The sequence below is a fragment of the Prunus avium genome, chromosome 2, assembly GCF_965620075.1.
Source record: "Prunus avium chromosome 2, drPruAviu1.hap1.1, whole genome shotgun sequence".
NCBI classification, from domain to species: Eukaryota; Viridiplantae; Streptophyta; class Magnoliopsida; order Rosales; family Rosaceae; genus Prunus; species Prunus avium.
In genome coordinates, this window is record NC_142285.1 from 35,127,877 (window position 1) to 35,240,154 (window position 112,278).

The following is a 112,278-nucleotide window of genomic DNA, read 5'->3' on the forward strand; positions in this document are numbered from 1 at the left end:
ATACCCTAATGAAAATCTTTTTAAGACTCGCCCTGTGGCCATGAACATCGTCCTCTACACCTTGCTTGCTTATAGCTTGGCCTTTGGGGTTAGGCACCGATTTCTTAACCCGGATAGTCCTTATCCCTGGTTTCACATGGCCATGCTCCTGTTTGGCTTCGCCTCGCTCGCCTCAATCCTCTCACTTGTGTTTCCAAACTACTATTCTAGCTGGCCCTTTATGCTGTGGGTTTTGAGCATCTTGCTGTTATTTGGTTGGCTGCTGCTGGGCTTGGCTCGCAGGCTGTGGAGACAGATCCAAGCCCAAATTGAACATAGAATATTCCCTCGCCCCATACGTGCAATACGACGTCGTGTGAGGAGGCCACGTCCACTTTTGCCGCTGACGCTGCCTGATCAACAAGTGGGACCCATTGCTGCCGTCACTCCATGCACAATGATAGCTTATCAGATGCCACCTTCGTTTTGATAACATATCAGCTATTGTTTTTATTTGGTCGGCAGTTTTATTTATTTATTTATTTATTTTTAAGGAAAGTTGATAGATGTTCAAAAATCCAACCAATAGTTGGGTCTAATCCTCGAATTATTGTTTGTTGATAAGTCATTTGACTAGTTTGCCATGTAGATTACGTTCTATTTTTTATATGTTGATTCAAGCTTTTATATTTAACTTTTTTGTATTTAAATTTTTTGTTCCTATCTATTGTTTAAAATGAGTAAGATCAGAATTTAAATGTCATTAATGCACATACTATTTAAAGTGGATTTTATTATTGCACATACTTTTGAAATAGAATATCAATCAATTACACAACACAAAAAACAAACAAACAAACAAACAAAAAGAAGTCGAAGGCCTGTGCCACGTGGATGGCAGAGATTGGAGATGGGATGATGATTTAATCATGCAGTCAAACAATGATCAATCAAATATCGTTTCGTTTCCCAAAAAAAAAAACAAACAAACAATGATCAATGAATGGAACTTCTAGATGTACGAAGACAGTGTGAAATGAAATAAGACCCGTAAGTTTCTGTGCAATCGATATTTTATTATGAGGAAGGAACACAAACTTTTGGCGCCGTGCCTGGATTATGAGGTAAATATCTTCTTTTTTTTTTGGGAAAATGCTAAAGGCATCAATTTTGGGCATTACTTTGAGCACCAACTCTCTAATAGAGCATGGGACCCGTTGTATCGAAAGGCTCCACCTATATTAGAGAGTTGGTGCCTCTAGCACCACCCCTTTTCTTTTATTCCCTGGGCTGAGCCCAACTAGGCATGGTCATGGAGGAGGCTTGGTTTGGAGCCGTACCTAAGCTATGGAGCCACACCTGTGGCCTATAAAAATGAGAAGCCCCTTGCTCTCTCTCCAAGCTCCTCTCCCAGCCCTCAAAACACCCACTTCACCATCTTAACCTTTGCTCTTCACTTTCAACTGTCTCTCTCTGCAAACTCACAGATCTACTAGATACGGCGGGTATGGCGTATTTTCTGAAAAAACCCATCAAAATCCATCTACCCATAGAGGAGGCTTAGAAGCTAAGCAACACAACCCACCACCAGTTGCCTATAAAAAAGACCTCCTCTCCCAGCCCTCAACAAACACACTTCACCATCTTAACCTTTACTCTTCACTTTCAACTCTCTCTCTCTCCCTCTCTGCAAACTCACAGATCTACTAGATACGGCGGGTATGGCGTCGTCTTCTCCAATTGCTCCCTTGATTTGCCACAACTTGGCCGAAATGCTACTCAAACAACTCCGATCTCATCCGCTTGCCCTCTACCCCAAAATGAACCATGACCTCGTAGCGGGTAACCCGGTTGCCCGTGCACCCGAACCTTTGGCCGCAGCCTTCGGACCCAAGTCAAAAACCGGTGACCCGGTTGACCGTAGTGCCAAAACAACCCGATACTACATGGTCCTCCAGACCGCCGGAGACAAGGCTCTTAGCCCAGAAAGCATCCGAGTGATGGACGTCACCGACCCGATTCCGAAGGGCTGTATGGTCAAAGCTCGCGCCTTTTGCTCCGGTGTTGCCTTCAACTTCAATTTCTCGGCGGCGGACAAGTTCGACTTCATGAAGCTTTGCGTGATATCGAGTGATGATGGAGACCGCACGATGATTGATCTGGATCGGGTCAGTAACTCCGAAATACCCGACCCGAACATCATACACAGCCTGGCGAGTTCGGCGGCGATGAAGGCACTGGTGTCGTCCGCGAAGAAGATCAACCTCGCTGAATTTGTGGGTCGTGTGGGTGACTACGTCGCCACCAAATTCGGCGAGGAGAAGAAAACCGAGTACCTGAAGATGTTGACTTCTAGTGGACTCGGAAGTTTGGACTCGGTGGAGATATGGCACATGTTGACTCTGCAAGACCGAGTTATGGAGGCAGTGATGGAAAGCGTCCGAGTGGGGCTGTTTATGAAAATGCCCATAACCATTGACATGCCAATGCCATCCACCGCCTCCATGACCCACCCAACTCCCCTGGCATTGGGGTGGAAGGTGGGTTGCTCTTCAGCTAAAGGGTTGAAGCACAGGCCTTGCATTCCAGACCTCAACCAAGTTGCAGTGGACCTACTGGTATATATATATTCTCTGTTTTTTTTGTGTAAACATATATACATTTTTGCATATGAATCCTTATGACATGATAATTTCAGCAGGAGGAGGAGGAGGAGGAGGAGGAGACTGATAGAAGTAGTGTTGTTGGTGAGGTGGAGGGAAGCAATGCCAAGAAAAGGAAGGTGGAGGAGGCTGCTGGAGAAGAAGCACAGGCTGAGGTGCCCAAAACAGCTGACTGAGTATGATGGTTTAATTTTGCACTTGCTCAGTTGAGTAATTTTTGTACGGTGGTGTGCTTGAAGCAGGGGACTCTGACTCTTCAGACTGATGACCAATTCCAATACGCCCTTTTGTACTTTTAGCTTTTTAAGTTTTTTTTTTGGGTCAAATAGCTTTTTAATTTTTATGTGTGAATAACTTGCTCTGTTTTGTGCAAGTTTGGAAATTTCCGGTGGAATTTGTGTATTTACTATCTTAGGAATTTCACAAATTTGCTGCTGGCCTAGGTCAATGCCGGAGAAAAGCTTAGATGAGATGTATTGATTACGTATACAACCGGAGATAGGGAAGTTTTTCTCCTGACAAACGTCCAGGCCATAAGTTTTTGCGTACAGCTTTGTTTGGTTGTGTTGTTATTATTAGAGTTGCTTCTGTTTGGTTGGGATAAAGTTGAACCAAATCCTTGGTTCTGTTTTGTTGGTAGTAAAAACTACAAAGAGTGAGAAACGGTTGCGTTGCGTCCACTATGAATGGAAAATTTTCATATATTATTATTTATGCAAATTACCTTGTTATAATATAAAAGTAAAACACATGTCCAAGTAAAACGGTTGCGTTGCGAACCATACAAATTGCTAACCCTAAATAGTGTGAATGTGCAAATAAAAAACACAAAGATAATACCTTCTGTTTTAATCTATTTATTTATTTATTATCAAAACATCATAAGAGCAGCTAAAAATATACGATTAAATAGAAAATATAAGAGCATCACTTGATTTATTATAGTAATAAGGGGCCAACTTGGACATTTGGAGCTTCTGTTTTAATCAATCACCATGCATTCTGGTTGGTATCTGTTGATAACTAATTAGCATTATCTTACTTATTATAAATAAATAAATAAATGAAATGAAGCTTTAATTAAATACCATGCTTCTCTTTATGCATAATCATTCTTTATACATATACTGAAATGGCGTTGAACGCGTAATAGACACACATTTGCAATCAGCTTGTCCTCATATATGAAAACGATCCTTTCTCGTCGGTTTGTGTCAAATTTCTTTGATTCGTCTTGCTTGAATTTGTATTGATGGAAAATCTAACACCATACATGTCAAATTTCTTTGATTTGTCTTGCTTAAACATAATTCTATTTTACGGTGAATACTAAGGTTTTAGGCCGTTAGATGAGTGGAATTTTCTAGATTTGTGTAGCAAGTAAATTGAATTACACTCATTCAACGACAATTACAGTGGTAATAATGCTCACCAAGGTATAATCAAATTAAGTTTTGCCATCCATTGAGGGACACCTTTTAGGATTCCCTATAAATTTTGTTTTAAATATTCAAACTGTCTATTTTTCAAATTTACATTAATAGATTATCCTTATAAAAAATCATGCAAATTGAAATTCATTAAGGCATCTAATTGGGATCGACAAAATATACAAACGTAGTGCTTTAAGAAAAGACTATAATAACAAAAATCTAATTGAGCAGTCAAATGATTTCAAATTCAAGTTATTTTTTGGAGAGATGATCTTTGAGGGAAGCATGCATTAAGATTATAATGTATTGAGGATACCATATAATTAATGAGTCCCAATATGCATTAAGATCTCAATCGTTCCTTGCAGCGCTAAATCACTGTCTGACGGTCTTGATCTGCCCATTCCAACACATAATATATGTGGCTACTACTCACACAACTCAACTCAAGCACCGACCGACCTCTTTACTCTCTCTATATATGTCTGCGCAATATTTTAATACAAGCTTGTACGGATATTTATTTATGTTGCTTGGGCTACCAATTGTTCTAGATGATTGTTCCGGCTCGACAATTCAACTCACTCTATAAATAGCTGTCTCATTTCTCAAACTAGAACAACAAAAACAACAAACCATGGAAATCAATCGTTTTTCTCTCAGAAGCCACGTCCACTTTTGCCGCTGACGCTGCCTGATCAACAAGTGGGACCCATTGCTGCCGTCACTCCCACGGATGCACAATGATAGCTCAAAGTTGGACCAACTTGGTTCAACACTCTAGCTCAAAAAATGTAAACCTCTTTATTCCACTTTAATAAAACTTCTATATTCTAGCAAATATGTTTGGAATTAAGTGAGATATTTATTCTTTTAATTTAAGTTATAATACATACTTTGAAATTAAAATCTCATAACTAAGTATCATATGACGGCTAAGTTAGACTAAATCAGTATATCACATGACCAACACTTTATTTTAAAACTGAAAACTGAAAATAAAAGTGAAAATAAAAGTGAAAGAGGATGATGAGAGGAATGAGTAATAAAAGTGAAAATAAAAACTAAAAACTGAAATATATTTGAAATTAAATTCACTTTCAAGTTTTTGTTTTCACTTTTATTACTCCTCCCTCCCACCCTCCCCTCTCATCCTCTATCTCAATCTCATTCCCACTTCCATTCATTCTCATTTTCCTCTATACTCTAACACTAAAAAAAAAAATTGATTATCAAAAGGACAATTAATATAATGCTAATATTAAGTGCCCGTTTGGTATTGCTTATTTGGGATAATAAGTGATTTTTTAAAAATTTTGGGAAGCACAACCCGTTTGGTAAACTATTAGAAAATCACTTATTGTTAAAAATTGCTGTGAGAGAAAGCTATTTGGGAAAGCAGCTAATAAGGTGCTTTCATTTTCTGATTATACATGAATCAGTTTCAAAGAGGCGCTGGATTTAATGATTATGCAGCAATTATTTTTTGATTATATGAGAATTCATACCAACAACACTTCTAACAAAAAGTTTACCAAACGCCAAACTGTGTTCTCTCACAGCTGATTTCTCTCACAACAAATCTGACAGCGATTATTTTCACAGCACAGCAATGCCAAACTGGCCCTAAGTCACTGTCTCACTCGAAGCTAAGTCGGCTCAGCTGGGTCTACCACCACCCTCCATGCCACAAGCATATTATTTTACCTTAATTAACTATAATTAGCTTCCCTCTTTTTATTCATTTGGTTGTTTGACCCTTCGCAGCTAGTTGTGTAAGGTTTGGTGGATAAAGCGGATAGAAAGATGATGTGTCCTTGTGGTGGTGGTGGTCCCAATCGGGTCTTTGCAAATTTTCTTCGCAGCTAGCTGTATTTACTTTTTTTTTCATAATCTTCTGTCAAATTATTTCTGACCCAGTTTTAAAAATGAGATTAAGTATTTATAATCCAATATTTTATGTTTTTTCAATATATGATTTAGAGTTGGGGCTACCGAACACTACATTCCAAGACCCAACGTGATGATCTCTCTCTCTCTCTCTCATGACTAGGTAAATCCCAAATCAATTTAGAATTTATAGCTAATAGATTTTGTATGTCATATCTTTGTTTGAAAGTTAATTAAAATGTCGTTGAACATGAATATTATTATACTGCCAAAAATTAATTAATTCCTCATGCGTGAGATAATTATAAATTAAGCACAAAGACCATCAGTCACAAGGACAAATACAAATGTCCACAAAAAAACAATACAAATATAACAGCATAGTAACCATATAAGGTTACTCTATATATATATAGAGAGATCAACCACAAAATAGAAAATAGAAGAGCATCACTTTTTTTCTTTTAAAGCAATAGTAATAATCAGCTGAAGCTTCATAAAATGAAACCCTACCCTTGGGTGAGATTGAAGATACCATGGAAAAGTTGAAATTGCGTATGTGGCTTGAATATTGGTCATGGAGTCAATAACTCGCAAACATAAATTTAGGAACATAAACAGCTGTATAATTGCGAGGTTAGATTGTGAGGATGCACATATATATATATATATATATATATATATACTTTTGTCTTTGTCCCATGCTCCGAAAATCTTAGGCCAGCCTTGCCTTTAACAATGGACTCTTCTTACTTGAGTTTGAAGAAATTATCCATGGATTCCCGATGAAAACATGTAGGGGCTGAGAGGTTCCAAAGAATTAGGCATACTCAGTCAGCCCAGTTGGTGCATCGATGTAAGTCATGGAAGCAACGGGAAGGCCAAGAATTCGACATAGTCAGTGACCAAAGTTTGTCTTTGCAATGTATAAATGACTAATTTTTCCATGAATCTTCTTTTGTCACATCACAACAACCTAATTATATAAGATTGACTGAAAAATGTGAGTTTGGGAGAGGTAAGCTTAAAGCCCTTTGTCCCTGGAAGGAGTCTCCCATCCCAACCTCGTTTGTTATTTGTTCAATTAAAGCAGCGGATGAATTATATTCAACGTTTAAGAGAAGCACATCTGAATTAAAAGCGACCTTCTCCTTAATCACTACTCTGTAAACATTGGCCAATTAAAAAGAATATTATTTTACCCTAATTATCTAATTTCTCCAGCCTTCCATGTTTTAATCTATTTAGCTCATCCCATTACGTAACTGAGGAATAATATAAAAAACGTGATGATGTGTCTCTGGAAACATGGAAGTCAGAAAAATAGGATAAATAGATTAATGACTTGAAAGTAGTTGAGTAAACAAAGTCAAAAATGCAATGCTACAACTGTACAAGAGAGTAGCCGTCAAATTCTGTGTATCAAAAGTGACATTTTCAAGCTTCCATATGCTTTTCTCTTACCATATTTTCTTTGTTTTTCATTTATTCTTTAAAAAATTTATAATTTTATTTAACAATTAGGGTGGAATAAGAAGTTGTCAATAATGTTAAATTACCACATAGCCGTCAAATTCAAATTTGATGTTTTTTATTTGATATTTCCAAAAGAAGCCCCTTTAGAATAGAATATTAATTAAATACACAAAAACAAAAAAACAAACAAAAAGAAATCGAAGGCCTGTGCCACGTGGATGGCAGAGATTGGAGATGGGATGTTGATTTAATCATGCAGTCAAACAGTGATCAATCAATGGAACTTCTACATGTGGTCCGAAGGCAGTGTGAAATGAAAAATGAGACACGGAAGTTTCTGTGAGAGTGGAGCAAGGAACACAAACTTTTGGCGCCGTGCCTGGATTATGAGGTAAATAATAATATCTTCATTTTTCTTCTACTCCCTGAGCTGAGCCCAGCTAGGCATGGTCATGGAGGAGGCTTCGTTTTTTTTTTTTTTTCTGGTCTGAAGGAGGCTTGGTTTGGAGCCGTACCTAAGCTATGGAGCCAAACCTGTGGCCTATAAAAATAAAGAGCCCCTCGCTCTCTCTCCAAGCTCCTCTCCCAGCCCTCAAAATACCCACTTCACCATCTTAACCTTTACTCTTCACTTTCAATTCTCTCTCTCTGCAAACTCACAGATCTACTAGATACGGCGGGTATGGCGTATTTTCTGAAAAAACCCATCAAAATCCATCTACCCATGGAGGAGGCTTAGAAGCTAAGCAACACAACCCACCACCAGTTGCCTATAAAAAATACCTCCTCTCCCAGCCCTCAAAAAATACACTTCACCATCTTAACCTTTACTCTTCACTTTCAACTCTCTCTCTCTCTCTCTCTCTCTCTGCAAACTCACAGATCTACTAGATACGGCGGGTATGGCGTATTTTCTGAAAAAACCCTTCAAAATGAGCCCCAACTCTCGTGTCAATTTAGTCTACTTCCACCTAGAAGAAGTCCGTGTGCTGCTCCCCGACCACCCATTCAATCGAGCACCAAATGGCGGTTTCAGGCCACCCAGACTCTACTCGGCAGCTGTCGACGTCACCGGGAGTACTAGTTTGTGCCCAGAAAAGGTCTTCGTCACTCGCATCCCTCTTCTGACTGGGCCCACTCCAGAAGACGCAGCCGCTGCAGTCATCCAATTCCGATTGAATTTGGCCCTAAACAGTAGCAGTAGCCACCACCAGTTCTGTTTCATCAGAAACAGGCACGCTGCCGACGACGGTGGCCAGAATTACGTGGATCCCGCACCAAACAGAGGATCCAATTACATCCCGGATCTCAACGTATCGCCGCCGAATGAGACGGCGCCGACGACGGATTTCGTCGGAGAAATCAAGAGCCAGAACATCTCCCGGTTCACTGATCACGTGGTGTGTTGCCTGGGCTGGAGTGATGAGGAGGTGGTGGAGTACAAGAAGATTCTGAGCAGCATAAGTGAAGCCGAAATCGAAAACCTGGATTCGATTCGGATCTGGAATAGTCTCACCCTGGGAGCCAAAATTCAGGAGACGCTCGTAAAGAAAGGTCTCCTCGAGGCTCCAATGAGCTTCGATGATCTTCAGTTCCCGCCGCCGGAGGAGCTGCTTCCAATACCGGAAAAAGGCAGGAAGGCCGCCAAGAAGGCCCGGTACTGTGGAGTCGTTGGTATCGATGAGCCCAAGTCACCAATTCCTGAAGCAGGGGACTCTGACTCTTCAGACTGATGACAGTGCCGCCCTGAGGGTGGGCAAAATATGGACCAAGTTGAAGAATATGATTTTAGAGGAGAATCATTTCAATAGTTTGGCATTTGGAGGCTCCAAATCTGATTACAAGCGTTTCTTAAGAGTCCAAATGAAAATTATGTAATATATGTACATTAATTGTATGTATTCAAGTATTTAATTGCCAAAAAGTATTTAATTGTTAAAAATAGCAATCAATGAAAGAAAGCCTAGGGACTAGAAACTCTTTTATTTAACCAAAAATTCTTGTTAATAGATTATTTAGTGAGGAAATATGAAAGAATGCAAATTATTTGTATCCTCATTCTTTTTTATTTTCAGATTGGAGCAGCGATTATATGGCCAATACTGGAATCGTGTTTATTTATCCAAATTGCATTTAATTGCATAATTCTTTTTTCATATCAATTTATTATATTCAGGATGATGAAAGAGAAATAGGCCTAATTTTCATTTCTAGCCTAGGCCACCCAAAAGTCAGGGCCGGCCCTGACTGATGACCAATTCCAATATGCCCTTTTGTACTTTTAGGGCTCGTTTGGTACACAGGATTGGCTTGGACTGGCTTGGACTAAATTTAGTACCATGTTTGTTTTATCTAATCCTAGTCCTAGATGGGATTGCTAATACCGGGCCCACCAAAAACACCTCCTTAGGAGGGGACTACTAATCCCATGTGGAAGGGGAGGATTAGCTAGTCCCAATTCTCACAAATGTATAAAATGCATATATTATATTGTAAAATTAATAACATATATTATTATTATTAAACGTACTTACACATATACTATAATGTATATATATATACATGTATATACACATAAATATATCATATATGTATATATATACATACACATATATACATATATAATATATATAATATACATATACATATATACATGTATATTATTATTATAATATACACATATACATATTAATATTATAATAATAGCATACGTGTATATATGTATATGTATATTATATATATTATATATATTATATATTATAATACATATATATATATACACACGTATATATACATATATGTGTATATATATTATACCCATGTGTGTATTATAGTATACATATACACACATATATACACATATACATTATATATGTATTATATATATATATTGTAATACACATATATACATGTATATACATGTATATATATATATATTATAAAATACATATATATATGTATGTATTATACCCATGTATATATTATAATATACATATATACACCTATATACACATATATTATATATGTATATTGTATATATATATATATATATATATATATATATATATATATATATATATATATATACACATATGTTTATATTATTTATAATATACATATATACATGTATATACACATACATGTCACATATATTATAAAATACATATGTACACATACATAATACATGTATTTATACATATATACATATATATAGATAGTTTTGAAAAAAAAAAAAAAAATCTAGTCCTAGTCCAAGCATACACCAAATGCAGGATAAGTGTTATCCAACTTAGACCAAGCCAAGCCAAGCCAAGCCAGTCCCTAAGCATAGTCCATGCCAAGACAGTCCTGTGTACTAAACGAGCCCTTAGCTTCTGTAAGTACAAAAGCCAAATAAACTTGTTAGAATAGCTTGGTTATAATAGCTTTGTACCTTTGTTATAATATAAAAGTAAAACACATGTCCAAGTAAAACGGTTGCGTTGCGAACTATACAAATTGCTAACCCTAAATAGTGTGAATGTGCAAATAAAAAACAGAAAAACAGACCTTCTGTTTTAATCTATTTATTTATTTATTATCAAAACATCATAGAGCATCACTTGATTTATTATAGTAATAAGGGGCCAACTTGTTCATAAAATGAAACACTACCTACTGGAAAAGCTAAGGCATACGGTTTGATTGGTCAATTGTAGTAGGCAAATATTTAATTCTGGCATATGCCAACTTGTTTAGACATGATTGAGAGCCAAGTACAGGAAAATAGTAATAAGGGACCAAATCTTCTAAACAAGACGATGACAACACAAGTAGTAGAGATTGCATATGGTTAGATGGAGGACACGCAGGGCCACATATGTGCAAATTGGTGAAGACAACAATGGCGGTTTGATAACTAGAAAAATAATGTTTGCCTTATCTTATCAATCACCATGCATTCTGGTTGGTATCTGTTTTCGGCCCTCAATCATGTCTTAGTCATCCTTTTTTCCTGTACTTGGCTCTCAATCATGTCTAAACCAAGTTGTGATTTTTTTTTTCTTTTTTTCTTTTTGTTTTTGTGGTTTCTATTTCATTAAATAATTTTATAAAGAGACCACGTCGAATGTCCTGATGTATCAAGAGCCGAGCATTGTCCATATATTAATGAGCCCGCTATCCTTGACTTTCCCTCGTAGCTAATGGGAGCAATATACGTAATAATACTATTCAATTACTACTAAGTGGACGGCATAGATAGGATAGGATAGAGACACAATTGAATAGATAGCGAGCTCATTAGCTAAGTAAGGAAAGATGTTGTCACTACTCACTATCGTTTGACTTTCCCTCTTCGCAATATAAGTAATAATACTTAGCTAATGGGACGCTTCCTTGACTTTCCCACACTTCTCTTCTCTTCCTATTCACATAATTGAAAGATGTTGTCATAGGTTTTATTTTAAGGATTTTAACATACGCAACATAATTTCGACTTTGTATGTATTCATTGAAGATTATCTTTGCCTTACCAATCAATCACCTGTCCCATCATACCGTACGCATTCTCGTTGGTATCTATTAACAACTAATTAGCATTATCTTAGATCCGGTTTGATAATGATTTAAATTTTAGTTTTTAGTTTTTATTCTTTCGATTTTTGTGCTAGAATACATATGAAAAGAAAGGAGAATGGAAGTGAGAATGAGATTAAGAGAGAGATATTGACTTTCATCGTCCTAATTTGATGAAGTGTGAGTCATATATGAATAAGTATAATGAAATTATTTAAGAAGATCAGGTTTATACTCTTATGGATGAATTAGATAATCGACTTATGCGTATGTTCGCAGGGAGGATATCCTGCACTTTCCATATGTATTGTAATGTGTAATTGGGCTTGGATATTGTGGCCACTTTATTGAATCTAACTTTAATACAAATGTATAATTATAAGTTTATAACATAATTGTGCAAAACATCATCCATCTATGCTCTTGGTGATAGACAAATTAATGAAGAATCATGTGTCATAGTAATGTCCTTGGCTTGGTTGCTACTTAGAGCCGTTGTTTGTTAGCAAGAATAAGACGGTTGAATGGGAAAATCTGATATTATAATTGGTGGCCTTCCGCACTTTATTGAATCAAGTTTAATCAATTAATTTAATATAATACAACATATTTGTACCCAATGCATGTCATGTTTATTTTATATATTAATTCATCTTTTATATATACACAACACAAATGAAACACTCATTTTTTTCGTTATCGAAAATAATAGTGGTTTTTTTAGCAGATCGTCAATAAAAGTTAATCAGATCATCTATGATCATTTTTATATTGTTTGTGCCTGATAAATCACGGCCATGAGCTGGCCAAAGGAGCCCTTTCTCTCGGCCCTGGTACTTGTTCGCAGAGGCTGAAACGCAGCGTTTCGCCAGGGCATTTCGCCTTCCTTAAAGAATAAAAGAAGAAATGCTAAGACATGATCATCTCGGCCTCAAACGTAGGCCGAGGCCGAGGCCGAACAAAATTGCGGCCAATGCATTAAAGGCAAATCATCACGTGACAACAGGGTCCCAGGCTTCATTTAATGAAGTAGTGCATGTTTAATGCAGCGAACTCATTGGCCACAAAGTAGCATTTAATGCATGAGGAAAGGTGGGAAGTGACTGAAGTCAAGATTTGGTGATGAAGATCATAGTGATTAGACGTGGACATTCTCACAAGGATTCTGACAGCTTGAGATGTTGGTTCACCAGCTATCCAGGCAATAAATGCGTCTCCACGGCCAGAGGTTCAGAACCCACGATCGAGAGCGGCGGCCGAGATTCACCGGGATTTCTGGAGTCTCACCACCATACTTCACGATCCCAAATGTCGATTGGACTGCCCACTTGCGCTAATCAGACTCCACTATGCGTAAATTCAGCCTCGATTACTCATCGAGGGACTCTTCCTATAAATACAAGACTCGAGCTACATTCAAAGGGTTCAACACCAAAACAAGCCTCCCACGGAGCAACTTATTTTTTCCTGTAATGCACTTTCAATATCTTTACTTGCTTTCCTAGGAGTAGTGTTAGATTATAAGCAGAATCCATTCATCATTATATCATACGACCCTTGATTTTCAAGGCGCCGGAGCACCATCCTTGTTGTTCGTTCACTCACCCCATATATCACACGACCGTCGCTCCCTGAGCAGCGCGCCGGAGCACGGCCCAAAATCCACCACCAACACCATCACTCGACGGCCTTGTAGTTCAGGCCGTGAACCTAACAGCCGAGACCAGTTCCTCTCTCGGCTACAATCGTTTGACTAGGAAGACAGATCAAACAGGCGCACCATTCATCCATCCAACACTCATCGAAACATCAACGCACGGTGAACCGTGCTGGCACGCCCGCGCACAACCGCACCGCACCCAAAAGCAGGAAATCCCGTGTTAACGCATATCCCCTCGGCCCGAAACTCCAGACCGTGAGATTTGCACGGCAGACATATATTTGTGTTGGTATCTATATATAAATATATTATCAAATGCCAAAATCATTCTAAATAAATAAATAATAATAATTCAAAACAATAAAGTTGTTTATTTGATTCGACGAGAGGGAGGAGGGAGAGAGCTGTGGTAGGCCCACAACTGTTTCTTTCTTTTCTCTTTGATGAGGACACGTGGATCATCGTCTTAATTTTTTCCCAAAAATTATAATACAAAAGCCTCAGCGGGTGCCTTCAAAAGTTGACAACCGTACACCATAGCCTTTCTTCTCCAAAAACCCAAGAATTTAACAGTGATGTCGACCCCTCTCAATCCAGACGCCTCTGTTCTTGCAAGCCTAATGGAATCTCACGTCAAGGAACTCGATCTGATCCCAGAACAGTTTCTCCAGAAGAAAGAAGAAATGGTTCCCATACTAGAAAACTGCTTGTCACACTCTTGCCTTGAAGAGGGTCTTGCAGATCAAATTGCTCCCGGTCCGGTCGACTCTGCTTTCATCAAGGACTGCGTGGCGCAGGTTCTGGTGGCCAGCAACAAACGCTTCATCAAAATTGTGCATTGCTACCTGCTTGAAGCTGGCAAGGAGAAACAAGCTGAAGAGTACCTGCAAAAGGTGAGCCCTGCATCTCGGGTAGAACACTTGGAGTCCATCAAGATGTGGAATTACCTTACTCTGCCATTCCAGGTGTTCAAGGTAATGGAAGATATGGGATTAGGCATAAATCCTTCGAGTTTCTTCATGCCTCCAGCACCACCTGAGGTTTTTCCCACTCCGGCACCGGGCTGGAGGCCCGGCCAGGCTATGGCCGACGGTATTTAGAGGCCTAATTGACTGCTTGGTAAATAAATTTGGAGTAATGATAAGAATGTTGATTTGGGTAAATAAATTTTTCTGTAAGAAATTTGTTGATTTGGGTTTACTTGGGTAATGATAAGAATGTTGTATGCGTACATATAATTACGTTTATGTATATGTTTTAGCATCGAGTAATAGAGCATGACAGAGATATAAGAGAGCATTGAGTAAACCGTGGCCAAAAGCATGATTTCTATCTTTGGAGTACTAGTTGGTGTCCAGTACTCGGTCTTTGTAATTCTCTATGTATAGTAAAGAGACTAAACGTAGTTAAGATTAATTGTATGAAATTCTTATGTTGTGATCTGATCTATTTTATTGTTGAAAGATGAATACCTATGTTTCAATCTTGTTTCAGGATGAGGCTGGCATCACCCAGTTATCCTGTTTTCTTTCTTTTTACTTTGAAGAGTACAATCGTCCTTGCGGCATTAGAATGATTCGATATATACTTGCAGTACGTATTAGGAGCTTGGTTATGAGCCATGACTTCACGCAATCCTTTTGCATATGTACTTGCTGCACGGGATATGCATCCTTGTTTATGTTTGGACATCTTTTTCACATTGGTTGATGATCCTCTTATGAATGGTGCTTTGATATAAACTGACGACCCGCCACTTGCACAATTGCACTCTGTTTGGTACCTGAGAATGCATTATAAATTTCAGAAAACCAAGATTCACTATAAATTCTAGGAAGCATGATAAGTCCAAACTACAGCATGTACCTTATATCTAGTCATCGGTTGTTTTCTGTTGATGCATGAAGTCCTTGGTTGTATAATTCACACATCTGTATTATAATGATAACATGATACATGTTTAGTTCTGTTTTCTCAGCATGATAATCAATCCTCTCTCTCTCTCTCTCTCTCTCTATATATATATATATATATATATATTGCCCTGTAAGATTGTTTCCATTATCTCCTGAAATTGTCCTTACAAACTGGTTCTAAGCACAAATGTTACCGTCACGTGTTACTATGACATTACATCCAATTCTTTAGGAATCTAGTGCTGATAATCTTTCCATGCTATAGTTGCTTGTCTTTATGGCATGATGTATATGCAAATCACTAATATGTATCTATTTGTGAAAACAGATTAACAATTTCCCCTGCTCGTTTGTAAAACCCAAAAAACCCCCTTCCTATAGCATATTGACTCTATTTCAGAGAAGGGATGCCATGATATTTGACTGCCCATGTCTCAAAAATGCCATGGTATTGGTTTATCTGGTATAAAACCAGATTAAAGATACTGATTGGTATGAATCTTGCAGCTTAATCTGTACATACTAAATACAAAAAATGTTCTATCATTTTCCTTGTTACTTTTGGAAAGTAGAATATCTACCACTCCAAAAGACAAATGCATGCCCCACCCACACCCAAATCCTCCTTAGTGTAGTTTAGTACAGACACTTGTGTTTACGTCTCAAACCCAAACACCCACGAACACAAGTACTTGCTTGTGGCCCCATATTTTATTACCCAAAAAAGATAGAAAAGCTCTCAAGACAATTTGGGAAAACCCTTTTCCTGTCAGCTCACAAGGCAGTGACAGAAGCCAATGTTAGCAAATACTAAGGTATATATAGCCTATTTCGAAAGGGGGACAAAGCACATATTCTGTAATGAAAAAAAAAGGTTCTTTGCGTCTCTGATATCATATAGCTTTTCATTGAATAAAGCAAAATTCATGCCCAAAAATAAGAAATCCAGACCCTACATCCATAATCTCATTGCGTACTATATTCATAAATGTAAGAATATCCATCATAATATTAATCTTTTGAAAATAATACAACTTTTTCCATCTAAATTGAGTGATTGCAGAACTTACACATTAATTGAATCTGCATTACTGTGAACAGTTTATGAAGAACCCATGAGCCTCTCAGAAGATATCTGCAAACCCAAAAGGTTCAAGCTACACACAGAAGCAAGAGGGTTACAGCAAGTAAAATTCAACAGAATTGTCAGATTCAAAACTCATCAATTCCATGTCAAAAGTTTCACCTCATTGTCATCAGCCATAGGAGCACTAAGATCTTGCTTTGGGCTGGCTGTCTACAACTCCCAGAACGTGAAGCTGGTGTCGAAAACCAACAGCAAGCCAACCACATCCATAATTCCATATGGAGCAACATTTGTGGACGGTGCGGCGTTTGAATGATTTTTAAGATTTCTTACGGATTATATATGAAGGGGCATTTCCGTGATTTTTCCAAAGTACAATGGCCAAATTTGAAATTTTAGAATCTTCACTAAACCGAAATCAGCTTCCCGTTAAGCTGAGCTCCAGTTTCGACGTTTTTCAAAAAGTCGTTAACTTTTGAGTTTAACTTTTTCGGGCAAAATACCAGCTGATCTAGTACTAACGCTAATAGCAGCTGATGAACTAGTTTGTTGGCGTGACTTATAGACCATTGACTTTAGTTTGTCCAATGAGATTGAACCTAGCGCCGCTTCTCTCTCAAATATAAAGAACAACTTAGTTTGTCAAACATAACTGAGTACCCATCTCTTAAAAGCATAGAGATGGAGATTAAGTTCTTAATACAAGCCGAAAAATAAAGACAATCTTTTAATTCCAAAACCTCTCCTAATGGTAGTTTGAGAAGGTAGGTGCCAATAGCTTTAGCAAATATTCTTGTGCCGTTTCCAATACGTAGCACCATTTCTCTCTTCTTCAATTTTCTACTTCCCAGTAGCCCCTGCAAGGAATTGCAAACATGTTGGCTAGCGCCTGAATCAAATATCCAAGTAGAAGAACTAACTGTTAGAACTGATTCAAGAACAAGAATAGTACCTCATGAAGGTTTGTTGTTCAGGCTTGCAAGATATTTCTTGCAGTTCCTCTTCCAGTGCCCATTTTCATTGTAGTAAAAGCATATTCCTTTGGGCTCCTTTGCCTTCTTTTTGGTGATTTTACCCTTGGGCTTGACTACAGTAGTCTTCTTCTCCTTTCCCTTGCCCTTGCCTTTGGTTTTAGGCTTAGGTTTAGTAGAGGAAGAAGAGCCTTTCTCGAAGGCAGCCACAATCCCACTCCCACTTTTCTTTTTGAAAGTCTTTTCAGCTGTGACCAGCATGTGCAGCAACCCAGAAAGAGTTTGGTCCATTTTTCCCATGTTGTAGTTCATAACAAACTGGGAGAACTGGTCTAAGAGGGATGCAAGGATAAAGTCTTGGGCCAATTCCCCATCCAGTGGAGTTCCTAAGTTCTCCAACTGCTCGATGAGTCCAATCATCTTTAATACATGCTGATGGACCGGTGCTCCCTTGACCATCTTGGTCTTCACAAGCTCACAGACAGCACTAAATAGTCTGTTACGTGTACCCTCACCATACAGCTCTTGTATGTTAGCGATCATATCAATTGCACAATCCATGTGCTCATGTTGCTTCTGAAGCTCAGAGTTCATGGAAGCAAGGATGTAACATTTAGCTTGTGTGTCGTCTTGTATGTGCTTAACATATTGAGCACGTTCCTCCTCAGTGACATTATCACTAGGAGGTTGACGAGGAAACGGCTTATCAAGCACGTATGCAATTTTCTCACTGATCAAAACGATCTTGAGATTTCAGAACCATTCCGGGAAATTGTGCCCCTCAAGGCAATGTTTGTCAAGAATTTTGGCGAGCGCGGTTCTAGACATATCTACATAACATACAGAAATTTAAATTAGATTGTTTTTAGAAAGCCAATTATTCGGGTCTTTTAAATCAAATGGCACCTCCCACTATTTTTGGCAAATTCCATATCCCTCAAATGGAATCCGAGAGTTTAGTTTCAACTCTTAGTGGGGATGGGAGGCTCACCACCATCAAGCTTGCCAAATCATAATAGAATATTGGTTTGCTTGAATGGTGAAGAGAGAGTACTCTTACCCATTCACATCATGATGTGATTGTACCATTGTACTACACTCACCGTGCCCCGAATGTTATCGTGAGGTACCATTGTACTAGTTAAGTCATGCCCACCATTCCTGTGAGTGTAGGGGTTCAAGCAACACCTCATCATAATAGAATATTGGCATTACTCGTTGCCTACATTCACAACATCAAATGTTTTGAAATGAGCCCTTTCAAAATAAACACATACTTTGTGTTCCCCATATTAGGGTGAAGCACAGTGTATTGGTTATAATTGATGAGGGTCCACAATGGTGGAAGGCCACAAAAAGATATTCAAAATACCTCTCCGTTTATCAACTTAATATTATTATTGGTTGATGAAGTTTTAGGTCTCATCATACAACATCCATTTCAATCTCATTAAAATAAAATTTGGTCCTATCATAACTATTGGTCCAATTTGTTAGTAGCATATGGTACTCCCACTATTTGTTTTAGAAATCAAGGAGTATCTATCACTACTAATGAAAATTTTGCATTCTTGAATTTTGGACATATAGTTATCTTAGGCCCTTAGGATGATTATGGACTTTTAATATTTGATCCAACATGAGCCAAATGTTGGATCTTGGTCTAGGAAGGGTGATTCATTTTAGTTATGTGTTTAACTAATTAAATATGCAATCCTAATCGAGCTTGAGGGCCATCTAACTTGAGCCTTGGACTTCATCTCCTTCTTTCTTCTTCTCCTTTAGCTTACATCATATGAAAAGCAAAGGCATGCAAGCCTTTTAACAATTACATAAGAAAAGAAGAAATGAGAGACATGCAAGCCTCTTTAACAATTACATAAGAAAAGAAAAAGGAGAGACATGCAAGCCTCTTTAACAAAAGAATTAAACCTTATTAATTACAAGCCCAATGAACTAATAAATCACATCTCAAGGTTCAACCCAATTGATAGTTGGCCAATCACATAATTCGATTGCAATTTGGGCCTTAGTCCATAATCATCCTTTCAACTACTTTAATAAAATTAAAATAATTGAACTTTAGAATGCAACTTAAACATTTTTGGGTTTTTAGTATATGGGCCTAGTTCAAAACGTGGGGTTAAGTATGCAATTAATTAAAGACTCAAGGACCAAACCTCAAAGTAAAGTAATTGCATAGAAGTCCAAAACAAATAATATAATTGCATGAGGAATCCAAGAGGATTCCAAGGTGGGGCCGGCCATGTGAAGTGTGTGTGTATATGCGACATGCATGAGAGTGTTGGTTTGTCCCATAAAATGATCAAACAAGCCTTATCAAGTTCCAAGGAAACATTTATAAGACCAAGAGTGTGGTCTCCCATGCAAACAAGTTCCTAGGAAAGGAAGAGGGGATAAGGGAATGTTCTTTCAACCAAGGAAACAATCCCAAAGACCAATGGCACACTAGGCATGCCTATGTCTTGAAGTTCTAATTTTCTAAAAACTAGAGGAGCATGCTTTGACTAGGGGGGCAAGTGGACATGGAATCTTGGATAACCAAGGTCAATGTCTTCATTCAAATCAAGACCAACACAATTTCGAAATTGAATCCCACCAAAATGGATCAAAAACTAGAACACATGCATTCATCCTATGAACTCACAAGAACATTCATATGAACTCAAGAACACACATAACACAAAAATCATATTTTTAAGTGTCAAATTTCGTGGAGATGAAAGTGGCTATCAACATAGAAATTTTACAATGCTCAAGCTAGCATTGAAACATCACAAAAACCCCCAAAATCCAATATGGCCGAAACCCTCTTTTAACCATGTGTTCAAAGTTTAATGCCTTCTCTTAAAACATCTATAACACTTAAAGATGCAAGACTTTTCAAAAAAGAAACAATCAAGGCTTCACAACACCTAACATTTATGCCACAAAGAAATTTTGCCCATATTCATAAACAAAAACCCAAAATGGTACAACTTATCACTTGACCTTGGCTCTAATACCACTTGAAGGAAACCTTTAGAAAATCATGAGTTTCATTTGAACATCAACATAGATAATAAAATCATGGCAACAGAAGCTTAAGCATGCATCTATGAGTTCAAAAACAAAAACTTTTCCTATGAATCTTTTAAGCCAAGTGATAGTTGTACTACTTTCCTAGAACATACTTCTAGTAAGATTGGAAGGAGGAGTTACCCTTGGTGCGTGCTTTCAACCCTATGATCGAATTCCACCAAAGGTGTTGAAGCTTGAATGGCTCCTTCAAAATCTCCACCTTGTTGTTGAAGCTTGAATGACTCCTTCAAAACTTCAACTTAGGAGGTTCTCCAAAAGTCACCAAAATAGGTAACCTCTAAGTCTCTTCACCAACTAGAGCTTGAGAAGAAGATGATGAGCTTAGTGAGAGAATGATGCTAGTGATCCCTCACTAAGATGGTATGAAAGTGTAGAGAGAGTTTTTGGAAGACTAGAGCTTTCTTTCTCTCTCTTCATTTTCACTAATGACCCCCTTAGGCTTCAAAAAGATGATAGTCATCTTTTACTTGAGTCAACAAGTTGACTCTAGCAACCAAAAGCCCATATGAACGTCAATCCCTTCAAATTGGGCCTCTTGGGCTCAATTTCATTTAAGTTGTCATACAACCCAATCTCCGTGTCCAAAAGGATAAAGCCCAATGAGCCGGGAATTCAAAATTTCCGTTTAAAGCCTATTCCGACATCACGTGTCGTTTAAATTAATTCCATAATTAATTTTGCCTTAACCAATTAACAAAGCTTAATTGATCTCTTCAATTCATCATCTCCATAATGGTTTCTCAAATAACTCAAGTTTAACGGTGTGCGATCCATTAGTTTCTAATTAGCAAGGTCGTGGGCAATTTGAACTCTTCGTAATTGATTGTGAATTAAAACCCCTTTTTAATTCTTCATATTAGTTATGATTATTAGTCCTTAGGGCTTCCGCCATCCATGAGTGACACCTAGCAGTATGTCATGGATATCCAAGCTAAGTAGAATAAGCAGAGAACCTATTCAGTTGGAATTACAATGCAATACGGTCCTTCCCTATTACAATGCTTTTAATCTCATTAATAGGGCATGGTGCATGTCAAACCCCTAATGAGATTGTCACGTCTTATATGATTTGTATTAGTATGACAAAAACATCCTTCTAGGTCATACCGAATACTCTGATAAGAGATTTGCTTAATCATATCTTCCGAGCATTCTCCTTCTTTACTGAAGGATAGAGATTCCATGTAGTACACTCACATGTCTCCATGAGTCAATCGTGAACCCCAACAATGCTTGTACCACATCCGTGATTAGGACATGTCTTTATAGCATCATCAAAGATCCACAACCTTCCCACAAGATAACCACGGTGCCTCAGGTCCAATGACTAATTTGCATTATTGCAACTTGGAGTTTCTTGTTTGACATATAAGTAAAATTTCCATACAAGAAACTTTCGTTTGATCGCGTTCAGTGAACTCATTCTCTATTGAGCACCTACATACTTGTCTTAGTGTCTCCACACGAATGACTTGAGACCAGTCATCCTCCCAATTAAGAAGACATAGCATGTACCGGTCTTTCCGGATTGTCAGTGCCCATTTGACAATCCTATGACTAGGAACATTTAGGGCATGAAGATAATAGAGGAAAGGTCTCCTGAATCTAACTTCCTTATATTACTTTCTCTCTATCTCACATCCCTTTGACTTATTGTTTAAGCATGTGTAACTGATAATGAGACATTTCCTAATAAACAATAAACTTTCCCTTTAAGAGGATTAAACATAAGTCTAATATATGAAATATCCTTAAAAGATTACATCATATGATTGGCTTTTAGGGCATATTTCCAACAATCTCCCACTTGCACTCTAAAGCCAATCAGCCATGTATCTGATACCCATCTTCTCGAGATGTCGATCCAATTGTAGCTGAGTCATAGGCTTAGTTAGTGGATTTGCTATGTTATCTGCCGAAGCTACCTTGAGGATGCTGACTTCTCCGAGAGATATATATTCTCGAATTTTATGAAAGCGCCTCTCAATGTGTTTGGAATTCTGATGAGACCTTGGTTCCTTAGCTTGAGTTATTGCCCCATTGTTGTCGCAATACAAGGCTACTGGTAATGCTATGGTTGGAACCACTCCGAGATCGGTATACTGGTAAAGCTATGTTTGCATCTCCTTGCGCCTTAATAGGTCCCCCTCTGAAAGCAATGCGTGTATAATTTGATCATCAACAAAACAAAATATTTCATTTTCTAAAGGATCGCCCTCTCCTCCACCAAAGTGAAGGACCACGACAAAATAATTAGCCAATTTAACACCAATTTGTAGCAAAATATCTGAATAAAATAAATATGTGAGGATGGTTGCTGGAAGAGTTTCTTTAGATGTATCTGATGATTGGGATTGCACTTTTTATTGTTAATTTTTAATTTTTATGAGCCGCTATCCTTGACCTTCCCTCGTAGCTACCTACCTCAACCCTCATTCTCTCCCCCCATCTCAACTTGATGCCAGGATGGACCTACATCCATGCTAACATGGGCTATAACCCGAGCGACTTGATAATTTATGTGTAAAAAATCATTTCATATTCAATCTATATATTTGCAAAATCTGCAAAAACGCCATGCTTTTACTCTGGTATTGGTTTATCTGGTATAAAACCAGATTAAAAATACTGATTGGTAAATAATAAAAAAATGCTAAAATCATTATTTTCTTGTAGAGCTGTTTGAGGTAAGGTAAGTGTCTATATTTTAATAAAAGAATTTAAAGCAACAAAAGTCTTAGATGAGTCTTCTTCCTCTCTTTTTACTTGTAAGGACAGCTCCAATTGCTACCTAGAATAATTGGATTGCGGGTGGTCTTCAGGTTTCGACTTTGGGTTGAGCATGTTATGAAAACTTTAGACCCAATTGCTACCTAGCTAGAATAATTCTTTAGACCAAATAGCTGACGAGGTTCTAGTCAAATTAAGTTTGGTCAGCCATAGGTCAGCCGACATATATTATTATTATTTTTATGATTTAATTTCTTGTTTGAATGTGTGTAACTTAATATTAAAATCCAAAGGTGAAATGTAGAGAATGGGTAATAATGGAAAGTGGGTTCTTCCCACACTAGAAAAACAAAAACAAAGGGCATGTGCGGTGTATACACGTGGACGGTGTCTGCCGCACAAATCTCACGCCCTGGAGTTCCGGGCCGAGGGGATATGCGTTGACACGCGGTTTCCTGCTTTTGGGTGCGGTGCGGTTGTGCGCGGGCGTGCCAGCACGGTCTACCGTGCGTCGAGATGTTGATGAGTGTAGGATGGATAAGTGGTGCGCCTGTTTGAACTCGTATTCTAATCAAACGATTGTAACCGAGAGAGGAACTAGTCTCGGCTGTTAGGTTCACCGCCTGAACTACAAGGCCGTTGAGTGATGGTGTTGGTGGTTGGTTTTGGGCGGTGCTCCGGCGCATCGCTTAGGGAGTGACGGTCGTATGATATATGGGGTGAGGGAACGAACAACAAAGATGGTGCTCCGGCGCCTTGAAAATCAAGGGTCGTATGATATATTGATGAATGAATTTTCCTTACAGTCTAACACTACTCCTAGGAAAGCAAGTAAAGATATTGAAAGTGCATTACAGGAAAAAATAAGTTGCTCCGTGGGAGGCTTTGGTTTGGTGTTTGAACCCTTTGAATGTAGCTTGAGCCTTGTATTTATAGGAAGAGTTCCTGAAGGAGTAATCGAGGCTGAAAATCTGCATGGTGGAGCCTGATTAGAGCAAGTGGGTAGTCCAATCGACATTTGGGATCGTGAAGTATGGTGGTGTGACCCCATAAATCCCGGTGAATCTCGGCCGCCGCTCTTGATCGTGGGTTCTGAGCTTCTGGCCGTGGAGACGCATTTATTGCTCTGATAGTTGGTGACCTTTTCTCTTAAGCTGCAAGGATTCTTGTGAGAATTTCTACGTCTAATCACTCTGTCTTCTGTCGCCAAAACCTGACTTCAGTCACTTCCCACATTCCCTCGTGCATTAACTCAAATGTACAAGATAGAATTATTTTTATTACTCAACAAACACAATACAATTCAATATCTTACTAATACTGACTAACCTCCTAAGTCCTAAGGTTGGCTAGAGACAAAAAGACTAAGACACCCTTGGGATCCTATCAAACAAATGTCCAAAAATATCTATCAATGTCGTCTTATACGCAATCTGCATTGAGTTATGCTTAGTCTCTCTCCTCATCTCAATGTCTCCTAAATTAACCAACCATGGTGCTTAATTCTTTAAGATTCAAGCCCCAACAAATTAATTTCTTATGCAGAGAATTTTAGGTATATATTCGGTACAAGGTAATAAGACTCAAAAAAATCACAGCTAAAATTGGGTCACGTTATAATTGTTCAAATTGAATATATGTAGTAATAAGATCAGACAAGTCCTATTTAGTTTTTCCAGTTGTCGAAGACTTTTTCAAGAAAAAAAGTTTGTTTAATATTTTCTTAGTTTTTCAGTAGCTTTTTCGTCCTTTTCTTTTGAAAAGGGGTTTTGAGCCAAAAATAAGCGGCCAGTCCAATTAGGAGTGTGACAGATCCATGTGAGAGGCACTTAGCATAGCAAGTTGTAAAAAAACATTTGGACTTTATAGCAGAGTTGTACTCTCTCTTATTTGTCAAATCAACCATGGTGCTGAATTTTCTTTTAAATAATAAGTGACAAATAAAGAAAGAAGAAGAATACTAATCATTCAGCAGTATATTACTTACTATTATATATAAATGAAATGGAAACAAAGCTTAAGCTCCAATTTGTTCCTTTGTATGGTAGAGAAAGGAAGCATGAATATAATAATGTGCCAACTTGGAAAACGGTGAGATTGAAGATACCATGGACCAAAGCTCAAAGAAGACGACAACATTTGTAGAGAATCTAGAGATTGCATATGGTGGTTGGTAGTACGCTTGCTTTCATGAATTCATTAACTTTTTCCTAGTTCGTTGGTTTCAACTTCGTTTTCGTTCGGCTCTCGCTCATCTCATTGGTTCAGGTACGGATTTCATACAGATCCATCCATGGCCTTATGCTGAACCAAATCAACAGCCAACCCGCGACATGGCACTCTTAGGTTAGGATCGTTGGTTCGCTGACAGCTATCCGTCCATGAAGCAAAAGAGTTGCCTTAGTTTGGTCCATCTCATCCGAGAAGGCCTTTCCAATTGACAATCAGGTATGGAATTGTTATTTATTTTACATCATCTAATTGCTGATGATTAGAGGGTTCCAAAACCAATTTCTCCAATCCTCACGTGGTTACTTCTCAGGCGGTCATTTCTTAGTAACTTATCTTTTCAGGGATTGTAAAAGATGTTTTACTAGAAATATTTTTGTTATTGCTTCGACTCGTAATTCCGGCAGTCATCCCTCGGTCTATTAGTGAACTATCTTCCTAAGAATTATGAAAGATATTCCACCAGAAATATTCTTGTGATTGTGTCGACTCATATTCTTGTCATCCCTAGGTCTATTAGTGAACTATGCTAACCAAATCAAATGGCGTCGGCTGGGTTGTTTGGATTGCCGAGGCTAAAACCCTGGCTCGGGACAAGGCGCCTATTGAGGAAGCAGAGGAGGAGGGCGTGTGCCCTGATTCTGACTTTGTAATTGCGCTTGGATATTGTATTATTGTGTGTGGCCACTTTATTGAATCAAGTAATTTAATACAAATGTATAATTATTATGTTATTGTTTCATTTGTATATCTAAAATATAATATAGTTATAGAGATTCATCCTATATTTCATCTTTAAGCAATGCATGTTGATCATTAACGTCTCATTCGAAGAGATTTAAAATAATAATAAAAAGTTAGTAAATGTATTAAAATAAGCTACACTGTTTGCCTGAACAGCTCATAATTTTGTTTGGGGGCAGTTTCTGACCATTCAAATTGTAGAATTTTTGATCCAATGCCCAACATCTCTGTCTCTGTGTGTTGATTGAGTAAACTGTGGCCAAAAGCATGATTTCTATCTTTGGAGCGTTATGATGTGGAGTGCCCGCTCTTTGTAATTCTCTATATATAGGAAAGAGACTGTTTATTTTGTAAAATAGAGGTAGATTAATTGTGCTGAATGAAATTCTTACGTTTGTGGTCTATTTTGTTGTTGGAAATGTTGACGTGAGTCTCCTAATTAATCAAGGAGATTTATTTCCTTGATTAATTAAGGGATTTACTTTCCTATTTTATATAATTGATAAATCTTTGTATAATTAGGAGATACTTTCCTAATTCTTTCCTATATCTAATTCCTTGTATAGCTCTCTTGTAAACTCTTATATATACCTCCTTATGGAGAAGAATAAATCATCTGAACATATTGAAAACCCGTATTCATATTTTAGCATGGTATCAGAGCAATCGATCCTAGGTTGTCTCTAAATCCTCGTATCGAATTTCTCGAAACCCGAATCCCTCGTATCGAATTCCTTGAAACACGAACCCGTATCCTCATATCCTGAATCCCGAAACCCTGAATCCTGAAACTCTGAATCCTGAATCCTGAATCCCGAAACCCTAAACACAACCCCGAAGCCCTAAACACAAACCCGCAACCCTAAATATTTTTCCTCGTATTCTTCAATCATTCCGCTGCAATGAATATCGTCTCTTCCTCCGCAATTGCCACCACTGGTTCCCCACGTTATGTTTTGCATAGTTCTTCAAAGAAACACACATGGGTCATTGACACCGGAGCCACTGATCACATGACCTTTGATCCTGGACAAATTTACTCTCATACACCGTCTTCTCAATCGGTGGTGTCTAATGCCAATGGTACCCCCTGGGGAGGGTTCCCTCTCTCTCTCTGACTCCCTCACTTTGGATTCTGTGTTGATTGTTCCATCCTTACATCATAATCTCTTGTCTGTTGCCCAAATTACTACGGCTTTGAATTGTACTGTAACTTTTTGGCCTACTCATTGTGCTTTTCAGGACATTCTCAGCAGCAAGACGATTGGTTGTGGTACTAGGAGGGGCAAACTCTACTATCTGGACTTGGCTTCTGACAGTGAAGCCAGCCTTAGTCAAGCTTACAAAATTGGGGGTGCGAGTGTTGAGAGGCACACTTCCAAAGTATGGTTATGGCATCGCCGTCTTGGACATGCTTCGTTTGGATACTTACAGAAGCTATTTCCTTCCTTATTTTCAAAGTTAGATATTTCCAGTTTTCAGTGTGACATCTGTGAACTGGCCAAGAGCCATCGTGTTCCTTTTCCCTTACGCTTAGCTAAAAGTCTAGTTCCTTTTTCTCTTGTTCATTCTGATGTTTGGGGCCCGGCTAGAATTCCTACTCCAGGGGGCACTCGATGGTTTGTCACATTTATCGATGATTGCACACGTATGACCTGGGTTTCTCTTCTCCAAACCAAAGGGGAAGTCAGTTCCAAATTTCAACAGTTCTATCACATGGTAGAGACTCAATTTCATACTCGAATTCAGATTCTTCGTTCCGATAATGGCGGAGAATTTCTCAACCATGATCTGAATCAGTTCTTTCAAGATCATGGCTTCATACATCAACGCTCATGTCCTTACACTCCTCAACAGAATGGTGTGGCAGAACGAAAGAATAGACACTTATTGGAAGTAGTTCGTGCCTCACTCTTTGGTGCAAATATGCCTCGGTCCTTTTGGGGAGAGGCCGTCCTCTCTGCAGCATACCTTATAAATCGGATTCCCTCTAGTATCCTCCAGTTCAAAACCCCCCTTCAAACACTCCACCACCATACCCAAATACCTCAAACCCAAAACCTGGAACCCTGCATTTTTGGTTGTGTGGTGTTTGTCCACTTACATGATCACCAACGCAGCAAATTGGATCCCCGCGCCGACATGTGTGTTTTCATTGGTTATGCACCTCATCAGAAAGGTTACAGGTGTTATCATCCTCCTAGTCAGAAGGTTTATACTTCGATGGATGTTATGTTCCGGGAACACGAGATCTATTTTTCAGATGCACAGGAAGACACTTCTCCTATTTCAGAATTTTTCCCTTCAGCCGTTTTTCCAGATTCATTCCAGACTCAGAACGACCGGTCGCAGACCTCTAGCGACCGGTCGCCACGCACGTCGCAACGTACCGAGACTCTGCCTGAATGCGACCGGTCGCCACGAACGTCGCAACGCACGACTTTGCATGAAAGCGACCGGTCGCCTAACCCTCACGACCGGTCGCTCCCCCCAGTTTTTTCTGAAATTGTTCCGCTTCAGTCCGATCCCAGCCATCACACTTAGGAGGAGAGAATTGAAGAGTTTGTGCCTGCTCCGGAGAATTCTTCAGCTCTAGTACCACACCAATCATCTGCTGAGGACGTCATTCAGGTAACTTCTCTACCTGAAACTGATAACATTAATGAAATAACTGATTGCATTTCAGAAGGCGCAGAGCCTACATATCAAATTCCAAAAAGGAAGAACCGTGGTAAACCCCCAGTTCACTATGAAGCAGATCTTCATGCAAAGGAAAAATATCCCATCAACAATTATGTATCCCTCACCAAATTATCTGAGTCACGGGTACACTTTATGAAGCAGTTAGCCGACATACCTGTTCCCAACAGTGTAATTGAAGCACTAGAAGACCAAAAATGGAAAGAAGCCATGAATGAAGAAATGCGAGCTCTCCAGAAGAATGGCACATGGGAACTCGTGCCATTACCACATGGAAAGAAGACAGTGGGATGCAGGTGGATCTATACTGTGAAACTCAAGGCAGACGGATCTATTGAAAGATATAAAGCTAGATTGGTGGCAAAAGGGTACACACAGAGATATGGGATAGACTACCAAGAAACCTTTGCCCCAGTAGCCAAGATCAAAACTATCAGAGTCCTCCTGTCTCTAGCAGCAAATCTCGATTGGCCATTACATCAGTTTGATGTAAAGAATGCATTCTTACATGGAGACTTGGAAGAAGAAGTATATATGGATTTACCACCAGGATGTAACTTCACTCGTGACAAGGAGAATCAAGTTTGCAAGCTCAAAAAATCATTGTATGGATTAAAGCAGTCTCCCAGAGCATGGTTTGGCAGATTCACTAAATCCATGAAGAATTTTGGATATATACAGAGTAATGCATATCATACCTTATTCTTGAAGTGTGATGGAAGAAATCTTACTGCATTAATTGTGTATGTGGATGATATAGTCGTAACTGGAAACGACACAGGAGAGCAAATAAAACTACAGAAGTATTTGTCTCAGGAATTTGAGATGAAGGATTTAGGTGATCTGAAGTATTTTCTAGGAATTGAAGTAGCCAGATCCACAACTGGTATATGTCTGTCTCAAAGGAAGTATGTATTAGATCTACTCACTGAAACAGGAATGCTTGGATGCAAACCTGCTGATACACCCATCGAGATGAATCACAAGTTATGTGAAGACATGGATCAAAAACCAACCAATAAGGAACAGTACCAACGCCTTGTTGGAAGGTTGATATATTTAGCCCACACAAGACCAGATATTGCATATGCTGTGAGTGTGGTTAGTCAGTTTATACATTCACCCAGTGTGTCACATAGGAATGCAGTTGATCGGATCTTAAGATACTTAAAGTCAGCACCTGGGAAAGGATTAATGTTCTCAAAAAATAGAGATCTCGAAGTTGTGGGATATACAGATGCTGATTGGGCTGGCTCTATTACTGATAGACGCTCTACTTCAGGTTATTTCACGTTTGTGGGAGGTAACCTAGTCACTTGGCGGAGTAAGAAACAAAATGTGGTTTCTCGGTCTAGTGCTGAAGCAGAGTATCGAGGAATGGCTCACGGAGTTTGTGAATTACTATGGATCAGAAGATTGTTGACAGAATTGGGTTTCAAGCCAGAAAAACCAATGGAGTTACATTGTGATAACAAGTCAGCCATCGATATTGCCCATAATCCAGTTCAACATGATCGGACTAAACATGTTGAGGTGGATAGACATTTTATCAAGGAAAAAATTGAGAAGAAGATCATTCGCCTACCATTCGTAAAATCAGAAGATCAATTGGCAGATATCTTAACCAAAGCTGTTTGTGGAAGAGTATTTCATGACTCACTTACCAAGTTGGGCATTGGTGACGTATATGCACCAACTTGAGGAGGAGTGTTGACGTGAGTCTCCTAATTAATCAAGGAGATTTATTTCCTTGATTAATTAAGGGATTTACTTTCCTATTTTATATAATTGATAAATCTTTGTATAATTAGGAGATACTTTCCTAATTCTTTCCTATATCTAATTCCTTGTATAGCTCTCTTGTAAACTCTTATATATACCTCCTTATGGAGAAGAATAAATCATCTGAACATATTGAAAACCCGTATTCATATTTTAGCAGGAAAATGAATACCTATGTTTCAATCTGGCTTTAGGATGAGGCTGGCATTGTTCCTATTGGACTAGTCCTTCACGTTGGTGAGGTTACGGACCGGTCTATTATAGATACTGCAGCTGAAGACATTAAGAACAGACTAAGCATCACCCAGTTATCCTGTTTTCTTTCTTTTTACTTTGAAGACTACAATCATCCTGGTTTTGCTCTTGCAGTATTAGAATGATTCGATATATACTTGCAGTATGTATTAGGAGCTTGGTTATGAGCCATGACTTTGTGCAATCCTTTTGCATATGTACTTGTTGCACGGGATATGCATCCTTGTTTATGTTTGGACATCTTTTTCACATTGGTTGATCCTCTTATGAATGCTGATAATCTAGTGCTGATAATCTTTCCATGCTATAGTTGCTTGTCTGTATGGCATGATGTATATGCAAATCACTAATATGTATCTATTTGTGAAAACAGATTAAGCTACAAGGTAACAATTTCCTTCCCCGATGGAATTTCTTACAACACCAAGCATATTTCCTAGGTTAGAAAGGTAGCAACCAGATTCAAGAATATCATTGGAAATAGTGTGTGGATTGTTTGCACGAGAATCCTCTTAACTCAAATAGCATGAGGTGAATTAGACATCCTAGATTCTAATTTCCTTGTGCATCATAATCTCTTTTACTTTGTAGGGTTAATGACCGAAATGATCCCCCAATTATTGCACCAGTATCATTTTGGTCCACTAACTAAAATTTTCATTTGAACCATCCTTAAACTCTTTATTTTGTATCAAATTGGTCCTACCGTCAAAGTCTGTCAATTTTGCCGTTAAATTGAAGGGTAAAACTGTCCATATGAATTAAAATATTAATAAATAATTAAAAATTAAAGGAAACTATTATAAAACTTAGAAAATAAAAAAAAAATAAAAAATTTGAATCTCACCAGCCACCTACTATAGTCCACTCACCAGCCATAGCCCCCACCCCATAACAAGTTACATCATCTGATACCAGATCCAAACCCATATGGCCAAACTACCCACACCTTTGAATCAACACACATCTCCCAAATATCCAATCCACATACCGATCAGTCTCTCTGTCTCTCTATTTGAGATTTGGGTTTGTTTTTCAATTTTTTGATTGATTTTGATTAGTTATCACAGTGGGGGTTTGGATGGGGAGATTAATCTTGGGTGGATTTGGGGTGATGGAGGTGGCTTCGATGGTGGTTGGAAGGATGTTGCGATTGAACTAGGGGTGGGGGCTGTGGTGAAACTGATGTTGGGTGTGTAGAGGAAGTTGGGTGGCTGAAGAATGGTTGGGAATGATTTGGTTTGGTGGTGGGTTGGTTTTTGATGTGATTCTTTTGATTGATTACTTGGTTCGGTTTTCTGATTTTATTTCTTAGATGTTGATTTTCTTAGTTTGATTTGATCTGTTGGGCGAAGAACCAGAAGAAGGCGGGGAGTTGGGTGGTTTTGGGGTGATGAGGTGAGGGATTATATGGACAATTTTACCCCTCAATTTAACAACAAATTGACAGACTTTGACGATAGAACCAATTTGATACAAAATAAAGAGTTTAAGGATGGTTCAAATGAAAATTTTAGTTGGTGGACCAAAATGATACTGGAGCAATAATTGGGGGACCATTTCGGTCATTAACCCTTACTTTGTATAAGAGTATTTTTCTAGATGCAAGAATATCATTATTTTTCTTTTTAAAGAGCGATAATATATTATTCGAGAGGAATTGAATTATTAGAGAAATACGATAACTTCCTTAGCCTCTTACATAAACAAGTCTGTTAAAATATTAGGCCTTTATACCTTTATAATCCTAAGAGTTAATTACTCAAATGGTCCCCAAACTTGTACACGATTTACATTTTGGGGCCTGAATTAAATTTTTCGTTCGAATGGTCCATCAACTCTATATTAATTACTCAAATGGTCCCACCGTTACATTCTGTCAATATTTCCGTTAAATATGAGGGCAAATTGGTCATTATTTACCCTAAAATTTGGTTAAATCTAACAGAAAATTAGACGGTGGGACCATTTGAGTAATTAATATAGAGTTGATGAACCATTTGAACGAAAAATTTAATTCAGGCCCCAAAATGTAAATCGCGTACAAGTTTGGGGACCATTTGAGTAATTTACCCTAATCCTTTTGTAATCTTCTTCCACACACACACACAGGATACTACAGAAAAGTGAGTTTTGAGCTTTGCTTCTTATTCTTTTTTTAAGGAGCTGATTTTCCTACTTCATCTTTCTCCACTTACACTCCTTTTTGTTTTTTTAATATCATTTAATCAATTTTGTTCTTCTTTGTTCTTTCTCTTTCCTATTCAACCATTACCCTACATTAATTTATTTTTACTTCACTTTTATATAATTTCTTTTTCTTTTTACTTTATTTTCACTTACCCTCATTTTTCAATATTTTTTTGGCTTATTTTTTGATATACCCCCTGGAAGTATATTTGAGTCTCACTTTGGCCCCTGAAACTCATTTTGTTTGACTTTACTCCATTTTTCACACATATATGTCTCACTTTGTCTGGATTCCGGCGAGGCCCTAGTCAACACCATCCCAACTCCCTGCCTTATTCTGGTTCTTCGCCCAACAGATCAAATCAAACTAAGAAAATCAACTTCCAAAAAATAAAATCATAAAACCAAACCAAGTAATCAAAAGAATCATATCAAAAACCAACCCACCAAACCAAATCATACCCAACCATTCTTCAGCCACCCAACTTCCTCTACACACCCAACATCAGTTTCACCGCAACCTCTACCCCCAGTTCAACCACAACATCCTTCCAACCACCATCAAAGCCACCCCCATCCAATCCCAAACCCCATCACCCCAAACCCACCCAAGATTAATCTTCCCATCCAAACCCCCACAGTGGTAACTAATAAAAATCAATTAAAAAAAATTGAAAAACAAACCCAAATCTCAAAGAGAGAGACGGAGAGATTGGTGGGTATGGAAAAAGAAAGAAAGATAAATGGAGGAAGAGAGGAGGTGGTGGCTGGGGATGGTGGCGAGGGAGGGCACAGGTTGGGTACAACAAAGGAGGGGCTGGGTTTTTTATATATATTTTTTGTTTTCTCTTTTTTATTTTGATTTTGAAAATTGAAGGGAAAAAAAAGATGAAATAATATAAAAGTGAAGTAAAAAGAAAAGGCTTTTTATCACAAAACGTTTCTGAGGTTTGCGAAACTATCAAATTGCGTCTTTTTTTTTTTTTGTGGGTCATTTGTGGTTCTTGTTGACACTAAAACTGACTAGATAGAGATGAGTGCAACTTACAAGAGATGTGGACGATCAAGTAGATCGATTGAGTGATGGATGGAGATTCTTCATGTCCTCGGATGCTGATCCTGAATAGAAGATAAGCGAAACTCATGAGGTCTATGGAACCGGTCTGGAACCAGCCTAAGACCCTCCGATGCTTGAGTAAGTTGATTTATAAGAGCTCTTGCTGTTGACCATACAAAAGTATAAAAGTCAAGCTAAAAAGTCCCACCTTTGTATTGTGGTGAAGGGGCCTCTTTATAGAGGACATTTTGTATGCTCTTAGTACTTAATTTCGATGTGAGACTCGTGGGAGGGCCCTATGAGTTTGACACGAGTCCTTAGATATTTTCGGGCGGGTGCTTCGAGGTTGATTCTGCATAATCGGTAGGGGATACCAATTGTAGACGAGGCTGGGCCTGTAGCGGCTGTTTGCGGCTTTGAGACAATGCCATCGGTAGCCTATGCCGATTGTTCGAGGCCTTGGGTACTTGGGTGAGATTCTAAGATCCACGTGTCGTTGTATGAGCGGAGGGTCAGATATGGTACAAACAGTTCTTAAGGTTAACATACGTGCTCTCAAGTAGTCCTTACCGTTAGGTTCCATCCAAAAATTTGTTAGATTGATGATGTGGCACACATGTTGACCTGACATATCCAATAATATGATGCCACATGGATTAATTAAAAAATGCATTTTAAAAAATATATTAAAAATCAGAAAATATTTATAAAAAAAACTAATTTAAACAAAAAATAAAAAAACTGCAACTCTCTCATCTCTCCTCTCCCCTTCCCCCCCGACCCACCCCACCTCTCAGCCTGTGATGATTTGGGGTCTGCAAAATTGGGTCTTTGTTCATTTTGGGTGTATAGCCTGCATCTTGAAAGATTTATGTATAAAAAGGTGTAGGCATTTTGGGTTTCTTCTTCAATCAAGTACCTATATCTTATAATGATGAACAATGGTTCTGAATTAAAGATGGATTTGCTGGGCTTTGAGGAACCATGAGGATCAATCGTTCTGGGAAGGAGGTTTTGAAGCGATGTGCTACTGTTCTTGGTCCTCTGTGCTCTGAAATCCAGTCATCGATATGTTGCTGTTTTTGTTTGGATTTACTGAGATGGAATGGGGTCAGATTTGGGGCTTTGCAAGTGAGGTATGAGGATTGGATGAGACAGATGGGGTTGGGGTTTGTGGCGGCAAAGAGGCTAGCCACCATGGAAGTACTTGGATCAGGTTGAGACGAGAGAGAAAGAGAGAGAGAGAGAGCGAGAGAGAGTTGTGATGGTGGGGGTGGGCCGGAGAGTGGAGGCTGAGAGGTGGGGGTGGGTCCGGATGGAGAAATTTTTATATGTTCTGGGTACACCACGTGGCTGATGTACCATCCAATAAACATAGGACATGTGGAATTATTGTCCAACTTACTGCATTTCTTTTTATGACATGTGGCGGGCTGCATTGAAAATATTTCATATGTCTTCTGTCTATTGGATGGTACACCAGCCACGTGGTGTACCCGGAACACCCAAAAATTACTCGTTGGGATGGGGAGAGGAGAGGAGAGATGAGAGATGAGAGAAGTTGCAGTTTTTATTATTATACAGTTTTTAATTTTTTAAAATTTATTTTTTATTTAAAAATTTATTTTTTATTTTAAAATTTATTTTTCTTAGAGTATTTATAGGGGGATTTCTCAACAACCAAACAAATTTATATTATTATCACTGCTTGTAAGTTGTATATTTTCCATGAGCTTTCAAATGTGGCCATGGAATATGGGCATTAATTATCGCTGGTCCCCAATAATTTTGTGACTTTTGTCGACATGTAACAAAATGTCCAAATACAAGTCGCTCTCTAAATAAAATGGACCCAATACAAGAAGACTACTTTTCAATTACGTGACAAGACAAGCAGGCCCTCCTCTAACTTTTATCAAAGAAAAATAAAATATCCCAAAAACTCCTTTTATATTTGAGTGGCCAATAGCAATAAGATCTGAGCTGTACCAAGTTTCGCGGCACAATCTCAGCCGTCAATTTGCCATCAATGACGTGTTCGGTGGGTAGCTAGTTGAAGAAAACGATGGGTTAGAGATTGACAAGGACAGCAAGCATTAGATCCACCGCCACTCCATTGTCTCCTTCACAAAGCGAATCGGTCTAGGTTGGCTGCCGAATCTGTGGAAATCGCATCCAGACTCAGCGGAAACTTCTGTGTAAGTCATGCTTCCCAAACGGTTGGCTCAATTTTCGTATATTTATTTATAGTAGATTTGGATTTTCAAGTACATCAGTTGAGGGTTTTCTCTGAATTGTCCTGAAATTTCTAGCATGCCAAGCTCTTTTAAATCCCAAGTGATACTATCGATTGGCAATCAACATGACCAACCTCATCATTTCAGGAAGGATCGCTGCATGGATGATGCTAATGGTTCATGCAAAGGGAAGAATTTAGAATTTGTATCAGGTTGTAGTGAAAGGAATTTGAGGGGGAAATTGGATGATGAGGATGATGGGATCACTTGTTCACAAGAGGCTTGTTATGCAGGTTACTAATTATTCAATTTGTCAATTTGATGTCTATGTCTGTGTTTCATGGTATATGGTATGGTATGGTATGGTATGGTGAGTTTTCATTTTGGGAGCTGAAATATATTTGACATAGGTCTCCTTTATAGGTAGCCAAAGTAAGGCACAAATTACAACCAGCAAGTGTGTGGAAGTTGAGGTTTCAACAGGCTCAAGTTCAAGTTCAAGTTTAGTAGATATTGCAAATGAATCTTCCAACCATATTTCTTTAGGTGCTCATGAGGATGCCCCTCTATCTACCCAAGGAAGACTAGAGAGCAGAGATGATCTTCATGATGTTGAGAATATAAGTACTATCACAGGTATCTCAAGCTTTGCGCTACAATATATAAATGTGTTCAGCCCGTCCACGCATTGTCAATTGGTTTTGGGTTGGATCGTGTTGGCTAGTATAGAATTCCACATCGGCAAAATAAGGCCTACCATAGTGAGATATAAGAGCACTTCCACCCATTTGCCATGACAAAGAGCAAGGGCAACGCAAGGGCTGTTACTATTCACATGAATAGTGGCAGCCATTGCAAAAGGTTGTGGTGTTTCCACCTCTTGCCATGGCAATCACTATTCACATGAGATATGAGGAGAGGAATTTGTATAGAGTTTTGGTGTGGGAAGTGAAGAATATGACTAAGTATTTATTATAAAAAAATTCTGAAATTTTTAGTATTTTTTGGTTGCTGATGTCAGCAAACCCAGGCTGCGGGCTGGCCCTGTCTCATGGGGACCACGGCTTGCCCAGGCAAGCTTGGCCCGCTGGAAGCTGTTGCCTAGGCTCGGGCCCTGTCCTGCCAGGGCTGGGGGCTATGGCTGGACTTGCTCTAAGTTCTTAAGCCTCTCCACTTATTGTCATGTGATTTTGGGTCGGATTCTCTAATTTTAACATGGTATCATATAGTGCAATCTACATGTAATACCGTATGCCCGCATCGGCTTCACGTCAATCAATAAAATTGACGACGTGTTCGCCTCAATCCCACCGTGTGTGAGGGTCGTGTTTTTGAATATAGAATTTCACGTCATGAATTCTAAAAATTACATAACAATACTTAAAATGTTAAGCCTCTATGGTATTAGTGGGGGCTATCCAGAAGTAAGGTCATATGGCCACATATGCTTCCCGTCAGTTATTGTAATTGATGACGTGGTTACCTTAGTACCGACTCATGTTGGGGCGTGCTTGTGAGTGTAAAATTCCACATTGGGAATTTAAGACATATTTTGCCATATATTGCACATCTTCACTCATTGCCATTTGGTTTTGGGTTGTATGCCATAACTTCTATGTATGAGATCCATTCTCTCTTCTATCCTAGAAAATTAACGCGTGCCTTTTGTGTTGAAATCCTCTTCTCATAATTTATTTGTTGAAATGCATAATTCTTAGCGAGGACTATTGCAATTTAGAGAACAAGTGGTGAATTTCTTATTTCTCTTTTCAGGGAGTAATGTCAGGGAAGGTGGCTGTATAGAGAGAGTAAGCAACAGCCTATCATCAGATAGGACAAATAAGGTATGTTCTTGTGTTTATAGTCAATCTTCGAAACAATCCACTTCAATTTAATTCAGTATTTTGGTCTTCTTCATATAACTAATTTTTCTGCTTGCTTCCTTTGGAATCTCTCCCTAGGGAAGTTACACGAGTACAAAACTAACACAAGCATCTAAGATGCAATGGCCAAAGTTCACAGTGTCTCACATGTTGAGTTTGTCGAGCATGGAGAAAGTGATGAATTATTACCGTGTTTTGAATTTGGCTGATGACTTGAATGATGAGGTGAGTGGTGTGATCTTCAGTTTGTTCGTCAGTTTTATGTTACGTAATAAGTAGGGATGAAGGTAAACGTACTGTCATAAAAATCAAGTTCGTAACAGGCCGTGTATCCTTGCAGGATCTACGTTGTTTCTTGGAGGAACAGCTTTCCAAGGAGAAAGCTGGGTTGTCAGAGACGACCATTACGAACCGTTTGAGAACAAAACTCCATGTATCGGAAACAGTGCGCGAACCCGATAGTTGCAGCATTTGCATGGTATGCGATAAAATGTTCTCTGATAAACTGTCCCAACTCCGTCCTGCAGCATTTGCTCATCTGTTGTTGAATTTCTGCAGATTGAATACAAGGACCAAGACAAAATTGCGAGTTTATATTACTGCCCTCATGATTTTCATTCAGACTGCATAAAGGAGTGGCTTCTGAAGAACAACCTTTGCCCGATGTGCAGGGCACTAGCTATAATCCCAGAAGACTATCCCTGTTGGGATGGTGATGTGCGGTTACACCAAGCATTCTTTGTGCATTTGAAGCTTACAGCTTGAAAAGGGTTATTCTTTGTCCTTGTTTTTGTGAAGCCACATTTACAGAAAATTTTCTGTTGATATTTTGTTTTCAAGTATTCATACTTGCTCACTGTTCGTTATTTAATTTGGTTTAAAATTACAGGCTTCTGGGTTTAGGAGATTTACAAATAAAGGGGTTGCTGGCTTTGATTCGAGGCATTTGTAATTTTGGAGTGTACCCTAATCAGCCTGTACCCGCTATGCTTTGGAGTGTTTCTTCGAGTCAAACTATATTGAAAAGTAATTACAAAAAAATAATAATAATAATAGTAATATGTGGCGAGTTGTGTTGTTTTTTGTTGTGTGCGCCCTGTTTCTGGGTTTTGTTTTTTGTTTTGTTTTCGTCTGGATTTTGAGTTGATTAGTAATAAAGAACCATCATTCTCTGAAGAGAATTCAGAATCGGTCATGCAGCTTGGCACGCTAGCATTTTATGATCTGAAACATAAATGTTATTGTCCCAAAAGAATATCTCTATAATGGATATAATCACCCAGTTGACTACAAAAGTTAACAGAGTTGCATGAGCAAATACAAAATACCATTACTGCTACATAGGGCTGTTGACGGTTCGATAACCGTATCTCGGAGGAGTTGCCGACCACCGAACCGGAGGTCATCGGCGCACCTATTTTGGAGACCGCCGCCATGCCGAGGAGATGCAAGACCGACTACAATCGGCACGCCGAGAATTCGGTGCGGTTTAGTTTGGTTCGGCGAGCATCGATGGCAGAGGATTGAACTGAGATTGAGGGCTTGAGGACCACTTCCTGGTTGAGGGTATGGGGAGGAAGAAGAAGAAAAGAAGAAGAAGCTGAGGAAGAAGAAGGAAAGAAGAAGATGGAGAGAAGAGGGAAAGAAGAAGAAGAAGATGCAGCCAGCAGCTTGAGGACCACTTCGTGGTTGAGGGTACGGGGAGGAAGAAGAAGAAAAGAAGAAGATGCAGCTATTTACCCCAAAAAAAAAAAAAAAAAAAAAAGATGCAGCGGCGGGAGGAAGAAGAAAGAAGAAAAAGAATAAAAGATGAGAGAAGGAATGAAAAAAAGATGGCGAGAGAAGAGAAGAAAAAAGGGATGACGGCTGGGATGGGAGAAGAGAAAAGAAAAAGAAAAGGAGAGTCTGGGGGCAGGGAAAACCCGAACTTTTTAAAAAAATGTTCTAGATTGTAATAAATAAAATAATTATACACATATTGCACAAGAAACCACATTAGTCTAGTGGTATTTGGGCTTTGTATCTGAACTCTGAACAGAGTTCGATTTCCCATCATGGCATTTGTCTGAATTTTTAGGCAATTTAATGGAATCGGTCTGGTTCGGGTTTTGTCGGTTTTTAAAAATTCAAACTGGTTCACAATTGGGTCGGCCAGTTTTTCTATCGATTTCAATTATTTTAATTAAAAAACCGGACCAACTCGCCAAAACCGGTCCAATTCGGTCGGGTTTTCGGTATAAATGACCAGCCCTACCACTACATGTGGACATCCATTTCTTCTTTAATGATAAGTATGAATGAAAAAAGTTCACAAGTTCTTTATTTTTTGGTAACCGGATATTTCATAAAACAAAGCCAAAAGGCAGAGCCAAACAGAAACAGGCCGTGGCCACAAAGATAAACTACTACAAAAACAGAGAGCGCAAAATTAAAATAGACCCAGACAAGAAGCAAAAACAGTCAGAAAATAGCCTCAGGACTGAACAGACGTATTCGGAGGGCAAGGCAGGCCATCACGAGATAAGTTCTAAAGGAAAGAAAATTCACCTAACTTGAAAACGGATAACTTAGCCTTTATGAAGTGCATCATCAAAGATCAACAAAAAGCCACAGGCGTTTTTGTTGCTGGTCTCTCAGCATGTGATTCGCATCACATGGTGGTACTAGTCTTTGCTTTGTAAAGGTCACATCCCCATCATCAAAATCTTGGAGCTGCACCAAAACAGAATGTACAAGTATCAATAAGTATCTTACCTTAAGTAAACTAATTTTTTTAAAACACTGAATATAGCATATCCAATTCAAATAAAATCCCAAAAGTTTGGCTCTCATCTCCACCAATTGTTGCTTCTGGCAACCGCTCAACTGAATACTTGTGTTGAGTGATGTACATGATGGGCACACCAGGGATCTGCACTTAAAACAAGAAAAGTTACACAGTTGTTACACATTAACGTTGTAATGTCACATAACATTGTTAGAAATTGCTATTCCACCTTTCGGATCCTTCGCTTTAAATCTCGATCGTATGTAGCAACAATGTAGCATTTGTGCTGTACCCAACAAAACAAGGTGGTCGGTCAATATCAGTCATAAGAAAATTGCACCCAGGTGCACCAGAAAATTCTCATAAGCTGCAACAGAAATCACCAAAACACCGCAATCTGGCAATATGCAATCTGGAAAGTAACTTTGCCAGTATGTTAACAGAAAGAATATAGAAAACCGATAATGCACAACCACTCTATGCAATGGACAGACTTTGAAATTATAGTCTGAAGTGAAATGTCCATAACTTGAACTGTTGGGTTATGGCCTTACTTATCTATAGCATACACTATATTATTCAAGAGAAAGGCCATTTGTCAAAAAAATTTGACAAGGTGTCAGTCATGGCCCTACAATTACATTACATGAAATGGATAAATAAATAAATAAATAAATAAATATATATATATATATATATATATATATATATATATATATATAAACTAATATAGTAAGGATAGAATAATAATTTACAAACCATTTTAAAAAATCAAAATAAAATTAAATGCATTCAAAATTTTCTCTTACTATTCATGTCTATTAATATAAACCCGACTGAACATCAAATATGAGCTTAGCCAAATTGGTTAGAGCAGATGTGTTTCTCTGTATCGGAGTTCAAATTCATCCACATACAATTTAGATTATATTAAAAAAGAAAATATCGTTTCTATAAAATATATAAACATGACCGATCAAAGATAATATATAATGACATGCGCAGCCTGACGGACCGTTTATTTCTCTATATATAGGCAACATTTATGTAGGAATTACCTAATTTATGTTTGTCATTAGAAATTAAATTTACTTTGTAGTTAACTTGTGTTTCATAGTTGGGACTTGGGAGTAACTCTACAAGCTTGAATATACAGTTTTATGGGTATTAATTAAGGTTAGTTTTGCATATGTAGCTGTATAGTTGACATAGTGACAAGAACTACTCTCCCTATTTTCTTCTATGATAAGTTGAAAATCCCAATTGCGATAAATCTATTTTCGATCAATCATGCGTTATTTTATTAGCACATACGATATGAATAATTCATTAGAACTAATAAATAAATAAATAAATAAAATAGTTCATCCAAATTATTGAAAATCCTCTATATATTTGCACAAATATCTTTTTAATAATCGAAAATGAAGACTAGAAAGATTTTCTTCAGTTAGATTGTAAGGATGTACAAATTACAGAGTATATATACTTGGGTTTGGCTCCATTAAGAATTATATGTTAAGGAATTGAATAAATATTTCGAATCTCAGTAATTGATATTCCATGTATGATACATACTTAAAAAAAATTAAGAATGACATTAGAAGAATTCCTTAACTACACGGGCCCATGCTGTTGTATTCATCCCTAACACAATTGACTCTTACTCAAGTTTGAAGAGATTATCCATGGATTGTGCCGATGAAAACATGTAGGGGGAGTAGGAGCGAGCCAAGGAATTAGACATGGTTAGTTTTTCCAGTGGGTAGTGTATCGATGCAGTCATGTAAGCAACGGGAAAGCCAAAGAATATTAGACATTGGCAGAATCGCGTTATGCCAACAGACGGTAATAACTTGGTAGCTTTTTCGACCAAAACAATCGCTATTTTGTTGCTTTTGTCAAAAGTTGCCAATTTTCTAGTGCAATAAAATAAAATAAAATGGACCCATAACTCTTTTGATGGCTTTCAACTTCAATACAACGACTACAGGATTAGCAAGTTTTTATTCATCCTTAATTGTCATGGAAACAACTGTGATAAGCAAGTTTTTTATTATTTTATTTGGGCAAAGGACAACTAATTCAGTGAAGATGCTGAGAAATAATTAGATGAAAATAAATGCCTGCAAATATGCACGGGGTTTCCTAGCGTTGTTATGTCCGTCTCAATGTCTCGGTGCTCGGCAACTACAATAGCTTTTGTTCTTCGGAATAATCAGGGAATGATGTTTTACATGCCCTAGGTGAACCACAATAACATAGCCCTCAACCTTCTACACATATTCATGTGATTTTTTTTATTATTTAATAAATAAATACATTGAAAAACTTTATATGTAGTCAAATTCAAGAATGTAACATAAAAACAAAAACAAACAAAAAATAATATGTAATCCATACAACACAAGAAAGGTAATAACAAAATTTACTCAAATTCTTTATCAAATCTAAATTTCTAATACATCAATTCTTTAGCCATATTATTCCTGCCATAACACTAGGGCATAAACAACAACAAAAAACAAAGTATCACATTCAAAATGGAAACAAACTATCAATCATTATATGTTATGTTGAATGTGTTTTATTTCTTAATTTATTCAACTAGGTTAATTGGCTTCAAAAACGTGTTTAATGAATAAGTATGCCTCTTTTTAATTTTAGATTTACTAAGGGTGTTGATTTTTCCACTCTTTTTTTATCCACTTACACTCCTTTTTGTTTTTCAATACTTTTTAATACAACATACAATTTCTAATACGGGAGTGTAAGTGAATAAAAGATGAGTGAGAACATGCAATTTTTAACAAAAAGAGTTTAAGTGAGCAAAAGAAGAGTTGGAAAATCAACTCCCTTGACTAATGGTAGGCCTTCGCATTCGGCTAAGGTTGTCTTGCCAAGGCCTCTCATACCATGACCTTTAATCATGTCTCATGCATTCCAAGTGTTTCAAGATATTAAATGGAGTGCCATCAGAATTTTTTCCACTTTCCTTTTTTGAAGTCAAGGAGAAACCAGCACGTAGGGTCCAGACTTGAAGTCTCAAGAAAAAACAGGCACAACCGAAATAATACTTTCACATGACTTTGATTTCGAGTGAAATAATACTTTCTTCTACCTTCAACCGGCCCATCTCAAAGGTTGTCTGTCTGTGGGTTTTGATTGTGATCGATGCTCGTACTTTTCCCTCGGTGGCCGTGGCAATGGCGATGATACAGTCTAAGGTAGCCAATTAAGAAAAGGTTGGCTCTGCAGAAAAGCAAGATCACCATTGTAGGTTTTATAATACATGTAGGTGGTTGAACTTTTTTCTTGAATCCGGACGGTTTTGGTAAAATATTATTGATGGTGAATATTTCAAGGTCATGGTTTTGTTTTCTATCCCTTTTTAATTGGACTCAATACCACTTAGTATGTTGGATGAGAAAACAAGAAATACTAATAGAAGAGAAGCAAAAGTTTATTAAATTAATGAAGGTGGTAAGGATGGGACAGAAGGTTGCTGATACGACCAGCGACGAAATATATATGACAATGGCTGCAAAAAACATTTTCCAGTAAATGCAAAATGAAATCAAAACAAGTCAACGAGAAACATATCTTTTGGAAGAAGGCCCAAATGGGTCGTCAAAGGAGCCACAGTCCCAACAAGGCCCATTGGAGGAAAGATAAAGCCCAAAGCCAAAAGGAGCTCCACTATCGCCAAAATCCAGCTCAAAATCACATCACACGCAGAGCAGGAGGATACGTGTGAGTTCGGAATGGATGCAAACGAAATGACGCCCTCCTGCGCCAATCGCACGCAGCGCAGTTTATTTGAAATTAAATATCAAACGAAAATATCCGAAAATTCAAAGTGCATTGTGAACCTATCATTATCTCAGTAGAAGACAGGGTAGTAGCTTGACTCTTTTTACTTGTATCCCTCACCTTCTTCAATCGATAGCACTCGTATTTTCTCCAACAAATGATAATAATATAGTTACCTGATATTTCTTTTTCGTTTTTCCTTTGCCTTCTCCTAGACCTAAAAGCCTTCTTAAACTCTCGTCCATGCATCAACGGGGTATAGTTCAGTGAAAAATGACATTAATTTGCTTACCAATAGTCACATGTTCAAATTCTCATAGCATCCAAGTAGGGTGTGTGAGAAACCCTCTCTCTTTTATAATTTAAACCATCACTCACTTGTATATTTTTCTTTAAAAGAAGAAGAGAAAAGCGAAAAGGCATAAAGGGAACTTGAGAAAGTAATAAAAGGTTTTGGGCCTTAGGCTATTAGGTGCATGGATAGAGGTCAAAGACTCAGAGTTAAAGAAAACTCAAAGTTTCACAAAAGGTATGTTCCTCTATGAAATTATGGTTATTCTTTTCCTACTTACTCCATAATTTCATAAGGGAACAAACTTTTTGTGAATTTATTCAAATTTGACAAACCTTATGCTTGAAATATCTAAGTTAGGGAAAAAAGAATTAGACTTTTTCTAAGTTACTTGAAATATCTTGTATTTTATACCAAACTTGAAACTACTGTAAAGGATTGTATTCTGTTGAAAAATACAAAGAGGGGTTTGATTTAAAGCAGCAAACAGAGAGTCAATCAAGACTCTATCTAAAGTGGTGGTTGCCCTATACGGACAGAAACCAAAAATACCTTTTACAAAAAAAGACTGCGTCAATGATATGTCTCTAACAATTCAGTTGTGCCACAATTTGCAACATGTGCATGCATCATTTTCAATCATTTTTATTATTATTTAAAAGCATGATGAAAGGTGTCTCAGAAGATCTCAACCGTTCCTGAATCACTGTCTGACGGTCTTGATCTGCCCATTCCAACACATAATATATGTGGCTGGCTACTCACCCTAAACCAAGAAGCAACTAATCTAAGTGGTTGTGCCTTGTGGCGGCTATACATGACAAAGCAAAGAAAACAAAGCCATAAAATTATTGCCCGATAGTCTTGTCCACTGCTGTTTGCCCTAGAAGGAGAAAAATGAACTCCTTCTGAACTGAAGATGTGGCTCAATCAGAAGTGGCCACATGTCCATACAGTTAAAAAAAAACATTAAACCCACCAATAGGACTCAGAAAAACTTCCCACCCCACCCACCACTTGCCTATCCGAACTCCCCCAAACTCAAAACACACAAGTGATAAAAATACTCTTCTCAATACTCTCAGTATTTCTACCCAATCCCTGTTAATTGCTGCAAACTAAAAATGAGTGCTGATTGGAATTGACACATTTTTTGTGAACAGAACTGTGCAGCTGATGCTTTGGCTGCTAAAAGGTTTGATTTTAATCCAGGTCTGCATATCTTTGATGGGGTGCCAGCTTGCATTACAGACATCCTGGCTGCTGACTCAAGGGAATTCTTTTGTCTTGCTTTGGAACGTTCTGAGTTTCCGTGTTGTCTTCTACAAGTTGATGAAATTGGTCCTTCCATTGAAAAAAATAAAATAAAATAAAATAACTCTATAAATAACACACCTTTGGTCTGCACTTCAACATCCAAACACCCCTCACCTCTCTCTCCTCTCTCTGTCTCTAGTCTCAGACTCACAGAGCTAAGCTATGACTATCTCGTCTTTTCTTCAAGACCCCTTTGAAATGATCCCTTCTTCTTCTTCTGTCAATTTAGTCCGTCTCCACCTAGGAGAAGTCCGTTTCCATGCCATGAAAGCTGCAGAGGTTGAAGAAAGCAGTAACAGACCTCAAAGGGTCCATTCACGCCCAATCAATCGACCCTCTTCGGCTGCTTTCATGTCACCAAATGCCAGTCGACTCTACTCCGCTGCAGTAACCAACGGTACAAACAGTACCACAAGCTTGAGCCCAGAGAGGGTCTTTTTGTCTTCAATCCCCGTCAACGGCCCGAGCCGACAAGATGCAATCGCTGCAAGTACGGGCTACCGCCTGAACATGGACTTACACAGCAGCAGCAGCCATCATGTCGTGGGTTTCTGTTTTCTGCCTCCACCTGAGCTTGCCGATATGAACTACGCGGCGAGGCGCATCCCGGACCTCAACTTGCCACCATCTGATGTCTCAGATGTCTCAGCTTCGGAGCTGGTCCTAAGAACCAAGAACAGAAACATCCTCCGATTTATTGATGCTGTGCGTTCGTTGGTTGTCAAGCACGGGAGCCCTGAGGAGCTGGCGGAGTACATGAAGAACAAGAGCAGCTTGACCATACCCCAGCTTTGGAATCTTGATTCTATTCGGATCTGGAATATGCTGTCCCTCTCCCGGGGAGGTGAAATTGAGAAGGAGCTGATGGAGGAAGGCCTAGTTGAGGCCCTAATTCGCGTCGAGGATCTTCCATCGCCGCTGGAGCTGGTCCTCGCTCCGCCACATCACTATAAGGTCTCCGCCAACCAAGATGCCAGGATTGATTACAAGTACAATCAAGCATCAACTTCGTTCCACGACAACAAAGAGACTTTGGTATTTATAAATTATTTATGCATCCAACTCTCTCAGACTGTCGTCTAATTAGCTTTGATTGTCATCGATTTTTATTTGTTAAACCCAATTTTCAGTCCTCGGATGCCCGCAATTATGATGTTGTTGATGATGAAGAAGAGGACCAGAGCATCGGTAATTATGATGTTGATGAGGAGGAGGACGAGAGCAGCGGTGATGAGGCTGATCATCAACAGGACCAGAAGCGCAAGGCGGTGGCTGTAATGGACGACCAGGATCCGTATGATCAGCATCTTCAGATGAAGAAGGCCAGGCACGGTGGAGCTCTTCGTATTGATGAGCCCAACAACGCCAATCCATGAGGCTGAAGCTGCAGAGGAGAGGACTCATCATCATCAGCCTCAACCCACCAGTCCAAATGCCCCCATCCATCCATACATCCATCCACTTTTTTCTTTAATTTTTTGTGTGCAATTGTATATACACGAATCTATGACTTTAGTAATTAATAAATTCATCCATCCATCCATCCATTCTTGATGGGCTTGTTATTGCAATTATCAGAATAGTCAATTAATAGTGCTTATAAATTCACCCTATCCTTCCATCAACATCGGCGACCAGTAGACCAAATAAAAACACCGGCGACGAGACCAGCTGCCAATTAAAAAGCAAGCACAATCATAATACTTTACCCTAATTATTAAGGTTTTTGGATAGGCACAGCCTTTCATGTTTTAATCTTTTTAATCTCATTCCATTACCTGAAGAATAATTGTTTCATTTTCAATTTTAAAGGAAGCGTCTACCAATAATGATTTGTAGACAAATCTCATGGCAAACAACTCTCAGAATTTTAGAGTAGCCAGTTATAGAATTTAAAGCAGGAACTTTTAAAATTAAATAAAAATATATGAGCAAGATCACTTGGATATTAATTTGGAGCTCCATGAAAACCCTTTCATTAAAATTCTGGATGAGAATTGAAAAGTTAAGGGCATGTGATTTGTCAATTGTAGGTGTGACAAGGATTTTCCATGGACTAATATTCTGAGAGAAAGATGACAAAAAGTGTGGTGGCCTGTGCTTGCTCGCTTTCCCTGGGACTTCAATTATTTAACGAGCCATTATTTAAAGGTGCAACTTAATATAATATTAAAATCCGACGGTGAAATTAAGAGAAAGTTGTACATGTGTAGCTTGTGCGAATTGTAAGAATTAATACGAAAAAGTTGTATAGAAATGAAAATACTAGTTGAGCAAATCCTCTCAGTAAACAAAGTCAAGAATGCAATTCTGCAACTGTGAAGACATGAATGAAGGCCAACGATGATACGTCTCCCGGCCCGGCATTCTTTTTTAGGCTGTCGTTTTCTGGAATGTTAAAAATTACATGAGTGTTGTTGACGCCTACTCCAAATTCAAACCCTAAACCGAATAAGAGCATGCATTATATTTATTGTGATATTTGGAGCTCCTTTTGCGGGTGACATGAACACTAACCGGCTAAGAGCATGCATTATATTTAGGGAGTTTCACTAAAATACTCAAAATGAGGGTTGAAATTATAAAAATACCAACACCCAAAACACTTTATAAACATACCCAAAACTCATCATTACACACACTCAAAACTTATTTATAAACATACCCAAAACTCATCATTACACACATACCCAAAACCCATTTTGGCTATGTTTCTATGTTTAAATAGTACTTGGGTATTTTTATAAATACATATCTAGAATTGGGTATTTTTATAAATATCTATTATATTTATTGTGATAAAATGAAACACTACCTAGCCTTCTACTGAAATTGCGGGTGAGATTTAAAATAACATGGAAAAGCTATGGTCAATTGTAGTAGGCAAAATGATTTGACATGTCCCAGGTTATCGTCACGCCAATGATTTGACACCAACCGGCTATCAACGTGAATACCTGTTGTATTTAATCCATAACCTTTTCTTTTTTGTAACCTATTTATATTTAACAACATTTTCTTGTTTTTTCATACCCTTTCCGTTTGTAATGTTAAAAATTATATGAATATGGTCCTTTTTTGAATGTTAACAATTTAAAAATGACGTTTACGCAATTTGATTTGTTGCGAACCATACAAATTGCTAACCCTAAAAAGGTTATGGATTAAAACTGACATTTTATTCATAAAATGTAACATTACCCACCCTTCCACTGAAATTGTGGGTGAGATTGAAAATTTAATAGGGCATGTCATGGACCAAATCTTATAAAGAAAACGACAACAAACAACTAGTAGAGAGAGATTGCAACTGGTGGTATGCTTACTTTCATTCATTTTTAAGAGAAATATTAAAATATGGTTTAATTGTTGTTAATGTTTCTGAATCTTTGGGTTTAGGATTTTGGGATTTAGGGAAATATTTAAAAAATTGAAGAGATTTATAGGATTCTTTGCCTGTCACCACGTACCAAATTTCATTCTCGACACCACGTACTGCTGACGTAAATTATTGACTTTTCGGACCAGCGTACCGAAACCCAGTTACCTATGAAGGAGGCTTAGAGCATCTTCATTAAAAAATCAAAAAGTAAAGTAAGAGGTGAGAGAGGGTTGTGCGTCTAGGGAGAGAGGAGAGGAAGAAATGGAGACCCCAAAAAAAAGACAGATCAACTTCAACTGCAGGAGGAGGGTTATAAAAAGACCTCCTCTCCCAGCCCTTCAACTGCAGGAGGAGGAGGGTTATAAAAAGACCTCCTCTCCCAGCCCTCAAAAACCCACTTCAACATCTTAACCTTTACTCTTCACTTTCAACTCTCTCTCTCTCTCTCTCTCTCTCTCTCTCTCTCTCTCTCTCTCTTAGCCCTGAAAGAACCCACTTCACCATCTTAACCACTCTCCACGTTCAACTTCAAAACTCTCTCTCTCTCTGTGTCTCTGCAAACTCACAGAGCTACTAGATACGGCGGGTATGGCGTATTTTCTGAAAAAACCCTTCAAAATGAGCCCCAACTCTCGTGTCAATTTATTTCACTTCCACCTAGAAGAAGTCCGTGTGCTGCTCCCTGACCACCCATTCAATCGAGCCTCACCAAATGGCGGTTTCAGGCCACCCAGACTCTACTCGGCAGCTGTCAACGGAACCGGGAGTACTAGTTTGTGCCCAGAAAAGGTCTTCGTCACTCGCATCCCTCTTCTGACTGGGCCCACTCCAGAAGACGCCGCTGCTGCAGTCATCCAATTCGGATTGAATTTGGCTCTAAACAGTAGCAGCAGCCACCACCAGTTCTGTTTCCTAGGAAACGGGCCCGCTGCCGACGACGGTGGCCAGAATTACGTGGACCCCGCACCAAATAGAGGACCCAATTACATCCCGGATCTCAACGTATCGCAGCCGGATGAGACGGCGCCGACGACGGATTTCGTCGGAGTAATCAAGAGCCAGAACATCTCCCAGTTCACTGATTACGTGGTGTGGTACCTGGGCGAGTACGGGAGTGATGAGGGGGTGGCGGAGTACAGGAAGATTCTGAGCAGCAAAAGTGAAGGAGAAATCGGAAACCTGGATTCGATTCGGATCTGGAATATTCTCACCCTGGAAGCCGAAATTCAGAAGGCGCTCGTAACGAAAGGCCTCGTCGAGGCCCCAATGCGCTTCGACGATCTTCAGTTCCCGGCGCCGGAGGAGCTGCTTCCAATTCCGGAAAAAGGCGGGAAGGCCGCCAAGAGGGCCAGGTACTGTGGAGTTGTTGGTATCGATGAGCCCAAGTCACCAATTCCTGAAGCAGGGGACTCTGACTCTTCAGAGTGATCACCAATCCGAACACCGCCTTTTGTACTTTTCGCTTTTTAATTTTTATTTAAAAAATAGTATGTTTTTGTGTGAATAACTTGCTCTGTTTTGTGCAAGTTTGGAAATTCCCAGTGGAATTTGTGTATTTACTATCTTAGGAATTTCATAAATTTGCTGCTGGCCTAGATTAGATCAATGCTGGAGAAAAGCTTAGATGAGATCTATTGGTTAAATTTGCTACAACCGATGATTGGGAAGTTTTTCTCCTGACAAACGTCCAGGTCATAAGTTTTTGCGTATAGCTTTGTTTGGTTGTGTTGTTATTAATAGAGTTGCTTCTGTTTGGTTGGGATAAAGTTGAACCAAATCCTTGGCTCTTGGCTGTTTGGTTCTGTTTGGTTCTGTTTGGTTGGTAGTATAAACTATAAAGATTGCGTCGCGCCCATTATGAATGGAAAATTTTCATATTATTATTTATGCAAATTACGTTGTTATAATATAAAAGTGAAACACATGTCCAGATCTGAGGAATCTCTTTCCTCTTTTTTTCTTTAAATTTTATTATCTATTGGGCAGTTTTGGAAAATTTGGAATGGAGAGCTAGGGTTCTGTCACGGAACAGAGAAGGTGCGGTTTGTGTCAAATTTCTTTGATTCTTCTTGCTTGAATTTATATTGATGGAAAATCTAACACCATGCGTGTCTACAAACTAGGTTTTTTATTTATTTTAAAAAATAATTCTATTTTATGGTGAATACTAAGGTTTTAGTTCAAATACTATTTCTATTTGTGGCTTTATTTATAACATTTGTTTTTGCTTTTGCTTTTTTATATACCTTTTCTTTTCGGTTGTCACCACTCTTAATTGGTCGTTAGTATTATCACTATATTGATTGCCGTTAGATGAGTGGAATTTTTTAGATTTGTGTAGCAAGTAAATTAAATTATACTCATCCAACGATAATTAGAGTGGACACCAAGGTCTAGTCAAATTAAGTGTGGCCATCCATTGAACTTCGATCTTACAAGCCACTTTTTTACACTTTTTATATACTACATTATCTTTTGTGATTTAGTTCAATAATTTCTTGTTTATACTCAATCTGTATTGAATTATGAAGGGAAGAACTATATATATATATATATATATATATATATATATATATATATATATATGAATATATAGAAGAGAAGGGAAGGTTGGGGTTGGTGTAGCTAGTCATGGCCGTAGTCGTGCTGGTCCCTTCTCTATCCAGAACATTTATTTCTCACATAACAATTAAATTATTGCTAGTTAGTTCTTTTCATTTTGGACTAATTGACTATACCCCATATATATATATATATATATATATATATATATATATATATATATATATCAGTCCCCTTCAGTTGAGGGATCCCTCAAATAGTGTTATTTGAGGGATGGGGCGCTCAACCGTTGGATCTGTTTTAATGACCTTGTGTGGCTGAGATTGAATTACATCTTTTAACCCGTTTTCACACTCCTGACCCACCACAAACTCCACTTCAGTTGAGGGAACGACGTACGCTGGGAAACCAAACGTCTCTCTTTTTCCTCCAACGCTTGGAGACCTATCACGCAGACCAAACGACCCAACGTGAAGAAGAAGACTCACCATCGTCAGTTGAAGAAGAAGACCCACCATCGTCAATTGAAGAAGAAGACCCACCATCTATGCGACAGAGGTATGCTATCATTGGTTCTTATTCTTTCAATATCTGAGCCATGGTTCTTCGATTTGGAGTTCTGGGATGAATTCTGATATGGTTTCAATGGGTTTGAAGATCACTCCTCCAGATTTTTAATGGTTTCTTAAAGTTTTGGAATATCATGTGTATGAAGTAAAAATAAACACAAATAAACGGGTATGGTATCCTGAGTTTTGATATGGATTTTAAGAACTCATCAACAATTCTACAACTTTTTTTTTTATTGAGTACGTTTTGTAATTTTCCATCAAACCTGTGCTTTCAATGCTCCTTTCAACATGGTTTGTGTTTCTTGTGATTCATAGCTACTTATTTTTTTGTTTTTTGGGAGTACTGTAGTTTTGTAGTTTTGTAGTTTTCCATCGTGCTTTCAATGCTCCATTCAACATAGTTTAAGGAAAAAAAAAATACAAGAAAACAGAATTTCTTACATATAATATATTTTTTTTATCTACTCTTAATTGATATTTGAGAAGAAAAAACAGAATGTCATATATATGTCCATGTTTTGTGATTAAAGTGCATCTGTGCATGTTCTATGGTAAACAGATTTGCTCACCTGTTGTTCAACTATGGAAGCTAATAATGGCATATTAGTTCACATGGAAACTGATTCGGAAACAAATCCTTCTGTATCAATTTTCTATCCTCAAGTAATTGGTGAGCTCACTCCCTTCCAAGGTCAACAATTTGAAACATTAGAAGAAGTGTATGACTTTTACAATCAGTATGCAAGGGAAGCTGGGTTTAGTGTTCGATCATACTCTAGTAAGAAGAGTAAAGACGGAGAGGTCATACGAAAAGAGTACGTTTGCAATAAAGAGGGAAGTTGGTCAACTGAAACAAGTGGTGCTGTAAAAAGGCGTCGTGGAGTAGGCAGAGAGTCTTGCAAGGCACGACTAATAGTTGTTAAATCAAAATATGGTGGATACGTAGTCACCATATTTGAAGAGGCTCATACTCATCCAATGACAACCCCACGAAGACGCCACTTATTAAAGTCCCATCGTCGAATTTCTGGTGTTGATCAACTTGTAGCACAACAACTAATATCCGTAAATGTATCCACACACCAACAATATGACATTCTAGCAACGCAAGCTGGAGGCATTGAAAATGTTGGTTTTACTCAACAAGATATGTACAACTCCAACAGAGATAGACGTATGAAGATCAAGGGTCATGATGGAGAAATGTTGTTTGATCATTTCATGAATGAGCAAGAAAAAAATCCAGGGTTCATATTCAAGGTTGAGACAAATATTGAACACAACATTACTCGATGTTTTTGGGCTGATGCAATCTCTAGGCAATCGTACAAGTTTTATGGTGATGCGGTTATCTTCGACACTACCTACAACACCAATCGATATTGTATGATCTTTGCACCAATTATGGGAGTAAACAACCATGGTCAGACAATTATTTTTTCTGGGGCATTCTTAAGTGACGAGACTGCAGACTCCTTCATTTGGTTGTTTAGAGAATTTTTGAGGGCTATGCCAGGTGATGCTCCAAAAATTATTATTACTGATCAGGATCCAGCAATGACAAAAGCCATTTCAGAAGCTCTTCCAAACACATTTCACAGGTATTGTAGCTGGCATATTTTGAATAAATTCTCTGACAAGCCCAAGTGTATTCTTCACTATCAACAATTTAGAGAATGTGTTTGGGATTCTGAGAGTAGAGATGAGTTTGACTTGAGATGGAAGAGAATTGTTGAGGACAGCGGGTTAAATGAAGATACATGGTTGCAATCAATATTTAATATTCGATCTAAATGGGTGCCAGCTTATGTGAACCACATTTTCTCATGTGGAATGTCTAGTAGTCAGCGAGCAGAAAGTGGGCATGCATTTTTCAAGAGGTATGTATCAAAAAACAATTCCTTGGTGGACTTTATGGTTCAATTTAATAGAGGACTTTTACACCAACGACATTTGGAATTGATGGCATATCACACTGATATAAATGAGAAGGCAAAAACTAAGTGCCCTATAATGATGGATAGACAAATGGCTAATATATACACACGTACTTACTTCTATAAATTTCAAGATCAGTTGTGGGAGAGTTATTGCAATAATGTTGAGCTTATAGAAGAGAATGCCACTCACTGCACATATAAAGTTGTACATATGGATGACAAAAAGAAAAAAAGAAACCGGCTGAATGTTTATGACAAATATGCAGATTTTGCATCGTGTAGCTGTCATATGTTTGAGAGTTTGGGAATCCCATGTAGCCATACTTTGGCATATTTGCACAAAATACGTCAGCTTCATGAATTGCCAGATCAATATATTTTGAAGAGATGGACTAGATCTGCTAGATCTGATCTTGTGGTTGACAATGATGGTGTTGTGATATCTGTTGACAAATCCTTAATAGGAAAGCGCAGTGCATTATTCCAACGATATTCAAATGTGATTGATAAAGTCATCTTAAGTGATGAGGCCAGTCAGATCTTCTGTGAGGCATTGGATTCATTGATTGAGAGGATTAAACCATTGCTTCATGGTGCTAAAGAAGTACTACCTTCTGCAAGGAGAAGTATTGCTTTTGAAGCTTGTATAAATGAACCAGATCCTGTTAAAGCAAAAGGAAGTGGGAAAAGACTTAAGGGCAGAAAGGAGTTGGCGAGAGAAAAATACAAAGGTCGGCGTTGTAATGGGTGTGGAAAATATGGACAAACACACGACAAAAGGAACTGCCCTATGCTTCAAAAATCGTAAGAATGCAAACTTATTTGTATTTTTCCTTTTTTATTATTATGTATTAACCTCATGTGTAATTTTGTGATGTTATCTTTGACCATGATAGCTCTTCAAATGTTGAAAAAGATGCTTTTAATGGCATGGATAATAGTTCTTCGTCACAGGTAATTATAGTTATACACAGAACTTATATGGAGTATTTTGTTGATGAAATGGACAATAATTCTTCCACTATATAAATTGCTTGTTATTGAGAATGATAAATTTGTATTTATTTTTTCATTTACTTTGTCTTGTCAGGATGATGAGTTTTTTGGATGATGTTTCGAACTCCAGTGATTCCACCTATTTCTTGGGTTGTAGAGTTGCACTGACATACTTGAAGAAAAGACTATGTTTGCCCAATCAAGCTTCGTGCAACTAGCCTCCTAATGGAAAGATTGTGTTTGTACTTTTTGTTTTCATTAGAATGCCTTTTGATGCGCAGTGTATTGAACAAAGAAAACCATTCAGAAATCATTTCAATTAAAAGGAAACAAATTTGTTTTGCTGCTATTCTTTAATATCATAGTTAAGTTTTGGTGTTATATGAATGAATGTCTTGGATGAGTTTACTAGTACTGAAATAGTGAAACAAACTATCATATATGCCATTAAAGTTCAGAAAAGTGGAAGAGAAAACACGGGAAAACTACCACACTATGAACTGAATAAAGTTTTCATTACTAAGATAAAATAAACTTGATAACATCAAGTATTCATTACGAAAGGGAAAAACAATTATGTACAACATCCATTGTATAGGAAGTAGTCTCGTCATCCCTATACAAATTACCAACCCACACATACAAAAAAAAAACCATCCTTATTACAGAGAAGAGCTACAAAATCCTTATTGAGTTTAAACAAACACCCGCAAAAAAAACCATCCTTAGTACATCAGATGTTGAACTTCAAGAGTGAACGAACAAGATTACCCCACTACAAACCTGCAATGCAAGAAAAAAAATAAAAGTAAGACCACACTACAGTTATTAAAAATAATATTGAGTTTGGGACAAAGAGGTTAGCCTTGTATTCACAAAGCCGTTCAACATAGAATTGCTTGAAAGCAAGGTGGTCCTTAAATTGATTATTCAATAAATTTCACAATTTGGCATCTAGATCCTGAATTGGGTTGACATCTTGTTCTAGCAGCACTTCGTCCCTGAATAAAAAAATTGGGGTTAACAATAAAAAAAAAACTAACAATAATTAGCAAGAACCCCCAAATTATGAATTACTCAAAAGAACCCAAATCAAAACTCATCACACAACGCAAGAAACCCAAAATCGAAGTTCCATTAATCAAATTGTGTTTATTTTTACTTCATACACATGATATTCCAAAACTTTAAGAAACCATTAAAAATCTGGAGGAGTGATCTTCAAACCCATTGAAACCATATCAGAATTCATCCCAGAACTCCAAATCGAAGAACCATGGCTCAGATATTGAAAGAATAAGAACCAATGATAGCATACCTCTGTCGCATAGATGGTGGGTCTTCTTCTTCAACTGACGATGGTGGGTCTTCTTCTTCAACTGACGATGGTGAGTCTTCTTCTTCACGTTGGGTCGTTTGGTCTGCGTGATAGGTCTCCAAGCGTTGGAGGAAAAAGAGAGACGTTTGGTTTCCCAGCGTACGTCGTTCCCTCAACTGAAGTGGAGTTTGTGGTGGGTCAGGAGTGTGAAAATGGGTTAAAAGATGTAATTCAATCTCAGCCACACAAGGTCATTAAAACAGATCCAACGGTTGAGCGCCCCATCCCTCAAATAACACTATTTGAGGGATCCCTCAACTGAAGGGGACTGTATATATATATATATATATTTGTATATATAAAATTATTTGAAGAACATCTTTTAGCATCCCTTAGAAAAACATAAAAAATAAAATATTCAAACTATCTATTTTTCAAATTTACATTCATAAATTATCCATATAAAAAATCATGCAAATTGAAAATTATTGAGGTTGGAATTGTATATAACAACAATCTAACAAAATAGATGAACGTATTGCTTCAAGAAAAAGACTATAATAACAACAATCTAATTTAACTTAATGCTGCAATTGTATATGTTTGTGACATCTTTATTTACTTGAAATTAATGATAAAAATTATGAACTAGAATAAGCTAGAAACATATAAAAGAATGAACCATGGAATTAACTTATTCTCAGCATAACTACTGATATTTGAAGACAAATATTTTTCATAAAAAATGCCACAAGAAGTACTTATGGAGGGAATAATGTCCCACAAATCTATCTCTTCTGTTGTCCATTTATCAAACTAACATTTTCTTTTCTGTTTATCTTTTTCCGAAGCTCGTTGGTTTGGACTTTGTTTTGGTTGTTTTCGGCTCTCAATCATATCTTAGTTACTCTTCCTTTTTCTTGTACTTGGATTTCATTGGATGTAAGATTAAAAAAAAAAGTGATGTTATTTCCACTGACCTTATCTTTCCACTTACTATGTAAATTTGAAAAAACACAATCCTCTCTTTCCACCCACCATTATTCCTAAAACACTCTTTAATTATTAATTCAAGCAAATTCTCTTCTAAGTTAAAGAGGTCTGTTAACTAGTGATGTCATTTAAATTTAATCTAATGGCTGAAAAATTGGCATATCACAATTAGATATAAATAAATAAATAAATTGCCTCACACTTATTGTACAATGAATTCGAATTATTTGTTCTTAGTTTTTTCAAATCTTTCTTCCAAGAGCTATGAAAACCATATTTAAAACAAATGGTCTGAATCTTTGTGTGATTATAAACCACCAAAATCTCACTTTTTTTTATAATAAAAAACTTTAATTTCACAAACAATTGAACTTCTTGCTATTTACGAGTGATTTATATTTCTTTTAAAACAATTTTGACGATACAAAAGAATATATCTCCAACAATGAATTTAAGACTGGTACGAAAATGAGGAAAAATTGGGTAATTGAAGAAATGCCAATGGGATGAATTAATGCTAGGATATGATTCTTTCATTTTCACGAGTTATGAACATAACTTATGTTTGAAAAATAATTAAAATGTCATTGAACTCGAACATTATGCATTATTACCAACTTTATAATATTAATACGCCATACTTTGTGATGTCCTCAACGCCTTATCTAAATAACACGCAATACAATTTATACAATACGATTAGTGCCCCAAAGGCATAAAAGGAAATGAACACGATTAGTGCCCCAAAGGCATAAAAGGAAATGAACACGATTAGTGCTCAATCGCAAATGAACACGACACCACCTATCCAATCGTTAACATTACCTATCCCCCACTAGCCACTACCTATCCCCCCACTCGACCTAAAAGAAACTACCTATCCCCTCAAGACGCAAAAGTACTGGAATAATTGTCAAACTCAGAGGCATAAAAGGAAGGCCCGTGGCCACCGGCGCCATTTGGGTTACTTTCTGGGAATTGTTTCTGACATGCTTTGGCATGTTATTGTCTTCTTCTCCGGGCGAAGCCTCTATCTATCTACAGTATCTACTTTAAAAACCTAATTAAACAAGTGGATGAAGATTGAAATGAAACCTTTGTTGAAAAATACAAATAAAATAAATTTCCTCTATAAGGTTTAAAATATCAGTGACCAAAGTGTTTGTCTTTGCAATGTATAGGGTTTAAAATATAGGATTAAATAGAAAATATAAGAGCATCACTTGATTTATTATAGTAATAAGGGGCCATCTTGGACGTTTGGAGCTTCATAAAATGAAACACTACCTACCCTTCCAATGAAAATAACATGGAAAAGCTAAGGCCATGTGATTGGTCAATCAATCAATCACCTGTCCCACCATTGGGGCTCTAAATAGAGGCCTCATTGGGGATGGCCTTATACACGTAACGTAAGTAACTTTCCTTGTGTGGAGACAAGTGGTGGAACACAAAGTTTTGGCTCCGTGCGTGGAATATGAGGTAAATATCTTCATTTTTCTTTTACTTTGAGTTTGAATGAGTGAATCTTTTTCTTTCCATTTGGTAAGTATTATTAGTTGCGAAAAAACGAAACTAAATTCAGTAGTAAATTTTTACTTTTTAAAAGAAAAAGCGAAAGAAAAGGTGCCCTAATTCCTGTCTCCTGAAGCAGAGTCCGGTTTTCCCGTTTCCAAAGTTCATGTGCCCCATGTTTCTTCCTTACTTTTGTGACATGTGGCACACAATTTAACAAGAGTTTAACTCTGTTAATTCTCTTTTACCATTTTTTTTTCTTTAATTAAAGCAATTAAAATATGCTATATTAGAAAACACGTTTCATCTTCTACGCTACACTTTTCAACCCCTACATCTTCTCTGCACTGCAAAACTTAGCCACTTCATCTTCTCTGCTCCACGAAACTCAACCCTGTTGGCTGTTGGTTCATCAGGAAAGTACACTCTGCTCTTCATGTTTTTTTCTTCTGCTTTTTGATTGCTGGTTTTCGAGCATCGTATGAAAAACTTATAAATATATAACTTGCAACAATCATATACCCAAATATGCCTTTCATTTGAATCAAATTCATTTGGTTTCAATCTTGTGATGACTTTGTAGCCAAGTGTCCAGAGACATAGCTTGAAAATAGGATCAATTTAAAAGGCAAGATGGGAATTAACTTCTAATGAACCAAAATGGTGGAGGTATGCTTCAGCCAAATCAACCTTCTTCCTTCTCTTTTCTGGAAAAAAAAATATTGAAACCAAATGAATTGCATAATGCGTATATAATTATCGCAAATTAACCATTTAAAAGCTTCTTGTGCGATGGCTCCAACACTAGCAACCAAAAAGGGGGAAAAAATTATGAAGTAGAGCCCGGCTTACCTTACGAACCAGTGGTCAACGAGCGAAATATATGTAGGGGCTGAGTTTTGGTAATTATATACCCATTACGCAATTCATTTGATAATTATATACCCAAGATGAAGCGGCTGAATTTTGCATACGATGCTAAAAAACCAGCAATCAAAAAGCAGAAGAAAAAAACATGAAGAGCAAAGCGTGCTAACTTGATGAACCATCAGCTGACGAGCGAACTAGAAAAACAAACCATATGCAGGGGCTGAGTTTTGTAGAGCGGAGAAGATGAAGTGGCTGCGTTTTGCAGTGCAGAGAAGATGTAGGGGTTGAAGTGTAGCGTAGAAGATGAAGCGGCCTGATTTTTTTTTTTGTCAAACGTGTTTTCTAATATAATATATTTTAATTATTTTAATTAAAGAAAAAAAATGGTAAAAGAGAATTAACAGAGTTAAACTCCTATTAAGTTGTGTGACACATGTCACAAAAGTAAGGAGGGAACATGGGAGCACAGGAACTTTGGTAACATGAAAACCGGACTCCCTGAAGCAGGGACTCTAACACTTGAGACTGATCGCCAATACCGAGAAACTCTTTTTTGTACTTAATGTTTTATTTATATTTTAAAGTAGAATGATTGGGTTAATTTGGATGAAGTTTTAACCCAATCCTTTGCTTGGCTGGCACTGTTGGTAGTAAAAAACAGCGAGAAATGGTTGCGTCCAATCTGCATTGAGTTATGCTTAGTCTCTCTCCTCATCTAAATTAACCAACCATCCTTGGTGCTTAATTCTTTTATACAATATAGTTTAATTAGTAATATTAATTTCAAAACGATGTAAACAGGAAATCTGTAATTGGATTGGATTGCATAAATCTACTTTGAGTGCGTACTAGTGGTGGCCTACGTTTGACAAATGGCCAAAAAGGTTTTTGGGGGCGACACGTGTAGACATTGGATGCAAAGAAGGCCCTCCCTCGTACCAGTTGACGACTTCTTCAAGAAAATATTAGTTTTTCAGTAGCTTTTGAGCCCAAAATAAATAGGCAGTCCAATTTGTAGTATACTCATTAATTAGGAATGTTTTAAACTGTGACAGCTCCATGTGAGAGGCACTAGCAGGTTGTAAAAAAAACATTTGAACTTTATAGCAAAGTTACTCGCTTTTTTATCAAATCAAGATCAACCATGGTGGTGAATTATTTTTCAATAATGAGTGACAAATAAAGAAAGAAGAAGAACAGAAATCCCATATTTAAAGGCCATATGTGAACAACCTATAACATACCTTTGGTCTACATTTCAACATCCAAACACCCCTCCCCTCTCTCTCTCTCTCTCTAGTCTCAGACTCACAGAGCTAAGCTATGACTATCTCGTCTCTTCTTCAAAATCCCTTTCAAATGATCCCTTCTTCTTCTTCTTCTTCACTCGATTTACTCCGTCTCCACCTAGGAGAAGTCCGTTTCCATGCCATGAAAGTTGCAGAGGTTGAAGAAAGCAGTAACAAACAAGAAAGGGTCCACTCTCGCCCAATCAATCGACCCTCTTCACCTGCTTTCATGTCACCAAATGCCAGTCGACTCTACTCGGCTGCAGTAACCAACGGCTCAAACAGTACCCCAAGCTTGAGCCCAGAGAGGGTCTTTTTGTCTTCAATCCCCGTCAACGGCCCGAGCCGACAAGATGCAATCGCTGCAAGTACGGGCTACCGCCTGAACATGGACTTACACAGCAGCAGCAGCAGCAGCCATCATGTCGTGGGTTTCTGTTTTCTGCCGCCACCTGACCTTACCGATATGAACTACGCGGCGGCGAGGTGCATCCCAGACCTTAACTTGCCACCATCAGATGTCTCAGCTTCGGAGCTGGTCCTAGGAATCAAGAACAGAAACATCCTCCGATTTATTGATGCGGTGCGTTCGTTGGTTGTCAAACACGGGAGCCCCGAGGAGCTGGCGGAGTACATGAAGAACAAGAGCAGCTTGACCGAACCCCAGCTTTGGAATCTTGATTCTACCCGGATCTGGAATATGCTGTCCCTCTCCCGGGGAGGTGAAATTGAGAAGGAGCTCATGGAGGAAGGCCTCATCGAAGCCCTAATTCGCGTCGAGGATCTTCCATCGCCGCTGGAGCTGGTCCTCGCTCCGCCATATCACTATAAGGCCTCCTTCAACCAAGATGCCAGGATTGATTACAAGTACAATCAAGCATCAACTTCGTTCGAAGAGACTTTGGTATTTATAAATTATTTATGCATCCAACTCTCTCAGACTGTCGTCTAATTAGCTTTGATTGTCATCGATTTTTATTTGTTAAACCCAATTTTCAGTCCTCGGATGCCCGCAATTATGATGTTGTTGATGATGAAGAAGAGGACCAGAGCAGCGGTAATTATGATGTTGATGAGGAGGAGGACGAGAGCAGCGGTGATGAGGCTGATCATCATCAGGACCAGAAGCGCAAGGCGGTGGCTGTAATGGACGACCAGGATCCGTATGATCAGCATCTTCAGATGAAGAAGGCCAGGCACGGTGGAGCTCTTCGTATTGATGAGCCCAACAACGCCAATCCATGAGGCTGAAGCTGCAGAGGAGAGGACTCATCATCATCGGCCTCAACCTACCAGTCCAAATGGCCCCATCCATCCACTTTTTTCTTTAATTTTTTGTGTGCAATTATATATACTCGAATCTATGACTTTAGTAATTAATAAATTAGATGCAGGCTGGAAGTTTTTCGGGTATTATTATATACGGATGTTCCGATGTTGTATTATCAGAGACATATATATACGTGTCCTGGATTGTGGTTTGTTATTGCAATTATCAGAATAGTCAATTTGTACTGCTTTATATATATTCATCCTTTTTGGAAATATGGACCAATTTTCTTCTTTTTTGCCAAGGAAATATATATATGACCAATTAATCATGTGAGGTAGCTGCACACAGTTGCATGAAATTGATTATTTTGAAGAAAAAAAGGGCTAAAATTGATAAAAGAGTGGTCTTTTTATTTTCTTTGGAAACAAAGCGATGGTATTTATTGAAGAAATAGAACATACTACAAAACTACAAAAATGCCGAAATGGATACAACATCTCCAATGACCAAATTAATTGATCCGGAGAGAATTATGTCTAAACCAACAAATATTTAACCCCTTATTCAACAGCCCGAAGCACTTGTACTCAGACTAACAATGTATATCAACCGTGCAATGACAGAAAAGACAAATCCGTATCGCAACCGAAAATAAAATACAAACCAAAAAACTCCTAATGAGAGACCAAAACAGGCCAAAGAGAGACCGCAAAAGATACAGCCAACCACAGGGGGAAGCAGAGAGGCAAACAACAAGAAAACAAAAACATCCGCAGAGAGTTCTCCTTATTTTAGGAGGTAGATAGGGAGCATGGTTGGAGTTGTATTTGTCTAATTCCTCCCTAAAATTTGTCTAAGAAATTTAATTGGACAGCAAGCGTATACCTATAATGATATATACAAAATATCATATAAGAGCTGCACTTAATCTATTGCATGATAATTAATGATCAGCCAAGTTGATTCAATGACTGTGATGTCCTATACAAGCTTACATTTGTTTCCCCGATTGCACCAAGAGCAAAATAAATTATGTCGAAATTTCGGATAGAAAATTAACTTAATGGTGTATTTAATTGTTGATTAATGACTTGAAAGTAGTTGAGTAAACAAAGTCAAAAGTGCAATGCTGCAACACTATACAAGACACGAACGATATGCCTCTGGAATTCTTTTGTAATGTTTAAAATTACATGAATGTGGTCGTTTATTTTTTGGAATGTTAAAAATTATATGAAGGTTATCTTCTTCTCTTTCACCATAAAAGAATAAAAACTAAACCAAATGAAGCTTTAATTAAAGGTTATATATGATTCTCCTCGTGAAGAAAAGGAGACTCACACTCATAATTTAAAAATGACGTTTATGCAATTTGAATACAAATTGCTAACCCTAAATAGTGTGAATGTGCAGATAAAAAACACAAAGATAATACTTGTGTTTTAATCTATTTATTTATTATCAAAACATCATAGCACTCATGGTGAAGAAATTTTCAGAATTACCTATTTACAGAATTAAATTAACAGCAGCAAAAATATAGGATTAAATAGAAAATATAAGAGCATCACTTGATCTATCGTATTTATTATAGTAATAAGGATAAAATGAAACACTTCCGACCCTTCCACTGAAATTGCGGGTGAGACTGAAAATAGCTAAGGCCATGTGATTGGTCAATTGTATTTTTTTGTGGTGAATCACTGAATACAAACAATTAGTCCTGATCTCTTGGACCACAGGAGTCTAAGAAATTGTGGTCACCTACCGTTGGATATTAATCCAATGGTTCAAAAAAATTTCTTAAAATGAGTGCAAGAGTAAGTGAACCGTTAAATTTACATCCAACGGTGAGTGACTATAAATCTCTTGGACCCCCCAAGAGATCGGGACTGTACAAACAATATTAGGATTTTAGTTCAAGTAGTGGGCTCACCTGCTTCACTCCACTCGTGTTACAAATTGTCTTGTTCTTATTTGCTTTTGCTGGTGTGAACAGGTTTGCTTTCATTCTACATCCGGTGAGTTGTTTGACCCCGTTTGCTAAATGGTGAAAAATCAATACATGGCGACACGTGTGTATTTAGATGCACAAGCTACATGAAATAAAAGAAAAAAACATCTACAATTCTAAACCATCTACATGCTAGTATGCTACACACACTGTATTCTCATTCGTGACGTCACACTTTTATTGAAGATATTAAAGCTTTTAATCCCATCAAAGCATAGCAGGCCCAATAAGGCCCATTATTCTAACCCAAAATCTCCTAACATGTGAAGAAGAAATGAACTCTCACTTCAAATTCGAAGTCCAATCTGGTCAACGGAGGGCCACCTTTTTTATTCCAATTTCCAACACTACAATGGCGGTGACGGTAGGAAGGACCGTCTGATAACTAGAAACAGAATCTTTGCCTTACCAATCAATCACCTGTCCCACCATGGCGTATGCATTCTCGTTGGTATCTATTAACAACTAATTAGCATTATCTGAGAGCCGGTTTGCTAATGATTTAATTTTAGTTTTCAGTTCTTATTCTCTCATTTTATGTGCTATATAGTACATATGAAAAAAAGTGAGAATGAGATTGAGAGAGAGATATTGACTTTCATCGTCCTAATTTGATGAAGTGTGAGTTATATATTAATAAGTATAATGAAATTATTCAAGAAGATCGATTTCTGGATGAACGACTTATTCGTATGTTCGTAGGGAAGATATCCTTCACTTTCCACATGTATTGTAATGTGTAATTGGGCTTGGATATTATGGCCACTCTGTTGAATCAACTTTAATAAAAATCTTTTCACCAAAACTTTAATAAAAATCTATAATTATAAGTTTATAACATAATTGTGCAAAACATCATCCATATAATACAACATACTTGTACCCAATGCATGTGTGTCTTATTTCTCCCATATCATGTTTATTTTATATATTAATTCATCTTTTATATATACACAACACAAATGAAACACTCATTTTTTCCATTATCGAAAATAATAATGGTTTTTTTAGCAGATCGTAAATAAAAGTTCATCAGATCATCTATGATAATTTTGATATTTGTTTTGGTATCTATATATAAATATATTATCCAAATAAGACAGGTGACTAGGATTGCCTAATTATTCAGGTTGAATCTTTTTCTGGCTTTTGGTGTGAACGGGCTGCGCACTGGTCCCAGTAGGACCCACTCACATTTTAACCGTAATAACTTCCTTGCGTTCAAAGTTTTCATCTTTTAGCATGCATGTTGATTTTAAACGTCTCATTCGAAGAGATTTAAAATTATAATGTTCATGTATTAAAATAAACAGCTCATAATTTGTCTGGATTTAAATTGTAGAATTTTTTTATCAGATGGCCACATATATCTGTGTATTGGTTGTATCGGATAGGACATGGTTTTCTGAAAGTTATAGGTGCTTCAACTAACTATAATTTTGACCTGGAATTTCATTTTCGTTCGGGAGTATTTTTATTCACCACTTTAATCCAATGTGTATCTTCATTATCGTTCTTAATACTTGATACGTGTCCATATGCATAACTATGGTTCCATAAATACAAAGTAACAAGTTAACTATGATTATACCTATGGACATATATCAAGTATTAAAAAGGATGATGAGAATACACATTCGGTTAAAGTGGTGAGCAAAAATATTTCCTTTTCGTTTTCTTCCTTGAATAAAAGTCTCCTCAAAACCATGAACCATGCTAGAGAATCAAATGCAGAATATTGAAATCATCAACGTATGATTTTTTTTCTCCTCAGCAGTTGCAAGTTATAGCACAAAATACATTTTGTGTATAGGAGCAATTTTTTCTTTTTTCTTTTTAGACAAATTTGTGTATAAGAGCATTTACGACTATATCGGAGGACTTGTGTTCATAGTACAATTCCTCACTCTTCTAATATTACTTGAATAAAAGAATAAAAAATTTCTATTTCCACTCCTGCACATGCATTTGCTTAAGCTCCATTGTTTGAAAGCGAAGAAGATGACCATCTGTATTATTATTAATTATTAATTGAAATTTTTTTTTTCCGACAAAACTACAAATAGCAATTTGATTGAACCATTCCTGGCTAGTGAAACAGTTGGTAGGCCCACAATTGTTTCTTTCTTTTCTCTTTGATGATGAGGACATGGATCATCTTCTTAATTTTTTTTTTAAACTTATAATACAAAGCCTCAGCGTGTGCCTTCAAAGTTCACCACCGTCCACCATAGCCTTTCTTCTCCAAAAACCCAAAATCCTAAACCCAAGAATTCAACAGTGATGTCGACCCCTCTCAATCCAGACGCCTCTGTTCTTGCAAACCTAATGGAATCTCACTTCAAGGAACTAGATCTGATCCCAGAACAGTTTCCCCAGAAGAAAGAAGAAATGGTTCCCATACTGGAAAACTGCTTGTCACACTCTTGCCTTGAAGAGTGTCTTGCAGATCAAATTGCTCCCGGTCCGGTCGACTCTGCTTTCATCAAGGACTGCGTGGCGCAGGTTCTGGTGGCCAGCAACAAACGCTTCATCAAAATTATGCATAGCTCCCTTGTCCAAGCTGGCAAGGAGAAAGAAGCTCAAAAGTACCTCGAAAAGGTGAGCCCTGCATCCCGGGTCAAGCACTTTGAGTCCATCAAGATGTGGAATTACCTTACTCTGCCATTCCAGGTGCTCAAGGAAATGGAGGATATGGGATTAGACATAAATCCTTCGAGTTTCTTCATGCCTCCAGCACCACCTGAGGTTTTTCCCACTCCGGCACCGGGCTGGAGGCCCGGCCAGGGTACGGCCGACGGTATTTAGAGGCCTAATTGACAGCTTGGTAAATAAATTTGGAGTTTTACTTTTACAGCAAGCCTTTTTCTGTTTTTTTTTTTTGTAAATATATTTTCTGTAAGAAATTTGTTGATTTGGGTTTACTTGGGTAATGATAAGAATGTTGTATGCGTACATATAATTACGTTTATGTATATGTTTTAGCATCGAGTAATAGAGCATGACAGAGATATAAGAGAGCATTGAGTAAACCGTGGCCAAAAGCATGATTTCTATCTTTGGAGTGTACTAGTTGGTGTCCAGTACCCGGTCTTTGTAATTCTCTATGTATAGTAAAGAGACTAAACGTAGTTAAGATTAATTGTATGAAATTCTTATGTTGTGATGTGATCTATTTTATTGTTGAAAGATGAATACCTATGTTTCAATCTTGTTTCAGGATGAGGCTGGCATTGTGCCTGAGACGGAGGACAGCCCTTCAACAGCCGTGGGGCCTAACCCTGTTGGATTAGTTCTTCACGTTGGTGAGGTTACAGACCGGTCTATGATGGATGCTGCAGCTGAACACAAGCAGAAGAAGGGGGTGATGGAAGTAGAGGTCTCTGACACAGACTAAGCATCACCCAGTTATCCTGTTTTCTTTCATTTTATTTTGAAGAGTACAATCGTCCTAGCGGCATTAGAATGATTCGATATATACTTGCAGTACGTATTAGGAGCTTGGTTATGAGCCATGATTTCATGCAATCCTTTTGCATATGTACTTGCTGCACGGGATATGCATCCTTGTTTTTGTTTGGACATCTTTTTCACAATGGTTGGTGATCCTCTTATGAATGGTGCTTTGATATAAACTGACGACCCGCCACTTGCACAATTGCACTCTGTTTGGTACCTGGGAATGCATTATAAATTTCAGAAAACCAAGATTCACTATAAATTCTAGGAAGCATGATAAGTCCAAACTACAGCATGTACCTTATATCTAGTCATCGGCTGTTTTCTGTTGATGCATGAAGTCCTTGGTTGTTATTGGATTCTGCATTTGAATATGAATGTATAATTCACACATCTGTATTATAATGATAACATGATACATGTTTAGTTTTGTTTTCTCAGCATGATAATCAATCCTCTCTCTCTATATATATATTGCCCTGTAAGATTGTTTCCATTATCTCCTGAAATTGTCCTTACAAACTGGTTCTAAGCACAAATGTTACCATCACGTGTTACTATGACATTACATCCAATTCTTTAGGAATCTAGTGCTGATAATCTTTCCATGCTATAGTTGCTTGTCTGTATGGCATGATGTATATGCAAATCACTAATATGTATCTATTTGTGAAAACAGATTAAGCTACAAAGTAACAATTTCCTTCCCTGATGGAATTTCTTACAACACCAAGCATATTTCCTTGGTTGGAAAGGTAGCAACCAGATTCATCCTCTTAGAACAACTTCCAAGATTCCCTATATTTGACTGCCCATATCTCAACCATGCATTGTTATTAACTGAAACCTTCCTTCAGCATATTCTCCTGCTCGTTTTTAAAACCCAAAAAACCCCCTTCCTATAGCATATTGAGTCTATTTCAGAGAAGGGATGAAGTTGAAAGGTGCAAAAATGCCATGGTATTGGTTTATCTGGTATAAAACCAGATTAAAGATACTGATTGGTATGAATCTTGCAGCTTAATCTGTACATACTAAATACAAAAAATGTTCTTTCTTTTGCCTCGTTACTTTTGGAAAGTAGAATATCTACCATTCCAAAAGCCAAATGCATGCCCCACCCACACCCAAATCCTCCTTAGTGTAGTTTAGTACAGACACTTGTGTTTACGTCTCAAACCCAAACACCCACGAACACAAGTACTTGCTTGTGGCCCCATATTTTATTACCCAAAAAAGAAAGAAAAGCTCTCAAGACAATTTGGGAAAACCCTTTTCCTGTCAGCTCACAAGGCAGTGACAGAAGCCAATGTTAGCAAATACTAAGGTATATATAGCCTATTTGGAAAGGGGGACAAAGTACATATTCTGTAATGAAAAAAAAAGGTTCTTTGCCTCTCTGATATCATATAGCTTTTCATTGAATAAAGCAAAATTCATGCCCAAAAATAAGAAATCCAGACCCTACATCCATATTTTCATTGCGTACTATATTCATAAATGTAAGAATATCCATCATAAGATTAATCTTTTGAAAACAATACAACTTGTTCCATCTAGATTGAGTGATTGCAGAACTTACACATTAATTGAATCTGCATTACTGTGAACAGTTATGAAGATCCCCTGAGCCTCTCAGAAGATATCTGCAAACCCAAAAAGTTCAAGCTATACACAGGAGCAAGAGGGTTACCGCAAGTAAAATTCAACAGAATTGTTGGATTCAAAACTCATCAATTCCATGTCAAAATTTTCACCTCATTGTGGCAGGGTTCAAAATCCCAGACAATTATCATCAGCCATAGGATAGGAGCACTAAGATCTTGCTTTGGGCTGGCTGTCTACAACTCCCAGAACGTGAAGCTGGGGTCGAAAACCACATCCATAATTCCATATGGAGCAACATTTGTGGACGGTGCGGCGTTTGAATGATTTTCGAAAAATAAGATTTCTTACGGATTATATATGGAGGGGCATTTCTGTGATTTTCAGAAAGTACAATGGCCAAAATTGAAATTTTAGATCTTCACTAAACTGAAATCAGCTTCCCGTTAAGCTGAGCTTCAGTTTCGACTTCTCATTGGTGGTGGCGTCACACTTTATTGAAGAAATTAAAGCTTTTAACCCCATCAGAGAAGGGCCCCAATGCATAGCAGGCCTAACAAGGCCCATGATGATTGCCCAAAATCTCCTAACTTCAAAGTCCAATCTGGTCAACGCAGGGCCACACATGTGGAAATTGGTCAACACAACAATGGCGGTTTGATAACTAGAAAAAGAATGTTTGCCTTTTCAATCACCGGTCCCACCATGCATTCTGGTTAACAACTAATTAGCATTATCTTACTTATTATAAATAAATGAAATTAAATGAAATGAAGCTACTCATATGAAGAAAAAGACACTCATTGTTTGTATCTAAAAAAAAAAGACAGTCATGGCTAATCCTATATTCTATGTTTATACCTGAATTGTGAGTAATACAAAGATAATCGTTTTGTTTTAACAGCAGTAAATTTACCACTAAATAGAAAATATAAGAGCATCACTTTTGTTTTTTTGTTTTTAAAAATCAGCCAACTTGGACGTATGTTTGAAGCTTCATAAAATGGGACCCATAATCATTCTTTATACATATATTGAAATGGCGTTGAACGCGTAATAGACACATATTTGCAAATGAACTTGTCCTCTGTGCTGAAAACGATCCTTTCTCGTCGGTTTGTGTCAAATTTCTTTGATTCGTCTTGCTTGAATTTATATTGATGGAAAATCTAACACCATACGTGTCTACAAACTAGGTTTTTAAATTTATTTTAAACATAATTCTATTTTACGCTGAATACTAAGGTTTTAGTTCAAGTAGTATTTTTGCTTTTGCTTTTTTATATACCTTTTCCATTCGGTTGTCACCACTCTTAATTGGTCGTGAGCATTACCACCATATTAATGGCCATTAGATGAGTGGAATTTTTTAGATTTGTGTAATAAGTAAATTGAATTACATTCATTCAACGACAATTAGAGTGGTAATAATGCTCACCAAGGTCTAGTCAAATTAAGTTTTGTCATCCATTGAGGGACACCTTTTAGGATTCTCTATAAATTTTGTTTTAAATATTCAAATTGTCTATTTTTCAAATTTACATTCATAGATTATCTTTATAAAAAATTATGCAAATTGAAAATCATTAAGGCATCTAATTGGAATCGACAAAATATACGAACGTAGTGCTTCAAAAAAAGACTATAATAACAAAAATCTAATTGAGTGGTCAAATGGTTTCAGATTCAAGTAATTTTTTGAAGAGATGATCTTTGAGGGAAGCATGCATTAAGATTCTGATGTATTAAGGATACCATATAATTAATGAGTTCCAATATGGAGGTTCATATATGTTTGATGCCTGCATTAATTTAAGATTAAGCCACAACAAGTTAAGTTGTTGTATGCATGGAATTAACTATTCTCAGCATAATTAATGATATTTGAAGACAAATATTTTTCATAAAAAATGCCACAAGAAGTACTTATGGAGGAAATAATGTCCCACAAATCTATCTCTTCTGTTGTCCATTTATCAAACTGGCATTTTCTTTTCTGTTTATCTTTTTCCGAAGCTCGTTGGTTTGGACTTTGTTTTGGTTGTTTTCGGCTCTCAATCATGTCTTAGTCATCCTTTTTCCTGTACTTGGATTTCATTGGATGTAAGATTAAAAAAAAATGCTTAGCATATGCATGACGATAATATGATATATTATTACAAAGTTCCATCCATTCTGTGCCTCTACAGCTCATACCATGTATTTAAATTGTTGGATTTTAATTTTATTACGAGGTCCATGATGTGAATTAGGGTGATTATAGTGGCGGAGCCATTTCTAGGTTTGGAGTGGCCTTGGTTCTCCAATATTTTTATCTTTCCTATATTATATTACATAAAATATATAGAAATTGTAATAAACAACTTAAAATTTAAGTTATAATTACCTCAAAAAAAAATTAGACATGACTAAATTATAAATATTTAACTCTAAACGTGTAATTATTGAATACTTAAGTGTTTTATATACTTGTATTTTCTACTTCGGCGCTCCTAATTTTACAATTCTACCTAATTATATCTATGATAATTTAACATGAATCTATTTTTCGCGTGTGAACAGGCTTGATTGGGACCCCCATCCCATTTGTCGTTGCATGCTTTGACAAATGGCCAAATTGGATTGGGGGGGGGTGAAACGTTAGAGGTTTGGCTGCAAATCATGCCCTCCAGGATCCAATCCAATCCAAGGGTATCTTCTTCTTCTCCACTACATGCCCTCTACAAAAATTGCGGTAAAGTTTTTTTTTTACATCACCTCTTTTTCAGTTTTCACACAAAATTTTCGAATGCTGGTAAATGTGGTATGGTACTCGCCTTACTTACAAACATATACTGGTTGGTCTTAAATTTAACTTTTAAGTTTGTTAAGACATTTTGTCCCTGTGAGATAATTATGTCATCTTAGTTTAGATTAGTGACAGTGAGATAATTAACTTAACTTAATGATGGAATTATTATTTATTTTACATCATTTAATTGCTGATTAGTGGGTTTCAAAGCCAATTTAGTTCAATCATCACGTGGTTCTTAGCCACCATCACAGTTTAGTGAATTTTCTTTATTTGATAAAAATACGATAGAATTTTATTAGATCAATATGAATAACATTACAAAGGACACATATTGTAAAGGGAGTCATCTCCATAACAATATGGTAGACATTAGTAAAACTTCTCCAGTGACATGAGACTATAGAAAAGCTTAAACAATTTGGAGACAGACAATCACTCTCATAAATAAATTTTCTATAATCCTCTCAACTGCCATAATTTCCTTGAATCTAATCCAATGACATTAATTACAAAAACTAGACGCTAACCGGTATGAATCATAGAGTTTATAAACTTTAAATATTGAACAAACTAAACTAAAAAAATAAAAAATAAAAACAACGTTGTCAAAAGGAAAAACCAACTACCAGTAATCTTCTTTCGGGACTTCAAATTTGACATTATAATTGGTGGCCTCCTGCATTTTATTCAATCAAGTTTAATCAATTTGTAAAGTAATCAAGTTTTATCAAATTTGGCCTCCAACACTTTATTCAATCAAGTTTAATCAATTTGTAAAGTAATCGAGTTTAATCAAATTTGGCCTCCCGCACAAATTTGACATTATACTTGTGATATACAAATGAAACACTTTTTTATATAAAAAAAAATTATCGTTTTAGTATCTATGAGATATATCAAATATATGGGATATATCAAATATATGGGGTCCAAGTAAGACAGGGGACTAGGATTGCTTAATTATTTAGGATGAATCTTTTTTCTGGCTTTTGGTGTGAACGGGGTGGTGTCTAAAGGGGGAGAAATTTTTAAATGTTCCAGGTACACCACGTGTTTGGTGTACCATCCAATAAACATAAAACATGTGGAATTATTATCCAACTTACTGCATTTCTTCTTATGACATGTGGCGGACTGCATTGGACATATTCCATATGTCTTCCGTCTATTGGATGATACACCAACCACGTGGTGTACCGGGAACACTCAAAAATTACTCCTAAAGGGGCCCGCTCCCATTTTAGCGGTTGCGTGCGCTTGATACATCATCCATCAAAGTTGGATGGAGGACACGTGCAAGTTCTGGATGCAGACAAGGCTCAATCCTTGAGAGAGACTTACCTGCACCGGGGATAGGGCTACAGTCCTATCCCCCTCCAATCGCAGCCCGCCACTTGTCCATTTTCTGACAAAATTGGACACGTGGCGGGCTGCGATTGGAGGGGGATAGGACTGTAGCCCTATCCCCGGTGCAGGCAAGTTTTTTTCCTCAATCCTTAGGCGCACCTGCCTTATTACAACACACCATCTGCCCCACGTGGCAGTAATTGGAATTTCTGATTTCCAAATTCGAATGGTCCTGCGTCCTTTTTGCGTTCAAAGTTTTCATCTTAGAGCATGCATGTTGATTTGATTATAAACGTCTCATTCGAAGAGATTTAAAATTATAAAAAGATTTAGTGGATGTATTAAAATAAGCTGAGTGTTTGCCTTTGAACAGCTCATATATGACGTGTCATCTATTTGTGGTGGGGCAGTTTCTGAGCAATCAAATTGTAGAATTTTTTATCAGATGGCCAACATCTCTATCTCTGTTTGTATTGGTTGTATCGGATGGGACATGATTTTTCTAAAAGTTATGACATAAAAGTGCTTCACCTAAAATCCATGAACCATGCTAGATGCCATATTTCTGCACAATCTTGAAATCATCAACATATGATTTTAGAGTAATGTTATGTAGAAATATAAAATTGATCACATTAGTTGAGCAATTAATGAATATTTTTATGTAAAATTTATTTTTCTTTCTTTCTTTTTTTAAATAATTATTAATTTACTTAAATAAAAGAATAAAATTATTCTACTCTTACATGCATTTGAGTAAGCTTCATTGTTTTTTTTTCAATGAAATTATATTTTCAATTAATACCCATCTACTCCCTATTTTTATTTGTTCAAGTTGACGAAAGGAAATATGCAAAGCCACACCCAGGCCAATAATACTCATGCCTTTAACTTTCTCAAATCACAAAAAATTACTAAAACACATGGATTATGAGAATCTAAACTCACGTTGCATTTGAAACCGAAGAAGATTACTATCTGTATTATTATTAATTATGATTTGAGTTTTCTTTTTTCTCCGGCAAAGCTAGAACTATCAAATGCCAAAATCATTCTAATAAAAAAATCAGAATAATAAAGTTGTTTATTTGATTCGACGAGAGGGAGGAGGGAGGGAGAGCAGAAGTAGGCCCAGAAGCAAGGTCGATTTCAAAAAGCTCTGATTTTTTTATAAAAACAATTATAATAATACCTCTTTCTACAAATACAAAGCTGACTTGGCGTGTGACCTCCAATCCCAACACCGCCAACGCCTTCCTTCTCCAAAAACCAACTAAAATTCAACAGTGATGTCCTCCACCTCTCCGGACCCAGAGGCCTCTGTTCTTGCAAGCCTTATGGGACCTCACTTCAAAGAACTCGATCTGATCCCAGAACAGTTTCTCCCGAAGAAAGAAGAAATGGTTCCCATACTGGAAAACTGCTTGTCACACTCTTGCCTTGAAGAGGGTCTTGCAGAACAAATTGCTGTCGATGAAAGCGATTTAGCCGATCAGATTAACCCTGGTCCGGTCGACTCTGCTTTCATCAAGGACTGCGTGGCGCAGGTTCTGGTGGCCAGCAACAAACGCTTCATCAAAACTACGCATTGCTACCTTAAACAAGCTGGCAAGGAGAAAGAAGCTGAAGAGTACCTCGAAAAGGTGAGCCCTGCATCCCGGGTCGAGCACTTTGAGTCCATCAAGATGTGGAATTACCTTACTCTGCCATTCCAGGTGCTCAAGGTAATGGAGGACATGGGATTAGGCACAAATCCTTCGAGTTTCTTCATGCCTCCAGCACCACATGAGGTTTTTCCCACTCCGGCACAGGGCTGGAGGCCCAGCCAGGCTATGGCCGACGGTAAAGTTCCGTGACCTTGCTTTAGAGGCTTAATTGACAACTCGGTAAATAAATTTGGAGTTTTACTTTTACAGCAAGCCTTTTTCTGTTTTGTTTTTTGTAAATATTTTTTCTGTAAGAAATTTGTTGATTTGGGTTTTACTTGGGTATTGATAAGAATGTTGTATGCGTACATATAATTACGTTTATGTATATGTTTTAGCATCGAGTAATAGAGCATGACAGAGATATAAGAGAGCATTGAGTAAACCGTGGCCAAAAGCATGATTTCTATCTTTGGAGTGTACTAGTTGGTGTCCAGTACCCGGTCTTTGTAATTCTCTATGTATAGTAAAGAGACTAAACGTAGTTAAGATTAATTGTATGAAATTCTTATGTTGTGATCTGATCTATTTTATTGTTGAAAGATGAATACCTATGTTTCAATCTTGTTTCAGGATGAGGCTGGCATTGTGCCTGAGACGGAGGACAGCCCTTCAACAGCCGTGGAGCCTAACCCTGTTGGATTAGTTCTTCACGTTGGTGAGGTTACAGACCGGTCTATGATGGATGCTGCAGCTGAACACAAGCAGAAGAAGAGGGTGATGGAAGTAGAGGTCTCTGACACAGACTAAGCATCACCCAGTTATCCTGTTTTCTTTCTTTTTACTTTGAAGACTACAATCATCCTGGTTTTGCTTTGCAGTATTAGAATGATTTGATATATACTTGCAGTATGTACTAGGAGCTTGGTTATGAGCCATGACTTTATGCAATCCTTTTGCATATGCACTTGCTGCACGGGATATGCATCCTTGTTTATGTTTGGACATCTTTTTCACATTGGTTGATCCTCTTATGAATGCTGCTTTGATATAAACTGACGACCTGCCACTTCCACAATTGCAATCTGTTTGATACCTGAGAATGCATTGTAAATTTCAGAAAACCAAGATTCACTATAAATTCTAGGAAGCATGATAAGTCTAAACTACAGCATGCACCTTATATCTAGTCATCGGCTGTTTTCTGTTGATGCATGAAGTCCTTGGCTGTTTTGAATATGAATGTATAATTCACACATCTGTATTATAATGATAACATGATACATGTTTAGTTCTGTTTTCTCAGCATGATAATCAATCGTCTATATATATGTTGCCCTATAAGATTGTTTCCATTATCTCCTGAATTGAAATTGTCCTTACAAATTGGTTATAAGCACAAATGTTACCGTCACGTGTTACTATGACATTACATCCAATTCTTTAAGAATCTAGTGCTGATAATCTTTCCATGCTATAGTTGCTTGTCTTTATGGCATGATGCATATGCAAATCACTAATATGTATCTATTTGTGAAAACAGATTAAGCTACAAAGTAACAATTTCCTTCCCTGATGGAATTTCTTACAACACCAAGCATATTTCCTTGGTTGGAAAGGTAGCAACCAGATTCATACTCTTAGAACAACTTCCAAGATTCCCTATATTTGACTGCCCATATCTCAACCATGCATTGTTATTAACTGAAACCTTCCTTTAGCATATTCCCCTGCTCGTTTTTAAAACCCCAAAAAAACCCCTTCCTGTAGCATATTGAGTCTATTTCAGTTGAAAGGTGCAAAAATGCCATGGTATTGGTTTATCTGGTATAAAACCAGATTAAAGATACTGATTGGTATGAATCTTGCAGCTTAATCTGTACATACTAAATACTAAAAATGTTCTATCATTTGCCTCGTTACTTCTGGAAAGTAGAATATCTACCATTCCAAAAGCCAAATGCATGCCCCACCCACACCCAAATCCTCCTTAGTGTAGTTTAGTACAGACACTTTTGTTTACGTCTCAAACCCAAACACCCACGAACACAAGTACTTGCTTGTGGCCCATATTTTATTACCCAAAAAGATAGAAAAGCTCTCAAGACAATTTGGGAAAACCCTTTTCCTGTCAGCTCACAAGGCAGTGACAGAAGCCAATGTTAGCAAATACTCGGGAATATATAGAGCCTATTTGGAAAGGGGGACAAAGCACATACTGTAATGAAAAAAAAGGGTTCTTTGCCTCTTTGATATCATATAGCTTTTCATTGAATAAAGCAAAATTCATGCCCAAAAATAAGAAATCCAGACCCTACATCCATAATTTCATTGCGTACTTTATTCATAAATGTAAGAATATCCATCATAGTATTAATCTTTTGAAAATAATACAACTTTTTCCATCTAGATTGAGTGATTTCAGAACTTACACATTAATTGAATCTGCATTACTGTGAACAGTTATGAAGAACCCCTGAGCCTCTCAGAAGATAGCTGCAAAACAAAAGTTCAAGCTACACACAGAAGCAAGAGGGTTACAGAAAGTAAAATTCAACAGAATTGTCAGATTCAAAAATCATCAATTCCGTGTCAAAATTTTCACCTCATTGTCATAAGCCATAGGAGCACTAAGATCTTGCTTTGGGCTGGCTGTCTACAATTCCCAGAACGTGAAGCTGGTGTCGAAAACCACATCCATAATTCCATATGGAGCAACATTTGTGGACGGTGCGGCGTTTGAATGATTTTTAAGATTTCTTACGGATTATATATAAAGGGGCATTTCCGTGATTTTTCCGAAGTACAATGGCCAAAATTGAAATTTCAGAATCACTAAACCGAAATCAGCTTCCCGTTAAGCTGAGCTTCAGTTTCGACTTTTTCAAAAAGTCGTTATTTTCGAGTTTAACTTTTTCGGGCAAAATACCAGCTGATCTAGTACTAACGCTAATAGCAGCTGATGAACTAGTTTGTCCAATCCCCCTCTATCATCAATTTGAATTTTAAAGGAAGTTTATGTTCTAACCATAAAATAAATTTGCATTCAAATTGAGGTCTGATTCACAAAATGCCGGTTCACTTGAATGAAACAAATTGACATAAATTGCTAAATATCCCAAAAAATTTCCAATTTGATTGATGAAATGCCTAATCATTGGTTCACCTGAACCGAACTAGTTGACATAAATCGCTAATATCCAACAGTTTGGACGAAGGGGTTTCAAACCTCTATCAAATAGTTTGGACTTCAACCGACCCCCCAAGGGGGAGGTGGTTGAGATTTTTCTTTAGGATTATCTCAAGGAGTGTTTAGGGTTTTTTCTTGTTACTATCTTAAGAAACTTAAAATTGTCATGGGGTATAGCTCGGTTGGTTGAGCTCTTCTTCCTCCATCTATGTGGGCAGAAATTTGAAACCCCAAGACACTCAATGAATATTTTTTGTAGATGATTTTAAGAAGTATATGATATTAAAAGGTTCTTTGACTCACATCATAATACAAATTTTATTTGTAATCCTTTTGCATATGTACTTGCTGCTCGGGATATGCATCCTTGTTTATGTTTGGACTTTTTTTAAAAAAATTTTAAAAAAAAATTATGAACATGTTTGGACATCTTTTTAACATTGGTTGATCCTCCTATGAATGCTGCTTTGATATAAACTGAGGACCCGCCACTTGCACAATTGCACACTGTTTGGTACCTGAGAATGCATTATAAATTTCAGAAAATCAAGATTCATTGTGTTACTATGACTATAACATTAGATCAATTCTTTAGGAATCTAGTGCTGGTACTCTTTGAATCTTTGCATCATCTTCGCATTCCATGCTATAGTTGCTTGTCTGTATGGCATGATATATATGCAAATCACTAATGCGTATCCATTTGTGAAAACAGATTAAGCTACAAGGTAACAATTTCCTTCGCATATTTCCTAGGTTAGAAAGGTAGCAACCAGATTCATCCTCTTAAAACAACTTGCAAGATTCCCTATATTTGACTGCCCATATCTCAACCATGCATTGTTATTAACTGAAACCTTCCTTTAGCATATTCCCCTGCTCGTTTTTAAACCCCAAAAAAACCCCTTCCTATACTATATTCAGTCTATTTTTGCAGAATCTGCGAAAACGCCATGGTTTTACTCTGGTATTGGTTTATCCGGTATAAAACCAGATTAAAGATACTGATTGGTAAATAAAAAAAGGGAGATTCACTATTATACCCAATATAGGAGCCCAAATTATAAATAAATAAAAACCATATATGAAATGGACTTTAGAAACGCACTCAAAGCTCATTTACAACATAACAAAAAGGTTTTTTAACTTCTTTTAAATTACAAAACTGCCATTAATTTCTTAAAACAAACTCAACCCCAAAATCTCATTAAAAAAAAAAAAAATCCAAAACACTCAATAGGGTATCAAAGTAATTTAATAATCCAAATTAAATTCAATAGAACCAGTTGTCATTTTTTGGGTTTTTGTTGTTGTTTGTTTATAGAAATTAAATGATGTATGGTTTATTTATAGTTTTAATGCTAAGAATGAGTATATGACTAAATATCTCAAAAAAAAAAATTGCTACAATCATTATTGTCTTGTAGAGCAGTTTGAGGTAAGGTAAGTGTCTGTATTTTAATAAAAGAATTTAAAGCAACAAAAGTCTTAGATGAGTCTTCTTCCTCTCTTTTTACTTATTCTACAAATAAGGTCTCATTATGTGTCTCTCACCCAAGTGGCCCAACCACAAAGCCTTCTTCTCTAAAGGCCTCGTGGTAGAATTGAATATGGTATGCTTGCTTTGTTAATGTTTAAGAAATATTAATATTAGTTTCAGGTGCTACCAACAGGAGTTGGTCCAAGTGGAAGGGGCTTGGATCCTTTAAACAAGAGGTCCTGGGTTCGATCTCAGGCGCTTGCGAATAGAGCAGACTTTGTTGGGAGAGGTCCCCGCTTTGCGCCCGACAGTACCTCGAGGGTTAGTCCCCGCAATCGCGCGGGGGATACCTTGGTTTTCACCAAAAAAAAAAAAAATTAGTTTCAGGTGCTTAATATTAATACACACGCTTTTTTTAAAAAAACTCTAGCCCCGGCGAGCTTGAAGCAATCGTGACCAATATTGCGTTCAACATAAGGAGTGTCGAAGATCATCCCGTGACAGAAGTTTGGTTATGAAGAAGTCAGTAAATATTATCTAGAATGTGTCTAGGATAAATGTGTGAGTACATGAAAGCAAGGTTCTCATATCGGTCAAGTCATGCTTCGAAAGATAGGGATTGAATGTGTTGTGCCAAAACTTCCTGTAAACACTATCACACACTAATTCCCAACCTATGATAGAGTCTAGGAAATGACAATATAATTTTCATACTAACACATATTCCCCTGCTCATTTTTAAAACCCAAAAAACCCCCTTCATGTAGCATATTGAGTCTATTTTAGAGATGGGATGAAGTTGAAAGGTGCCTAGCTCACTAAATTGAACCTTCCTATAGCATATTCAGTCTATATTTTGCAGAATCTGCAAAAACGCCATGGTTTTACACTGGTATAAAACTAGATTAAAAATACTGATTGGTATAAAATCAGATTAAAGATACGGATTGGTATAAAAAAAAGAGGGTAAAATCATTAGTCTTGTGGAGCAGTTTGAGGTAAGGTAGTGTCTGTATTTTAATAAAATAATTTAAAGCAACAAAAGTCTTAGATGAGTCTTCTCCTCTCTTTTTCCTTATAAGGACAGCTCCAAAAAATTGTTCATACGACTAATTCTACAAATAAAAAGGTCTCATAATGTGTCTCTCACCCAAGTGGCCCAACCACAAAGCCTTCTTCTCAAACGCCTCATGGTAGAATTGAATATGGTATGCTTGCCTTGTTAATGTTAATATTAGTTTCAGGTGTTTAGTATTTCCCCAAAACCTTAGTCCTCTCTCTCAGACAACACTCTAGAGCCGTTTTCACTTCGAGGGGGGAGGAAGCCACTTTTCTTCCTCCCCTCTCCCCTCCTCTCCTCTCCTCCCTTCCTCCCTTCTCTCTTCCCCCATTTTCATAAATGTAAGGTTTTCCCTATTTTTCATCGCTTTATTATGATTTTCCTCTACTCATCACAAATGAATGCATCTTGGCGTTGGATCTCCACCTGCATTTCTGTATTAATTTAATGATTTTACAAATAGTATCAAATAAATTCTTGTTATTTGGTTATATATAGAATTTCATTTGAGCTTCTTAAAACAATTTCAATTTGAACTGCGGGTGGTCTTTCAGGTTTCGACTTTGGGTTGAGCATGTTATGAAAACTTTAGACCCAATTGCTGCCTACCTGACTAGAATGATACCTCAGACGGTCAGACCCAATTGCTCACGAGGTTCTAGTTAAATTAAGTTTGGTCAGCCGTGGGTCAACCGACATATATACTACAATATTATTATTTTTATGATTTAATTTCTTGTTTGAATGTGTGTATCTAAAGGTGAAATTTAGAGAATGGGTGATAATGGAAAGCTTTGTGGGTTCTTCCCACACTTGAAAAAAACAAAGGGCATGTGCGGTGTATACACGTGGACGGCAGTGATGGGAGATGGGATGATGATGTAGTCAAGCAATTAGTAGAACTTCTAGATGTAATTTGACTTGTGAGAGTTGTAAACTTGTAACAATAAAAACGAAAACAGCTACCTTTTCTGTGCGGGGACAAGTGGCGGAGTGGAGTGGAGTGGAGGAACACAAGGTTTTGGCGCCGTGCGTGGAATATGAGGTAAATATCTTCATTTTTCTTTTACTTTGAGTTTGAATGAGTGAATGAGGTAAATATCATAAAATTATAAAAGAAAAAGAGAAAAAAGGCGAAAAAAATAGAGATAAGATAGAAAGTAAACAAGCCGAAGAAAAGAAAATCGTAACTATTGACTTTCCCGACCACCGTTGCCTAAGCCCAGCTAGGCATGGAGCCGTTGCTAAGCCATGGAGCTAGGCACCACACCCCACCCGCTGTCTTGCCTATAAAAGAAAGAGCAATTGAAAACTCAACTTCAACTTCTACTTCCTCTCTCTCTCTCTCTCTCTCTTTCTTTATCTTTACTCTCCACTTTTCTCAAAAAAACCTTTCAAAATGAGCACCAACTATCGTGCCAATTTTGTCCATTTCCATCTTGAAGAAATCCGTTTGATTGAGATCCAAGCCGTACAGAACATAGGCAGTCTCAGGCCACCGAGACTCTACTCGGCAGCTGTCAACGGAACCTGGACAAGTAGTTGTTTGTGCCCAGAAAGGGTCTTCCTGACTCGCATCCCTCTCCTCACTGGGTGCACTCCAGAAGACGCCGCCACTGCAATTATCCAATTCCGCCTGAATTTGGCCTTAAACAGCAGCACCAGCCACCACCAATTCTGTTTTCTCCAAAACGGAGCCGCCGCCGGCGACGGTGGAGCACCCAATTACATCCCGGATATCAATGTCTCGCCGCCTGATGAGACGGCGCCGGCGAAGGAGTTCGTGGGAGTAATCAAGAGCCAGAACATCTCCCAGCTGACTGATTATGTGGTTCGGTACTTGGGCGAGCACGGGAGTGAGGAGGAGGTGGCGGAGTACAAGAAGATTCTAAGTGTTAGCAATATTGGCTTCTTGTGTGATTGTCCTTTGTGGAACACAAAGACATGAAACACAAGACACCCCTTGTCTCATGGCACTTGTCTCATTCCTTGTTTTAGGGAATACTTTTCTTGAGCAATGTAATCCTTGTTTTAGGGAATGTTTCATGGAATGTCTTAGGGAATGTTTCATGGAATGTTTTAGGGTTATTACATGTATATATGTTTTGATGTGTAATAGAATGAACATATGTTGAAATCAGAAAATATGCATAGCTCCCAAAATTCTCTACACTCTCCATTATCTCTACTCAACCTTCAATATTTCTCCTTAATTTGACATGGTATCAGAGCAGCGATCTTGCTGACTCTAGTCTCGAATCGTTGCTGCAATCATGGGAGAAAACGATTTCTTTCCCACTGAAAGTAGCACCACCGATCCGGCTACTCCTTATCAACCTACCTTCACAGAATTTGCTACTCAAATGGCTGAGTTGATGAAGACACAAGCATCAACATCGACTACGACTCCGACTCCGACAATTACCTACGAAACCTCCTCTGTACAAATTGGCATTAAATTGGATGGCTCCAACTATGCCTTATGGTCTCAAGTTATTGAGATGTATGTTGCTGGCAAAGACAAGCTGGGATATCTCACGGGTGAGCTCCCAGCACCTCCTCAGACAGACTCTACATTCAACCGATGGCGGACAGAAAATGCAATTGTGAAAGGGTGGCTAATCAACTCCATGGAGCCAAGGTTGATTGGCAACTTCATTAGATTCCCGACGGCCAAAGGAGTATGGGATGCAATTGCCACAACTTACTTTGATGGCACTGACACCTCCCAGGTGTATGATCTTAAAAGGCGAATCTCCCGTATGCGACAAGGGGGAGGTTCGATTGAAACTTACTACAATGATCTCCAAGGCTTATGGAGAGAAGTCGATTTTCGTCGTCCAAATGAAATGAATTGTGAGCTGGATATCAAGAAATACTATGATATCATCCAAGAAGATCGAGTTTATATTTTCTTGGATGGTTTGGATGACCGACTTGACAAAGCCCGAAGTGATGTGCTCCAAATGAGTCCATTCCCTACAGTAGAGCAAGCCTATGCTCATGTTCGACGAGAAGATATTCGACAAGCTGTGGTGTTAGGAGCTCCAACACCAACCGGAGTAGGATTGGCAACAAAAGGAACATACCGACCTTCTCGCCCAACTACAACCCCAGTTGCTGCTTCTCTCCAACTACAGACCACTACCAACAAGTCGATTACTCCACCATCCTCTCGACCCAAGGCTCCCACAAATGGGAATGGTTGCACTCACTGCGGGAATCCAAAACACACTCGAGAAACCTGTTTTAAACTACATGGCTATCCAGAATGGTGGGAGGGTCTCAAGGCTCGTAAACTTGCTACTGGAGGAACGGGTCGTGCTGCCCTTGTCACCATGGACTCTCCGGTAACATTAATTCCTCATGAAGAATCTACCTCAGCACCAGAAAAGAACTCTCCATCTTTTAGTGACTCAGGTAACTGTGGATATGTATTTCATACATCATATACAAGTGACTCCATATGTTGGATTATTGATTCAGGAGCCACAGATCATATGACGTTCGATCCAACTGATTTTCTAAGTACAACTACACCACAACGAACAAGTATTGCCAACGCAAATGGTGTTACCTCTCCCGTGGTCGGTGCTGGAACCATTGGCCTCTCTCCATCCCTTACTCTTCAAAATACTTTGCTTGTCCCATCGTTGTCTAATAAATTGATGTCTGTTGGCCAAGCTACTGAGCAACTAAATTGTTGTGTACTCATGTATCCCGATTTCTGTATATTTCAGGATATTCTCACGAAGGAGATCATTGGTCGTGGTACTAAGAGAGGGGGGTTGTACTATGTGGATGATTTCAGTATGGGAAAGGCACATAGTGTGAAGCACTCATCGACTTGGAAGGATCGACAACTTTGGCTATGGCACCGACGTTTGGGGCATCCGTCTTTTGGCTATATGAGACATCTATTTCCTGATTTGTTTTCAAATTCCTGTACCACTGATTTCCAATGTGATACTTGTATCTTGGCTAAGAGCCACAGAGCCTCTTATCCATTAAGTACAAATAAAAGTGGTGCTCCATTTGCTTTGATACATTCTGATGTTTGGGGTCCTTCACCTATCTCCACAACTTCTGGCTTCCGATGGTTTATTACCTTTGTGGATGATTGTACTCGCATGACTTGGCTCTTCATGATGAAAAATAAAACTGATGTGTTCCCTATATTTCAGTCATTTCATAAGCAAATTGACACTCAATTCTCTACCAAGATTCAAGTCCTCCGTTCTGACAATGGAGGTGAATATATCAACCATGATTTTCAGACCTACTTCCAAATGCATGGCATCATTCATGAGACCACTTGTCCTCAAACTCCTCAATAGAATGGTGTTGCGGAAAGAAAAAATCGACACCTCCTTGAAACAGCACGAGCTCTTTTGATTGGAGCTCATGTTCCTCGCCATCATTGGGATGATGCTATAGTCACTGCAGTCTACCTCATCAACCGAATGCCTTCCAAAGTTTTAGACTTCCGGACTCCATTACAAGCACTTGCCCAACATGGGCCCTTGCCCTCTGTTCAGATGCTTCCGCCCCGAGTCTTTGGTTGTGTGGCATTCGTACACCTCCATAAGAATCAACGTGGCAAGCTTGATCCATGTGCTATCAGATGTGTCTTTGTAGGCTATGCTGCCCATCAGAAGGGATATCGATGTTATCACCCCTCCAGTCGTCGTACATATGTCACTTTGGATGTCACTTTTATGGAATCGGAAATGTTTTTTCATGATCCGATGTCCAACTCTCCGCCTTACAGAGACATACAAAGAGAACCACTAGGCAAGGAGGCCCTGGAAATTCAAGAACTTGAAGATTGGAGCAAAACGGATTCCAAAAGTCCAGAAGAAAATGTAACCTGCCCAAAAGCGACCGGTCGCCAGGAGCCTAGCGACCGGTCGCTCAGAAGTTCTGAAGGAGAAAATCGAATCTGTACAAAAACGACCGGTCGCTAGGAGCCCAGCGACCGGTCGCCTCCAAGCGCTGAAGCTGAAATACGAACCTGTACAAAAACGACCGGTCGCCAGGAGCCCAGCGACCGGTCGCTTCCAAGAGCTGAAGATGAGTTTCGAATCTGTACAGAAACGACCGGTCGCCAGGAGCCCAGCGACCGGTCGCTTCCAAGCGCTGAAGATGAGTTTCGAATCTGTACAAAAGCGACCGGTCGCTAGGAGCCCAGCGACCGGTCGCTCCACAGCAGAAAGCACAATATTTTTTCCTACTTCGCCGATGATAATGATGAAGACCCCCCTCACATCTCAGTACCAGCTGATCAATCTCCTGAGAATACTCCTGAGGTACGTGATTCTACTACATCTAATGTTTTAGTTGATAACACTGTTAGCTATCAATTACCCAATAGACAGAACCGTGGAAAACCACCAATTCGGTATTCATCGGATAATGGCAAAGCATCGAAGTATCCAATTGCAAACTATGTTTCTGCTGAAAAATTATCTGCACCTCTCCAAGGCTTTGTGCACCAATTATCTGCAATTTATATTCCAACCAAAGTGAGTGAGGCATTGAAGGATCCAAAATGGGTTCACGCAATGAAGGAAGAGATGCATGCTCTGGAGAAAAATCACACATGGACACTGGAGAGTTTACCTCGGGGAAAAAGGACTGTCGGATGCAGATGGGTTTACACCTTGAAATACAATGCTGATGGGTCAATTGAACGCTACAAAGCACGACTTGTGGCAAAGGGTTACACGCAAACATATGGTATTGACTATGAAGAAACCTTTGCCCCGGTTGCAAAACTTAACACTGTTCGAGTGCTATTGTCCCTTGCAACAAATCTTGATTGGCCTCTCCACCAATTTGATGTGAAGAATGCCTTTCTCCATGGAGAACTCACAGAAGAAGTCTACATGGATATCCCACCAGGATATGTTACATCTACTCCTGCTAATGTGGTGTGCAGATTACGGAAGGCATTATATGGATTGAAACAGTCTCCCCGGGCATGGTTTGGGCGTTTTACCTTGGCAATGAAGAATTATGGTTTTAAGCAGAGTAATTCTGACCATACTCTGTTCTTAAAACACAAGGGAGGAAAGGTAACAGCTCTTATCATTTATGTTGATGATATGATTATTACTGGGAATGATAAGCAGGAAATTTCTCAACTCCAACAACGTTTAGCAAAGGAGTTTGAAATGAAAAATCTTGGTGGACTCAAGTACTTCTTGGGCATTGAAGTTGCTCGATCAAAGCAAGGCATTTTTCTCTCCCAAAGGAAGTATGTTCTAGATTTATTGGCAGAAACGGGAATGTTGGATTGCAAACCTGTGGACACTCCAATCGTTCAGAATCACCGCCTTGGGGAATATCCCAATCAAGTACCCACTAACAAAGAAAGATATCAGAGATTGGTGGGACGACTGATCTACCTATCCCATACCCGACCCGACATTGCGTATGCTGTAAGTGTTGCTAGTCAGTTTATGCATTGTCCGAGTGAAGATCATATGGATGCGGTTCTTAGAATTCTTAAATATTTGAAGTCCGCACCGGGTAAAGGACTTATGTTCTCTAAAAATGGTCATCTAAATATCAGTGGCTATACAGATGCAGATTGGGCAGGGAATGTCACTGATAGACGATCAACTTCAGGGTACTTCACATTTGTTGGTGGTAACTTGGTTACTTGGAGAAGCAAGAAACAGAATGTTGTTGCTTTGTCTAGTGCAGAAGCCGAATTCAGAGGCATGACCAAAGGAATTTGCGAACTCCTTTGGTTAAAGAAATTGCTTACAGAGATTGGATATGCACCTACATTAGGAATGCATCTACAGTGTGATAACAAGGCTTCAATATCCATTGCACACAATCCAGTCCAACATGATCGTACTAAACATGTTGAAGTGGATCGGCACTTCATTAAAGAAAAACTTGACAATAAAGAAATTCAGCTTCCGTTTGTCAGGTCCGAAGACCAGCTGGCCGATATTTTGACAAAAGCAGTTTCTAGCAGGGTATTCCACAACTCACTGGTCAAGTTGGGCATTGGTGATATCTATGCACCAACTTGAGGGGGAGTGTTAGCAATATTGGCTTCTTGTGTGATTGTCCTTTGTGGAACACAAAGACATGAAACACAAGACACCCCTTGTCTCATGGCACTTGTCTCATTCCTTGTTTTAGGGAATACTTTTCTTGAGCAATGTAATCCTTGTTTTAGGGAATGTTTCATGGAATGTCTTAGGGAATGTTTCATGGAATGTTTTAGGGTTATTACATGTATATATGTTTTGATGTGTAATAGAATGAACATATGTTGAAATCAGAAAATATGCATAGCTCCCAAAATTCTCTACACTCTCCATTATCTCTACTCAACCTTCAATATTTCTCCTTAATTTGACACTAAGTACCAAAAGTGAAGCCGAAATCGGAAACCTGGATTCGATTCGGATCTGGAATATTCTCACCCTGGAGGCCGAAATTCAGAACGCGCTCATAGCGAAAGGACTCGTGGAGACCCCAATGCGCTTCGACGACCTTGAGTTCCCGCCGCCGCAGGAGCTGCTTCCAATTCCTGAAAAAGGCAGGAAGGGCGCCAAGAAGGCCCGGTACTGTGGAGTTTTTGGTATGGACGAGGCCAAATCACCAATTCCTGAAGCAGGGGACTCTGACTCTTCAAACTGATCGCCAATACCGAGAAACCCCCTCTTGTTCCTTTTGTTTTATTTGTTTTAAACTTAGAATGTGTTTGTGTGAATAACTTGCTCTGCTTTTTCTGCAAGTTTGGAATTCCATGTGGAATTTCTGTATTTAAGATTTTAGGAATTTCATAAATTTGCTGCTGGCCCGAATCTGAATGGATGCAGGAGAAAATCTTAGGTGAGATGGATGATTATGTATACAATCGTTCTCCTGATTATAGCTTTGTTTGGTTGTTAGAGTTGCTTTGGGTTGATTTGGATGAAGTTTTAACCCAATCCTTTGCTTGGCTGGCAGTTATCATCGCTGTTAGATTACAGCTGTTGGTAGTAAAAAGAGTGGGAAACGGTTGCGTCCAATATGAATGGGAAACCTTCCTATAATTATTATTATTATTGGTGCAAACAAAGTTTAAGCCTTATTAATTATAAATTTATAATATAATAGTAAAACACTGATAGAACCTCGTTCAACCTGAACTCAAATGTACAAATATAACTATATTTATTACTCAACAAACACAATACAATTCAAGGTTTGACTAATACCGACTAATCTCCTAAGATTGGTTACATTACAAAAAGACTAAAACACCTTTGGGATCCTATCAAACACATGTCCAAAAATATCTATCAATGTCGCCTTATGCTTAGTCTCTCTCCTCATCTCAATGTCTCCTAAATTAACCAACCATGGTGCTTAATTCTTTAAGATTCAAGCACCAACAAATTAATTTCTTCTGCATACAATTTTAGGAATATATTCGGTACAAGGTAATAAGACTCAAAAAAATCACATCTATAATTAGGTCACGTTATAATTGTTCAAATTGAATATACGTAGTAATAAGATCAGCGAAGTCCTATTTAGCCACTTCATAAGCATTGTTGATGAACATTATGGAGAAATTCTTTCCGAAGGAGAAACTAAAGTCAAGTCGGTCTTTGTGATTTTCTATTTATAAATGCAATCCATCTTGTGAATTAGGGATATGATATCATCTATGATAATTTTATACAATATATTTTAATTAGTAATATTAATTCTGGTATTTCAAACGATGCAAACAAGAAAATGGACTAAGGAAATCTGTAGTTGGATCGGATTGCATAAATCTATTTTGATTGCGAACTAATTATCATCAGTGGTGGCCTACGTTTGACAAATGGCCAAAACCTGATTTGGGGAGACACGTGTCGAAGACTTTTCAAGGAAAAAAGTTTGTTTAATATTTTCTTAGTTTTTCAGTGGCTTTTTCATCTTTTTCTTTTAAGGGATTTTAAGCCAAAAAGAGCAAAAATAAGCAAAGCCAGTCCAATTTGAGTGGACTGGTAGTATACTCATTGATTAGGAACGTTTAAAGATGATAAACTAATAAAAGTGTTACAGCTCCATGTGAAAAGGCACAGCAAGTTGTGAAAAAACATTTGGACTTTATAGCAAAGTTTTTTTGGCGAATCAACCGTGGTGATGATGTTCAATTATTTTTAAATAATAAGTGACAAATAAAGAAAGAAGAAGAATAGAAATCCCATATTTAAAGGCCGTATTTGAACAACCTAACCTACTACTACATGCAAGAAAAAAACACCTATTTCGAAAAAGCTTGTCTTTAATTTGACCCCATCAAAGATCCAGTTTCAAGCGAATGGGTTCCCACCAGAGTGGTGGTGGATCCCTCCTCTCTCGTGGCATTCAAGATGGAATCCCCTCCCAATATGATCTCTTTCTTTCCTCCAATATAAGAACATCCATAGTGGGGGTGTATTTTTGGGAGTGTAAAGTCACTTTTACATCCTCTTTACACATCCGGGAGTCGTAAATGTGAAATTTGATCCAATGGGAAAGATGTATAATTAATTTTGCTCATTTTTGTCCACTTTTTCTCACTTTTTCTCATGTAGGCTCCACCTGCAAGGGATGTAAAAAATGATGCACATGTGCATTTAAATTTGCATATCACGGTTGTGATGCAAATTTACAATCGTTTACACCCCATTACAGGTGATCCGATCACAAATGGTGTATACTTAATACACACCTCATTATACAATCCCACTGGAGATGCTCCGACAAAAAAAAACAAAATCCAGTTTCAACACTTAGAATGGCAGTGATTGTAGGACCGTTTGATAACTACAAGAAGAATCTTTGCCTTTATCAACACCACACTAGCATGCATTTTTGGTTGCTATATTTTATTGGCAACTTATCAATCAGCATTATATTACTTAGGAAAATGCTAGGCTTACCACATTTTTCATACCACATTCATACCACCTCTCTAATAGAGGTGGACCCCATTGTATTGGTGGGCTCCACCTCTATTAGAGAGGTGGTATGAATGTGGTATGAAAAATATGGTAAGCATAGCATTACCCTATTACTTATTACTATAAATAAACGAAATGGAAACAAAAGTTTACGCAATATGATTTGTCCTTACGTAAATGAAATGGATCATCATTTTTGGTTGCCATTGCCATACAAAATAGCTAATCCTGCATTTTATGTTTTTTTTTCCTGAATATTGAGTGTTTTGTTTTAATCTATTTATTTATTATACAGAACATGGTAGAGAAAAGAAAAAAAAATAGCGATAGTATAATACTGTGCCAACTTGGAAAAAGGTGAGATTGAAGATATCATTAAAGAAGAGGACAACATTTGTAGAGGATCTAAAGATTGTATGTGGTAGTTGGTACTTGGTGGTAATGCTTGCTTGCTTTGCTTTCATGAATTCCTTAAAACTATACTTTAATGACTTGATTAAAGCTAAAACAATTCAACTCTTTGTTTGTTTGTTTCTTCAGTTTTTCTTTGCCTAAAATAATAATAATAAAGAGTACCATCTTTTGTCTACCATTTACATATCAACTGTAACTTTATCTTTTTCTGTTTATCTTTTTCCTAGTTCGTTGCTTTCAACTTTGTTTTGGTCGTTTTCGTTCGGCTCTCTCTCATCTCATTGGCTCAGGTAAGGATTGCATACGCATCCATCCATGGCCTTATGCTGAACCAAATCAACATGGCACTCTTAGGATCGTTGGTTCGGTGACAGCTGTTGGTCCATCTCATCCGAGAACGCCTTGCCAATTCACAATCATGTCATGTCTTAGTCGTTCATCCTTTTCATGTATACTTGGTATTGGGTCAAGTTTTGAGAGAAGGCGGGCGGAACATAATTTGTTTGTGCAGAGGAAACTTGCACAAGTGCTGCAGTCGTAACACTCACGCTAATAAAACTTAGGTGTGGAATTGTTATTTATTTTATCATCTAATTGCTGATGATTAGTGGGTTCCAAAACTAATTTCTCCAATTCTCACATGGAACTTTCCAGGCAGTCATCACGCTTCAGTGAGTTAACGATGCTAACCAACTCAAATGGTCGGCAACATCCACTCCTTGACTTTTCATGATAATGAGACGGGCGCACCCAGTCCAGTGGGACCCACCTTCCTATGCTCTATATATTCCAAAGCTCCATCTCCTTCAACCCAACCACATCTCTCTCTCTCTCTCTCTCTCTCTCTCTCACCATCAGATTCAGACCTCGCTAGCTATAGCAGCAATGGCCATGGCTTCTCTTCTCGGGCCTTCTTCTTCCAATTTACTCCTCCACCACCTAAGAGAAGTCCGTCTGCCAACGATCCGAGATGCAGAGGTCGAAGAAAGCAGTAACTTTGGAGGGGCTGGAACCAGTCGAGCCTCAGCTGCTATCGTGGCTTCAAATGCTGCTTTCAGCTTCAAGGGCCCACAGACGACGGTGTACGCGGCTGTCTATGGTGGCGGCGGAGGTACTAGTTTGTGCCCGGGGGAGGTTTTTCTGACTCCTCTCCCGGTCAATGGACCCACCCGACAAGACGCTATGGCTGCAATCATGGCGTTCCGGTTGAACATGGCCTTACGCCACAGCAGCAGCCGCCGGCAAGTGGTGGATTTCTGTTTTCTGGTGCCCGCTGAGGGTGGTGACCAGAATTTTGTGGACCCCGCACCAAACAGGGGACCCAATTATATCCCGGATCTTAATGTCTCGCCGCCGGATGCGACGGCCCCCGCGACGGAGTTCATCGGAGAAATCAAGAGACAGAACATCTCCCGGTTCACTGATTACGTGGTGTGGTATCTGGACAAGTACTGGAGTGATGATGAGGTGGAGGAGTACAGGAAGATTCTGAGCGGCAAAAGTGAAGCCGAAATCGGAAGCCTGGACTCGATTCGTATCTGGAATATTCTCACCCTGAGAGCCGAAATTCAGAAGGCGCTCGTGCGAAAGGCCTCGTTGAGGCTCCAATCGGCTCCGATGATGTTCAATTCCCGGCGCTGCAGCAGCTGCTTCCCATTCCACAACAAGGGTGGACGGCCGCCCTTAACCATGCTCATATTCATTGTCATGTCATTGCTGCTGCCGCCGGCACCGGCGCCAATTTGAACGGCAACGACGAAACTATGGTACTATTTAGTAATTAGTAGATGGGTAAGTTCAACTTGATTGCATTGAATATCTGTTTTCTTTGTTTTCAGTCTGATGGTCGCAATTATGGTATTGGTGATGAGAAGCAGAGCAACGTGGCGAAGCGCAAGGCGGTGGCTGTTGGTGGTGTGGACGAGGACGACCCATGTTGTCCTTATGATCTGCCAATGAAGAAGCCCAGCCACGGCGTCGGTGGTGTTGTTTGGATCGATGAGGCTAAAGCCCTGGCTCGGGACAAGGCGCCTATTGATGAAGCAGAGGAGGAGGGCGTGTCCTCTGATTGACTCATCATACTGAATCAATCCTTGTCCCCTTTGATTGTTTCATTTATAGTGGAAGGCTTTTTGTTTATTTGTTTTTTATAGTGGAAGGCTTTTTGTGTGTGAAACTTTGTGTGTTTGTTTTGTTGCTTTTGCTTTTGCTTTTGCTGCTGGGTTTGTTTGTAGAAGAGAGTAAGGGTTTGTGTTCCATCCATATGTATTGTAATTTGTAATAGGGCTTGGATATTGTGTGTGGCCACTTTATTAAATCAAGTATTACAAAAAAAATGTATAATTATTATGCTCTTGGTCACAAATTTGTCTTTCAAATTGAAACTTGGATAGGTGGTTGATATGGTTTGGTAAATTCATCATACTAAATCCATACAAGACCAAATGCCCCTGTAATTTGACAAGGTTTAGCTCAAACAACCAATTACTTCAATGTCCTTGTTAGTTATAAATTATGCTACTAGCCTCGACAGCCCCTGTCAAGTTGTTGTTGAATTTGCTTATATATTTGTTGCCAGTCTAAAGTTGTGCTAGATTTATGAATCTTAATATCATCATCATCATCATCATAATCATCATCATGATGACTTTGACAAATAGTTGCTAGCATAGCATAGCATGGATGCTGACCTGAATTTGATACATTACGTATCATTTGCTTGGATTTGGTTGGTTCCTAGTAAAGCTGTTGTCTGTTGGGAAGAATAAGACGGTTGTGTGTCCCTCCCGCACTTTATTCGATCAAATTAATGTTTATGTTATTGTTTCATGGTTGATTTTGGTGTGAACGGGGGCCTGCGCGGGACCCGCACCATTTTAGCGGTTGCGCGCGCTTGATGAATCATCCATCAAAGTTGGATGGAGCACACGTGCACGTTTGGATGCGGACAAGGCCTGGCGGTCGCGAGCTCGCATGACCCATTGCAATTTCCAATTAAATATTGAACATTAAAGAATTGAATATTAATATTTAATTTAGGCACGTTCAATAAAAAATATTTATTCTTCTTCTCAAATTCTATTTATGCTTGGTAGGGACAGTGTTCCCTTTTCCATTTTCAAAGCACTCGCACAAAACTGCCACAGAAGAGTACAAAAGTATAATCATTCTTCATTAAACTTTGTACTTTTCCCTTTTCCTTTTTCTTCATCCTTTTAGCCTGAATAATAATAAAAATGTATTAAAATCAGCGACAGTGTTTGCCTGAACAGCTCATAATTTGTTTGAGGAAGTTTCTGACCATTCAAATTGTAGAAATTTTGATCCGATGCCCAACATCTCTGTCTCTGCGTATTGCTTGTATTGGTTGTATCGGATAAGGGACATCATTTTCTGAAAGTTACGACATGAAAGTGCTTCAACTCAAATCCTGACCTGGAATTCCATTTTTGTTTTCTTTCTAGAACTAGAATCAAACTCATTTACTTGCTTAAGCTCCATTGTTTTTTCAATCAAATTAATATCCATCTACTTTCTAATTTAAATTTTCTTTTTTCTCCGTCAAAGCTGCAAATAACAATTTGATTGAACCATTTCTGCCTACTGAAATATATTATATAAAATATATATATATATATATATAGAGGGAGGGAGAGCAGAGCTGGGCCCAGACGCGTTTCTTTCTTTTCTCTTTGATCAGGATTCAGGACAGTGACCAAGGTTGATTCTCCAAAAAGCTGAATTTTTAAGAAAAAATTATAACGATACGACTCTTTCTCCAATCCCACCACCACCAACGCCCGCCTTCTCCAAAACCCCAAAATCCAAACCCAACAAAAATTTAATAGTCATGTCAACCTCTCCGAATCCAGACGCCTCTGGTTTTGCAAGCATAATGGAACTTCACTTCAAAGACCTCGATCTGATCCCGGAACAGCTTCTCCTCAACAAAGAACAAATGCTTCCCATACTGCAAAAGTGCTTATCACTCACTTTCCTGAAAGAGGGTCTTGCTGAACAAATTGCTGTCGATACAAGCGATTCAGCCCATCGGATTAAACCCGGTCCGGTTGACTCTTCTCTTCTCAACGACTGCGTGGCGCAGGTTCTGGTGGCCAGCAACAAACGCTTCATCAAAATTGTGCATTGCTACCTGCTTGAAGCTGGCAAGGAGACACAAGCTGAAGAGTACCTGCAAAAGGTGAGCCCTGCATCTCGGGTCCAACACTTGGAGTCCATCAAGATGTGGAATTACCTTACTCTGCCATTCCAGGTGTTCAAGGTAATGGAAGATATGGGATTAGGCATAAATCCTTCGAGTTTCTTCATGCCTCCAGCACCACCTGAGGTTTTTCCCACTCCGGCACCGGACTGGAGGCCCGGCCAGGCTATGGCCGACGGTAACGTTCCGTGACCTTGCTTTAGAGGCTTAATTGACAGCTTGGTAAATAAATTTGGAGTTTTACTTTTACAGCAAGACTTTTTCTGTTTTTCGTAAAAAATTGGGGGTTCACTTTTCCTGTAAGAACTTTGTTGATTTGGGTTTACTTGGGTAATGAGAAGAATTTGTCTGTATAAACGTACATGCTTAGTTAGTAATTACGCTTATATGTATATTTTAGCATCGAGTAACAGAGCATTGAGTAAACATGATTTCTATCTTTGGAGTTATGATGTGGAGTCTTTGTAATTCTCTATATATAGTAAAGAGACTGTTATGATTAATTGTGCTGAATGAAATTCTTACGTTTGTGGTCTATTTTGTTGTTGAAAAATGAGTACCTATGTTACAATCTTGCTTCAGGATGAGGCTGGCATTGTTCCTGAGACCGAGGACAGCCCTCCAACAGCCGTGGAGCCTAACCTCTTCACGTTGGTGAGGTTACAGACCGGTCTATGATGGGTGTTGCAGCTGAAGACAAGCATAAGAAGGGAGTGATGGAAGTGGAGGTCTCTGACACAGACTAAGCATCACCCAGTTATCCTGTTTTCTTTCTTTTTACTTTGAAGAGCACAATCGTCCTTGGTTTATGCTCTTGCGGCATTAGAATGATTCGATATATAATCCTTTAGCATATGTACTTGCTGCACAAGATATGCATCCTTGTTTATGTTCGGACATCTTTTTCACATTGGTTGATCCTCTTATGAATGCTGCTTTGATATAAACTGACGAACCGCCACTTGCACAATTGCACTCTATTTGGTACCTGAGAATGCATTATAAATTTCAGAAAACCAAGATTCACTATAATTAAATTCTAGGAAGCATGATAAGTCCAAATTCTAGGAAGCAAGATTCACTATATCTAGTCATCAGCTGTTTTCTGTTGATGCATGAAGTCCTTGGGTGTTATTGGATTCTGCAGTTGAATATGAATGTATAATTCACACATCTGTATTATAATGATCACATGACACATGTTTAGTTCTGTTTTCTCAGCATGATAATCAATCCTCTATATATATATATATATATATATATATATATATCTATTTGTGAAAACAGATTAAGCTACAAGGTAACAATTTCCTTCCCTGATGGAATTTCGTACAACACACCAAGCATATTTCCTAGGTTAGAAAGGTAGCAACCAGATTCACCCTCTTAAAATAACTTGCAAGATTCCCTATATTTGACTGCCCATATCTCAACCATGCATTGTTATTAACTGAAACCTTCCTTTAGCATATTCCCCTTCTCCTTTTTAAAACCCCAAAAAAAAAAACCTCCTGTAGCATATTCAGTCTATTTTTGCAGAATCTGCAAAAACGCCATGGTTTTACTCTGGTATTGGTTTATCTGGTATAAAACCAGATTAAAGATACTGATTGGTAAATTAAAAAAATGCTAAAATCATTATTGTCTTGTTGAGCAGTTTGAGGTAAGGTAAGTGTCTGTATTCTAGTAAAAGAATTTAGAGCAAAAAAAGTCTTAGATGAGTCTTCTTCCTCTCTTTTTACTTATTCTACAAATAAGGTCTCGTTATCTCACCCAAGTGGCCCAACCACAAAGCCTTCTTCTCTATAGGCCTCGTGGTAGAATTGAATATGAATATGGTGTGCTTGCTTTGTTAATGTTTTAAGAAATATCAATATTAGTTTGAGGTGTTTAAATTAATATATACTTATTTCCCCCAAAAACCCTAGCCCCCTCTCCTAAAAAACACTCTAGAGCCGTTTTCACTTTGACGGGGGAGGAAGCCACTGTTCTTCCTCCCCTTCTCCCCTCCTTTCTCCCTCCACCCTCCCTTTCTCCCTTCCTCGCTTCTCTCTTCCCCCATTTTTAGAGACATAAGGTTTCTCATATTTTTCTTCGTTTTGTTATTATTTTCCTCCACTCATCACAGATGTATGTATCTTGGTATTAGATCTCCACCTGCATTTCTGTATTAATTTAAGGTTGAATTGCTACAGTGCCCCCCCCTGAAACATTAGTCAATTCTCACTTAACCCCTTCAAAGTTGAAGTGACCCACTTTGCCCATTTGACCAAGGTTTCGTGTGTCACTTAACCACTTTCCGTCAACGCCATCCCAAATTATGTTAAAATGATGATGTTGCAGGGGTATATTGGTCAATTCAACTGAGCTGAGATTTTTCTCACCAATCTGAAGTTGTGACGTGTACTTGTGGACCCCACCTCTAACAACTGATGTAGCTAAAACGATTGAATTGATCTGAGCTACCTGCGAACCAAAAACAATTCTTCGGAGATTCTCCTAAAACAATTCTTCGACAACGAATTGCTGACGAGGTTCTAGTCAAATTGAAGTTCTAGTCAAATTAAGTTTGGTCAGCCGTGGGTCTTGGATTTGACAAGCCATTTTAACACTCTTGGTTAGCCGACATATATATTTATTTTTATTTGTATGTTTTAATTTCTTGTTTGAATGTGTTACTTAATATTAAAATCCAAAGGTGAAATTTAGAGAAAGGGTAATAATGGAAAGTGGGGCTCTTCCGAAAGTAGAAAAAAAGAAGGGTATGTGCGGTGTATACACGTGGACGGCAGTGAAGGAGATGGGATGATGATGTAATCATGCAGTCGTGGAACTTCTAGATGTAATTTGACTTGGGAGAGTTGTAAACATAAAAACGAAAACTAGCTTTAGAAAAGAAAATATTTGGGGCCGTGCGTGGAATGAGATCGCTCATGGGTCTGCTATCATGCTATGCCTATGGGTGTTCTTTTCGCTGACTGTGATTTCCTTTTGTCTCAATCTGTGGCGTTTGTGCCTACAACTTGTAGTAGTGTGGCTATCAGGCTTTCTCATTTTGCTTTTCTACGAGGATTTGTATTCCCTCTTCATTGCTTGGTTTAATGAAAATGCTAAAATCATTGTAGAGAGGTGTGTCTCTCTTTGGGATACATTTCTAAGTTTGCGGCGGTCAACCTTGGAAATTAAATTAATAATTTAATTTATCCTAATATAATAACAATAATAAAACACGAAAAAAGGACATGATCAAAGATATTAGGAAATGTTTAAAGATGATAAAGGGGGCAAGCTATGAAAGTGTTACAGCTCCATGTGAGAGGCACTAGCAAGTTGTACTCTTACAATTTGAAATTATAAAAAAGTAAACATGTTAAAGAAAATTATAAAAAAAATTTGGACTTTATAGCAGGTTGTACTCTCTCTTTTATTTATTTATTTATTATTATTAATTTTAATTAAATCAACCATGGTGCTTAATTATTTTTATATAATAAGCGACAAATAAATATCAAAGAAAAAAAAAATTCCCATATTTAAAGGGCCTTTCTTTAATTTGACCTAAAATAGAACTCGTCTTTAACCCCATCAATTGAAGATGCTACCATCACCTCCAGTTATCGAAAGTGATGGTAGGACCGTCCGATAACTGAAGTCCTACGAGAAGAATCTTTGCCTTATCAATCACCATGCATTTGGTTGCTATGTTATTGACAACTAATCAGCATTGTCTTACTCTTTATAAATAAATAAATAAATAAATAAAATGAATAGAAAACAAAGCTTAGGTCCTTTGTGAAGAAAAGGAAGGACACTCATCATTTAAAAATGGATTTGTCGCCAACCATACAAACAGAAATAGCTAATCCTATATTTTATGTTTTAATCTATTTATTTATTATACAGAATATTTGTCGATCATCTCTACTATTATATTTATAAAAGCCAGGCGAAATGATAGAGAAAGAAAGCGCAAATTCAGGTTACAGAAATAATTAACAGAATATAAAATGGTTTCATCAATTCATTAAACTAGAGAATCTAGAGATTGCATATGCAATATGCAATATGCTTGCTTTCATCAATTCATTAAACTATATTATACAAAATATTAAAATGGTTTTGGACGCGTAATAGACACATGATCACATAACAAAAGAACACATCTTACAGCTTACCGTCGTATCAAACTATTTCTCTTTTATTTTTTTTCCTTCCCAATTGAAATTGAGCTTTTTGAACCATTTTTGACTTGATTGTGGGTGACTGACTTTCATGTTCCGGCTTCCCAATTGAAGTTGAGCTTGTTCTAAAAGTGATAGAACCAAATTGCCACCCACTTGAGGTTTGGTGTTGGGGCTCCACATCATGTTCTAGAAAAATGATTAATAAGTTTGTGGTCAACTTTTGAGAGAAGGGTGGCGGAACATAATTTGTGTGTGCAGAAATCATCCAAATTTTTAAATTTTTTTTAGTATAAGCGATGGTATAAACTATAGGGAAGATGATTTCTCACGCATACAACTATGATGCCGTAGAGATTCGAATTTGAAACCTCTAATTTACAAGTCAATACATTTTTTCATTTAGCTCAACCCCCATTAGCTGCAGTCATCCAAGTTGAGGAAACTTGTACAATTGCTACAGTCGTAACACACACTAATAAAACTTAGGTAATTACACTACTAATGGTTGCACATTAGTGGGTTCCAAAACCAATTTCTCCAATCCTCACGTGGTTCCCAATCAGTGAGTTAACGATACTAAGCAAAGTAAATGGTCGGCAACATCCAATGAGTAAAACTTGCTTGCACCGGAGATAGGCTCGTCATGTATTCATTTTCTGACAAAATATGGACACGTGGCGGGCTGCGATTGGAGGGGGATAGGATTGTCCTATCCCCGGTGCAAGCAAGTTTTTTCGACATCGAGTCCTTTGACGTTTCCTACAAATGAGACCGGCGCACCCAGTGCGACCCACCTTGCTCTATATAAACAAACAAGCTCCATTTCTTCACCCGAACCACATCTCGCCTCTCTCTCTGCGCTAGCTAGCTATCGCAGAAATGGCCATGGCTTCTCTTCTCAGACTTTCTTCTGCCAATTTACTCCTCCACCACCTAAGAGAAGTCCTGCCAACGACCCGAGCTGCAGAGGTTGAAGCAAGCAGTAGCATTGGAGGGGCTGGAACCGAAACACCAACCAGTCGAGCCTCACCTGCTATCGTGGCGCCAAATGCTGCTTTCAGCTTCAGGGGACCACAGCCGACGGTGTACGCGGCGGTATACGGCGGCGGCGGCAGAGGTAGTAGTTTGAGGCCGGAGGAGGTCCTTCTGACTGTTATCCCATTCAATGGACCTACCCGACAAGACGCTATGTCTGCAATCATGGCGTTCCGGTTGAAAAGGGCCTTACGCCAAAGCAGCAGCAGCCGCCCGCAAGTGGTAGATTTCTGTTTTCTGGTGCCGGCTGAGGATGGTGACCAGAATTTTGTGGACCCCGCACCAAACAGGGGACCCAATTATATCCCGGATCTTAATGTCTCGCCGCCGAATGAGACAGCGCCGGCGACGGAGTTCGTGGGAGAAATCAAGAGCCAGAACATCTCCCGGTTCACTGATTACGTGGTGTGGTACCTGGGCGAGTACGGGAGTGATGATGAGGTGGTGGAGTACAGGAAGATTCTGATCAGCAAAACTGAAGCCGAAATCGGAAACCTTGATTCGATTCGTATATGGAATATTCTCACCCTGAGAGCCGAAATTCTGAAGGTCCTCGTTGCCAAAGGCCTCGTTGAGGCCCCAATCGGCTCCGAATCCGATGATGTTCAATTCCCGCCGCCGCAGCAGTTGCTTCCCATTCCACAACAAGGGTGGGTGGCCGCCCATAACCATACTCATATTGGTTGTCATGTCACTGCTGCTGCTGCATACGGTGCCGGCGCCAATTATAACGGCAACAACGAAACTTTGGTACACTCTCTAAGTACTACTTGGTAAACTTCAACTTGATTGCATTGGCTATCTTGTTTTCTTTCTTTTTATGCTCTGTTCACTCAAAATTTTCAGTCCGATGGTCGCAACTATGATGTTAGTTATGAGAAGCAGAGCAACATGGCGAAGCGCAAGGCAGTGGCTTTTGGTGGTGTGGACGAGGACGACCCCTGTCCCTATGTTCTGCCGATGAAGAAGCCCAGCCACGGCGTCGGCGGGGTTCTTTGTATGGATGAGGATAAAACGCTGGCTCGGGACAAGGCGCCTATTGATGAAGCAGAGGAGGAGGACATGTCCTGTGATTCTGACTCATCATACTGAATCAATCCTCCGAAAAATCCCTTTTGTTTTAATTTAATTTTATATACTGGAAGGTTTTTTATGTGTGTAACTATGCTCTTTCAAGGCCTGAAAATCCCCGTGTTCGTTCTGCTTTGCTGGGGTTGTTTGTATTGTAGAGGTTTGGGTACAAGAAGAGAGTGATGGAGTTGTCTTGTCTCCTCCACTTTCCATATGTATTGTGTTATGTATGCTCTTGATCATAGAGAAAATAATTAATTGAGAGAAGCATGTTTCACAAACTTTTCTTTGAAACTGAAATTTGGATAGGTGGTTGATAGTTTGATAAATCCAGCAGCCTGAATCCATAGAAGATCCTGTCCACTTGTTGTTGAATTTGTTTATGTACTTTTTTGCATTAATTATTTCTGCCACTCTAAAATTGTACTAGACTGAATCTTATCATCATATCATGATGACTTTTGATAAATGGTTTTTTGTCTTGATGCTGACCTGAATTTTGTTGGGTATATTTTATTGATTTTGTTGTTTGTTGCGAAGAATAAAGACGGTTGTCTCCGCTTTCAATTATAATTGGTAAAAAATCCATCACACTTGTTTCTAACTCATTCTTGATAGAGAAACCAAGAACCATTCACCTATTTCTCAAAATTTCTCCCATATCATGTTTAGTTCAGATATAAATATAAGCGAAACACTTTTTTTATTTATTTTAAAATATCAAAAATACAAGTGAATCATATCATCTATGATAATTTTGATATTCATTTACGTATCTATAAATAAAGGACTGCTTGCCTTATTCTTTGAAATGAGATATTACTCATTCTTGCAAATCACGGTGTAACTCGCATGTGTAAAAATAAAAATAATTTATAAAAAATACAAAGAAGAAAAACTTTCATTAACGGAAAGAGGGAAGTGTTTTTATTATTTATATGATCCAAATAAATAGGACAGGGGACTAGGATTGCTAACTATTCAGTCAGGACGAATCTTATTCTGGTTTTTGGTGTGAACGGGCAGCGCACTGGTACCAGCGGGACCCGCTGGCATTTTAACGGTTGCGCGCGCTTGAGAAATCATCCATCAAACGTTGGATGGAGGACACGTGCATTGTGCAAGTTGTGATGCAGACAAGGTTTGGCGGTCTGGAGCGCGCATTTACAATTTGCAATTAAATATTGAACAAAAGAGGAAAGAATATAGTCACCCACTCTACCTTGGCGACGTGGCGGTATCAGGACGGTTCAGCTTGGTCCTTTAGGCACACGAGCCTTATTACAGCACACCATCTGCCCTGGTCACGTGGCAGTCATTGGAATTCCTTTTTTGTTTTCTTCGTACAATAAAAGTCTCCCGAAACCCATGAAGCATGCTAGATGTCATATTTCTGCACAATCTGGAAATCATCAGCAACATATGATTTTGTCTCCTCATTTATAGCACAAATTACCTTGTCTACGGGAGCAATTTTTTAAATTTTAATTTGTGTAATTTACGGACTTGTGTTGAATAATACAATTCCTCATTATCATATTCAATAATCTCTTTAACAACTTTGGAATGCTAAAATAAGTCAGTCATATCATCAAAACTATCTCCAACACCATCTTTATCAAACTCAATCATCAAAGCTGCAATATCTTGGTTTTTTTTCAAGATTGATAAATTGACATTGTCTTTTCAAAACATTTAATTTTACTTTGGAAAAACAAAACATACTTTGAAATTGTAGGTTTTTCATGAGTTAGAGTATGTACTTATAAATATCCCTAAATGTGTGTATGAACTTGAAAATGACCCTATAATTTGGGGGGTCTTTTATAGTTTGTCCATCTATTTTTTTTTAAAATAAATCTTTGTCTTTTACCATTTTATATATATTTTTTAATTAGATAATTTTGCTTCCTTTTTCTTTTTCCAGTTCACATGGCGCAATATGTATGGTCCATGTGGATTCATTGATTGCCACATAAGCGTTTTAATGGAGGGATTAACAAAAGCACTAATGGATATATGAAAGTGTTAGGTATGAGATTGAGACGAAAAAAAACATTAGGCACGAGACTTAGATGAAAATAATTTCGTGTATGAAAGATTGAAACTTGGTAAACTAAAATTAGCCTTCTATTTTTATTTGTTCAAGAAGATGACCATCTGTATTATTATTGTTTTAGTTTTCTTTCTTCTCCGACAAAGCTATATCAAATGCCAAAATCATTTTAAATAAAAAAAATTCAAAACAATAAAGTAATTTATTTGATTCGAGGAGGGAGAGAGCAGAGGTAGGCCCAGAAGTGTCTCTCTCTTTGATGAGGACAGGGATCAAAGTTGATTCTCAAAGTTTATAATAATATGACTCTTTCTACAAATACAAAGCCTCAGCGTGTGCCTTCTTCAAACCCCACCACCATAGCCTTTCTTCTCCAAAAACCCAAAATCCAAAACCCAAGAATTCAACAGTGATGTCGACCCCTCTCAAGCCAGACGCTTATGTTCTTGCAAGCCTAATGGAATCTCACTTCAAAGAACTCGATCTGATCCCGGAACTGTTTCTCCTGAACAAAGAAGAAATGCTTCTCATACTGGAAAAGTGCTTCTCACACTCTTGTCTGGAGAAGGCTCTTGCAGAACAAACTGCTGTCGATAAAAGCGATTCAGCCGACAAGATTAACCCCAGTCCAGTTGACTCTGCTCTTCTCAAGGACTGCGTGGAGCAGGTTCGGGTGGCCAGCAACAAACGCTTCATCAAAATTGTGCATTGCTACCTGCTCAAAGCTGGCAAGGAGAAAGAAGCGCAAGAGTACCTCGAAAATGCGAGCCCTGCATCCTGGGTCGATCACTTGGAGTCCGTCAAGATGTGGAATTACCTTACTCTGCCATTCCAGGTGCTCAAGGTAATGGAAGATATGGGATTATGCACAAACCCTTTGAGTTTCTGCATGCCTCCAGCACCACCTGAGGTTTTTCCCACTCCGGCACCGGGCTGGAGCCCCGGCAAGGCTACTGCCGACGGTAACATTCCGTTACCTTGTATTAGAGGCCTAATTGACAGCTTGGTAAACAATTTCGAGTTTTACTTTTACAGCAAGCCTTTTTAAGTTTTTTGTAAAATATTTGGGTCTACTTTAACTGTAAGAACTTTGTTGATTTGGGTTTACTTGGGTAATGAGAAGAATTTGTCTGTATAAATGTACGTGCTTAGTCAATAATTACGTTTATATATATATGTTTTAGCATCGAGTAACAGAGCATGACAGGATGTAGCATAGCATTGAGTAAACTGTGGCCAAAAGCATGATTTCTCTCTTTGGAGTACTAGTTGGTGTGCAGTACACAGTCCTCTATGTAAAGTAAAGAGACTGTTTCTTTCGTAAAATAAAGCGTAGTTAAGATTAATTGTATGAAATTCTTATGTATGTGATCTATTTTGTTGTTGAAAGATGAATACCTATGTTTCAATCTTGCTTCAGGATGAGGCTGGCATTGTGCCTGAGACCGAGGACAGCCCTTCAACAGCCGTGGAGCCTAACTCAGTTGGACTAGTTCTTCACATTGGTGAGGTTACAGACCGGTCTATGATGGATGCTGCAGCTGAAGACAAGAAGAAGAAGGGGGTGATGGAAGTGGAGTCTCTTCTGGCACAGACTAAGCATCACACATTTATCCTGCTTTCTTTCTCTTTTCTTTGAAGACTACAATTGTCCTGGTTTTAATCTGGTGTGTTAATTTCAGATTTCTTACCGTACTTGTGGCATTAGAATTATTCGATATACACTTGTGGTATATGTTAGGAGCTCAGTTTTGAGCCATGACTTCATGCATTCCTTTTGCATCTGTACTTGCTGCAAGGGATATGCATCCTTGTTTATGTTTGGACATCTTTTTAGGATTGGCTGATCCTGATATGAATGCTGCTTTGAGCCATGACTTCATGCATTCCTTTTGCATCTGTACTTGCTGCAAGGGATATGCATCCTTGTTTATGTTTGGACATCTTTTTAGGATTGGCTGATCCTGATATGAATGCTGCTTTGATATAAACTGATGACCCGCCACTTGCACAATTGCACTCTGTTTAGTACCTGAGAATGCATTATAAATTTCAGTGAGAACCAAGATTTACTATAAATTCTAGGAAGCATGATAAGTCCCAAACTAGTGCATGTACCTTATAGATAGTCATTGGCTGCTTGATTCATGAAGATCTTGGGTGTTATTGAATTCTGCATTCGAATATGGATGTATAATTCACACATCTGTATTATAATGATAACACGATACAAGTTTAGTTCTGTTTTCTCAGCATGATAATCAATCCTCTATATATATGTTGCCCTGTAAGATTGTTTCCATTATCTCCTGAAATTGTCCTTACAAACTGGTTCTAGGCACAAATGTTGCCGTCATGTGTTACTATGACTATAACATTAGATCCAATTCTATAGGAATCTAGTGCTAGTACTCTTGAATCTTTGCATCATCTTTTTATTCCATGCTATGGTTGCATGTATATATGGCATGCAAACCACTAATATTTATCTATTTGTGAAAACAGATTAAGCTACAAGGTAACAATTTCCTTCCCTGATGGAATTTCTTACAACACCAAGCATATTTCCTACGTTAGAAAGGTAGCAACCAGATTCATCCTCTTAGAACAACTTGCAAGATTTCCTATATTTGACTGCTCATATATCAACCATACGTTGTTGTTAACTGAAACCTTCCTTTAGCATATTCCCCTGCTCGTTTTTAAAACCCAGAAATCCCCATTCCTAAAGCATATTGAGTCTATTTCAGAGATGGGATGAAGTTGAAAGGTGCCTCTAGCTTACTAAATTGAACCTTCCTATAGCATATTGAGTCTATTTTTTGCAGAATCTGGAAAAATGCCATGGTTTTACACTGGTATAAAACCAGATTAAAGATACTGATTCGTATGAATCTTGCAGCTTAATCTGTACATACTAAATACAACTGCTTATCAATATGCCACACAAATGTTCCAAATCGCCATATTTTATCATTTGCCTCGTTACTGTTGGAAAGTAGAATATCTACCATTCCAAAAGACAAATGCATGCCCGACACCCAAATCCTCTTTAGTTTAGTAGAGTACAGACTTTTGTTTATGTCTCAAACCCAAACACCCACGAACACAAGTACTTGCTTGTGTGGCCCCATATTCTATTACCCAAAAAAGAAAGAAAAGCTCTCAAGAGAATTTGGGAAAACCTGTCAGCTCACAAGGCCGTGACAGAAGCCAATGTTAGCAAATACTAGGGAATATATATAGCCTATTTGGAAAGGGGGACAAAGCACATTTTCCGTAATGAAAAAAAAGTTCTTTGCCTCTCTGATATCATATAGCTTTTCATTGAATAAAGCAAAATTCATGCCCAAAATAAGAAATCTAGACCCTACTTCCATAATTTCATTGCTTACTATATTCATAAATGTAAGATTATCCATCATAAGATTAAAATCTTTTGAAAATTTATTCCAACTTTTTCTATCAAGATTGAGTAATTGCAGAACTTACTCTTTAATTGAAACTGCAGTACTGTGAACAGTTTTGAAGAACCCCTGAGCCGCTCAGATGCTATCTGCAGTGCAAACTATTCAACGCCCAAAAATTTCAAGACATTGCTACACATAGAAGCAAGAGGGTTATAGCAAGTAAAATTCAACAGCATTGTCAGATTCAAATTGCCATTAATTTAATTCCATATCAAATTCTTCACCTCATTGTGGCGGCTGAACCACCGTGATGCTGTGGTTGTTGTATTCAATGTACCAGGCAATTATCATTGTGGCTGGCTGTCTATAAGTCCCAGAACGTGAAGCTGGTTTAGAAAACCAACAGCACGCCAGCCATATTCATAGTTCCATCCGGAGCAACATTTGTGGACGTGGAGGGTGCGGCGTTTGAATGAATTTCAAAAAATAAAATTTCTTTAGGGATTATATATAAAGGGGGCATTTCCGTGGTTTTCCAAAGTACAATGGGCAAAATTGAAATTTCAGAATCTTTGAGATTCATTTTCGACTTTTTTGAAAAGTCATTATTTTCGAGAACGACCACCATGATCATTGAGTTATTACTGGTTCATTGGGTCTTTATTTGCATTTGGTTACCTTGGAATTATAAGTGATTCTTGGTGTTTTTCTTGTTAGATATGTAAATTTAGAACTTTTCAAGAATTATGTGTGGCTTGATGCCTTGAGAATGGTAAGTAGGCAACTTAAGGCAACTTAGGTGCAGTCGCAACGTTAAATACTTTACGCTATATTCTTTTACGTCGAGAATAACTACTATGATTTGATTATGTGGTATTTTGAATTGAGGGTTAAAGACCCACTTTGGATTGATTATTGGTTATGGTTGTGAAAAGGAGGCTGAGACCCATTAGAATTGTTACTAGAGTGTAGTTGACTTATATCTTGTGCTTGCTGAACGATTGGGGTGTAAATTGTGTTTTCTGTGTAGGTGGATTCATTTTAAAGGGAGACTCTGCTGTTTTTCCTATAGAAGTCCAACTCTAAGGTTGTTTTGGAATTAGGGCAAGAATGGCATTTTAGTAATATAGGCCGACATCTTCTAGTTGTCGGACAAACATAGGGTTCGTCGCTGATTCCAAGGAAAAATTCGAGACAAGTCCTGTCAATAATAATTTGAACTATTTTGTAAAATTTTCAACAAAGTCTCATCCCAAGTTATTAGGGCGCATTTTCAAATTTTGGAGAGCTAGCTAGACCGGTTTTCCATAGACAATGCATGCATCACAGAGAGTGAGAGACCAACATTTGTGCTATGTTATTGATCTTGTGCTTTGGTGTTTGCTTCTTTAGCCTTGGTGACGTGTCAAAATGCGCTGAGAAGTAGTGGCAGATCCACCATGGGGTTAATGGAGTCAGACGACCCCATGGCAGCCCTGGAAATAACTTGGAGGTCCTTGGTTTTCTCTTGGCAACCATGGGAGATGACCCCATGGAGAAGAAGATACAAGTTGCTAGGGAGAAGAAATAGAGAGGAAGAAGAACAAGAGAGAGAGGGGAGGAGGAAGAAGAAGATTGAGAGGGAGAAGAAAGAAGCGCCTGACACAAATTTTAAAAAACAGGGAAGATATTTGTTAGGGTTTGTTAAATATTTTTTTAATTCTGTTGGGTAGACCTATAAATACTAAAAGTACACATCAATAGCATAAAAATATTACTTACCATAGTGGTCTTTAAATTAAAAAGGACCTTAAGTTCAACTGTTTAACACTCACTGTTCTCCCTCTTTTTTTTTGTAACATTCAAGGTATTTTATTATTTGGATTTTTGGGTGAGTTTATTTATTATTTGGGTTGGTGTTATTATTTTGATGAAATTTATGGTTTACATATTACATATATGAGTTTGATTTATTGAATGATGTTTTTGTTAATTGGAATAAGTTTGGTGTGTTTTTCAATTTTTTTTTTCATTGTTTCATCTTAAAAAGAAAATCGAAACTTTAATTGTCACACCCCAATTTTTTATTGGAAGTGTGAGGTAAAAGAAAAACTAAAACTAAAAATTTAAATAGCAAGAAACAAGAGAACTGAACATAAACTTCTATTTAAACCAAAGTAATTTACATTGTAAAATAACAGGAAAGTACAGGCTTTTAACAAAACATCCAAATCTATCCACAACTCTTTCTTCTTGTTTCCACGTGACAAACTAAACTTCATATTCAAAACCTGCAATAGATTCAATAAGGGGTGAGCACTACATGCTCAGTAGGGGTCCTATGTCTTATGTGATTAGTGAGATTTATAATGCACAATTTATGTAATGCATGAATGAATTTCAATTCTTACCCAACTCATTAATCTATATAATAGGGCAAGCAAATCTGCATGTCCCATACCATGCATTTTACCACTGTGATTCCGAATGCCCCATTATATAAACTAACACCCTTCTCAATTATCCCATAATTTTCCTTTTGCTAGTCATCTTGTCCACACCATTGATCTCCAAGCCCAAATCACCCAATCGACAATTATACCGCCGATTTCCTAGTCTACTGTGCACACGGGCTCACTTGAACTTGGTCCCTACAATGGTCAGACTCAACTACACAAAAGATCCTTCCCATTACCCTCTTTTCCATAATTTTTTTATCAACCCAAGAATTCCAACCACCACCGACAATATATGAACATGTCAATATTAATCAAATTATAATGATAATTGACAACATGTAAACACTCAATATCAAGGATAATAATCAAATAATATTACCAAGCATAATATAGTGTTCATAATATTTAATTAAATCAGTTTATGTAAAGCCTCCCCAAGAAAAACCCCTACCTCAAATCCAAAGCTATTGTATAACTCCCAGTTGTAAGTCCAAACACTTTGAGCTTCTCCAAAATCTCACCACACTTAGTTCTCACTCTCTTTTTTCCTCTTGTCTACGATGTTTAGGAAACTAACACAACTTGAAGAACCTATGATCCAAGAACCATTAGGTAGGGCTATTTATAGTAAGCTAGAGTCGGCAAAGATATATAGATAAAGCTTAATATTGTGCCACATACCTAGCCTATAGGTTGCTAGACTACTTGGGTGGCTTGAAGGTAAACTGCCACCCCAATTAAGTTTATATATATAAGAATACCTATTGTTCTTACACCTCATGCCAATATAGACCACTTCATACTTTAATTGGTTTTTGAGGACTCCATAATGCAACATGTCAATCTATAAGAGAAAGCTTAGTAAGCAACAACAACAACAAAAAAAAAACCTTTCTAAATGCTTTTGTAAAGTGTGTGTATATAAGAGCATCTCCAAGGGAGATGTCAAATACCAAACATCAAATTTAAATTTGATGGCTGATGTGGCAATTGGACATCTTACACAGTTTTACACTCCATCCGATATGTCAAATTAAATTATTATTTTATTACACCTAGAAAATCTATTGACCTCCTTTTGAATTTTTTGCCACCGTTGAGATAGCATTCGGTCAGTTCTACTACTTTCAAACCACTTATTTTGGTTGTAATATTCCCAAATTCGTGCCCAAAAAGTTTGATGTTTTTGCTCATTTCCATGTATAGCATCCATACTAGTGTTTAACCACGCACTAACAAGAAGACGATCCTCATCTTTGTTGAAGCCAGCACCATGAAGGAAAAAACAATTCTTCAACGGTAGGAAATAAACTGTAAAGAGAAAAAAAGGAAAGAATAAAAAAGGAAAATAAAAAATGAAAGTTACAGCCAGTTGTCTTTAAAAAATAATAAAATATTCATTTGACATCTTGCTTTTGGGATGTCAAAAATAATAGCTAAACCTCCAGTCTTTATTC

At 38.0% G+C, this 112,278-nt stretch overlaps 14 protein-coding genes and 4 long non-coding RNA genes across 26 annotated transcripts; 14 read left to right on the forward strand and 4 right to left on the reverse strand.

The window, feature by feature from the left end:
- The first annotated feature begins 1,305 nt into the window (after positions 1–1,305).
- On the forward strand, positions 1,306–3,201 carry LOC110751747 (uncharacterized). 2 transcript variants are annotated; one of them, XM_021952252.2, is made up of 2 exons: positions 1,306–2,597; positions 2,681–3,201. In XM_021952252.2, the coding sequence occupies exons 1-2, from the start codon at positions 1,701–1,703 to the stop codon at positions 2,816–2,818; spliced, it is 1,035 nt and encodes a 344-aa protein (XP_021807944.1). In that variant the 5' UTR covers positions 1,306–1,700; the 3' UTR covers positions 2,819–3,201. The 2 variants fall into 2 exon arrangements, with proteins under 2 accessions (XP_021807944.1, XP_021807943.1); XM_021952251.2 differs by having other exon boundaries at positions 1,307–2,597; positions 2,678–3,201.
- A 10,997-nt stretch (positions 3,202–14,198) lies between these two features.
- LOC148296937 (uncharacterized) lies at positions 14,199–15,092 on the forward strand. Its single transcript, XM_088249514.1, has one exon. The coding sequence runs from the start codon at positions 14,234–14,236 to the stop codon at positions 14,756–14,758; it is 525 nt and encodes a 174-aa protein (XP_088105640.1). The 5' UTR covers positions 14,199–14,233; the 3' UTR covers positions 14,759–15,092.
- Positions 15,093–17,614: 2,522 nt separating this feature from the next.
- LOC148296938 (uncharacterized) lies at positions 17,615–18,226 on the reverse strand. The gene has a single exon (XM_088248675.1). The coding sequence runs from the start codon at positions 18,224–18,226 to the stop codon at positions 17,615–17,617; it is 612 nt and encodes a 203-aa protein (XP_088104801.1).
- An 18,234-nt stretch (positions 18,227–36,460) lies between these two features.
- On the forward strand, positions 36,461–39,731 carry LOC110751748 (uncharacterized). Of its 5 annotated transcripts, none has more exons than XM_021952254.2 (8): positions 36,461–36,619; positions 36,806–36,951; positions 37,082–37,294; positions 38,432–38,502; positions 38,620–38,766; positions 38,882–39,019; positions 39,100–39,311; positions 39,431–39,731. In XM_021952254.2, the coding sequence occupies exons 2-7, from the start codon at positions 36,819–36,821 to the stop codon at positions 39,304–39,306; spliced, it is 909 nt and encodes a 302-aa protein (XP_021807946.1). In that variant the 5' UTR covers positions 36,461–36,619; positions 36,806–36,818; the 3' UTR covers positions 39,307–39,311; positions 39,431–39,731. The 5 variants fall into 5 exon arrangements, with proteins under 5 accessions (XP_021807946.1, XP_021807945.1, XP_088105168.1 ...); XM_021952253.2 differs by having other exon boundaries at positions 36,494–36,619; positions 36,734–36,951; XM_088249041.1 differs by lacking the exon at positions 36,461–36,619 and having other exon boundaries at positions 36,680–36,951.
- Positions 39,732–46,798: 7,067 nt separating this feature from the next.
- LOC110751745 (uncharacterized) lies at positions 46,799–48,301 on the forward strand. The gene is made up of 2 exons (XM_021952249.2): positions 46,799–47,765; positions 47,861–48,301. The coding sequence occupies exons 1-2, from the start codon at positions 46,893–46,895 to the stop codon at positions 48,104–48,106; spliced, it is 1,119 nt and encodes a 372-aa protein (XP_021807941.2). The 5' UTR covers positions 46,799–46,892; the 3' UTR covers positions 48,107–48,301.
- Positions 48,302–50,317: 2,016 nt separating this feature from the next.
- Positions 50,318–51,718, forward strand: LOC110751750 (uncharacterized). The gene has a single exon (XM_088248013.1). The coding sequence runs from the start codon at positions 50,701–50,703 to the stop codon at positions 51,538–51,540; it is 840 nt and encodes a 279-aa protein (XP_088104139.1). The 5' UTR covers positions 50,318–50,700; the 3' UTR covers positions 51,541–51,718.
- Positions 51,719–52,918: 1,200 nt separating this feature from the next.
- Positions 52,919–54,524, forward strand: LOC110756022 (protein FAR1-RELATED SEQUENCE 5-like; the record flags this gene model as incomplete). The annotated part of the gene is made up of 2 exons (XM_088248676.1): positions 52,919–53,232; positions 53,806–54,524. A coding segment is annotated over exon 2 (696 nt), but the record flags the coding sequence as incomplete, so codon positions are not given.
- A 1,268-nt stretch (positions 54,525–55,792) lies between these two features.
- Positions 55,793–56,524, forward strand: LOC148296939 (uncharacterized). Its single transcript, XR_015833591.1, has 3 exons — positions 55,793–55,990; positions 56,083–56,140; positions 56,277–56,524. It is a non-coding gene; the product is annotated as an uncharacterized LOC148296939 (long non-coding RNA).
- A 5,562-nt stretch (positions 56,525–62,086) lies between these two features.
- On the forward strand, positions 62,087–63,712 carry LOC110751746 (uncharacterized). The gene is made up of 2 exons (XM_021952250.2): positions 62,087–63,071; positions 63,167–63,712. Exons 1-2 carry the CDS (start codon positions 62,202–62,204, stop codon positions 63,410–63,412), a joined length of 1,116 nt encoding a protein of 371 aa, XP_021807942.1. The 5' UTR covers positions 62,087–62,201; the 3' UTR covers positions 63,413–63,712.
- Positions 63,713–67,737: 4,025 nt separating this feature from the next.
- On the forward strand, positions 67,738–69,089 carry LOC110751751 (uncharacterized). Of its 2 annotated transcripts, XM_021952259.2 has the most exons (3): positions 67,738–68,055; positions 68,128–68,281; positions 68,675–69,089. In XM_021952259.2, the coding sequence occupies exons 1-2, from the start codon at positions 67,738–67,740 to the stop codon at positions 68,260–68,262; spliced, it is 453 nt and encodes a 150-aa protein (XP_021807951.1). In that variant the 3' UTR covers positions 68,263–68,281; positions 68,675–69,089. The 2 variants fall into 2 exon arrangements, with proteins under 2 accessions (XP_021807951.1, XP_088104137.1); XM_088248011.1 differs by having other exon boundaries at positions 67,738–68,281.
- Positions 67,832–70,758, reverse strand: LOC110751755 (uncharacterized). The gene is made up of 5 exons (XR_015833523.1): positions 70,671–70,758; positions 70,496–70,581; positions 69,214–69,274; positions 68,047–69,130; positions 67,832–67,962 (listed from the first exon to the last, which is right to left on the reverse strand). It is a non-coding gene; the product is annotated as an uncharacterized LOC110751755 (long non-coding RNA).
- A 5,190-nt stretch (positions 70,759–75,948) lies between these two features.
- LOC110751752 (uncharacterized) lies at positions 75,949–77,077 on the forward strand. Its single transcript, XM_021952261.2, has 2 exons — positions 75,949–76,501; positions 76,939–77,077. The coding sequence occupies exons 1-2, from the start codon at positions 75,949–75,951 to the stop codon at positions 76,941–76,943; spliced, it is 558 nt and encodes a 185-aa protein (XP_021807953.2). The 3' UTR covers positions 76,944–77,077.
- LOC110751753 (uncharacterized) lies at positions 76,072–79,046 on the reverse strand. The gene is made up of 4 exons (XR_002525906.2): positions 78,911–79,046; positions 78,738–78,821; positions 76,294–77,401; positions 76,072–76,209 (listed from the first exon to the last, which is right to left on the reverse strand). It is a non-coding gene; the product is annotated as an uncharacterized LOC110751753 (long non-coding RNA).
- A 14,178-nt stretch (positions 79,047–93,224) lies between these two features.
- LOC110751832 (uncharacterized) lies at positions 93,225–94,803 on the forward strand. Of its 2 annotated transcripts, none has more exons than XM_021952360.2 (2): positions 93,225–94,196; positions 94,283–94,803. In XM_021952360.2, exon 1 carries the CDS (start codon positions 93,291–93,293, stop codon positions 94,149–94,151), a length of 861 nt encoding a protein of 286 aa, XP_021808052.2. In that variant the 5' UTR covers positions 93,225–93,290; the 3' UTR covers positions 94,152–94,196; positions 94,283–94,803. The 2 variants fall into 2 exon arrangements, with proteins under 2 accessions (XP_021808052.2, XP_021808051.2); XM_021952359.2 differs by having other exon boundaries at positions 93,225–94,171; positions 94,244–94,798.
- A 1,280-nt stretch (positions 94,804–96,083) lies between these two features.
- Positions 96,084–97,595, forward strand: LOC110751853 (uncharacterized). The gene is made up of 2 exons (XM_021952386.2): positions 96,084–96,805; positions 97,210–97,595. Exons 1-2 carry the CDS (start codon positions 96,256–96,258, stop codon positions 97,212–97,214), a joined length of 555 nt encoding a protein of 184 aa, XP_021808078.1. The 5' UTR covers positions 96,084–96,255; the 3' UTR covers positions 97,215–97,595.
- A 4,001-nt stretch (positions 97,596–101,596) lies between these two features.
- LOC148296940 (uncharacterized) lies at positions 101,597–103,309 on the forward strand. Its single transcript, XM_088249632.1, has 2 exons — positions 101,597–102,596; positions 102,693–103,309. The coding sequence occupies exons 1-2, from the start codon at positions 101,691–101,693 to the stop codon at positions 102,936–102,938; spliced, it is 1,152 nt and encodes a 383-aa protein (XP_088105758.1). The 5' UTR covers positions 101,597–101,690; the 3' UTR covers positions 102,939–103,309.
- Positions 103,310–105,385: 2,076 nt separating this feature from the next.
- On the forward strand, positions 105,386–106,612 carry LOC110751739 (uncharacterized). The gene is made up of 2 exons (XM_021952245.2): positions 105,386–105,979; positions 106,394–106,612. The coding sequence occupies exons 1-2, from the start codon at positions 105,386–105,388 to the stop codon at positions 106,610–106,612; spliced, it is 813 nt and encodes a 270-aa protein (XP_021807937.1).
- On the reverse strand, positions 105,788–108,842 carry LOC110751740 (uncharacterized). Of its 2 annotated transcripts, none has more exons than XR_002525901.2 (5): positions 108,668–108,842; positions 108,466–108,572; positions 107,092–107,146; positions 106,372–107,005; positions 105,788–105,926 (listed from the first exon to the last, which is right to left on the reverse strand). It is a non-coding gene; the product is annotated as an uncharacterized LOC110751740 (long non-coding RNA). The 2 variants fall into 2 exon arrangements; XR_002525902.2 differs by lacking the exon at positions 105,788–105,926 and having other exon boundaries at positions 106,384–106,514; positions 106,665–107,005.
- Positions 108,843–112,278: the final 3,436 nt, after the last annotated feature.

Excerpts from the sequence above, each read along its gene's own strand:
- LOC110751747 (XM_021952251.2), top strand. The coding sequence starts at position 1,701 with ATGGCGTCGTCTTCTCCAATTGCTCCCTTGATTTGCCACAACTTGGCC. Across the intron at positions 2,598-2,677 it reads AAGTTGCAGTGGACCTACTG|CAGGAGGAGGAGGAGGAGGA; the intron begins GTATATATATAT and ends TGATAATTTCAG.
- LOC148296937 (XM_088249514.1), top strand. The coding sequence starts at position 14,234 with ATGTCGACCCCTCTCAATCCAGACGCCTCTGTTCTTGCAAGCCTAATG.
- LOC148296938 (XM_088248675.1), bottom strand. The coding sequence starts at position 18,226 with ATGAACTCTGAGCTTCAGAAGCAACATGAGCACATGGATTGTGCAATT.
- LOC110751748 (XM_021952253.2), top strand. The coding sequence starts at position 36,735 with ATGCCAAGCTCTTTTAAATCCCAAGTGATACTATCGATTGGCAATCAA. Across the intron at positions 38,503-38,619 it reads CATCAGATAGGACAAATAAG|GGAAGTTACACGAGTACAAA; the intron begins GTATGTTCTTGT and ends ATCTCTCCCTAG. Across the intron at positions 38,767-38,881 it reads CTGATGACTTGAATGATGAG|GATCTACGTTGTTTCTTGGA; the intron begins GTGAGTGGTGTG and ends GTATCCTTGCAG.
- LOC110751745 (XM_021952249.2), top strand. The coding sequence starts at position 46,893 with ATGACTATCTCGTCTTTTCTTCAAGACCCCTTTGAAATGATCCCTTCT. Across the intron at positions 47,766-47,860 it reads ACGACAACAAAGAGACTTTG|TCCTCGGATGCCCGCAATTA; the intron begins GTATTTATAAAT and ends CCCAATTTTCAG.
- LOC110751750 (XM_088248013.1), top strand. The coding sequence starts at position 50,701 with ATGGCGTATTTTCTGAAAAAACCCTTCAAAATGAGCCCCAACTCTCGT.
- LOC110751746 (XM_021952250.2), top strand. The coding sequence starts at position 62,202 with ATGACTATCTCGTCTCTTCTTCAAAATCCCTTTCAAATGATCCCTTCT. Across the intron at positions 63,072-63,166 it reads CTTCGTTCGAAGAGACTTTG|TCCTCGGATGCCCGCAATTA; the intron begins GTATTTATAAAT and ends CCCAATTTTCAG.
- LOC110751751 (XM_088248011.1), top strand. The coding sequence starts at position 67,738 with ATGTCGACCCCTCTCAATCCAGACGCCTCTGTTCTTGCAAACCTAATG.
- LOC110751752 (XM_021952261.2), top strand. The coding sequence starts at position 75,949 with ATGTCCTCCACCTCTCCGGACCCAGAGGCCTCTGTTCTTGCAAGCCTT.
- LOC110751832 (XM_021952360.2), top strand. The coding sequence starts at position 93,291 with ATGGCCATGGCTTCTCTTCTCGGGCCTTCTTCTTCCAATTTACTCCTC.
- LOC110751853 (XM_021952386.2), top strand. The coding sequence starts at position 96,256 with ATGTCAACCTCTCCGAATCCAGACGCCTCTGGTTTTGCAAGCATAATG.
- LOC148296940 (XM_088249632.1), top strand. The coding sequence starts at position 101,691 with ATGGCCATGGCTTCTCTTCTCAGACTTTCTTCTGCCAATTTACTCCTC. Across the intron at positions 102,597-102,692 it reads ACGGCAACAACGAAACTTTG|TCCGATGGTCGCAACTATGA; the intron begins GTACACTCTCTA and ends CAAAATTTTCAG.
- LOC110751739 (XM_021952245.2), top strand. The coding sequence starts at position 105,386 with ATGTCGACCCCTCTCAAGCCAGACGCTTATGTTCTTGCAAGCCTAATG. Across the intron at positions 105,980-106,393 it reads GAGGCCTAATTGACAGCTTG|GATGAGGCTGGCATTGTGCC; the intron begins GTAAACAATTTC and ends ATCTTGCTTCAG.